General features: G+C 38.1%; 11 protein-coding genes, 1 non-coding gene and 2 pseudogenes across 12 annotated transcripts; 13 read left to right on the top strand and 1 right to left on the bottom strand.

The window, feature by feature from the left end:
• The first annotated feature begins 32,089 nt into the window (after window positions 1–32,089).
• Window positions 32,090–33,031, top strand: LOC123631524 (olfactory receptor 11H6-like). Its single transcript, XM_045541299.1, has one exon. It carries the CDS (start codon window positions 32,090–32,092, stop codon window positions 33,029–33,031), a length of 942 nt encoding a protein of 313 aa, XP_045397255.1.
• A 10,304-nt stretch (window positions 33,032–43,335) lies between these two features.
• On the top strand, window positions 43,336–44,295 carry LOC123640571 (olfactory receptor 11H6-like). Its single transcript, XM_045555174.1, has one exon. It carries the CDS (start codon window positions 43,336–43,338, stop codon window positions 44,293–44,295), a length of 960 nt encoding a protein of 319 aa, XP_045411130.1.
• Window positions 44,296–48,729: 4,434 nt separating this feature from the next.
• On the top strand, window positions 48,730–48,836 carry LOC123631147. Its single transcript, XR_006733019.1, has one exon. It is a non-coding gene; the product is annotated as a U6 spliceosomal RNA (small nuclear RNA).
• A 7,686-nt stretch (window positions 48,837–56,522) lies between these two features.
• LOC123640560 (olfactory receptor 11G2-like) lies at window positions 56,523–57,500 on the top strand. Its single transcript, XM_045555170.1, has one exon. It carries the CDS (start codon window positions 56,565–56,567, stop codon window positions 57,498–57,500), a length of 936 nt encoding a protein of 311 aa, XP_045411126.1. The 5' UTR covers window positions 56,523–56,564.
• Window positions 57,501–65,669: 8,169 nt separating this feature from the next.
• Window positions 65,670–66,632, top strand: LOC123640550 (olfactory receptor 11G2-like). Its single transcript, XM_045555164.1, has one exon. The coding sequence runs from the start codon at window positions 65,697–65,699 to the stop codon at window positions 66,630–66,632; it is 936 nt and encodes a 311-aa protein (XP_045411120.1). The 5' UTR covers window positions 65,670–65,696.
• Window positions 66,633–71,090: 4,458 nt separating this feature from the next.
• LOC123640540 lies at window positions 71,091–72,119 on the top strand (annotated as a pseudogene).
• Window positions 72,120–80,369: 8,250 nt separating this feature from the next.
• LOC123640530 (olfactory receptor 11G2) lies at window positions 80,370–81,332 on the top strand. The gene has a single exon (XM_045555152.1). The coding sequence runs from the start codon at window positions 80,397–80,399 to the stop codon at window positions 81,330–81,332; it is 936 nt and encodes a 311-aa protein (XP_045411108.1). The 5' UTR covers window positions 80,370–80,396.
• A 4,160-nt stretch (window positions 81,333–85,492) lies between these two features.
• Window positions 85,493–86,467, top strand: LOC123640519 (olfactory receptor 11G2-like). Its single transcript, XM_045555145.1, has one exon. It carries the CDS (start codon window positions 85,535–85,537, stop codon window positions 86,465–86,467), a length of 933 nt encoding a protein of 310 aa, XP_045411101.1. The 5' UTR covers window positions 85,493–85,534.
• An 8,143-nt stretch (window positions 86,468–94,610) lies between these two features.
• On the top strand, window positions 94,611–95,648 carry LOC123640508 (olfactory receptor 11G2-like). Its single transcript, XM_045555139.1, has one exon. The coding sequence runs from the start codon at window positions 94,611–94,613 to the stop codon at window positions 95,646–95,648; it is 1,038 nt and encodes a 345-aa protein (XP_045411095.1).
• Window positions 95,649–96,619: 971 nt separating this feature from the next.
• On the bottom strand, window positions 96,620–97,626 carry LOC123631469 (annotated as a pseudogene).
• A 7,638-nt stretch (window positions 97,627–105,264) lies between these two features.
• Window positions 105,265–106,191, top strand: LOC123631408 (olfactory receptor 11H4-like). The gene has a single exon (XM_045541049.1). It carries the CDS (start codon window positions 105,265–105,267, stop codon window positions 106,189–106,191), a length of 927 nt encoding a protein of 308 aa, XP_045397005.1.
• Window positions 106,192–116,460: 10,269 nt separating this feature from the next.
• LOC123640498 (olfactory receptor 11H6) lies at window positions 116,461–117,453 on the top strand. The gene has a single exon (XM_045555129.1). It carries the CDS (start codon window positions 116,461–116,463, stop codon window positions 117,451–117,453), a length of 993 nt encoding a protein of 330 aa, XP_045411085.1.
• Window positions 117,454–122,463: 5,010 nt separating this feature from the next.
• Window positions 122,464–123,414, top strand: LOC123640486 (olfactory receptor 11H7). Its single transcript, XM_045555123.1, has one exon. The coding sequence runs from the start codon at window positions 122,470–122,472 to the stop codon at window positions 123,412–123,414; it is 945 nt and encodes a 314-aa protein (XP_045411079.1). The 5' UTR covers window positions 122,464–122,469.
• Window positions 123,415–133,713: 10,299 nt separating this feature from the next.
• Window positions 133,714–134,741, top strand: LOC123640477 (olfactory receptor 11H4). The gene has a single exon (XM_045555116.1). The coding sequence runs from the start codon at window positions 133,729–133,731 to the stop codon at window positions 134,701–134,703; it is 975 nt and encodes a 324-aa protein (XP_045411072.1). The 5' UTR covers window positions 133,714–133,728; the 3' UTR covers window positions 134,704–134,741.
• Window positions 134,742–144,179: the final 9,438 nt, after the last annotated feature.

The raw sequence follows: 144,179 nt of genomic DNA, 5'->3' as shown, positions 1-144,179 counted from the left end.
CTTCTTAAGGGGAAATTCTTGGTCCCACTTTGAAGATACATAGAAAGACATACATGCATTCACATATGTCTAATCACTAAGTATTCCGCACTCAAACCTGTATTTCTGTACCTTCTGAGTCTTTAGTAGAGGAACATTTACTGCTACACAAAGTAAATATGGGAAACCAGGGAATAAACTCTGCCAACCAAAATATAAGCTACTTAAAGGCAGTCACCCATAATGTAAAATTTTTTATTTGACCCAATCATCTACCAGCACTGTGAAATGTTCACCTTTTAAACTATGGCACAAAATTTTCTTATTTGGAGGGGCAGGGTTGTTTGTGAAGTTGTCTCCTAAACATTGAAGAAAATTAGCTAATGATTTGACTCACAACATCCAATCTATACCAGACTTTAGGTTTTCTCTATAAAAATAGACACCCTTAAGGAGAAAAAAAAGCCTGCTGAAAACTAAAGATAAAAAGAAAATCTTAAAAGTAACAAAGTGCATAAAAGAAGCACATTATTAAAAAATTTAAAAATAGCCATTCTTTTTATTTTGTTTTTATTTTTAATTGAAAAATAATTGTATATATTTATAGGGTAACATATGATGTTTTGGTATATATTTACACTGAGGAATGATTAAATCAAGCTAATAAACAAATTTGTCACTCACATATTTGTAATATTTTGTAGTAAAAACATTCAAAATCTACCCTTTTAGCAATTTTGAAATATACAGTGCATTATTATTTATTATAGTCTCTATTCTGTGCAATAGATCACTAAAGCTTATTTCTTCTGTATAACTGAAAGTTTGTGCCCCTTGATCAGCATCCCGCCTTACCCCATCCAGGCCCTTCCTCCAGCCTCAAGTAACCTCCATTCTACTCTCTACTTTTATGAGTTCAACTTGGTAAGAAATCACCTCACATCTGTTAGAATGGCTACCATCAAAAAGACAAAAGATAGTGTCAGTGAGTGTGTAAAGGGAACCCTTGTGCACTGTTGGTGGAAATGTAAATTAATGCAGCCATTCTAGGAAACAGTATGAAGATTTCTCAGAAAACTAAAAATAGAATTACCATACGATCCAGAAATGGAATTTCTGGATATATATCAGTATGCCAAACAGATATCTGCACTCCCAGGTTCATTGCAGCATTATTCACACTAGCTAACAGATGGCAGCAACATAATTGTCCATCATCATATGAATGGATAAAGAAAATGTGGTATACATACACAATGGAATACTGTTCAGCCCTAAAAAAGAGAAATTCTGTCATTTGCAACAAGGTGGGTGCACCTGGAGAACATTATGCTAAGTAAAATAAGCCAGGTACAGATAGACATCTTAAAAGGTCTCTTCTAAGTTATTTTAGCTTTTAAGACATTTTCTGTAATAGGCTATGTTAAGTGATAAGGCTTCCTAGGCCACTGTAAAACTAGGAGAGAACTCAGAACAACCTGCAAACCTGAAGGATTAGTTTCTCCTTGCCCTCTGCAGCTTACCAAGGCTGTACCTACCTGAGATAACTCTACTATAATGTAATTCTAACAGGGTTCTTACTTGCATCCAACAAAAGCTGACTCTGGCTGAATAGGCATGACAATGAAAAAGATTTGTTGATGGGATATTAGGAATATTACAGAATCAATGAAAGCCAAAGAACTACAGTTGAGGCTCAGATTCAAACATCCATATGTAAACCATCCTGCAGAACTGGTCTGATGAAACATCACCGTCACCACAGCCATGGCTGCTGCCATGGGCCATCAGATGCTACGTGGACACCACTTTCATTCTGTGCTAGAACTTGTATTTCCTGAAATAATTGTGCTACCTGCTTTATTGTCATTTTTATACCAATATTTTGACATTGCTGCCTCTCTTATTTCTGCTTCCCGCATAGCCCCTGAATCAAAGCCTGGTGTAGCTGTATCTGTTTCATGGAGGCAAGAGTACATGCCTGTGCCTTAGGTACAAGAGAAGCCAGGAAATTAATATCTGGCATTATAAACTCCCATTATGTGAAGGTAAGCTCCAAGCCTGATAATATTGTGATTAACCCAAACATAAAAAGGAATTAAAATAATAGGCAGCCCAAAAATATATATATATCAACTATAACAATCCATTCATTTTGACTATCCCATAATATCCCTGGGCTAAGCTCCCTCCAGAGGTTACACAGGGTAGGATTTAGCTAAATGATCCACCTATACAATAGTGAGATGGGAGCAGGATGAGAATGGAGTAGTAAACTGTCTCTTGGGTAGCTGAGGACTTGTCTATGTCATGATGAATGCTATTAGAAGATACTGTGCTACTTTTAAGTTATTGCTGCATTATCTGGAGTTCTGAGAGAAAGAGTTAAACTAAAGGGAAAGAAATTGTCCATCATCTGTAAAATCTCATTAGCTGCAATGGAATTTAACGTTACCCACTTTCCCTTCATCCTTCTTAAAATAGGTGAAAAATGAATATGGAGTATTCTTCACTTGCTCCTTCATTTTAAGCCCAAATTTCTTAGACTGGGGGTCAATGAACCACAATTAACCAAATAACTAAGATCCTCATTTATATCTAGGTTTTTATTGTGCCTAAAAAAGTATTCAGATATAAAATTTAAATAATTTAAATTAAAATAATTTTGGTTTTAGTCTAAATATTGTGTACATAAAAGTTTCAGTAACCAGGGATTTGCTCATTAGCTACACTGAGATGAATTATATTCCATTGTCTCCATTTTTTTTAATTTACACAAATAATATATTTCATAGTAAATAAATTTTATTGTAAAAGACAAAACAATACAAAATAATAAAAATCCTCACATCTGCACACCTCTACGCACATATTTTCCTCCTCAGCAATACGTTTAGTTTGGTGGGTATAGTTCTAAGCCCTCTTTCTGTACATTTACATATAAAAATAAAAAATTGTAGATTTTGAATGGGTATATAAATTGTATCATAACTAAGTACTGTTTTACAACTGATCAACCTGACCCTCCCACCCACTATTCTCACCTAAAAAGCAAAGTCTGAAAGGAGAATTTCATCCAGTTCCTACAGGGACTTCTGTCAATCTGGGACATCTTAGGACAATGAAGGTGAATATACAATTCTTCAGGAAAGACTTTCACAGGAGGTAGTGCATGGATGTAAAAGATCATTAGTTCCACCATGTAGCATACTCAGTGAGTCCTTTCCTCACCAAAGCCAGAGTATAAATCAGTAAAAACTGAGAAATAAGAGGATACTTGTTCTCTCGAGGCAAAAAAACTTTATTCTGAAAAATATAAAGTCGATTCATTATTTGCTTAACCTCAATATTATTTGAGTTCTATATTTAGTCCAAGACTGCTGTCTAACCTGTACTGTCCAATACAATAGCCACAACCCACATGTGGCCATTGAGCATTTAAAATGAGGCTGATCCTAATTGAGAAGCACTCTAAGTGTAAAATCACATACTAATTTTGCACACTCAGTAAAAGAATGTAAATATCTCATTAATAGTATTTATATTGATCACATTATATCAAATTATAATATTTGGGTGAATTGAGTTAAATAAAATATATTATAAAAAGTTCACTGGTTTTTCTTTACCTTTATTAATGTGAGTACTAGAATATTTGAAATTATATATGTGGCCCACGTTATATTTTTAACTGGACAGCACTGATTCAGACTAATCTCAAAGAATCCAATAGCTTTAAATACCATTAATATGTTGATAATTCTCAGGTTTTTATCTTCACTCCCAGTCTCATCTCATAACTCAAGACTTGCATATCCAATTGCCTACTTGAATCTCCACTTGGATGTTTATTAGTCAGTTCTTCAATGTACATTCCTGAACTTAATTTCAGTGTACCTGCCTTAGCATTTGTCAGGATGAGAAACTCTGCCTAATGTACATAAATCAAGTATAGGTTAATCTTGTTCTTTCATGAAACAGTAAATTTCTCTGCTATTATATAACTACATATACAAATCTTTACTTTTTAATTCCTTCCACTTTCTCATATGGAAACAACCACCTTCATTGAAAACTTGGATATTGTTAACCAAATCTAACTTTGTGTATAAAATCAGTTTAAAGATGGTACATAAATTTTAAAAAATCATAAGAGACATTTTCATCTTTTAATAAATAAGTCAGCAGAAGATAATTACTTAAGATTAGTTCTTTTTTGAGATGAGCTATGAGCTTGTCATTTCTACCTTTTTCTTAATGCCAACAAAGATCATTTTTGTTCCAAGAATATACTTCCCAGGATTCTCAAAGTGCTTCACTGGTGTGTCTGCTCCCATTCCCCTCCAGGTGATGTCTTTACTATTGTCAGCATCCATGATCTGAAACATCTCCAACCCAGACAGCCCATGGAGATTCAAACCAGTCTGGAGTCTGCCACATTTTTCAATGTTATATCCCCAGGTACACTTTTAAACCAAAATCTTCTTGCCTTTCTTAATAGCAACCACTTGAATTTGATTTTCTAACCATATTTGTTAGAGTGTTTCCCCACTTAGTTTATGATTGTCTTGCTTTCTTACTCACCTAAAACTTTGAAATAGCCAAGACAGAACTACCTCATTCCTTTAGGCCTCCTCAAAATTCAGCTTAAATGAAGCCTTCTCATACCATCCTATTTAAAAGAGCATCCCCAACTGAAAGAATTGTTGGTAAACTATTTGTGCAGTTGCAATACTTTCAACCATTGCTATGCTCTAAAAAAGAATAACTTGCTTCAATGAGGGAAGAATTTGAGGTTGAAATACACCAAGATATATGTGATGAAAACCAAAAAAACAAGCAGAATCTCAATTATAGAGAAATAGATGAAAATCTTATTAAGTTGGATGGCAAAATAAAGGAATCTATATAATATACTAACACATCTAGAACATAATTATAATGACTTCCTAAGACTTAAATTATGGGTCTAATGAATTATTTAAAATTGTCTTCCCAATATATAAAAATAGAATAAAATGAAGAGAAAAACAGCATGATCTGATTTGTCTCATGATCTTCAATCCTTCTAAATAATAATGATGCATTATGTTAAATTTGACTGTTGGATCCCTTAGAGATTTTCCACAACAACACATACATAACTTTCTTTAGTGCCTCCTTCATATCTTTGTTTCGGAAGTTGTAGATCACGGGATTAAAGAATGGAGTTGCCAAAGCATAGAACAAGGTCACAAATTTCTGCATCCCATGATAGTCCCCAGAACCTGGGCTAACATACATCACCATAACTGAACCATAGAACAGAGGAGACACCACAGCAAGGTGGGAGGCACAAGTTGAGAAAGCCTTCTGCCTTCCTAAGCCTGTGGGCACCTGTAGCACTGTGCTTAGGACACAGCAATAAGTCCCAAGGATGTACAGGAAGGTAAGAAAGATGATGAGAGAGCTAATGATACCACAAGTCAGAGTAATTTCAGTTACTGAAGTACAAGACAATGCCAGCAAAGGTGCCAGATCACAGAGAAAATGATCAATAGTGTTTGGACCACAGAAAGGCATCTGAGATATTAGGGTCAAAGGGGTCAGTAACCAGAGGAAGCCACCCACCCAGCAGAAGATCACTAACTGGGCACAAAGGTGATGGGTCATTATAGTGGGATAGTGCAAAGGTCTACAAATTGCAAGAAATCGACCAAAAGACATCACCGACAGAAATAAGCCCTCAGCAGCACACATGGAGAAAAAGAAGTAGAACTGGAGCAGACAGCCAGCATAGGAGATGCTCTTGGTCTGGGAGATGAGATTGGCCAACATTTTGGGCACATCAGAACTGACATAGCAGATCTCCAGGAAGGAGAAGTTGGCCAGGAGGATGTACATGGGCGTGTGGAGTTTGCGGCTTGACCACACACCACAGATGATGGATGTGTTCCCCACGAGGGTCAGGAGGTAGATGAGGGAGAAGACCACAAAGAGGAGGATCCGGATCTCCCTGCGGCAGGGGAAGCCCAGGAGGATGAACTCAGTCACAGGCCCAGAGAGATTAGTAGTCGCCAAGGTCCTCATTGGCGTGACCTGTGGAGGTGACAGAAATAGTAAGAACCACAGAAATATTTACACTATTTTTCTTCTTGCTGGTAAAGAGGCATACGTTTCTTTTCCCCAGTTTGGGTTTGTGATATTGCTGTCCTCCCTTTGGAATAATGAGCTGTTCTTTCCTCTTCATCTACCTCCCTAGTTTATCCTATAAACATTTATTTTGTACATTATTATTTCCAGGCACTGTTCTAAAAGATATGGAAATAACAATGAACAAAATAGAGTCCCTGATCTTATGGAGCTTATGTCAAATATCTTTTGTTCAAAGCAACTTCAAGCAGTACACTGGTGTTTCCAGAATTTCTATATGGAGGAAAGTTAGGATTTAAATTTGACTGGAAGAGATCAGAGATTTACCTTGAAACTTCATTTGCATAGCAAGGATACTGTTTTTACTTAGATTGTATGTTTGTTTGTGGCAACTTCATAGGAAATGGATATAGATAGGGGGTGGATGTTAGTGAAGGAGCTCAGGGAATTTCACCCCAAAATATGACTCCTTGATATAAAGAGTATTTTTAATTAAAGGCCCTTAGAGATCAACAGGCCTTGGAAGGGGCTTCCAAGGAGGAGACTTCCATTCCCCTTCTTGTTACCTCATTATATTTCAGCAAAAAAGATCAAGAATGCAACCAGACCTGGCCCAAATCACTTTAAATATAATACCTGTCTCTCAGGTTAATTTAATTTCCAAAGAGAATCATTTACAAGTCAATCTGTTTCCCCCATGCGTTCATTCTCCCAAGTATCTATTCATCCTCTCTAGTAACCATTTATTGCCCCTAAACAGAATTACCTATACTCCTTATCCCCCTTCCCTCTAAAAGGAGGATGTATAAATTTCTGGATCCCATTGGGATATTGGGTAATCACTCTATGATTCCCCCTGTGCCCGTGGTAAATAAATCTTTCTCTTATTAATCTGCCTTATTGTGAGTTGATCTTTCAGTGAACTTCCCAGTGAGAAGGAAAGTTTCCCTCACCCTTGCATCGGTAGGTCTCACCTGAATGCAGAGTCTGAAAGATACCTCAAAGACCAGGCTTAGGATTTACAACAGCAATGTTACCATAGAATCACAAGTCTTGAGCTTTACAACAGCAATACTATCTATAGAACTTTTCCAATTTTCCTGTACTCTAGAAATATAATCCTTATGAAGACGATCTACAGAGACAAAATGACAATTTGACCAAAAAAATCCTCAATTCCATGTCTAATTAGGCTTATATAATAAGAAAGCTGTTTTTAAAGGAAAATAATTATGAAAACTTATGCTCCTTTTTCATATCAACATACAAAACAAGGTGGACATAGAAGAGAAGTTACTGCTCCACGTGCCCATACCCACATATCCTAAATGCAGCCCAGGGGTATGAAGTGTCGGCTCCTAACAAAACACCTTTTGGTTCTTTTCTTTACAAAGGTTCCTTTCATGTTTTACTCAGAAAGAGAATGTAGCACAAATCTCTCCACTCCTCATTACTTATCCCTTCCAGACTCTGAGGCCCTGTCTCCAGAGACCTCATCCCCAGGAGCAATGGGAGCAATTAAAATGTATCATACAAACTTGAATGTGTTTCATCTTCAGAAATTATCATATTGGAGACAAAAACTACATGAATGTGCATACATACGTGCATGCACACATACATGACAGACTGTTAGCACAGTATTATTCCTTGCAGAGTTTCTGTTAGGTCCAGAGCAGAGAAAGAGACACACGAAGCCTCATGTGTAGCAAAATGCTGTTTTGAGCATTGGGGTGCAGATGGGTGGAGGCCAAACAGCATCCACCCCAAGGGAGGGGGAAGCCTTGGGTTTTATAGAGGGCTTCTCTCGGGGGGAGTGAGTGCCTAGGCCAGAACAGCCACTGTAATAAAACTTTTTTAAACAACCAATTTCACGAACCCCTGTGTCAGTCTCATCCTATAGAGATAAGGGAGGAGGGTAGCTTGGTCCTTATCAGGGGGATAGGAATGCCGGCACAGCTGTCTGTTTTACAACCTGAGGACTCTCCAGACTCCTGCAGCTATTGTTTTACAAGCCTAAGTTTTCCATTAACCGCATTCCATCCTATACATACTTTTCAGGTTCCAGCCTGGAACAAACCTAACAGTTTCCTCTCCTAACCTTAACTAAAAAAGTTTTTCTGACATAAGATGCACCATTACCTTCAAACTTTGTTAAGCTTGGAAATCTTGACCCAGGGTGTCCCATTCACGTTGCCCAAATGGTAGTTTAAAGAGCTTGTTCACCAAATCCATTTCCTTTTCCCAGATATCCACAGAGCTACCCATCTCCACTCCTCACAAGCTCTTTATCTCCACGTATGGATCAAACTGGCTAAATGTTAGTCAACTAAGAGATTAAGACATCAATTGTGTGAAGAGACAAATTCATTTTCTCTTTTCAAGTGTAGATCACATTTCTAAGCCCCCCTTGGAGTTAGGTGTGGTCATATGACTGAGTTCTAGTCTGTAGAATATACTTAAAACTGATGCACAATACTTCAGGCTTTGCCCACACAAAGGCCTCAGTGATTTATGATGCAGTTGAGCACAGTGACATTGGAAGACACTGAAGGTGGTGAAGCCAAATATAGAGAAGGCCCCAGTTCAATAATTACCACTTAAAGAATCGGTCTGTCAGGTACCCCCATTTGAATTTTAAGTGAGCAGTAAATAAACTTCTTTCATATTTGATCCACTTTTATACAAATAAGTAAATAAAAAGGTTGTTCGGAGAAGAATAATATGATCAATTGAACACAATATTTGGTTTGATAAATGTATAAAGAAAACAATCTGTGAATGACTATATCAACATATAATTTGGTGGCTTATTCCCCATGAAGATCTAATTCTAAAATAACAGTAAGAAATTAAAGAAATAATTTTTATAGAAAATGAGCATTTACCAGGAGAGACTAGAAAGTGAATGTCAGGGAATAATTTTACCACTAGATCATCATTAGAATTTATGTGGATATGAGTTACTTTAAAAAAAATATATGACCTGTACCTCTCTGCATTCACAGCAGGCATAATCATCCGTCCTTTAGCTTGAGCCAAAACCTGTATAGCAGAAATAAGAAAAACCTTAAGCAGTAGGAAGTAGTGTGGAGTTTTTTGGGTTTTTTTATGCAAAGGTTTACAGAGACCTGAGGACCTTGAATTAAATGGACATAGCTATAGAATAGAAAAATTTAGCAAGGACTATTTATACCACCAGCATTCTAATTAACAGCAGTGACAAAAGATAGCTGTATACCCAATTTCTCTAAAGTTGTGTGCAGGCCAAATTCAGAAGCTCTTTTTCTTATTGGGAGTTTTTTTATTACTGATTAAATCCCACTACTCATTACTGGATTACTGATCTGTTCAGGATTTCTATTTCTTCCTGGTTCAGTCTTGGGAGGTTGTATGTGTCCAGGAATTTAACTGTTTCTTCTGGGTTTTCTAGTTTGTGAGCATAAAGATGTTCATAATAGTCTCTGATGATCTTTTTTGTATTTCTGTGGTATCAGTTGTGATGCTGCCTTTTGTATTTCTGATTTTATCTTTAGAAGAACCAACTTTTTGTTTGGTTGATTGTTTGTAATTTTTTGGCATCTATTTTATTTAGTTCTGCTATAATTTTTGTTTCTTTTCTTCTGCTAACTTTGAATTTGATTTGTTTTTGTTTTTCTAGTTCCTTGAGGTGCAACATGAGGTCATTAATTTGTGATCTTTCTACTTTTTTGATGTCCTTTTTACTGTATCTCAGAGGTTTTGGCATGTTGTGTTTCCATTTTCAACCATTTCAAAAATTTTTTTTATTTCATCATTGATCCAAAGATCATTCAGGAGCATGTTGTTTAATTTCCATCTATCTGTATAGTTTCTGAAGTTCCTCTTTGTACTGATTTCTAGTTTTATTTCACTGTGGTCTGAGCAGATGCTTAATGATTTATTTCAATTTTTAAAATTTATGGAGGCTTGTTTTGTGGCCTAACATAGGGTCTACCTTGGAGAATGCTCACGTGCTGATGAGAAGAATGTATTACATATTCTGCAGTTGTTGGGTAGAATGTTCCATAAATGTCTGTTAGATCTATTCAGTCTGAAGTCCAATTTAAGTCCAATGTTTCTTTGTTGATTTTCTGTCTTGATGATCTGTCTAGTGCTGTAAGTGGGGTGTTGAAGTCCCTCACTGTTATTGTATTGCTGTCTATTTCTTTCTTTAGGTCTAGGAATATTTGTCTTGTGAATCGGGTGTTCTGGTGTTGGGTGCCTATATATTTAGGATTGTTATATACTCTTGCTGAATTGATCCCTTTATCATTATATAATGATCTTCTTTGTCTTTTTTAGTGTTTTTGAGTTAAAGTCTGTTTTATCTGATATGAATATAGCTACTCCTGCTCACTTTTGGTTTCCATTTGCATATTACCCATAGAACTCTTATTACATCTTACAAATCACACATTTGTGGGAAATTTTGTATAGTCTAATTTCTTGAGACGGGCTCCCTATTCTAACATATGACTTTTTGACTGCTTAACTATACACTTTGTAATTCTTCCTGGCTTGTAAAAGCTCTATGACATTTAACTTAGACTTTATCATACATTCTACATGCAATAGAAAAAAGTCCCCAAGGAAATATGCTATAAGTACAGAGCTTACAGTAATGGAATGAAGTTGTTGTTGCTATTATATTTTTTGTTTTAATTGACACATAATAATTTTACATATTTATAGGGTATAATGGGATGTTTCCATATATGTATGCATTGGCTAAAGATCAAATCAGGGTAATTAGCATATCTATCATCTCAAACATTTATTACTTCTTTGTAGTGAGAACATTCAAAATCTTCTGTCCAGGCTATTTTGAAATATTTAATACATTATTGTTAACTATGGTCACTCTAGTGTTGAGATGCCAAATATGTGATAGAGGTTCCAGGAATTATTCTTCTGTTTTGGGTCTACAATGAATGAAAGACCCAAAATTTTAGTCTGGGCATATCCCATTAGAAATAAGAGATGGTTTTAACTGAATGTCTACCCAACTGAAACACCAAGCCATTAATCAACCTTAAATCCTGATAACATTAATGTAAACAGAGATTTCCTGCCATGACTGTAAGACTGGCGTTGGCAGTATTTTCAAGGCGAACAGTGAAATTCTCAAAAGATTTCAACAATACAATTAATTTTAATTCACCTTCTCCTTAACATTAATTGGATAGCTTTCAACAAATTTGCTGAAAGAAGGAGCTAAATTGAGGTATCAAACAATTAAAGAGCACAGAATCTCAACTTAAAGATGGCAAATTTTCAAAACTGAAAATCTTGTCATGTCAACTCCTTGCGTTCAATCCTGAAATATCTCCTTCTCACTTATAGCAGCAAGCTCAACCTCTTTAACATCAAAATTCCTGCATTTCTAACTTCATCCCCTTTCAGGATGCCCACGTTCAGTCATACATTAGGATCATACTATATGCTCCTCTTCTACGTGTAACATCATCTTCCACCACCATCCCTGCCTCCTATCTAGAAAACTCCATGATTCAAGACTAAGCTGAAATATCAGCTTCTCTGTGAAACATTCTCCGACATTTCACACCCACACTCCCCAAACCTGTACTCTCAGTACAACACTCCTCTGTGCTCCTAGAGAACCTTACACTTTTCTCTCTCTTGACACTTTCCTTAATTGGACTTGTTAACATGTCTGTCCCTCCATAAACCAAGAGTTCTTCAAGATAAATAATCACGTATCATGTACATCTGTGAGTCATCAATACCAAGTATACTGCTTGGCACATGATTGGATTTTAAGAAGCCTTTGCAGGCCCCAGAGTTCTGTGTGTAAGATCACAAATCCACTGCCTGATAGACCACCATGAACAAGACTGAAGAGAAGGCCACAGAGCTCTGCCAGCTCCTAGCAAAGCTCATTTCCTCTCCCTCTCTGTCAACCCTTGCAGCCTCCCCATGGAGGGCTGCTGTGGAGAGCATCAGTACTAATTCCATCCTGCCGCTTTCCAAAGATGCCCCTGATCTGACGTTGCTGGAAGTAGGAAGAGGCTCCTCTTCGTCTCTTTTGCTGCTTCCATGTTTTCATCCCCCCCCCCAAAAGCCATGTTTTGAAGTTCAATCTTCCTTTGATGGAAAAGGGCAGAGGTGAAGGGAAAGAGAATAAAGGAAATACAGAAAGTCACTTGTCTAAAGTTACTTATGAAAACTCCCAGGCAACTAAACCTAATTCATTCCACTCCCACCCACTCCCATTACAAAGGATAGTGTAAGATGCCTTAGAGCTACACTGTTTACTGCCATAACCACTAGTTACACATGACTACAGAGCACTCAAAAAGTAAGCAGTCCAAATTGGCATGCTCTGTAAGTATAAAATTCTTACCAAATTTCCTAGACTAGTACTTAAAAAATGACTGCAAAATGGTGTGTTAATTATTTTATATTAATTACATGTTAAACAATATTTTTATATATTTGGCAAATAGATTATTCAGATTAATTTTACTTTTTTAAATTTTTTATGTGGTATCTAGAAGATTTTAAATGATATATGTTGTTTGCATTTGTAACCGTCTTATATTTCCTCTGGACAGCTCTGCCTTTGCCCTTTTATGTCTTTAGAATAAAGGCAGAGAATGAGCTCTCCTCCTCCCTAAGCTCAGGCACATGAGAGCTGTTGCTTACAGTGGAGAAGGCTTCAGATCCAAGAGTCCAGTCAGCTCAGCTAAGTGGTATTTCTGAGCTTCAGGAGAGACTCTGCCTGTTAGACCTGAAGAGTGGGCAACACTGACCAGCCTCAGAGCAAATTTGTTCCTGTGCTAAGAGTTAGCACACTCCAGGTGGACCCAATCTTACACACCAACCCAGAACCCAAAATGACTCCTTTTTTTAATTTTACCCCTGGTGACAATGCAGTTTCTAACAATCATGTGCGCCGGGGTGTGAGAGACTCTATGAGATGGAGGTTTGCCTTCTAAACAAGGGGTGGCATCCTGTGTTATCAAAAAGCAAAGGGATGGCCAGCAAACATAAAAAAAAAAAAATGCTCAACATCTCTAATCATTAGAGAAATGCAAATCAACACCACAATGAGATATCACCTAACCCCAGTGAGATTGGCATCTATCAAAAAATCCCAAAACAACAAATGCTGGAGAGGATGTGAAGAGACAGGAACACTCTTACACTGCTGGTGGGACTGCAAACTAGTGCAACCTCTGTGGAAAAAAATTTGGAGATACCTCAAAGAGCTAAAAATAGAAATACTATTCCATCCAGCAATAGCACTATTAGGCATCTACCCAAAAGAGCAAGAGACATTCTATAATAAAGACATCTGCACCCAAATGTTTATGGCAGCACAATTCACTATTGGAAGGATGTGGAAACAGCCCAAGTGCCTGTCAATCCATGAGTGGATTACTAAAATTTGGTATATGTATACAATGGAATACTACTTTATTATAAGAAACGACAGTGATCTAGCATCTCTTGTATTTTCCTGGATAGAGCTTGAGCCCATTATCCAAAGTGAGGTATCACAAGATAGGAGGAATAGCCTCCACATGTACTTGCCATCAAATTGGCATTAACCGATCAACACTATGGTGCTCACACAGTAGTAATATTCTCCAGGGATAGAGGGTTGGGGGGGCTAAACTCACAACTAATGGACGTGGTGAGCATTGTAGAGAGGAAGGGCATGCCTCTAATCCTCACTTGGGTGAGGCAAAGTCATAAAATGTAACCAAAATGTTTTTACCCTCATACTATCCTGAAATAAAAAAATAAATAAATAAATAAAATATGTTTTGTCGCACTTAAAAAAAAAAAAAGCAAAGGGGCACCATGGAGGGCAGAGCACTGCTAGAGCTGGGAAATACAGAAGCATTTGTCATTTGAAGGGAAGACCATACCTTCTATACCTTTTATTATTGAGGAAAGGCTAGAGCAGCAACATCAGGGAGGAAAAGAAAGCATACACACAGACAAGATTACTCCTGAGGAGGCTACTGGGAAAGAGTGCAATGGAAGTGTTAACAAGATAATAATCAAGACAAAAAACAACTGACATTGCATTTTACAAATACTTTTACATTAGACCTTTCATTTGATTCACATAAAACCTGAAGAAATGCCCTTCTCAAACACTGAGAATGAAAGTTTATTTGCTGAGGTGAAATCAGAAGACAGTCCTTATCAATCACTGTACTATGAATCAGTAAGTCAGTCACTTTCATAAGCCAAGAAAATGTAGAGGAATACAGCAAAAATAACTCTGCTTTTGTTTTGCACTTATATAGACCTCTTTCAAGAATCAAAACTCTGTTTTTTTCCTTAAAATTTATCACTTTTTTCCTTATAGAAATATAATAGGACTATCATTTAAAAGTTTGGAAAGAAGTAAACCTCTGATATCCACACTTCCCAACAATAACTAATACTAATACATTTTGGTAAAATTATTATTGATAATACAGTATAATATTTATTGAGTGACAGGCACTATTATAAATGCTTTCATATATTAACTCATTTAATCCTAAATACTCTATGATGTAGATATGATATTAGGATCATCTGCAATGAAAGTTGGGAAAACAGACAAATAGCAATTTGAGTAATTTGCCCATAGTCAATCGGTAAGGGATAGAGACAAGTTTTGAAACTAAGTAAGTAGTCTGAATCCAGAGTTTGTGCCTCTGTTTTGTTCTGCAACTTTTTCTATGTATATTTTTCTAAGAATGACATTTGCTGTACATAAGGATTCTACTTTTGAAATTATTTGAAAGCATCATGTTTATCGTTGTCCTTCTTCAGCATGGGGGTAGTGTCATTTTATCACAACATATCACAACACTACTCATGGAAACATAGGTTTCTGTTTCTAAGTGCCACAATTCTCAGCCACCCAAGGTAATCGTGAACCTCTGCAGTCTTTAAAGTAAACTAGATATCAAGATATATTAAAGTTATATTAGAATTTATTTACTTTGTCCACTATGGCCAAGAGAGGACATTGTTCTGTGGCACTCATGCTGACTAATTTCTCAGCATGTCTGTATCAAGACATTACATGTACCCCATAAATACATACACCTATTATCTACCCATAATAATTAAAAGTAAAAATTTTTAAAAACCACGTAAACCTCTCAGGCCCTCACTTACTGATGAATCAAGACGTTCTCAGAGTCACCCAATAACCGTGATTTCAACTATAGCCTTTAATATTTTTATACACATATTTCTTCACACTAAGTTATTCCGTAATATTCTGGTGAGAGAAGGGATTGCCAAGAAGAATAGAAGTCCATAAATTCAAATTAAAAAGCACTCTTACAACCTTCTATACACATCCATGTGAGTCATTCTTTCTGAACTCTTCGTATAATTTATAAATAGTGTCTGCTTCTGTTATCTTCAATATCTTTTTTATATTGACCAAGAAGACTTTTGACTTAGGAGACATTCTTGCCTCTCTTGGGAACCTGAACTCCTCATCCTTTTCTCAACAGAACCTGTTGTCAAGATCCAATAAGGATGTTATCTCATTGAAATTGTAACTGTTTCTCTTTATTAAAAACAGTAGCACATTCAAACACAAAAATACAAATGTGAACTTCAATACATTCTCAGCAGGCAAGATTCTGATGAGGAACAAGAATCAAAACTGTGCTTGCATTCCACTTTAAGGAATTCTCCTGTGGAAGCATTTATTCTATATCTAGTACCTTTTCTTACTGTTAAGTATACTTTTTTTTTATTCTTTACAACAAGACTCAAAAGGAATTTTATCTCATCAAGGTGTCTCTCCTTCAGGAATAATTTTTAAAGTTTGCACATAACTTTCCTCAGAGCACCCTTCATCTCCTTATTCCTGAGACTGTAGATCAGAGGGTTTAAAAGTGGGGTCGCAATTGAGTAGAACATGGTCACGAATTTCTGCAGCCCAGGCTGACTGGCTGCTCCTGGGCTTACGTACATCACCATGACTGAGCCATAAAATAGGGACACCACTATCAGGTGGGAGGCACATGTTGAGAAGGCTTTTTTCCTACCTGAACCTTTGGGAACTTGAACCACAGCTCGAAGGACCAGAGTGTAGGACACAAGGATGTAGAACAAGGTGATGAGCAGTATCACAGCACTGAAAGTGCTACAAGTCAGAGTTGTCTTGGGGACAGGGACACATGATATAGCCAGCATTGCCCCCAGATCACACAGATAGTGATCAATGACATTTGAACCACAAAATGGAACTTGGGAGACAAGGGTGGCTGGTGTTACTAACCAAAGGAATCCACCCACCCAGCAGGCAGACACAAGGGCTCCACAGGCTTTCCTGGTCATTATAGTAGGATAATGCAGTGGACGGCAGATGGCAACATACCTATCAAACGCCATGAGCGCCAGGAAGAAGAGTTCTGTGGCACAAAGAGAGAGGAAGATGTAGAACTGTAGGATGCAGCCATGATAGGAGATGGTTTTGGTCTTGGAGAGCAAGTTGAACAACATGTTGGGCACATTGGAATTGATGTAGCAGATCTCCAGGAAGGAAAAGTTAGCTAATAAGGTATACATAGGAGTATGGAGTTGCTGGTCCCACCACACAGCGCAGATAATAGCACCATTCCCCAACAAAGTGAAGATGTAGATGATGGAGAACAAAACAAAGAGGAGAATTTCTACTTCTTGGCTACACAGGAAACCCAGGAGGATGAATTCATGAATGGTAGCAGTGACATTATTATTAGGTAAAATATGCATTTCTCTCTAATCTATGATATGTACAGATATAATCAGAACTACATATTAAGAGTCTCCTATTCAGCTCTCCATTAAACCTCAATTTCTCATTGGAATTAGGTGGTATTATAAATAGAAAATAAAATGGAATATTAACATTTAGTCAATATAGAGAATTTTTATCAAAATAGCACAATTGAAAGGCAAATAGAAAAATACCATTGGACATTTTGCTTTAACTATTTCCTCCAGAGGATTTTTTTTTTCCTATGTTAGCCTGTAAGAAAAAAAAAGAAAAATTAATTATCACCACACTGTAATTGGCCATCTTTATTTAACTTAAATATAGCTAATAAGCTTGAGAAAGATATTTATGTCCTTGAGCTGTGCTTGAATTATTTCATTTCATTCAGAATCATAAGGTTCATAAATTCTCCTTATTTAACTGCATTATTGTAGACAAGTAGGTCACAATAATAATGTGCATTCATAAATAAATTAGTCAATTCATTAATTTCCATTAAAAAGTCATCCCCAGATGATTCTGGCCAGAAAGACAAGACCTGGCTTTAGAGAATTACTATTATACTTGATGGGTACAGAGAAGTTTGAACTCAGAGCAGGTTGTTTCAAAAGCTTTGCATTGACAATAATGTCCATTCATTATTGAAATATTCAGGCTATACTATTGAATTAGAAGCACAAGTCTAGAAAACAAAAAAGAGCCAGTAAATGACTAGATTTTGATTCAGCAATTCAGCAATTCCCAGTCTAAATTAAGGAATATAGCATGTGTTTTAGAAATATTTGAATCAAATTAAACTAATTTGATTCAAATTGTCTTCTGTGAAGTCTTCTGTATTTACATTCACTACAGCCTTTCAGTCCTGTTTGCAAAATTTGCAAGTTTCCTATTCTTAAAGTGATATTACCTACTTTATACTTTAGTTAGAACAGGTTCTTCGCTCATCAAATTTTCCTAAGTATTTACATTATTTTCCCCTCAATTTTCATTTTAACATATACAGTTTAGTGAAAAACAAAGGGCTTTACATCTTCATGCTTTTTAAGTGGAAAGTCAAATGATTTTTTAAGAATAGTCATTACAACTCAATAGCAAAGAAAAAAAAAACCCTAGCCCAATTTAAAAATGGTTAAAAATGGGCAAAAACCTTGAGTAGACATTTCTTAAAGAAGACATACATATGGCCAACAGATATATGAAAAGACTCTCATCATCAGTAATCTTCTGGTAAATGCAAATTAAAACCACAAAGAAATATTATCTCATTGCACAGTACTTACTATAAAATAAATATTTGGTGCATGTAGACTAGTTTTATCACCATAATTGCCATAAGCAAAATATAATCTGGTTCTTCCCAAAAAGTATTTGTTTGAACCTAAAAGGAGCATATTCAATTTCCAGGTACATTCTTAGATCTGGGGGTGGGGAGAGGCAGGGTTCAGGCGGTGATGTGAGCAATGGGGAGCAGCTGTAATACAGATGAAGCTTCACTCGCCACTCACCTCCTGCTGTACAGTCCTGTTCCTAACAGGCCACCGACACATACTGGTCTGCATGGGGGGCAAGATGGAGGGGGATTCGCAGTCATAAATGATAGTACTGTAATGCATTTTCGTGATATTTTATATTAAGAAGTGCTAACTTACAGTTGAAAAAGTACAAACAGCAAGGTGAATTAGAGTATATGGGAAACAATTTGGAGTGACTATGGAAGGGAACTATGAAACCAAAAGTTACCAAATGGAAGTTTTGTTACTAGAAGGATAATTATATGATCAAGGGAAATATTAAAATTACGAGACCTGTCAATGAAGACTGGGTTTTTCATAATGCAAATGACTAAAACTCCCTTAGTAATTTTTAGGAGAGAATAAAACATGAAGTTTGAGCTGTGAAAAATTTCACCAAGATAGATTGCCTCGCATGTCAGGGATATCTCAGAGAATAATGTCCATTTTCATAGTAATTTTATCAGAGTAAACTCATGGGGCCTGTCACAGGTAGTACCCCATGCAGGGTGAAATGCTCAGTTAAGTGACTACCTCAAGGCATCTGTTCATTCATTCTACACCCACGTATTAGTCATCTACTGTGTCAAAGATAGACTAAAATGGGAGGAGGGGTTCATTCACACTCACCCTGGTGGGCTATATCCAACCTTCAATGGAATCTGAGAGCTCTGTCTTCAGGAGAAACCATAAATTTCTAGCATTGAACCCCTTCTGGCTTTGACAGTTTCATTATTTAAGGAAAATAAATCTCCTATGTCATAATTACTCCTTTTCCTTCAGTGCATTTTTTTTCTCCTGAGGACCACACAAAAGGAACCCTGGGAGACATCCTGATTGCCCTCTAGAGCATACAGATTTTTTGTGTGTGAGTCCTGAGAAAGAAGAGACTTGGATGCACAGTCTCTGGCTTCCTGGAAGTGAATGTATCTGATGCCATCTCAGACTTCTCCAGGCATATTCTGACCCTAAAAAACTTCACATTATCCATTATGGAAGCTTCTTTGAGAACTATTAATACTGTGTCGGATGAGAATGGATACAATTTGGCCAGACCAATTTTCCTCTCAGAATCACAAACTTCAATGTAATTGCCTTTGTAATTATCACAGCAAATAAGTTATAAAGATGGAGACGGTAGAAAACGTAGTCACATATTCCATAATGAGTGCCTTCTTCTCTTTTCCTTTTCCTAATCTCTTGGTGGCTGTCATGTGGTTGTTGATTTTCAGGGCAAAATAAACAATGGCATTGTAGCTGTTTCTATTATTTTAGTCTTTATTTTTTGTGTGTTTGTTTTTTATTTTAGTCTTTAGAAAAAGGATTGACGACTATGGCCAAACCTAGAAATAGGCATGCCCTTCTTGATGCCAAAGATTGCAAATTGATTCAGAAAACTCCTCTTCCCTTTTTTCATTCTTCAAGTGGGGTTTGTCATTAGTGAGGGATCACACAGCTTCTATATATTGTCACAAAGTCTATGCACTGAGCAACTTCAGGGAGTGCCACTCACATAGATTATAGTAGGTATGGCATTTTCCCAGAGTTGTCCAGTGAACAATTTGCCCAACTGTATACAGCAACCCAAAGGCAACAAAAAGAGAGGTGAAAAGGATCCCTAAACATTGAGTAAAAGCAGAGATCCCTATCTGACCTAGTTTCCCTAAGGTTTTTAGTACTAGTCCTAGATCATCCCAAAACTAAGGGCTGCAGCCAACCTTGACCATTATCATAGATGCAGCACATTTTTTTTTAGTACTGCGTCCATTGAAAGAATAGCTAAAGAGTAAGGCTGAATTATGTAACACATCCAAATAGGTAGATGTTGGTCAGAGTTCTAAAATATAGCACTTATCAATATATGTTTCTCAAAATATTGTTTTAATGGAATATTCGTAGATCTTATGTAATAAGTAGTATCATACAGAATCATTTCACTACTGCCATTATAGTATTATACAGAATAGTATCAATATTTTGAAATGTGAATAGTGTTACTATTCCTAACAATTCTCTGCCTATTTATCCCTCCCTCCACACTAACCACTGATGACCACAGATTTTTTTACTGTCTCCACACTTTTGCCTTTTTCAGAATGTCGTATAGTTGGAATCATACAGAAGGTAGCTTTTTCAGATTGGCTTCTTTCATTTAGCAATATGCATTTAAGTTTCCTTCATGTCTTTTCACAGCTTGATAATTTATTTTCTTTTTAATGCTGCATAATATTCCATTGTGTGGATGTACTACAGGTTTATTTATCCATTCACCTACAGAAGATATCTTGGTTGTTTCCAAGTTTTGGCAATTGTGAATAAAGCTGCCATAAACATCCACGTTCAGTTTTTTGTGAGGACAAAGTTTTCAATTCATTTGAGTAAATACCAGTGAGCACAAGTGATGAATATTATGATAAAAGTATACTTAATTTTATAAAAAACTGTCAAACTCTCTTCCAAAGTGGTCATACCGTTTCACATTCCCACCAGCAATGAATGAGAGTTTCTGTTGCTCCATATTCTCACCAGCATTTGGTATTGTTAGTGGTTTGGATTTTGGCCATTCTAACAGCTGTGTAATGGTATCTCACTGTTGTTTTAATTTGCAGTCCCCTAATAACATATGATGTTGAGCATCTTTTTATCTGCTTTCTTGCCATATGAATAACTTCTTTGGTAAATTGTATGTTCAGGCCTTTTACCCATTTTTTAATCAGGTTGTTCATTCTCTTATTGCAGAGTTTAAGAGTTGTTTATATATTTTTGGATAACAATCTTTTATCAGATGTATTTTCTGCAAATATTTTCTCCCAGTCTGTCACTTATCTTCTCACTGTCTTGACATTGTCTTTTGCAGAACAGAAGTTTCTAATTTTAATGAAGTCCAGCTTACCAATTGTTTCTTTCATGTATCACGTCTTTGGTATTGTATCTAAAATGTCATCGCTGTATCAAAAGTCATCAAAGTTTTTTCCTGGGTTATCATCTAGAAGTTTTGTTGTTTTGTGTTTTATATTTAGGTTTATGATCCATTTTGAGTTAATTTTTGTGAAGGGTGTAAAGTCTACACCTGGGTTCATATTTTGCATATAAATGTCCAGTTGTTCCAGCACCATTTATTGAAAAAACTTTGATTCCTTGTACTGCCTTTGCTCCTTTGTCGAGATTAGTTGACTATATTTATGTGGGTCAATTTCTATGTTCTCTGTTCTGTTCCATTGATCTGTTTGTCTATTCTTTCACCAACACCACACTGGCTTGCTTACTATAGCTTTATAGTAAGTCTTGAAGTCAGGTAGTGTCAATCCTTCAATTTTGTTCTTCTCCCTCTGTATTGAATTGGCTGGGTCTTTTGCCTCTCTGTAAACATATAAGCATTCACTGAATTCTAACAAAAACCCTGAGGGAGGAATTATTATTCACATTATACTAATGAGAAAATCAAGGCACAGAGCGGTTAAGTAACCTGCCCCAGATAGTCATATTTCAGAGCCCATACTCTCAACCACTAATGGACTCAATCTCAATCTCTCTCTCTCTCTCTCTCTTTCACCCTCGCCCTCTCCCTGTCCCTCTCCCTGTCCGTCTTCCTGTCCTGTCCCTCTATTACTCTCCCCATTAGATTGTAAGGTCCCTAAGGTAAAGAACAATAATTTTTCTTTGATGTAGTCTCCATCCCAAATATCAGCATAGAGTAAACAATGTTGATTGAAAGAAGAAAGGAGGCCAGGCACGGTGACTTACGCCTGTAATCCTAGCACTCTGGAAGGATGAAGCGAGAGGATCACTTGGGGCCAACAGTTTGAGACCAGCATCAGCAAGAGTGAGACACCCCCCCTCACCCCACATCTCTCCTAAAAAATATAGAAAAAATTATGTGGGCATTGTGGCAAGCACCTGTAGTCCCAGCTACTCAGGAAGCTGAGGCAGGAGGATCACTTGAGCCCAGGAGTTTGAGGTTACTGTGAGCTAGGCTGATGCCAAGGCACTCTAGCCCAGGTGACAGAGCAAGACTCTGTCTCAAAAAGAAAGAAAGAAAGAAAGAAAGAAAGAAAGAAAGAAAGAAAGAAAGAAAGAAAGAAAGAAAGAAAGAGAGAGAGAGAGAGAGAGAGAGAGAGAGGGAGGGAGGGAGGGAGGGAGGGAGGGAGGAAGGAAGGAAGGAAGGAAGGAAGGAAGGAAGGAAGGAAGGAAGGAAGGAAGGAAGGAAAGATGGAAAAGAGAAAGAAAGAGAAAGAGAATAGGAAGAAAGAATGTGGTAATTAAACTGAAAAACAATTAATTAATTTATAGTTGCAGACCATGTTGTTGACTTTGGGTCAGGGAATATGCTAGGTTCATGTTTCTCTGTCTTGTACCAAAGGGTCCTGAATGATATGGTCAGCTGGGAGTGAGAGCAAACATAGCCTCACTACAGCAAAACACTTCAAAATTTTCCTGTGCCCATTGTCTCCAATTTCTCATGTTCCATTCTCTCTTGAACTTACTTCATCCTGGCTTGTACTCCCACCACTCCTTGGAAACTGCTCTCATCTCAAGATCAACAATGTTTACCTGATTCCTAAGTCTAACTGTCTTACTTTACTTATCAACATTTAGCACTTACTCTTTCTTGATATACCTTCCCCATCTTGTTTACTGGATACCACATTTTCTTGGCTTTTCCCATTCCTCCCTGGTACCTCTTTTTCAGTCCCTTTTCTGTCTTCTCTAGTCTACTGAAATCTTAACCTACATTTCCTTGGTGGTATCATACACTCATGTGATATAAATACCATCTATATGCCAATGACTCCCAAATTTATAAATCCAGCTCAGATATTTTTTCTGAACTCCAGACTCATATATTCATTTTCTAGATGATACAATCACTTGATTGTCTAAAATAAATCTCAGACTCCCCATGTCCAAAGCAGAATATCTCATTCTTCACTCCCTCATCTTGTTCCACCATTAGCTTCCCTATCTTAACTGAAGGCAACTTTACACTTCTAACTGTTCAGTCATCATTGACTCCTCTCTTTCTCTCACACTCCACACCTAGTCCATGAAGAGGTCCTGCCAGCTCTCCCTTTGGCATAGATCCAGAATCTTATCACTTTTCTCCACCTCTGCCAATACTGCCCTCACTGAGCCATCACCATACCTCACCAGGATTACTTAAATGGCTTCCTAACATTTTCTGCTTCTATTTTTCTTCACATTAGTTTATTCTCCACACAGCATCAAAAGTGATCCTCTTAAACTGTAAGTTAGCTCTTGTCCCTCTTCTGCTCAAAACCCTCCATTGAACCGTATTTCACTCTGAGAAAAAGTCCAAGTCATTAAAATGGCTTTCATGTGCTCCTTAACCCAGCATTCTTGTTACTTCTTTGACCACCTATCCTCTTCTCCCCCTCATTGACTCTGCCTCCAACCACACTGGCTTCCTGCCTTTTCCTCAGAAGTACTAGCATATACCCACCTTAGGGTCTTTGCTGTAGTGGTTTCCTCTGCCTGGAGGACTCTTCCAAAACACAGTTTGCTTAGCTAACATTTTCACCTCCTTCAAGTCTTTGTCTAAAATGTCACCTTCCTAATAAAGTCTACCCTGACCATCCTATTTAAGATCACCTTGCTCCCCTAAACACACATCTGGCAATCCCAATTTTCTTTAACAAACTTTTTTTCTTTTATCCATGGTACTTATCCTCTTCTAAAATAAATCTAAAGTTACTTATCTATTTTCTTTATTTGTTTATTTTTGTGTCCTTACAGTAGAATGTAAGGTCTAGAAGAATGACCATTAAAAAATCTATATACTGAAAACATCATAAACCAAATTACACAACAAACAGAAATGAAAAATATTGCAAGAGATATGAAAAAGGTTAATATTCTTAGTAAACAAAGAACTCATAAAAACTGACAAAGAAAATATGGAACACTACATATATAATGGACAAAGACAGGAACAATTTATTAAACAAGAAATACAAATAGCAAATAAACATTTAAAAGACTGACATAATTAGGAACCAAAGAAATGCAACTTTAAAGATGTGATGTGGAGCGGGGGAGCCAAGACGGCTGACTAGAGACACAGCTTGTCGAACTGTCCCAGCTGAAGGGTAGAAGGTTGGGCTGAGAAGAGCAAAGAACAACTGTGGCTCAGGTGTGGATCACAGGGAGAGATGGCAGAAGTGTCCAGGGATCTCACTAGAAAGGGCTGTGAAGCTCAGAAAGAGGAAGAAGAGAAGAGAGGACAGTAGTGTGGACCAAATCCAGATAGGCCCGGAGCCCATTGAAAGGGTAAAGGGGACTTTCCTCCCGACAAGGGTGACTCTGGTGAGCAGCAGGACATAAAACTCTCACCCCCACCCCCAGAGAGTGACACAAGAGACCAGAGAGCCAACATTCTCATACCTAGTGGCCTCTTCCTTTGCACCTCCTCCATTCCTGGCATCGCAGAAGGTAATTTTGACTCAAGCCAGCTGTAGCTGCAGCCCCTCCCTGCCATAGCAACTGGGAGAGTGCTCTGCACTGAGAAGACTGTTTCTCCGCAGCAGGGGTACATTCCTGGCCAAGTCTGCCACTGAGAGTGGAGCCACCACAGCGTGCTTCACGAGACTCCCTGTTGGCGGCTTGGATAGCCAGGCAGGACCCCGTGCTCCCTCTCCCCCAACACACACACAAAAGCCGTGCAGGGAGACTGCGGCCCGGCCCCTCCATAGTAAGTACAAGAGTGCTCTGTGATGTAAAGCCTGTTTCTCTTCACTGGGGGTGGGTCCCCAGCCGAGCCCACCACTGAGGGTGGAGCTGCTTGGGGTGTAACCCAAGAGGTTCATCAAACCTGCTAAAGCATTCCAAAGGCAACTCAGGACCAGCACTCTTCTCCCTGGCACAGTCAGGGATTGATCATCAGGGACTCAGAGACAGGTCCATAAACCAGCCTTAGCACCCTCAGCTCTCAACTGAGAGGCCTGATGACAAGGAACCAGGAAAAGAACTCCAGAAATATGAAAAATCAAAGTAAAAAGACACCCCGAAAAGAAAACAATAACTCCTTACCAATGGATACCAACCTAATCAAAAAGATTAAAATGACAGATGAAGAATTTTGAATATGGATTATAAGGAAGCTCAATGAAATACAAGAGAAAATAAAAACCTAACACAAAGAAGTCACAAAAACAATGCAGGAAATGAATGAAAAATTCTCCAAAGAAATCAAATTATTAAAGAAAAACAAAACAGAACATCTGGAAATAAATTAATTCAAGCATTCACAAAACACAGAGGAAAGCCTTAAGAATAGGCTAGATGAGGCAGAAGAAAGAATCTCAGAGCTTGGAGATAACATCTTTGAGCTAAACAAGTCAGTCGAAGAGAAAGAACATATGTCAAAATTATAAAAACCATATACGACAAACCTACAGCCAACATCATACTGAACAGGAAAAAATTGAAAGCATTCCCACTTAGAACTGGAACCAGACAAGTCTGCCCACTATCAGCACTTCTACTCAACACAGAACTGTGGAGGAGGAGATGGGTAAATTCACACCTAATGTGTACAATACACACTATCTTGGTGATGGGCACACATACAACTTTGACTCAAACTGCACAAAAGCAAATTATATAACCAAAACGTTTGTACCCCTGTAATATTCTGAAATTTAAAAAAAAAAAAGAAGAAGCAGAAACTTATCTGTAATCCCAGTGAACAGTGAATATGGGGAATTACTGTTATCATTTTTGGCACATTTCTTTCCAGTTTTGTTCCTGTTCTTTTGTGTTTATCTACATGACATCAGGTTCAAAATATGAAAATATCCTATTTTGTATCGATTTTTGTATACTGCTTTTTTAAACTGTATTATTAGCCTCTTTTTCTATATCATTAAAAATTTGTGTGAACATTAGAAAAAGATGAGATGTGAATGTTTTTCTTCTATAAATGTAGAGATAAATGTTAAAAATATTATTCATATGCTGATAAGGATATCATAAGATGGCATCCTTATACCTTTTGAGGATATATTTTAGGAAGCAATTTAGTAATATGTATTGAGAACATTAAGTTGTATATACATTTTGATCTTATAATTTTCTTTTAAGTAATCTTCTCCAGAGAACTCTTCAAAATTAAACAAACTTTTAAGCCCAAAGATTTTGTTGCATTATTTTAAGATTGAAAAATTGGAACTAGCCTAAATCCATTAGGGGAATGTTATAAAAGTAAGACTTACTATTAATATTATGTAGCTTTAAAAATATTTAAGAGTTTTAATTACGTGAAAAATGCTAATGTAAGCAGAATACCAAAATGTAAATGCTTATGATCTCATATATGTGAAGAAAAATGGTTAAGACAAAAAAGGCCAGAGGAAATATGCCAAGTTTCTGCCTGAATTTATGTCTGCTTGATAAAATTATTCAGTAATTGTTGGTTTCTCTTAGCTTTTCTGAATCTTCCAAATTTTTGCAATGAACATACATTACTTTGACAATCAGAATTTTAAAAAAACAATTTTGAAAAATTGCAACAGTGGTATCTGGTAAGAATTGGATAAAATGACTTATGTATCAGAATTTATCACAGTGCCTGGTATGAGATTAGTAATCAATAAGTTTTGTTTTCCTTCCCAGCCAAGTCAAGATGCAGGGTAAATAGTTTAATATTTAAGAACTCAGGTTCTTTCTCAGAGAAAACTGAATTCAGATATTGGCATTTCCATTTATTAGATGTGAGGCTTTGAGCAAATTAATTAATTTAGCTAAGCTTCAATGACCTCACTTATAAAATAAAAATAATAATAATATCTAACTCATTGGATTATTATGGGAATTTTGTGAGTTTATTCATGAAAGTTACTTATCACAGTGCCTGGGACACAAGCTTTCAATAAATATTAACTGATAATATTTGTATGGCAAAATAAAAGGTCAGCTGCATACATGAATAGACTTTCAGATCCATGTAATGAATTCAAAAATGTGTAAACAAAATAAGTTTCCCTTTAATCAGAGGAAGAGGCACAGAGTTGCATGCCAAATGGGCAGAGTGTCAAACAAATAGAGTAGAATCCTTGGTCCAATGTGAGAAAAGGAGTACCAGATGTTTGAAAGAAACTCATCAAATGGTAGGTTCTTTGGAGTAATGTCTGTCCAGCTGAGGGAATCTCAGCAGAGATTCCTCCCTTAGGGAAACTGGCTTTGGCCCAGCAATAGTTTCACCGGGGGCAAGTGAAGAATCCAAGCTTTCATTTTTACCGCTCCTTGGGGTAAGTGGACAGGCAGAAGCAGAAAAGCTATTTCTTCTCTAAATTAAAAAAACAAACAAACAAAAAAAAAAAAACCACATTTCCCCAAATGCACTCAGAGTGCAAGCACTAGGGACAGAACTCTGAGATCCAGGGGAAATGAAGAATAGGGGGAAGGCTTATCTGCAGACATTTGTTTCCTATTCTCAATCAGTGCCTGAATTAACTTCTTCAACAAAGGGCAGATGCCCATATTCATGAATGTGGAACACAGAAAATATGTGAGTGTGGAAATGTAAGTTTGAGAAAGTACCTTTCTACCTTACAGTTTGTAGCTTTAAAAGAAACCATTATTTTCAGATTATATCAACTGGAAAAGAAAAAGTAAAAGATAAATAACTATTTTGCTTTCATTTAATCCTTTCTGCTATTGGCAGAGTTTGTGTGATCTTTATTCTAGATTCAGCATTCTCCTTTAAATAAAATTTACTGAAGAAAAGTAAGACCCAAAATGCAAACTAATGCCATTTTTCCTTTTAGTTTCTTTTAGGGAAGAAAACTAGATTGAGGGTAAGATATGGCTCCTCCCAATGAGAGAAAACAGTATAAATCTTTTCCACAAGCTGATGGTTATCATTCCTCATCACATTGCATTCAATTTTTTAAACTTAACTTCTAATCCCTACCTAGGTTTATGAAATGCTGTCATTCACCCTGAAGTAAATCACAGGCTTTAGAATGCCCTGTTGGGAATTTTCTTTCTCCTTAACCCTGGCTGGCACAGAGGCTCACTTCATTGGCTTTAAATCCAAGTAGCAAATGAAGGGGAGACAGTATCCTACTTGGTAAGTCAAATATAGCACAAATAGGGGATTTCACAGCACCTTGGAACATTCTAGGAATAGCAAAAGTCACAAAAAGTGCTTAGAGAAGGTAGAAGATCCAGAAAAGTAAGTACCTTCAAAAATAATATTTTATAATAATTGTTTCAGATTTCAAAGTAATATATGTTGCTCATAGAAATTTTGGAAATATAGACATATAAAGAAGGAAATTATAGAACCTATTGTCTGACCTTCTAATACTTACCTCTATTAATTTTAAGTTTTATTTCTTTTCAAGAATTTTTATATCCCCTTATATTATTTAATTTTTCTACAAAAATGTATATAGAAAACTACATAAACTCACTATGCAAAGAACTCTATAAAATATAAAGAAATGTAAAAACCTTTGCTACTCAAAGAATCAGCAATACCTTATTGCTTATTAGAAATTTAGAATCCCAAGCCTCATCTACTCCTTTTGAGTCAGAATCCGCATTTTAGCATGTTTCCCAGGAAATTTTTCTGTACTTCTGTGATGAACTTCTTTATTATTTTTTTCTTTATCTGTAATTTTCATTTAATAAGCGTAAAGGTTTTAAAAGCTCTAGCCATTTCTAAATTATCCACCAAAAATTTTTTTTACTAGTTTTCCCTGGGATAGTGATATTTTGGACACATTTACACTGGAAGTCCTTTAAAGTGGTGAGAAAATGGTAATATAGGAGGCAAAAAGCATGGACTCTTAATTCTGTCACTTACTGGTTTGGGAACTGGGGCATTTAACCTCTTTGAGCATTTATCTCCTCATCTATGAAATGGAGGTAATAATCCTTGCTGTGGCTCTCCTATAGCATAATTAAGAAAGCCAAAGATAATACATGTTAGTCATCAGGGTTAACTTGTCCAAAACTGATCCCCTCCAAGCTGCCCTTCTAAAGAGAAAGTTGCTTCCTGCAAGGCACCATGCAAAAGAAAGCAGCTATTGCCCAGTGCTTAGGGTAATCACCCTATCACCTGCTGATGTAGAGAATCCCTCTATCAGCTTGTTGTTTCTTACAGCTGCAACAGCAAAGCTTGGACCACGGCCTCCAATCACACCAGAAGTCCTGGTACCCCCCTCTCCCCCAGCCACAAACTCTGAGCCTGAAAATGGAACTGGAGACAAGTTTTCTTCATTTCAACATAATATCCAGCCCTAATCACATTAAGAGAGTAGTTATTGCTTCTCCAATCATGCAGCTAAAACACCTACAGCCCAAATGTTGGGGTGCCCCTCTTGGAATGTGATGTCCTAGATTTCTGTCTTCCACTATTGTTATAATTGGCAAAGGGGACCTGCATGCACACCTGTGGTCCTGGTCCTGGGTCCATGTGTTTCCCACAGTAAATGCTGCTCTGGTAAATCTGGCGTGTTTGCCATCTGGTCATGTTCCCTGGTTGCGTGATAACACGGCAAAGGGAAACCGCTCTGATCTTCACAGATTGGGGTTGCATTTCTGCAGGAGTTTATTGGATTTTTTCCTAGAGAACGAATGTTGTTAAGAAAAGGTAGACAGAGCATTTGATCTCTGGGCTGCCAGTTGGGACAGCAGCAAAAAGGTAAGTGAAACAGAGATGAGAGGTCCATATGCCAAACTTCTTCTGGGCTAAACTTTGGCCTAAATCAAAGTCTAAACTTTAGATAGACTTCTCTCTATTCCCCTATATTCAAAAAACATAGCCAGTTTCTCCAGGGCTAAATAAACCATTAAATCAAAGAATACCAGAGAGAAAAAAGGTTACATCCAAACCTCACTTCCACAAGGTAGCCTGTTTTGAAACAATGTTTTCTGGTGCTGCTCTGTTAAGGTCAGGTAAGTACAGCATGGTCCTCACTTCCACAGGAAGTTCCACAGGGGAGCTGGGTGATGGGGGAGACACTGTGAAAAGGGATCACCCAGGAAGTTTTGCAGATTGAAACCTAGGTGGCCTTAAAACAAATCACAGCATAGCCATCAGGAAATGACTCTATCATTTAAGACTTAATGGTATCCCTGCCAGGGAAGATAGCCTATAGGAAAGAAAATGGGAGCTCTGATATGTTTAGTAGACAAAAATAGAGTCTTTTCTTAAAAATAGAATTTATTGTGTATATTTAAAGTATACAACATGATGTTATAAGATACATATATAGTAAAATAGTTGCTATAGTGGAACAAATTAAGATATCCCTCATCTCACAAAGGTGCCTATTTTCCCTCCTGCGGCAAGAGAAGCTACAGTACTTATTTAGCAAAAATCCTGAATACAATACACTATTAGTAACTATAGTCTTCATGTTGTTCATTAGATCTTTTGACTTGTTCATCCTACATGTTTGCTACTTTGTATTATTTGACCTACTTTCCCAATTTCCTCCAAAAAATAGTCTTAAAAGGAAGCTTATTAGAGAGTTGCATCTTTGGTGTGGTCTGAGGGGGCTAGGGAGCATGCTCCTATTCATATATACATGAATATATATATATGTACATGTATATATATACACACCCTACATGCACATACTTAACCTGTCACATGGCTAAAATTCCATAGGCAAAAACATTCTTTTGCATTTTGAAATAGGTTTAATTTATAAAATTAACAAAGGAGTACAACATTTAGCATAATAGCTCCTGAACGGTTGATAATAAGCTTACATTTCTGCAGCCTTTTATAATCTATAAACTACTTTTGCATATATATATTGTTTTATGCAATTCTCATGTGAGCCTTGTATGTATTATTATTCACATTTCATAGAGAAAGGAATATAATCTCAGAGGTTAAGTTCCTTCCTGAGAAAATACTGCTTACCAAGTGACAGAGCCAGTATTCAAGCTCAGATCTGAATGTCTCCAAAGCCCACACTCTGCCACACTATTGGGTCCCAAACCCAGGCTGGATCCCAGAAATCTACACCTTTCAAAGTCTTTGCCATTTGATTCTGATAATACCAAAGTCTGGAGCCCATGTACTATACCATCTTACAGATAGAGAGTAGATACTAATAATGGCCTAGAAATGGTCACTTTAATGTAGCTAAGTTGTAACTTACATGAAGTCATTTTGTCACTATGTGGTTATTTTCATATTTGGCTTCTTAAGCCTCATGTTTTCTCCTTCATGTTGCTTGGGTAATATTGCTGTTTTGTTCAGTAAATCTGTCAATTCTAATTTTTTATAAGTGAATTACCCATATCAAAACTGGCATCTCAGTTTAGCTTTAGCCAGCCACCTATCTGTATTGTCAGAACCGGTGTTCTCCAAAGTTGGCTGCAGGAGGCAACACACTGAGGAAGGCAGAAAAGAAATATTTGAATTTCTACTTTTATTTTGATTACAGGAAACCTTTTTCAAAAGCTTTACCAATATTTGCTATATTGTTGAACAGTGGCTTTATAAACGGTTTCCGAGTGAATAGTCACAGAAGTGTATACTCAATAACTGTATTGTTGGGGTACCCAATCAAAAAAAAGCCACCAGTCTAGACCCCCTCTCCTATGACCAGGAGAGTGTGTTCAGTCTCCTGGGGAAGAATCAGGACACATACTTCCTTCTATATGTGTAATTTGTGCTTCAGTCCTCACAGGATGGAAGAAAATGACATCAGAGGCCAGAAATATCTCCCGTACTGTGAGTGACTTCATCCTCTTGGGCTTCCCTTGCCGCAGGGAAATACAGATCCTCCTCTTTTCCATATTCTTTGTGACTTACCTCCTGACTCTCCTCGGAAACACAGCCATTGTGTGTGCAGTGCGCTGGGACCACCGGCTCCACACCCCCATGTACATTCTGCTGGCCAACTTCTCCTTCCTGGAGATCTGCTATGTCAACTCTGATGTGCCCAACATGCTGGCCAACTTCCTCTCCAAGACCAAAACCATCTCCTTTGCTCGGTGCCTCCTCCAGTTGTACTTCTTTTTCTCACTGGGCACAACTGAGTGCTTATTTCTCTCCATTATGGCCTATGACCGGTTCCTGGCAATCTGTCGTCCCCTACATTACCCCACCATCATGACTACTGAGTTCTGTAGCAGCCTGGTCATCTTTTGCTGGGTCTATGGTTTCCTCTGGTTTCTGATCCCAGTGATACTAGTTACCCAGCTGCCATTTTGTGGCCCAAATGTGATTGATGACTTTCTATGTGACCTTGGTCCCCTGCTGGCCCTAGCTTCAGCCTGTGTCCCAATCCCAGGGACTGTTCTCATATGTGGCACCATGAGCTCCCTCCTCATCTTTGCCACCTTCTTCTACATTATTGGCTCCTACACCCTGGTGCTGAGGGCTGTGATGCAGGTGCCCTCCACTGCTGGCCGGAAGAAGGCCTTCTCCACCTGCTCCTCACACCTGGCTGTCGTGTTTCTATTCTATGGCTCGGTCATGATGACATACGTGAGCCCAGGGTCAGGACAAGCAGAGGGCATGCAGAAGTTTACGACTTTGTTCTACTCAGTTTTGACCCCTTTTTTCAACCCCATGATCTATAGCCTCCGGAATAAAGAAATGAAGGATGCCTTGAAGAAAGTTCTAGGAGGTTCCTGAAATTGGCCTGTGATATTAGTGAGTTATTCCCAAATGAGTTCAGACTGTGAGCCCCCTGTCAGTGAAGAGTTGAGAAACTGGCAAGTGGATGTGAACTTTTCAAAGGAGACATTTCAAAATCCTAAATGCCATGTCATCAATGAAACCTTTCCCCAGGCAGAATTAATTACTTCTTCCATAGCCCATTACTTGTACTTCTATTTAACATGATTTTATTCTTTCTTTTATTATAGTTAGCTGTTTACAAATGTGTCTTCACATGCCTCCCATCCTTGCTGTATTGTAAATTCTTTGAGAGCAAGAACTATGCTTAGTAATTTCTGTAATTTCAGAGCTGAACTCAGTACCTAGCACATAGATGTCAAAAATGTTAATTTAAATAAAACAAATATATTTCTTCATATTTTCTCACTGGATTATATCATTCTTGATAGTCAGAACAATATCTAAAGAAACCATACAAACTCTATAACAATCTGTATTTTATATGTCCTATAGACGAAAGAAAAGAACTTTCATAGAAGAAAGTGAGGTCAACCTGAACCAGTTGAACTAACCATTAAATGTTAATCAAATCAATGGGAAAGTTTCCCCAGATGAAAGATAAACTCTAAGAAATTACCTCCTTGCCTCCCTTTATCAATCTCTTTCTCTAATAATGTAATAATGCTTTATTTCATTTTCTTCTTACTAACCATGCTTCCACTCCTGCACATTTTAAAATATATTCCACAACCTTTACTACAGAATGTGTGGTCTTTGAATCAGCTGGGTGTCACTGGAGAACTTTTTAGAATGTAGTTATCCAAGGACACCATACCAGGACTACTGAATCAGAATCTGCATTTTAAGGACATCCCCAGTGGATTTACATGCACGTTGAAGTTTGAAAAGCATGGATCTACAATAGATTCTCTGAAAGGGTAACAGTAATTACAACCATGTCAGGACTTCCTATTGACACCTACCTGCATCAGAACAGTGATTTTCAACCAATTGACTCAGAATTGAGGGTGGGGCCTAAGCACAGGTATTTTGAAAAGTTCTCCCAAAGGTTGTAATATATAGGGAGGATTGAGAACCACTGCATTCATATTTAGGAACTACCAAAATCTAAAATAACACAGAATGAGACCACACCCACATTTATTTTCAAAAGCCACCCTGGTGCAAATCAACCAAACCAAATAAATATTAGATTGCAAAAGACATATTATAACCCAATTATTGCTTTGCCAAAAAAAATTATACCCAAAATAGATAAGTCTCTCTTGAAATTTCTTTACATGCTTGCATTTTGGAGATTGTATGTAGTAAAAATAATTGAAAATATGAAGAAAAGCACATATGGCAACCTATACAACCATTCATTTAAAAGATTTCTGTAGTATGCTATCTTGGCATTATACTAGTTTTTAGAGTAATTCAAATTATAAAGATTTACTTCCTTTCCGCAGAGAGATTATAACTCTGTGATGGAAATAAATTTTTAATCTTTTTCTGCTTGATTGAAATATAATTCATATACAATAAAATTCACCCTTTTAGACATTCTATAAAAAAGACATCTGCACTCAAATGTTTATAGCAGCACAATTCATAATTGCAAAGATGTGGAAACAACCCAGGTGCCCATCAATACATGAGTGGATTAATAAAATGTGGTATATGTATACCATGGAGTACTACTCAGCTATCAGAAACAATGGTGATATAGCACCTCTTGTATTTTCCTAAATAGAGCTGGAACCCATTCTACTAAGTGAAGTATCCCAAGAATGGAAAAATAAGCACCACATGTACTCACCATCAAATTGGTTTCACTGATCATCACCTAAGAGCACATTTACGAATAACATTAATTGGGTGTCGGGCCAATATTGGGGGGGGAGGGGATGGGTGTATACATACATAATGAGTGCGATGCGCACTGTCTGGGGGATGGACACACTTGAAGCTCTGATTTGGCAGGGGAAGGGGGGCAAGGGCAATATACATAACCTAAACTTTTGTACCCCCATAATATGCTGAAATAAAAAAAAATTCACCCTTTTAACATGTACAATTCAGTGTTTTTCAGTTTATCCACATAGCTGTGCAACCATTATTACTAACATTTCAAGATGATTTCATCACACACACACAAAAAGAATCCTGTACCCAATAGCACTCCCTGGCAACCACTAATTTACTTTGAATTAAATGAATTTATCTATTCTGGCCATTTCATATAAAGGGAATTATACAACGTATGGTCTTTTGTGGCTGGCTTCTTTCATTTAGCTTAATGTTTATCCATGAACAAGTCATCAATGTTTTAGCAGGTGTGAGTACTTTATTTTTTTTTTTATTGATGAATAACATACCATTGTATCAATAGACCCCATTTTGTTTATGCACTCATCAGTTGGTAGAGATTTAGGTTGTTTCCACTTTGGGGCTAATATAATAATGTTTCTAAGAACATTCATGTATACCTTTTTGTGTGAGCATGTGTATTAATTCTTCTTTTAGATATCTGTGTTAGTCTGCTGGGTGGTATAACAAAATGCCACAGGCTGGGTGGCTTAAATGCAAGCATATAAACAACAGAAACTTATTTTCTGACCGTTCTGCAGACTGGAAGTCCAAGGTCAAAGTGCCAGCAGGGTTGATGTCTGGAGAGGCCTCTCTTTCTGGTTTGCAAGTGGCCACCTTCTCACTGTGTCCTCACAAGGTCTTATCTCTGTGTGCACACAGAGAGAGAAAGAGCATTAATGTCTCTTCCTTTTCTTATAAAGATATCAGTCCTTTCAGATTAGGGCCACTCTTACAACCTCATTGACTGTAAATGTACATTTGTACTATTTATTACCTCTGCATATAAAAGAAAATTGTGTTAGATGATTGTGCTGAAAACGTGTTAAAAATATAATTTGCATCTCTTTTATGTGGATGTTTTTATGTGTATTTGCTATATTTCAATTTGCTAATATGCATGTATTTCTCTGTAGAGACATATATAAGGTTATTAAGTATGAAATGTCTGATTTCCTTAAGTACTAAGTTTGACAGTTGATATCTCTGACATTTTATTTTGACACTTCTTGTTTTATTTTTATTGTGAAGGTACACCCTCATTCTTTCAAACACACGGTTTGGCTTGTGATTATCTGTCAAATTTTTTTTAGAGCAATTTTTGTGAAACCATGGATAAGTCAAAAATTCATGTTATTTTTGAATATGAGTTCCATCATGGAACAAGTGCAGCACAGACGGCTCAAAATATCAACAATGTGTTTGGGAAGGATGTGGCTAATGAACACACAATACGTTCATGGTTTGAAAAATTCAGTTCTGATTATTTTAATCTTGAAAATGAACCACATGGGTGACCTGAGACCAAGGTGGATAATGATGAGCTAAGAGCTCAAGTGGAGGTAAATCCATCTCAACCTACGCATGAATTAGCAGCAAGGTTTCATTAATATAAATACCATTTAGTTCTTCTGATCTTTGTTTTTATTATCTTGGCATAAAGATTTCAATATAATTTGTGTTTCTAAACATATTCCTTTTGAAAAATACCGTATAGATCCTTTGTTTCCCTAATTCCCATAATGCAATATAATAAAGCATTTACTAAAAGTATATTTTGAAAAATATTCTGGATACAGTTCCCTTATCAGACACATGGTTTACAAATATTTTTCCCATTGTGTGAGTTGTGTTTCACTTTTGTGATGTGTTTCACTTTTCTTGATGTTGTCATTTGCAGCACAGACGTTTTTGTATATTGAAGAAGTCCAATTTATTTATATGTGTGTGTGTTTCTTGTTCACAGTCAGGACAAAATATCAACTAAGCAAAAGTGACCAGAGCATTACAAATGTACACATTCTCTTAAGGGATCACTTCAACTTGGAAGATTATAATTGCCCCCACCCACATTTCATCTACAGTTTACATCATGCCATTACTGAGAACAGGTTGTATGTTTTCTTTTTATTCTTATCTCATAGGACACACACAAAAAATGAATTCTTTCAACATTTCTATTGTGTTCTTTTTTTTTTCTATTTGAAAACCATAATTTATTGCTTTTCCTTCCAAAGCTTTGTAAATTTACAAAAGAAAAGGATCAAAGCTTACAGACTGCTTAGTTCAGACTAAGAACACAAGAGGTGAGACTCTACTAAGTGGCCACCGGTGGCAACTGTGCGCTGATGCTTAAATGAGCCCCCAGCCTTGCAGCGCTGCCTTCAGAGGGCTGCGCTTCTCACACATTGTGACATACTGAGATCATTAGTCAAGTCGCTGGAATGGTACAAAGGTTTTATGGTTTGCAGGGGAGGGGTTTGCCTTCCTACTATAAAAGCGAAATTTTTAGTTCATTTCTGAAAAATAAATTGGTCAATAAATTCATTTTGTTCTGCTTCTTTGCACAAAGCTTCGTATTCAACCCAATACCTTTCTAGCTGCATTTTCTTTTCTGCTATTAGAGCTTGAATTTTCTGTTTTGGGGCTTCTCTCTGTTTTGCTATGGATTTGAGCAAGTTCTGAACACTCATGCCCTTCATCTATACCTAGTAAAAACCATATTTTTATGAAAACAAAATTGAGAGAACTCATTGCCAGCAGACTTGCACTATAAGAATTGTTTAAGTTTTTGAGGCGGAAGGAATATGATACTAGACAGAAACTTGGATCCACCAAGAAAAGAAAGCACTAGAAACAGAATAAATGAAATGTATATTGTAACAATATTTTGTGTTCTTACAGCTTATATAAAAGCCAATTCTATGACCAAAACATAGCCCAAAGGATGAGAGGAAGATTTGGAATACATTATTTTAAAGCACTTATACCACACACAAAGCAGGTTAATATTACTTGAAGTTGGACTCTGATTAAATAAAGATGTATATTGCAAATCCTAGGACAATCTTGTTTTTTAAAAAATTTAAGATACAAATAACAAGCCACTAATGGAGTTAAAACAGATTCACAAAAATACAAAATACTCAATCCAAAAGAAGACAGAAGAAGAAGGGGGAAAAAAGGAACATATAGAATAAATAGAATGCAGTTAAGGAGAGGGTAGATTTTGATACAACCATATCAGAAATTAAATTAAATGTAAGCAAATGAGTCTAAAAGACCAAGGCTATAAAATTGGGGAGAAAAGCAAGACCCAATTAGCTGTCTACAAGAAATCCACTTTCAATCAAAAAAGAATAGGTTAAAAGTAAAATACTAGGAAAACATATACCATGAAAATTTTAATCAAAATAAATTTAAAGTAGTTCTAATAATATCAGACAAAGTAGACTTCAGAATGAGAAATATTACCAGGAATAAAGAAGGATATTCCATGATTCAAAAAGGGTCAATTCCCCAGGAAGGCATAACAATTCTAAATTTATTATGTTTCTAACAACAAAGCTTGAAAATACATGCTGCCAAAAGTTGATCAAACTGAAGTGAATTCAAGGGATGAATATTAACATATGTAAAGAAAAAAACCAAGTTTTTAAAATAGAATAAATGCAACATCCCTTCATGATAAAAACTCTCAGAAAACTGAGTATAGAAGGAACTTACTTCACCGTAATAAAAGCCATATATGACAGAACCACAGCTAATATCATACTGAATGGGCAAAATTGAAAGCCTTTCCTCTAAGATCTGGAACACAACAAGGATGCTAATTTTCACTGCTGTTATTCAACATGGTACCAGAAGTTATAGGTAGAGCAATCAGACAAGAGAGAGATAAAGGGTGTCCAAATTTGAAAAAAAGAAATCAAATAATCCTTATTTGTAGACAATATGATCTTATATCTGCAGAAACCTAAAAACTCCACCCAAAAACTTTTACAACTGATAAACAAATTCAGAAAATTTGCAGGATACCAAATCAACATAAAAACATTGGTAGCATATCTATATGCCAACCATAAACAATCTGAAAAACAAACCAAGAAAGTAATCCCATTTTATGATAGCTACAAATAAAATAAAATATCTAGGAATAAACTTAATCAAAGAAGTAGAAGATATCTACAATGAAAACTATAAAACATTGATGAAAGAAGTTGAAGAGGGCACAAAATATGGAAGAGATATTCCATGCTCATGGATTGGTAGAATAAATATTGTTAGAATGTCCATACTACCCAAAGCAATCTACAGATTCAGTACAATCCTCATTAAAATACCAATGACATTCTTCACAGAAATAGAAAAAATAATCCTAAAATTTATAGATAACCACAAAAGATCCAGAATAGCCAAAGCCATCCTAAGCCAAAAGAAAAAAACTGGACAAATCACATTACCTGACTTCAAACTATACTACAGAGCTGTAGTAACCAAAACACCATGATACTGACATAAAAACAAACACATAGATCAATGAAACAGAATAGAGCACCCAGAAATAAAGCCACACACTTACAGCCAACTGATCTTGTCAACAGTGTATGTTGACAAGAACATACACTGGGGAAAGGACAACCTATTTAATAAATGCTGTTGGGAAATTAGACAGCCATATGCGAAAGAATCAAACTGAATCCCTATCTCTCACCATATACAAAAATTAATTCAAGAGGGATTAAAGGTTTAAATGTAAGACCTGAAACCATAAAAAAAATTCTAGAGGAAAACCTAGGAAAAACTCCTCTGGACATTGGCCTAGGCAAAGAATTTATGACTAAGACCCTGAAAGTAATGCAACAAAAACAAAAATAGATAAATGGGACTTAATTAAACTAAAAAGCTTCTGCACAGCAAAAGAAATAATCGAAAGAATAAATAAACAACCTACAGAATGGTAGAAAATATTAACAAACCATGTATCCAAGAAAAAACTAATATTCAGAATCTACAAGGGACTCAATGAACTCAACAAGAAAAAAATAAACAACCCCCTTAAAAAGTGAGCAAAAGACATGAACAGACATTTTTCAAAAGAAGATATACAAATGGCCAATAAACATGAAAAATTGCTTAACATCAACAATCATCAGGGAAATGCAAATTAAAGCCACAGTGAGACATCATCTCAGTCCAATTACAATGGCCATAATAAAAAGTCAAAAAACAATAGATGTTGGCACAGATGCAGTGAAAATGGAACACTCATACACTGTTGGTGAGAATGTAAATTAGTACAACGTCTATGGAGATCAGTATGGAGATTTCTCAAAGAACTAAAAGTAGATCTACCAAGCAGAATAGATAAGTAGTGAGCTTGGAGACAGGCTATTTGAAAATACAGTCAGAAGGGAAAAAAAGAAAAAAGAAAGTAGTAGCCTTTCTCAAGACGTTGTGTGAGTCAGTAGGAAAGAGAATGAGAACTCTGATGTCATAAATCTGATAATGACAAATGAGAGTCCAAAACTTACAGACTCAAAAAATGAATAAAATTGAATGTGAAAGAATACAAAAATAAGCAAAAACCTCTTGTCCCAGCTAAACCAGTGTTGCTGTACTGTTTGCACCATCGTAACAATAAGCTATTAATACAACAAAACAAACATCTGCCCTAAGAATAGCATGAAATGATGTGATGGCCACTGGGAAAACTAGGTCCCAAGAGCCAATTAATGGGCTCCTGAAGGAAGGGAAAAGTTGGGATACAATTGACAATCTTCCTTCATAAAGTCCCACTTTTGGAATCCACAAGAGACTATATCCTTTAGGTCTTAGGATAAATAAGACATAGGTTTCAAAGCAGCACAGATAAGTCTCTGTTGTGCAATAAATATACCGATTTCTCTCCATGCCATACTGCATAAGATCTTTTGTGGCTCCTGGCTGCCAAGAATGCCATACCGTCCTCCCTGTCTGCCTTTTGCTGCAGTGAAAACAGAAGATTATAAGTCAGACCTGCCGGTTGTATGAGAAGATGGATTCAGAGGAGATACAAGTATAGGACAGCTCTGAGGTGTGCCTTTTAACTCTGCCTTCTTTTGTGTGACTGCAAGAACAGCCACTTGTGTTACATGAATGAAGGGAAGGAAATTCACCTTTACAAGTAAGAGGGCTGGGAACTCAGGGAAGTGAGATGGGGGAAGGGGGGGCTCAGTAGTATGTACATTCTGTCTTTATCAACCAGAAGTTGTTACCAGTCAGAACCAGCTCTTTGGGGTAACAGAGATACTAGCAAAGTGACGTCTGTGTAGGATTCCCAAAGTGGCTATGAGAAGGGCTGAAAAAACCTCAGCTCTCCCCAGTTTAGTGCTGTTTTGTTCTTCCAAAGAGCAAATGATCGGCCACTGAGAGAAGGAAGAGCAATGAGATGATCGAGCATGCCAGACGGTGAGTTCAGGTCCATTTGGTTTGCAAAACCATCAGAAACCTCTGCACGTTAGTCACTGAATATTTCTTGCTTTTTTCACTCTTTCCTCATGGTTTTTTTGGCTTCTGTGGTACTCGAATTCCTGCTACAGAGGAATTACAGCTATTTTACACCAAAAATGATCTGTTCACAGGTTTTAGAGGAGGCTTAAAGTGAAGTATGATGTGAAAAATTTTGAATCTCTCTCATCCCATGTGTCACTAATTGCAATAATCAAGGTCATTCTTAAAGATATGATGTGTGATCTGGAAACTAACACATTTTGAAACTAATACATTAATAAATATTCTTAGCTAGAATACTTTTATTAAAAAATGTTTGGGGGCCGGGCTCGGTGGCTCACGCCTGTAATTCTAGCACTCTGGGAGGCCGAGGTGGGCGGATCATTGAAGCTCAGGAGTTCGAGACCAGTCTGAGCAAGAGCAAGACCTCGTCTCTACTAAAAAATAGAAAGAAATTAGCTGGACAACTAAAAATATATAGAAAAAAATTAGCCAGGCATGGTGGCACATGCCTGTAGTCCCAGCTACTCGGGAGGCTGAGGCAGGAGGATTGCTTGAGCCCAGGAGTTTGAGGTTGCTGTGAGCTAGGCTGACGCCACGGCACTCTAGCCAGGGCAACAGAGCAGGACTCTGCCTCAAAAAAAAAAAAAAAAAATTTAAAAATTTAAAAAAAAATGTCTGGGGCTGCCTGGGGCTGTATTCTGCACTTGTACTTTCCTGATTAAACATTTTCACTCTATCATTTTAACTTTGGGTCGTTTAGGCCCAAATGATGACTGTCTCTCATTAACAAAAAGGATACAAAAAATAAATTAATAAATTAAGACCAAACTATTGGCAAAAGAAACCTTAGGAAATTTTATTGATGCTGTTTTACCTCTCTCACAATGGAAGTCAGGTCATGTCCCAAACTAAGCCTAATTCAGGGAACTTTTCATAAAGATTCTCCATGCACTTCCCAAAACAACTCCAACCTTCCACACCTATAATGGGATTCAAGCGACTGAAGGGATGAGGAAATGAAAGGGAGATTCTTGTCCAATGAGGCATTTTATGGCTTCCACATTTTCCTTGGTACCCAGAGGTCTCTGCTTGGAAGCATCTGACATTTGTGACCCACTGTGTCTATCCATAAACCGGAAGAATAGAGGCTTTTCTAGAAGTCCTAACACTGCAAACAAAACTATGAAAAATATTAAAATAATACACCAGATCCAGTACTCACTTTTTATATCTATAAATAGAGTTTTACCTAGACCAAGATTTTACAGACTTTTTTTAGCCAAATAGTAAGAGACGGAACCAAATTCAAAGTCACTATGTACATGTCTGAATATTCAAAGGTTTCCTGAGACAACAGACCTTGATGAACACTGAAGAAAGAACATCACATTTGACATTTTTTTGTCTGGGTTATCTTCAGACACTAACACTGATAAGTGTTAACTCCAATACTCATCTAGAATAACAGTGAAATGCATAAAGATTTCATTGTGTTATTTATTATCTTTCTCCTACTCTTCCTCTTCTGATAGCTAACCTTTGTGTCTTTGATACCAAAGATCAATGTAATTGAAATTCTCTGTCCCATAATAAGGGTCTTTTATATCTTATTTTATAGACACAAACATGAATTTCTTATCTCTTTACACAGATTTGTAAATACTATTATTAACCTAATACAAGTTGCTTATTATATTTGGTCCTGTAATTTACTGTGAGAAAACTGAAAGAGAAATGAGACAGAGTCCAAGAATTCAGAGTTTGATCATATCAAGCACTCTCAAAGTTTGGCACTCTTCAGCAGTATAATTAGATTACTGTTTATTTAATAGAATGATAGAATCTATGGGATGTAGAGATTTCTAAAAAATAAAAGAGATATCCCTGAGGATTAGGGAATATGGTCATCTGTTTCATTATCATTTTTTTTCCTTTCTACACCTCCGGAAGCCATGAATGTGTCAGGAGTCAACACAGTGACTGAATTCATACTCCTGAATTTTCCCTGCTCCAGAGAAGTTCAGGTCCTCCTTTTCGTGCTGTTCTTTGTTTCCTACATCCTGACCCTGATGGGAAATGGTTCCATCATCTGTGCAGTGAAGCTGGACCACAGGCTCCACACCCCCATGTACATCCTGCTGGCCAACTTCTCATTCCTGGAGATCTGCTACATCAACACCACTGTTCCAAATATGTTAGGGAACTTCCTATCTGAGACCAAAACCATTTCTTACACAGCCTGCTTCCTCCAGTTCTACTTCTTCTTCTCCATGGGCACCACTGAGACCTTCTTACTGGCCCTCATGGCTTTCGATCGGTACCTGGCTATCTGCCAGCCTCTCCATTATCCTACCATCGTGAACAATCGTCTCTGCATGAACTCCGTGGCCCTCTGCTGGGTAACGGCCTTCCTCTGCTATCCCATTCCTATCTATTTTATCACACAACTTCCCTTTTGTGGCCACATAGGGGAGTGGCCACCTACCATTGACCACTTTGTCTGTGACCCCGGTCCTCTTCTGGCCCTGTCCTGCATCCCTACACCTGGAATTGAGCTTTCCTGTTCTGTATTGAGCTCACTTATTATCTTCATCACCTTCTTCTTCATCCTTGCATCCTACAGCCTGGTTCTCAGAGCAGTGTTACGCGTCCCTTCCACAGCTGGCAGACGTAAGGCCTTCTCCACCTGTGGTTCCCACCTAGTTGTGGTGTCTCTGTTCTACGGCAGTCTCATGGTGATGTACATCAGCCCAACCTCTGGAAATCCAGCTGGAATACAGAAGATTGTCACCTTGTTCTACTCCTCAGTGACGCCACTTGTAAACCCACTGATCTATAGTCTCCGGAACAAGGACATGAAGGCTGCCTTGAAAAAAATTCAGATACACACAAAAATTAATCAAAGTGAATGAGAGATCACAAGTGGACCACAATCAGAAGATTTCTTCCCCATTTCTATCCCCAGTTAAAAAGTAAGACTTTATTCATCTGCACCTAGAGATCCAGACCCAAATTCATCAATTTCTGCCTAGTCAAATGATGGCCAAGAATATCCCAATTAAACCAGATCTTGTCTTCAAATCAGGACTTGATAGATGGTAATTTTAATTAAATGACCTGCGTATCTCAATTTAGACTCTTCTCCTACTCTGACCTTCAATAACTGATTGCCCTTTTATCTGTAATCACCTACCTGGTCCCTGGCCTCATATTTTTTTGACCTATAATAAGTGCATATTCCATTCTTGTGCTTGGATTTTCTGGCCTGATGACCTCTGCTCTACTCCTAGCAGAAGAATAGAGCATTCACACCATTTTAATTCAGATAAAAGGAAATTAGTGACAATTAATAAATCATAACTGTGCCAATTTTTTAATTTAATTGGCATCCAAGTGACTAATAACAATCTAAAGCATTGTCTTCCAAATCTGTCTGTTTCATAATTACTTGGGAAGATTTTTTTAAAAGGACAGATTTCCAGGCCATTCCCCAAATATCCTAAATCATAATCTTTGAAGTGGACCCTGGAAATCTTTATTTTAATGTTACCCAGCAGATTCTGGTGCACCTAGACCAGAACCAGTCCAGAGACTGATCTTAAGGAGCCACTATTTGTAATATTTTTAATAAATGTGACATAGGTAGAGAAATAGAAATCTTATATTAGTCGGGAGAAGTGAAAGACGTTATAGTGATTTGCCACAACTATTCGGTCAAAAATAAATTGGTCAGTTGGCAACTAGGGTTGATGTATTTTATTCATTCATACAAAAATATCCATTTACTTCTGTGACATGTAGTGGAATATAGGAGATAAAATCCCTGCCTTTGGAAAACTTACATTCTAGTAAGGGAGATAGATTATAAGCAGGTAAACACATAAATCTATAATTCTAATAGTTATTAGAAGTATAAAAAGAATAAAGGAGAGTATGAATACAGAAAATGTTGGAGTAGGATAGGGAATGATATAGACAGGATGGTCAGAGAATTCCTTTGTGAGGAGGTAATACTTCAAAGTAAGGGTATAAGCCATGCAAAGATCTAGGGAAATCAAGTTCCAAGTAAGTACAGGTTAACTTTGGGTTTTCAAAGAATAGGAAAAGTTTAATTTTGGCAATCCAGAAAAAGGAAATGGTAAATGAGGCTGGGGAGGTAGGCAAAATCAGATCATTTAGCAGCCTCTAAGCCACAATAAACAGTGTTTTATCTGAAGTCCTGGGGAAACTACTCAATGCTATATACTAAGGGAAAGGCTTAATAAAAATCATGCCAGTTTCACAAGCTCTTCCTAACTTGGAAATACTTGTTTATTTACATGTTTCATTATATATACCTTTATTTTATTAGAGTCTACTTTGTTCCATCAAAGATTTGATGTACTCAACAAAAAAAAACCCACAAAAATAAAGATAAGAAATATGAATTTTAAAAGAAAAAATAGAATGAAGATTTTGGGATCATAAGATCTTATGCTGTTATTAAAGTCAAGCCCTAAAGGTATTATGAACTCCCTTTAAAGCTAAGTGCAGAATGTGGAAACATTATTTGTTGTATGATTTTCATTACCTGTAAAGAGAAAATAAACAGGTTCCTCAGAGGAAGCTAAATTATTACTAGATTAAAATAATTTCTTTCATAGGGGTTTATACTAGAGAGTCTAATAGATATAGTGAAGAGTGGTGCATTCTTCAAAAATATCTGAAATATATATATTATTTGTATGTGCACATGTGGGAGTATGAGTTGGGGGTGGGGTACAATAGAGCTGCTTCTTACAGCATCCCTGAATAGAATTCAAAAGCACTATATGGAAGTGCAGCTTTATAGAAGCAATTCTTCCCAGATCTAAGAATTATGGTTCAAATATGAGCCTTTGATGATCTGCCTTAACCCAAAAGTATAACCCAATATATTACAAGAATAAAATTTAAAGCTAATTACATGATCACCCAAGTCAAAGATTAGTAATCCCTTACATTTGGATATCAAAGTTCTCTTTCATCATGTAGAAGTTGATTTTGAAGGAGTAGTCACAAGAATGGAAGGAATTATTGATAACACAATATTTGTCTCAAGAAGTTTATTGGATTCTTTCTGCACTGGAAATAATTTACCTGTAGGAGGCTCCCACACTTGCCCTTCAAAGGAAGGTGAAGGATTGAATGGAAGCGTGAACCTAGAACTGAAAAAGAGGGAGAAAGTTCTGGGAATAGTTACTCAATGGGGTACTCAATAGTTACTGAAATGGGGGTGGGAGGGTAGGAGGCAGGAAGAGATACATAAATCTAATAAACTATATTAATCAAACAAATCTTCATGTGTATTCTGAATAAAAACTTTTTTACTCGGTTTGTTTTTTTCTTTCTTAGAAAAGTTTCAGTTAAACGTGTACGATGATATGCTGGCTGAAATGAGAAAGAGATAACTTGATCCAAATAGGATAGTGAGGGTAACATGCAGAACTGCAGAGGTCAGATTTTGACATGAGTGGCAGTGGGAGCAAAGTGCCCTCAGGATCCTGGAAGCAAAGAGAGAGAGAGAGATCAAAACATAGTAAACAGATTCTCAGCAGCCACAGGGACCAATTTCCTCTCTTTTGTGGCTTTCTCTCACCCAGTTTCATGGGAAAAAGTCACCCTCCAGAGCAGAGAGTACCCTCAATGAGTTAATTGAAATCCCATGGGTGATATAAGAGTACATTTTGGCAGCCTGAACCATCTTCAGACCACGTGTCATAGATGGGCAACATCTCCATTGTTGATGACCTTATCAATTTATCTTCTATTTTTTCCTAAAGAAACATTCAGACTTCATTGGCATGACTGGTATCCATTTTCGCGTATCGATACATGAGGAAACTCTCCAGGACATTGATCTGGGCAAATATTTCTTGGGTAAGACCTCAAAACTCAGGCAACCAAAGCAAAAATTGACAAATTTGATTATATCAGTCTAAAAAGCTTCTGCACAGCAAAGGAAACAATCAGCAAAGTAAAGAGACAACCTACAAAATGGGTGAAAATATTTGCAAACTAACCACTTGACAAGGCATTGATAACCAAAATATATAAGGAGCACAAACAACTCAATAGAAAAATAAAATAATATGATTTAAAAATGCGCAAAAAGATCTAATAGACATTTCTCACAAGAATACATACAAATAGCCAACAGGTACATTAAATTCTCATCATCACTAATCATCAGAGAACTGTAAATCAAAACCACAATGAGATAGCATCTCACCACAGTTAGAATGGCCATTATCAAAAGACTGAAAACAACAGAGGCTGGTAAGGACGTGGAGAAAGGGAAATGCTTGTACAATGTTGGTGGGAATGTAAATTAGTATAGTCATTATGGAAAACAGTATGATGGTTCCTCAAAAAAATTAAAATAGAACTTCTACATGATGCAGCAATCCCACAGCTGGGTATATATCCAAAGGAAAGGAAATCAGTACATTGAAAAGATATTTGCACTTCCATGTTCATTGCAGCACTCTTCACAATAGACAATATATGGAAGCAACTCAAGGGTATATCATGGATGACTAGATAAAGAATATATGGTATATATTCACAATGGAATATTATTCAGCCATTAAAAAGAGAATGAAATCCTGTCATTTTCAACAACATGGTGGAACTGGAGGACAATATATTAAGTGAAATGAGCCAGGCAAGGAAAGACAAATACTGCATGTTGTCACTCATATATGGGAGATAAAAATAATTGATCTCATGGAGGGTAAGAAAAATGGTGGTTACCAGAGGTTGGGAAGGGTAGGGATTGGGGATGAAGAGAGGCTTGTTGATAAGTACAAAAATGTAATCAGAAGGAATAAGTTCTAGTGTTCAATAGCACAATAGGGTGACTATAGTTAATAATTCATTGTATGTTTCTACATAGGTAGAAAAGAAAATCTGGAATGTTCCCAAGAAAAAGAAATAATAAATGTTTAAGGTGATGGATAACCCAATTATCCTGATTTGATAATTACATATTATATGCATATATCAAAATATTACATGTACTCCATAAATGGGTATAGCTATTATGTATCAATTAAAAAATGGCATCTCCTAGAGATATCTGCCCTCCCATGTTTGTTATAGCATTATTCATAATAGCCTAGATATGAAAACAAGCTAAGTGTCCATTGAGGTATGACTGGTTAAAGAAATTGTGATGTATACACAACGGAATATTATTCAGCCTTGAAAAATGATATCTTGCCATTTGCAATGACATGAATGAACCCAGAGGTGAAATTAACCTGCTAAGTGAAATAAACCAGACACAGAAAGAAAAATACGTGATCTAAAAAAGGCAGAATACTGTGCTCACTTCAGCAGCACATATACTAAAATTGGAACAATATAGAGAAGATTAGCATAGCCCCTGCACAAGAATAACACACAAATTTGGGAAGTGTTTCATTAAAAAAAAATGGTGGAATACATAGAAACAGAAAAATGGTGGTTACCAGAGGCAAGGGGAGGTATGATGGGAAAATATTGGTCAAAGATTTCAAAGTTGAAGTTATGTAGGATAAATAAGTCTAGATATCTAATGTATAGCATGAAGACTATAATTAATAATATTTTATCCTATACTGAAATTTGCTCAGAGAATAGATTTTAGATGCTCTTACCCCTTCCCCAGAAAAAAAGTAGCCATATGAGATGATAAATATGTTACCTGGCTTGAATCATTTAAATATGTAAATGTATATCAAAAATCAAGTGTTACACCTTAAATATATACATCAAAAAAGGGGGAAAAAAGAAAACAAATGACCCAATTTAAAAATGGGCAAAAGATTTGAACAGACATTGAACACAAGATATACAGATGGCAAATAAGCAAATGAAAACCTGTTCAACATCATTAGTCATTAGGAAATACAAATTAAAACCACAATGAGATATCACTATATACATACCACAATGATGAAAATTAAGAAGACTGACCGTACAAGTGTTGGTGATGATATTAATATAAAGGAACAGCAGCTCTCATACCCTGCTAGTGGGAATGTAAAATGGTACAAGCATTTTGAAAAGCAGTTTGGCACTTTCTTAAAAAGTTAGGCATGCATCTACCATTTGATACAGTCATTTCACCCCTAGCTATTTACCCAAGAGAAAAAAAGCGTATGCCATACAAGGAAGTATACACAAATGTTCTTAGCAGGTTTATTTATAACTGAGAACTGGAAATAACTCAAACACCCATCAACAGGTGAGTGAATAAACAAATTTTGGCATATTTATACAATGAGGTATTACTCAGCAATAAAAAGAAATGAACTATTGATACATGCAACCACATGGAAGAATCTCAAAATAATTATATTAAGTGAAAGAAATCAGACTAAAAGGAAAGAGTACATAACAATATAATTCCATTTATATAAGACTATAGAAAATGCAAACTTATCTATAGTAAAAGATCAGTGGTTGCCTATAGAACAAAGTAAAGGATGGGAAGGAGGGAGGGATTGCCAAGGGGCATGAGGAAACTTTGGGGGGTGATGGTTGTGTTGACCATCTTGATTATGGTGATGGTTCCCAGATGTATATATATCAAAATTTATCCAATTATACACTTTAAATCTATGCAGTTTATTGTGTATTAATTATTCACCACTAAACTCTTTAAAAAAGAATTCTTAGACCAATTCCAGAATGGTAAAGGGATATAGAAAGAACAGAAAAGAAACAAAGAGTAGTACAAATACCCCTGAACACTGCTCATTGACCAACCTCCACTCCTGCTTTTCCAGGTCACTTTCTCCACAGGGCTTGACCCTCCCACTGCAAGTCATCACACTGGGTGCTTGCAATGAACTGAATGTTTCTGTTCCCCCCAAATTCATATATTGAGATCCTAACTCTCAAGGTGATGGTATTAGGGGTGGAGCTCTTGAGAGGTGATTAGGTCATGAGGGCAAAACCCTTGGGAATGGCATGAGTGCCCTCATGAAAGAGACCCAAGACCTTAACCGTCCACCATGTGTGGACACAGCAAGAAGACGCCATCTGTGAACCAGAAAGCAGACCCTCACCAGACACTGAATCTGCCAGTGCCTTGATCTTGGACTTCCCAACCTCCAAAACTGTGAGAAATAAATTCCTATTGTTACAAGATAACCAGTTTATGGTTTTTGTTATAGAAGCCCAAACGGACTAAGGCAGTGCTCGTTCACATTTTCCAGAGAGTAAAACTACTCCAATGCATAGTATTAGAGCTCCCACTATGTGCTTGAGTGGTTTGGTTCTACCAAGACATAGAGACATCTGCAAGAAACTCTGGGAAGTGGGGCAGAAAAGCAAAGGAGGCTGCACTGCAGAGTGCCACATTTGCCAGGCTGAAGATTTGCCAGTTTTAAATATAAACTGTCCCCAAACACGAAAGCGAGCTGAACTCATCAGTGTTTTAGATTAAAGCTTCTGCCACAGTAGGGAAGACGAAGAGATAGGAGATCGGTTGTGTTAAATGATCTGCAACTTTGTTGAGGATGAGTAAACCTCGGAGCCCACCTCCAGTTACAGCTGGTCAGAAAGCAGCTGCAGAATGAGCCTGTTTTGACTGTAGTTAGGAACCTCCTTGGGTCTAGAAAGTGTCCCTAGATGCAGCTCTCTTCTTAGACAGGTCTAAATGAAGACTCGTGGAAAACCTTTCTGCTTCACAGCCACCTTATTCCTTGACGGTTTTATCCATTCCCTTTAGTTAAAGACCACAGGAATACCTGTAGATGAACAAGTTGTGTTTCACTCACCATAGCAAGGGATAACATATACCATGGGGGAAACCTGGCATGTCTCAGAAAAATGGTGTTAGAAAGAACCTATTACAGGATTTGTGTTTTGGTTGGGTGATTTGGGGGAGGGTCTAAGGAAGTGGAGATTTGCTCCAACTGGATGTTGTCAGAAAGCAAGGGCAATTCTATGACTAGGTATCTTAAATCTTATCTATAGAAACACCAAAGGAGAAGGAGAATAAAGCTTTAATTGGCTTAAAATGAAAAAAAGTAGCAGTCACTCATTTTGTCCAAAAGAGAATAATGTTTAGTATTTTATGCGTGGCACAGTGACTTTGTTTTGTCTTAGACAAAATTATAAAGTGGCCCCTTTTTGTCTCATTTTAACATTGTCTCAGAGTGACCGTGACTGAGATGGTATTCTATGAGATTTTTTTATATCCAACAAGAGAATAGCATGACCTAGCTGGGAGTGTCAGACTGCCTTGAATAACTTTGAGGTCTAGCTGGGATGTCAGATCAGTTCTGAAAGTCTGGGGCTGCTTTTCTCCCTTCAGGTTTGTAAGATTTTCATTGGCCACATGGTAGGCACACTTATGGGAGTTAGAGATGGTATTATTGGTTGGTTGATTAATTGATCAGTCCATTGATTTATTAGTATTTCATTCCACCTGTGAAAGGTTTGAAGCAAGGAAAAGATATTATTTCTACTTGCATAGGGAAAAAACAGAAATTAAGGCATGCCCCAAGGGAAGTAAATAACAAGCACAGAGCAGTCTCTTGACACTGTTCTTTTAGAAGTAGTAAATGGATTCTTGCTGATCAGGAAAAATAGAATAACTTACTTCCTGGGAGGCTCTATTTATAATCGCTCCATCCTGCAGCAAAAAAAATCAAGGACCCTTACCACAATTGCCACATTTTTTCTCCTCTCTGATTATTGCCAAAAAGACTACCACTTCTTTCTAAGAAAATAAAAAGGAAACTTCTGAGAAGCTGTAATTTGGGACTCCCTTTGCAGGTGCAGGTAATAAGATGATGTAGTGTTCAGAAGAATAGGAAAAGAATATTATAGTTGCAGAATCCAATAGCCTCTATCCACAGGTCTATTTGGATTTATTACAGCCACACAGATACAACTGATATTTCTTAGGCTCCTACCAGTCAGGCACTGGTCAAGGTACTTCCACAGACATTAACTCACAGAGTAATCCTTATGATAACTCTTTAGAGAGGGCATAATTATACCCATTTTATAGCTAAGGAAACTGAGAGAGTATTAATTTCCTATGACTTGTAAAGAAAGTTCCTGACTATAAACCCAGGGCTTTGTCTATTATATACAGCTGCCTACCACTTGTCCCAATCTGGAATATTATCCTTACTTTTTTAAGTATTTTCTAGAAACAGATTACTCAACATTATAGACACGGCAGTTCCCTCACTGAAACCGCATGAACAACCTAGAGGAGGGAATTGTGTTGTCGTGAACATCACAGGACTGGCTGTGGAGAGGGGCTAACAAAGTCAGGCGCCAAGACTTCTACCATACCAGATTTTGAGGGGAAATGAAAATATCATGAAAATTTCTTCAGCTTACCCTGTGTACGACACAGCCTGGCTCATTCAGACATAGTCTATCTTCACCTTTCAGGGGTTGACTAATTTAACAAGTAAACAAATCCAAAAAAACAAACAAAGGTAGTTCTTCTTGTTAATTAACTTGGTCCAAGCAGCCTGGGTACATAAGCACGGTGTTGTACCCACGTTCCCAGTGCCCTCCGCAGCCGATGCAGGGTGAATCAGCTACTTTTTTTTTCCCTTTTCTTTGCTCCAGCTCAGATTTGTGGCACGTAAACATAGTTTCTTCTGCACAGAGAAGATACGTAATAAACGGTAAGTAACAATGAAAGGTAAGTAACAATATAATCTGATTAAATATGTTAGGTTTAGCATAAAATGGTGATGGCCCTCCCAGAATCATTTTCACACCATTCCTGTTCCCTCAACAGCTTTGTTAAGTCTTCCTGACACAAAATTGCTCTGAGAAGAAATGGTTTTATGTAAGGGTCTGTTTTAGTTTTTAAAGAGTACTTGGCTGATGCTTGGAAAATGGAGTGTAGAAGGGCAAAAGGAGGAGGAGGGAGCTCTGTTAGGATGCTGCTGCAGAAGTCAGGGCAGGGGGAAGGGTGACAATTTGAACTTGGGAAATGACAGTGGAGAAAAAGAGAAGTGCATCAATATGAGTCGTATTTTAGCCACAGAAGCAGCAAATCTTGCTGATGAATTGAATGTGAGGGGCAAAAGAAAGAAAGAAATGTAACATTACAATAGACTAGGCCAGGAAAAGAAAGTTCTTGAACATGAACTAAACCATTGAAATTACTGAAAATATTTTGAGATAATGGACAAAGTGACTACCTCAAAATATAACCTTTTAGAAACACCCTCCAAAACATCTTGATTAAAAATGCCCAACCACAATTAATAACAAATTCTTTTAACTTACAGAGAACTGGGTGACTTTTCTCTGAGTTAGTACTACACCTGTAGACCTAAAAGGGTTTTTTTTAACTTTATAGAATTTAAAGTCCATAAGTCACCTTCATATGTTACAGTATGTTTTACTTTGAGTCACTCCTTCCATCATTAGCAGTTTACATACTCTCAGGGCTCCAACACTCATTAACAGCCCCATTCAAAGAACAGGGTTTGGGGACAATGGTTGCTTCAGAAAGTCCATATTCTGAATATTTTCACTTGAATGAAAATAGTGTAAAGTAATCCAAAAATATATCCAAAAAAGATGAATATTTGCTATCTGAAACTTAATCTCTGTCCCTAGTCACATGTCCTTAAAATCAGGGAGGTAGGAGGGGAAACTACATTTAGAAAAGGTCAGTATGTGGTACAAGGACCAGAATCTGTTCTTCCCACAGCTGAGGCATTAAAAGTCCTGAGGTAAAATAAGACATAAACTAGCAGGATCTTAGAAAATTTTATTGGCCACATGAGTCCCCCTGTCTTGAAAATCATGTAAAATCCAGAACTGGATCTAGAACAAAGATGGAAAGTTTGCATACATTTTATAAGCTCCAAAATAGTAATTAGTTTGCTAGTCCCCCTTCACTAATTTTCTTCCTTTCCAAATCAATAAAAAATAAACTTTAATGAACTACTTTTCCCCCTGACACCTTCTGCCATTTATCCAGAGAAGTCTTACCATTTTTGAATATTCCACAGATTGTTGTCAGACTCCTTGCATAACTATGTCAACTTTCAAAAATATGTTATACTTTATTGATTTGTTGATTGATGCTATATTCCAGATAATGGAAAATAAATATTTTTCATATTCCTTATGCATGCCCTATTTGCAAATGGCTATAATAACCAAGTCCAAGGTATGAGCCCAGTATTATTTAACAAAGATGGATTTTTTTTAAACTCAGAAAAACATAAACCCATTATGCAAAACTATAACCATCCAAAGTTATTCTGCCTTAATGTGCTCTCAAGCAGTGATTTGGAGAGGAAGCAAAAATTTAAAGTTTTCTCCTTTATTCAAGTTTCCTGCTAAACTTACCTTAACATTAGATCAACAATGTCAGGTTCCACAGATTATATAACTAGAATAGGAACCAGTGGACTTTGCAGACTCATATTCCCAAGCCAGACAATCAAAGACCTGTTTCAACAAGACAAAACTAATGCTGATTCTATCCCTTGGTTGTATCTACCCTTAAGGGCTGGGAATCTGTTTTAACAGAAATGAGATGCAGCTATTTCCTACAATTAATTTCAGTGTTTTACTCCTGAAATTGAAAGACTGAATTACCAAATAGCATGAATCAATGAGTTAGTCAACTATCTTAAAAAAGAAAATTGATTCCAAATAGTCCCAAGGGTCCCCTGTTCCACAGCCAAATAATCCGAGTCATCTTTTCCCCCAGTATTGTGTGGATTTGAGCTCCTTCTGGGCACTGAGAAAGTGCATTTATTCACTCATTTTATGAATATTTATTGAAAGCTTTCTAAGTGCAAAGCATTATGCTAATTCCCAATCACCTCTGGTAAAGTAACTCTTCAAACGGATTTTGAGCCTGTAACAAAGTTCTGTTTGAAATTTGCTGCTCAGCAAGATGATCTTGAGTAAGTAAATTCAATAAATTCTCTCTTGGTGGAGACACATAGGAAAAGTAAGAGAAACAGTGAAGAAATGTCTGGTTTAAATCATAAAGCTGGTCACAAAACTCACCTAGATTAATAAAAAACTTCCCAGAGTGGCTATATATTACATCACGTGTTAAAGTGTTTTCCTAAACCAGGATGGGGGACAGTATTATTGCTTCAGGAATATTCTCTCTTCAGAGCAGAACAGTTTTCATGTAACCACCTACTCTGAAAAAAAAAGTACTGCCAAGAAAAGAACTACCCAGTATGGTATTACCAGAAGAAAGAAAAAGAGAGAAGTTAAAATGCAGTCTATATGTCATTCCCCAGGCTCTCGTAACATTAGAGAAGGATATTGACAATCAGAACTCTCATATACAACCAGTAGGAGTGAAGTGCAATAACTATGGAAAACTGTTTAGTTTAATCTTCTACAGTTGAAGATACACATATGTTAGGATCCAGAAATGCATGTTCATGTGAGCAAAGAGAGATAAACTATATGATCGTAGTAATATTACTCCTAAAAGGCCCAAACTAGAAATAAATCCAAGTATTCATCTACAGTAGAATGGTTAAGTGGTGGTTTCTTCACACACTGTAATACTATAGAGCAGTAAACGTGAGCAAACTTCAGATACATGCAACAACAGGAATTTCACAAACTTACTGTTGAACCAAAGAAACCATTCAAAAGGACAATACTACGATTTCATTTATGCAAAGCACAAAAACAGGCAAAACTAGATATTTTTTTATTCTTTATGGGTCCATATTTAGTTATTAAATTATAAAGAAATTTGAGGAAGTGATGATAACAAGGAAAAAAGAATGTTATAATTGGAGAGACAGAGAGGCAGACATAGTGCTGAGGATGGAGCATGTGGAAAGAGTCTAGGAGTCAAATGATATTCTATTTCTTGACCTCAGTGGTAGTTACAGTGGTGTTTCCTTCATAATCATTTATTAAACTCTATATTTACATATTATGCCTGTTTCCATAGATTTCTCAATAAGGAAACTTCTGTGTCTACCCACTGATACAGACTTCTCATGTATTTTATAGACCAATGAATATTGTCCAACAGGACAATATTTCAGGATTACACAAAAATAGTCACTATTGATGTGTGTGTTTATTCCATTCCCTAGGATGCCTTAAATGTAACGCTGAGTCCCCACTGTCTTTGCACCATCACGCAATAATTGCTGGAGCTTTTACAGCTCACAGACACATGAAGATCTTCAGCAACCCCAGCAACTCCAGCACCATCTCTGGCTTCCTCCTCCTGGGCTTCCCTTGTCCCAGGGAGGGGCAGATCCTCCTCTTTGTGCTCTTCTCTGCTGTCTACCTCCTCACCCTCATGGGCAACAGTTCCATCATCTGTGCTGTGCGCTGGGATCAGAGACTCCACACCCCCATGTACATCCTGCTCGCCAACTTCTCCTTCCTGGAGATCTGGTATGTCACCTCCACGGTCCCCAACATGCTGGCCAACTTCCTCTCTGACACCAAGGTCATCTCCTTCTCTGGGTGCTTTCTCCAGTTCTACTTCTTCTTCTCCTTGGGTTCTACAGAATGCTTTTTCCTGGCGGTGATGGCGTTTGATCGATACCTTGCCATCTGCCGGCCTCTACACTACCCCACACTTATAACTGGACATCTCTGTAACATCCTTGTGGGCAGCTGCTGGGTACTTGGTTTCCTTTGGTTCCTCATTCCTATTGTTTTCATTTCTCAAATGACCTTCTGTGGATCTAGGATTATTGATCACTTCCTGTGTGACCCAGGTCCTCTGCTAGCCCTTACCTGTCCCAGAGCCCCTGTAATAGAGCTCACTATCTCCACCTTAAGTTCTCTACCTTTATTTATTCCCTTTCTCTTCATTGTGGGGTCCTATGCTCTGGTCCTGAGAGCTGTGTTGAGGGTCCCTTCGGCAGCTGGGAGAAGAAAGGCTTTCTCCACCTGTGGGTCTCATCTCGCTGTAGTTTCTCTCTTCTATGGCTCAGTGATGGTCATGTACGTGAGACCAACATCCAAGCATAAGGCTGGAATGCAGAAGATTGTGACTTTGTTTTATTCTGTGATTACTCCACTCATTAACCCTGTAATATACAGTCTGAGGAACAAAGATATGAAACATGCAATGAAGAAATTGCTGGGAACATAAAATTAAGAGTCTTAGTTTAAAAGATTTTGAGAGACAGAATCTATTTTTAATTTCCTTATTTTAAAAAAAAACTAACTGGCCGGGCACAGTGGGGCACACCTGTCATCCTACCCCAGTGAGAAGCCCCAGCTGGAGAATCCCTTGAGCTCAGTAGTTTGAGACCAGCCTAAGCAAGAACAAATCCCCATCTCCACTAAAAATAGAAAAAATTAGCCAGGTGTGGTGGCATGGGCCTGTAGTCCCAGGTACTCAGGAGCCTGAGGCAGTAGGATCGCTTAAGCCCAGGAGTTTGAGATTGCTATGAGCAAGGCTAACACCACAGCACTCTAGCCCCAGCAACAGAGTAAGACTCTGTCACAAAAAAAAATAAATAACATATTACTCAGTTACTCATATTATTTTTTAACTTTCTACACTGTAGTAGATTTTTTTCCCAAAAATTTTTAGGGCTTTAAGAGATCTCTTCATCTTCCTAATTTAATAAATGATAAAGCTATAGATTGAAAAAAATTGAGTTAAGTTTCTTGGGGAAATATAATTAAAAACAAATCTGCCAACCCAGAAAACTTTTCCATAAAGGTAAAAGAGAAAGAATACAAGTTACTGCATAAACATTAAACCAGAATGTCATGTGCATCACAGACAATCCCCTAAGACACTGCAAAGATAGAAGGACATCTGGTCTACAGCCATACCACCCTGAACACACCCAATCTCTTCTGATCTCAGAAGCTAAGCAGGGTTGGGCCTGGTTAGCACTTGGATGGGAGAAGAACATCTGACCCTTTTTGTAGCAAAGCAAATACAATCCATGACGTAAACATTCTCAAAAAAACCAATAACTAGTACTCAAAAGGACTTGCCAGCATGATTTGTCACACATAGTTCGTCCTAGATTCACTCAGTAGTTGAGGTGGCCATCTATATTTGCTAGTTGGTGTTATACAAAGGAAAAATAAATTCATATCTTTATGACAGGAAATAATTTTGCAACTTGGAAGTTAGGCCACCAATGTTAGGCACTTACCCTTTCACAGAAACTGGGAGGTGGGAGCACTGTGTTCTTTGTTCCCAATTCCTTGACAAAGATATTCCTGGGTCAGAAAGCTGGCAAGAGGCTTATTTAGCTTTTAAAAGATTTATATACAGCTTTTGAAGAAAGAGAAAGAACTTAATTAAGTTTTCTAAAGTAAATACTCTAAGCAAAGGGAGAGGAGAAAATCTCTTCCCTTATTTTCAACAGGGATAATTAGGCCTCTTATTTTTTACTTGTATTTGCCCTTACAAGTTACACAAGGTCATAATCCTAGAGCAAAACCTGAAGTTTTCCATTACCCTTTCAACAACAACAAATTGTCTTTACTCCTTTAGTTGAGCTTATATTTCTGTCTTCCAGAACATTGATCATACTAAGATCAATTATAAACAAAAGAGTAATATCTCTGATACATACATATATATATAATCTTCAGATCAATAAAAAAAATCATTGGTACAATAAAAATGCAAAATATATAAAAAAGTCAATAATAATGGATATTAACATGTGAAAACATATTCTATTTTATTCATAAGAAGAGAAATATAGACAAAACAATGATAAATATACCTTTTCCCCCCCAATAACCTCAGCCTAATCTATTTTCTTTTTGCCTACTTTAAATTTGAAATATCATCAGCAAAGTCCAAGGTCTGGGAGGTTGAAAGACACTTTCAAAGGTACTTTCTCTTGTGGTAGGTTTTAAGGTATGAAAGGTTAAAAGACACCTCTGTCCTAAGGTCTGGGAGATGGAAAGACATTTCCAACCAAGAAGGCAAACTGGCCAAGTATGGGGGATGCCTGCTGTTAGAAAGGGAAACAGAGTAACAGAAACATAATGATGCATATTTATGTGGAACTTCAGAGGATTTTATGACTGGAGTTCTGCGATAAAAGCTATTGAAACTTTGTGTATATGGGTATGTATTTAGATGTGTTTTGGGTGTGTAAATGTATTATATATTAGGTCTACATGGTACCAAATTGTTTTATAAATACAAGGAGCTCTTATAAATTAAATAAACACAAATGCTTTTCAAGTTCACATGAATTTATTAATCTTTCATAAATAAGCTCATTTTAAAAAAAATTATTGGTAAAACAAAAATAAAAATGTCCATGACACCTGAAATATGTTAGAATTAAAAAAAAACTTAAAAAAAAAGAAAAATGTCTTCAGAATTGTCAGGATATATTTTTGTCTGGGCATTTTCATATCTGAATGTCTCAGGGTTTCACACAAAGTTAGAAAAATATAAACCCAGCCAAAACAAAATTATCTGTGGTTGTGTGACTTTTGGTAGCTAAGACTAATTTAATATTGTTAGTATGATGAAAACAGTTAAATCTCCAGAGTTAATGGCAAAAATACCCATGTGTTTAAAATCAGAGGAGGCCCCGTCCCCAAACCCATAACTGACACCACTCACGAGCTGCCCAGTGAACAGCTTCCTGCACTGCAGCCACCACACCCTGTGTTACTTTGCTAAACTTCCCTCGGACACCTGGTAGACACTATGAATGTGCTTAGAGACTGATTCTATCTCATGCCATCCCTGAGAAGTTTAGGGCTGGAAAAGATAGTGTTTTCTACTCTACTGGAAAACACAGGCAGGAGTCACCATGGGTCTCTAGAGAAGACAGGCCCCAGAGGAAAGGACGAACTAGCACAGGGCAGTCTCCTAACACTGTTCTCCTTCTAGCGCTGGTAAATTGATTCTTACTGAGCAGAGGAGCAGGGCCCGCTCCCTGAAGGCCCTGCTTATAATCCCTCCATCCTCCTGTAAACACTGAGATCTTCACCCTTTTGCTCCTTGATGGATACTGTAGACAAGACCATCTCTCTTCTCCAAGAAAACCAGACACTGGCAGGGAAACTTCAACTTTGAATTCATCCCTTGTCCACGAAAGGAGATGATGTAATGAACAATGTTTCCAAAATTTGTAAAGTATGAGCTATAATTCAAACCTTAGTATTCTTACCCCGAATCCATATATTTTCTATGATGTCATAGCAGCCTAACACTTCTCATAAAAGGGAAAATGGTTCTTCTTTTCAGGGCTTTGAAGAAATTAAATGGGTGTGACAGTCTCTGGTCCAGACCAAATGAAGATGGATGTGCTATTGTGATCAGGCCAATAATGCTTCTAAACCATTGTGCCCTTTTGGACTATCCTTGGGAAAAAAATAAATTATCAGAGAAATGCCTTTCTCTCAGATAACATAGCACAGGATCTGTCTAACCTAAACTACATCTATCCCAAACTTTCAGAAATATAATGAGAGTGAAGGTGTTGTTTTCTTGTTTGGAAAGTTAGTTACTCTGTCCAAGCATCCTGTATACATAAGCACAGCTTTGACACCACTGTCCCCATATTCACTCTCACTTCTGCAGCCAGCTCAGGGGCATCTGCCTGGCACTTTGGACAGCTCCAGCTTAGCCTTGTGCCAGGTAAACACCACTGCCGCTCTCTCTCCAGAGGAGCTGAGGAAGAAAAGGTGAGTAACAACATGCTCTTCTTAGAAATACCAGTTTTTCTTCATATTCTGTTAATGGAGTTAGATCAAGCATAAAATGGTGATAATACACAGAGAATCATTTTCACAGCCTTCTTGTTTTCAAAGCTTTGTTGGAAAATTGCCAGAGCAGGAGCTGGCCTGAATGTTTTGGCTTCATGTATAACTGAGAAACTGTTCAACTAATGTTTTCATATTAGACATAAGTATAACTAAAACATCACTTCTAGATCCATGAAGTCTTGATATCATGTAGACTTGGGGAATACTTAAAATAGAAGTAAGCATTTTATAATGAAAAGAGATTAAAAATCGTATACTCCAAATCCCATTTCATGTAAAGAAAATGAAGCTTACAGAGGTTAAAAGATTCCACTAGAGCCACTAAGCAACTTTGTCACAACGCTGAAGCTAGAATTTCCGTCCAGCTCTCCCTCTCTTACTTCTACACTCAAAATGCAAGACCACATTTATCTTTAACAATCAGAGAGGAAATTACATGGGGTGGGACATGTTCTATCACCCAGAACATTCAATTTCCCATTGCATTCTTTGAATGGAATTCCCCTCAAGTCCGGGCCAACACTTCTAGTACCCTCAGGTCCTTTGGACCTTTTCTTGTATATTTCATTTCCTCAAATTTCACCTGACAAGTTTTTTGAAGTTCAAGTGAAGCAATTGATAAATATCTATCATCGATGTATATTCTGTTTTTAACAGTGTAGATAATCACTTCTTTAACAGATATTTGTGAAATAGCTACTGTCTTTGTCAGACTGTGCAGGGCACAAGGGATAAAAAGTGAACTTGAAGGACAGGAGCAAAGACTCTGAGTCCTCAAAGTACTTGGCTCTTTCTAGAAAGCAAAATTCTAATGTTATATTGCTGAAGTGCTGTGTGAAGGAGTGAGGTTTGTGTGTGCTGTGCATGTACACACATGTATGTGTTTGTGCGCCATTGTTCCACAAATGGATGCTCTTACTCTCCTTTCCCTGAAAACATGCAGAGCAGGGGTAGCAAACTACGGCCAATGAGCAAAATCGGCCTATTTTTCTATGGTCAGAGAGCTAAGAATTATTTTTACATTTTCAATGTATAGTTTAAAAATCAATAAAAGAATAAGATTTCATGACACATGAAAATTATATGAAATTCACATTTCAGTGGACATGATTAAGTTTTCTTGGAACATAGTCACATGTATTTATTTAGATATTGTCTGTGGCTGCATTTGTAGTAAGACGGCAGAGCTGAGTAGTTTCAACAGAGACTATATGGCCCACGAGCCTAAACTATTTAAGAAAATCTTTCCTGACCACTGGTTAAGAGCATTACAGAGGTGAATGCCTTTCTACTGAAATGTTGGCTAACGTGTGTGTATTCCAAATACGCCCACTCCTCAGTGGGACCAGGAGAGCTCTTGGGATGATGTACACTCTGTTACCCCTCTGCTTGCCAAGTGTTTTCTCCAATGAACCCTATTTTATATTTGAGTGTTTGCATTAGTGGAGTGTGTATGTGCCCCCTTTGTAAAACAATGTGTGTGTTTGCAACTGTGTGTCTGCAAGAGAGAAAGAGAGTTTGATTAATAGAATCATTAGATGAAGTTGGACATATTAAAGGGGTCAAATCAAAGACCACAGTTTAGGGGGTTTATTTTATCTTAGTGCATTGAAAAGCTAATTGAAATCTGTGTGCAAGGAAAGGGACAGACCTAATTTCCTTTTTCTAAAGAGTCACTCTGGCTGTGGCAAGTAAACAAGTTGTAGAGGAGCAGGAGTGGAAACCGGAGGCTGGTTAGGACAGCGTCACATGGTCCACGGGAGAAAAGATGGTGGCTTGAACTAGGATGTTGGCAGTGCAGATGGGGAGAAGTAGGCAGACATGAGAATTGTTTGGAGACAAAACTGACAGAAATTGTTGATGAATTAGATGTGAAGGTAGAGGAAAAGGAGGAGACACTACACTGAAATAAGTTCCACCTGAAATAAAAAAAGGGGTGACTAAGCATTTAATCCAAGGGGTGAAATTAATTGATTGTTAAGCAGACACCTACTCTTAAAATGAAATTTCAGGAGCACCAGCAAAAAAAACCCTATCCAAAAATAGCTAACCATTATGAGTAACAGTTGGTTTTAATTAATCATAGCAAAGTGATATTCCTCTGAATTGTACTTGTCATATAGACTTACTCTTTTTAAAATCCATGAAGGACCTTCACAGATCCAAGCAGAATTCTTCTTTTGTGTTTATATTCATCAGTAAGTCATTAGGCTTATTCACTGGACTCATGTGATGCCAACATAACCTTTAAAACACCCTACAAAGCCCAAAGTCTGCTTCAAAAATGACTCACTGCTTAATGTCCTTGGTCATGAATGAAGCTGGTACAGATGACTTTACAAAGAAAAAAGTTAGACTCTTCTGCTGTCAGCTTGCAACTCCCCTTTAAGAAAGATAAACATCTCAGAAATTTATTGGGGTCCTACACTAATAACTGTAAAAGCAGAGAAGAAAATAAAAAGACATAGAACATGGAAGTTTACAGTGCAGGTACCAGAACTATCCCACCCTGCTCCCACCAAGAGCCAAGGCTATTAAAACCATGTTTCAGTTATATGCATTAAAATAGAGTCTGGAAGAATCTGTGGAAACTATATTTACCACAAGCATCTTTCATGCCATGAGAATCAGGTAACCCTGAGTTTAAAATCACCCAGAAAGTGTTTTTTAAAATTACATATTGTGTTATAATTACTCCTTCTGTCCATCCCACACCAAGCAAAATTGCATTCCTCCTCCAACAGGAAACTCTAAGCACTCACATCCATGCCTGAGAAACATATTAGCTTAACTACTGTCACCTTTTGCTCTTGGTTCTATAGGTTTTACAGAACTTATATATTCCTACTAAGAAATTAGTAGACTCTAGACGGGAGGAAAAAATCTTTTTCTCTCAACCCTTCTAGGTTCTTCCACTGGGGCCTATTAATTAGACTGACAAAATACAGATTAGCAAGAGAAAAACAGAAGTTTATTAGCATGTGCATCACACATACACATGGGAGCCCTCCGAAATAAGTAATACAAAGGGCTGGACAGAAGTTGGGTTTACATAATATCCTAAGTAAAGAACAATAAATTTTTATACAAGTGATAAAGCAAAGAAAAAAGACTTCCTGTTTCCTGGGCAAATTATGGGAAGGTAAATATTATGGCAGAACTAATGGAAGATAAGGCTTAGTTAGTAAGATTGTTACATAGAGTCCTCCAGTGACATCTCCAGGCTGATAAGGGTTTAGAGTTGTCTCTGGGAATTAACTTCTGTCCTTCCTGGTAGAGGGGGTAGGAAAGTTTTCAAAATTTATGTCCTGCTTTCAGGCAAATAATAGAGGGAGAAAATAGAGTTTTTCTTGTATCTTCTTTTTGTCAATTTCCTTCAGCTCAAAATAATCTTAGGCCGAAGTGCTATATTTTGAGGTGGCAGGTTCTGCCGCCCTTCAATTCCCTGGGTCCCTGTGCCAAACTTTAAAAAGCAAAATAAGGATTTTACATAGAAGAGGGAGCACAGGCTTACTTTACTTCGCTGATTTATGCATTTATTTAGAGAGGGCTCCAACACATTCCAAGGCCTCGGTACATGAATGCTTAACAAAGGTATTCTAACTCACTTAGAACAAAAGAAAGGCAGTATGCAGATATTTAGCTTTTAAAAGACATTCTAATTGCTTCTTGCCTTTGGCTAAGATTAATTTTAGTAAAAGCCACTCTGCCTTGACATATTCCCAAGCAGTTAGTAGGAAATGGACCAAAGTTTTAGTTTAACATCCTGTACAAAACTACTGCTATTTAGAGTTCCATGTTATCAGTAACATCCATAATGTGTATTATTGGAATAGAATTATATCTATAACTATGGTCTAAGCAGATTCGTATCTCTTTTCCAGACAAGAATAGACATGTTTCAGCATGGCCAGTTAATAATTCTTTCAGCCTGGTCCGCCCTGGATGGCTAGGACTGCCGTAATGACACAAGAGAAACTAACCACAGCTAACTTCCTTCACTTGATTTGACTGTTTTAATCATGAAATTGGTAGGTAATATTATTCAACTGATAAGTTAACCATTTAATTTGGAAGAAGGCCAGTGTCAAAAGTTACATAAAAGAAGTAATTCAAAAAGTTCTATGGGTTCACGTTGCATGGCTACACAGTCTGACTCAGCCTCTGACACAAACAGCTGCAATGGCATTGCCTCTTCTCAACATGGAAGAAATCCCACTTTTGTAAAGATATATATATCCTATGGTATGTGTATCTATACACATATGTATAGGCTCCTGAAGGAGAGTGCCATTAACATGCTTGAAGATTATATTAGACTCTCCACTGAAGAGACTATATATAAGAGCTTATCGATTTTAACCAAAAGTTTTCTTGAACTCATGGTGAAAAAGAGAATGAGACCAGAAAATCAACCCAGGTCATCATTTCAGTTTTGAAGACAAAAAGTGGCGCCATATATATATACATATATATTTTTTTTCATTGCCAAGATGACTTTAAATGTAACTCGGAGTCCCCACTGTCTTGGCACTGCCACCCAGTAATTGCTGGTGCTTTTACAGCTCACAGACACATGAAGATCTTCAGCAACCCCAGCAACTCCAGCACCATCTCTGGCTTCCTCCTCCTGGGCTTCCCTAGTCCCAGGGAGGGGCAGATCCTCCTCTTTGTGCTCTTCTCTGCTGTCTACCTCCTCACCCTCATGGGCAATGGTTCCATCATCTGTGCTGTGCGCTGGGATCAGAGACTCCACACCCCCATGTACATCCTGCTCGCCAACTTCTCCTTCCTGGAGATCTGGTATGTCACCTCCACGGTCCCCAACATGCTGGCCAACTTCCTCTCTGACACCAAGGTCATCTCCTTCTCTGGGTGCTTTCTCCAGTTCTACTTCTTCTTCTCCTTGGGTTCTACAGAATGCTTTTTCCTGGGGGTTATGGCGTTTGATCGATACCTTGCCATCTGCCGGCCTCTACACTATCCGACCATTATGACCAGACACCTCTGCACCAATCTTGTGATCAACTGCTGGGTACTTGGTTTCCTCTGGTTCTTAATCCCCATCATCATCTTCTCCCAAATGGCCTTCTGTGGATCCAGGATTATTGACCACTTCTTGTGTGACCCAGGTCCTCTTCTAGCACTCACTTGCAAAAAATCTCCTGTGGCAGAGCTTGCCTTCTCCACCTTAAGTCCTTTACCTGTCATTATTCTCTTTTTCTTTATCATGGGGAGCTATGCTCTGGTCCTGAGAGCTGTGTTGAAGGTCCCTTCAGCCGCTGGGAGAAGAAAGGCTTTCTCCACCTGTGGGTCTCATCTAGCTGTGGTGTCTCTGTTCTATGGCTCAATAGTGATCATGTATGGGAGCCCAGCGTCTGAGCATAAGGCTGGAATGCAGAAGATTGTGACTCTATTTTATTCTGTTGTGACCCCACTCATAAATCCTGTGATATATAGTCTTAGGAACAAAGATATGAAAAAAGCAATGCAGAAAATTCTGGGAATATAAAATATTCCCAGAATGTATAATATTAATCAAAAAGGCCCTTAGGCAATTAAACTTGTACTTAACTTCTTTTCAGGTTGAAAACACCTGGTTTATTCAGATAATTGTTCACCTTAGTATTGACCAAAACCTGAAACACCTATGACCATGTTTCTGTTATTTCTTCTTCTGGACCTTGATCATGTCCTGCTGCTTGGCACGACTCAAATGTTTTTAATAGACTGCTGGGCATTGTATTTTAAAAATTGTAAAGACAATGGATATAATAACTCAAAAATGGTTGAGTTTTCTTCTAAAAGGAGACAGAGCAGAGGTAGATCCCTTTGATTCCATTTAAGGATTATTTTTACGTGTTTTTAAAATGGTCTATGCTAGTTTGGGTCTTACTCCTAGGGTGTGTGGCTCTTACTCCAGGAACATGGCCTTTCTGAGATCTCAGTTGCACACCTGGACTGTTTGGAAGGCCGCTCCACTTTAGGAGGTCCTGACCTCCTATTTATGGACTACTCGAACCCCTCTGAGACAGCATAGGGACAGAACTCGGACCTCACTTCTGACCAAGGGAGGCAACATGGGGCAGAATGACAAAGCCTAATTAACTATAGAACAGAAAAAAGCAAATGACCTCCTAGCCACTGAAATTCAGCCCATACCTATAGAAGGAGGGGGCCAAATTGTCTGTCTCTTGAGTAATGTCTTCCAGGACCACTGAGGCAAGATGCTGACATCAGCTTATGAGGAGCCCGCCTGCAAAGAAACCAGACTTACCCACATCTAACCACCTCAAGCCAGAAAGGACCCCCATACTAACCTTACTCTGACTTTTCCCTCATTATAATCTCATTTTAATGCTAAAAAACACATCCTGGGCTGGAGATTTAAAATGCTAATGACACATGTGACACATGAAGAGCATGACCATCAAGTACGCAGCTGCCAACATAACACTGCCTCTACATGTGATGACTTCAAAGCTGACCCCTGCCTCCCTCTTTACCACCTTGTGAAAGCTCCCCAGCCCTTTGTTTGGAGAACCAGTCTCCTTGCCCCCTTAACCAGCACTGCCTCCCTTGTTGTTTGAACAAACAGCCCCAGTAAAAGTCTTCCCTGCCTAAATCTTCCTGGTCTCGTGCCAATTTCTATTCACTTCGGTACAAGAACCTGAAGTCCAGTATCACCTTTACTCCTGAAACTTCTGCTTAGCTCTTTAGACTCCTAGCTTCTGCTAGTTATTTTGAACTCCCATCTTGCACATGAACAGCTTAGAAATTCAAAATGCCTTGAAGGGAGATTGCATCACAGTTTGAACCTCACTTCAGTGTTCCTCCTCTATTTGTTTCTCAAACACCAGCTACTTTGGCAGCTACAAACTCCAAAGACTTTATCACCTCAGTTCAGTGCTTTCTGCTGTGAGGGAGAAGGTAAAACTACCCCTCTGCCCCTGGAAGTTTTATTGAAAGATCAACTCCCAATAAGGCAGATTAATAAGAAATAGGGATTACAAATTTATTTACCATGCACACGGGAAGAATCACAGAGTGATTACCCAATATCCAAATGGGGTCCAGAAGTTTATATACTCTCATTTTAGAGGCGGGAGGAGGAGATGAGGAATATAGGTAATTCTGTTGAGGGGCAATAAAGGATCACTGGGGAGGATGAACAGATACTTGGGAGAACGAATGGATGGGGGAAACAGATTGACTTGTCAATTATTCTTTTTGGAAACTAAATTAACCTGAGAGACAGGGATTATTATTTGAATGGACTGGACCAGGTCTGGTTGTATTCTTGATCTTCCTTCCTGCAAAAGATAGACGAAGGAAAGACAATTGTTTCCCTAAGTATTTGTGGATCTCAGGCAGATAAAGAGCCTTCAAAGATTTTGGGAGAGCAGGTGATGGGCGTAGGGGGGGTCACAAAGATCTTGAGGCTTTTTCAGTCAATCAACTATGTCAGAATGCCATATTTTGGAGTAAAAATATTTCTAATTTCCTTCACTGCTCAGCCTCTGTTCCCCTTCCCCAGTTCTTTCCCACATGCCTCCACATCCTCACACTTCCCCTGCCCAGTGAGTTGTCAAATGTCCTCAGGGGAAAACACATGATGAGTGTGGAACTCACCTCCTTGTTCTTCCCTTCATCTTGGCATTGTAGCCCCTGAAGTCTTGCCTATGTCAGTTGCTCCCCAGCACCTTAAAATGGTTGTCTCATGTGTTTTGTCCAGATTTTACTTTTGATGGAGGTTACTTTGGGTTTAATACAAGCTGCTCAGTCATGACCATAACCAGAAAGTCTTTTCCAGTATATCTAAATTCCATACATTCGCACTTCTCCCCTCACTTTCAGAAGATGATCTTGTACCATAACTGTGCAAAAATCGACAAATCAGAGAGACAGGTGGAGATAGAGGCTGCTGTAAACACAAGTCTGGGATATAAACTGCTTTTCTTTTCATTGCAACCAGCAAAGAATCCCTGAGGACTGTTCCCCTGAGAGCAGTAAAATAAGGGGTAAAACCCAAACCACAGATTTATACCTTTTTTGTTAATGGAATGTAACCAGCATTTGTAGAGCAGTAAAAATATCTACTCAGAACTTGTATTAGAAACCTGGGCTAGTTCTCCTTGAACTGTCTCCTAGGGCTTGAGTGTAAGGGCTATGATTAAAGTGTCTTCAACCATCCAAATACCTACTTTTCAGGTGAAGAAAATGAGGACTGGGAATCAGGGAGGAATTTGCTGAGGATAATCACTGTAAGGATAAAAAAAAAATGTCCCATCCATCACCCTTTTGACTAACCCAAGTTGCTTTTTCTTTAGGAACTAACCCTGTATTTCTATCTTTAGGACTTGTCACTTATTTGCCAATCATATAACAATAAATTTTTTCCCTTAATATACATAAAGCTCTATAACACGCTAGGAGAAAAACATCCCAATAGGAAAATAAGCAAAAGGATATAAACAAATAACATCCAGAAAAGACTCTTGAACATGTACAAAGAGCACTAACTCATTCATAAAAAGATAAAGGTAGGGCGGGGCATGGAGGCTCATGCCTGTAATCCTAGCACTTGGGAGGCCAAGGCAGGTGGATCGCTTCAGCTCAGGAGTTCGAAACCAGCCTGAACAAGAGTGAGACCCCGTCTCTACTAAAAAAATAGAAAGAAATTATCTGGACAAGTAAAAATATATAGAAAAAATTAGCCGGGCATGGTGGCGCATGCCTGTAGTCCCAGCTAATCAGGAGGCTGAGGCAAGAGGATTGCTTGAGCCCAGGAGTTTGAGGTTGCTGTGAGCTAGGCTGACACCACGGCACTCTAGCCTGGGCTACAGAGTGAGACTCTGTCTCAAAAAAAATAAAAAACAAACAAACAAACAAAACTAAAAAACATAAAGGTAGAATAAGTCTATAATAGTAACTCATTTTTAACCTATTAGATTGAAAAAGATCAAGAAGTTTGGTAATACGTTATATAGTTGAGGATAGTGAAATGGGCTTGCTCACACTTAGCTGGTAGGAGTACACCTCACAAACTATCTGGGGTGACTAGGCGACCTCTGTCAAAGTTCAGAAGGCAAACGCTCTTTAATCCATCAATTGAACTTCTAAGGTGTTTAGCCTAAGGATATTCTCACACATAGCAAATAATGAAAGTACAGACTATTCACTGCAGGATTGCTGTAATAGCAAAATATTGACACTAACCTCAGTTCCCATTAATACAAGACTACTTAAATAAGATTTGGTCAGTCATACAATGGAATACTATACCTTCATTTATAAAAGATGAAGGAATTCCTTATGTAATGATATGTAGTATCTCCAAGACATAATAAGCAAAAATAGAAAAGTGATTAGCAGTGTATTGTAGCTACCTTCCATGTAAATGTGTATGATATCTTCTGAAAGAGCTCCAAGAAACTGATAACAGGGGCAGAAAATGTGGGAAACTCCAGATACATGCAACAACAGGAATTTCAAAAACATACTGTTGAACCAAAGAAACCATTCAAAGGAAAATAGTACGATTTCATTTATGCAAAGCACAAAAACAGGCAAAACTAAATATTGTTTTATGCTTTAGAGGTACATATTTACTTATTAAATTATGAAGAAACTCAAGGAAGTGATCATAACAAGGAAAAAAGAATGTTATGACTGGAGAGACAGAGAGGCAGACATAGTGATGAGGATGGACCATGTGGAAAGATTCTAGGAGTCAGATGATATTCTATTTCTTGACCTCAGTGGTAGATACAGTAGTGTTTCCTTCATATGCATTTATTGAACTGTATATTTATATATTATGCCTGTTTCCATACATTTCACAATAAAGAATCTTCTGTGTCTACCCACTGATACAGACTTCTCGTGAATTTTATAGAACAATGACTATTGTCCAATAGGACAGTATTTCAGGATTACACAAAAATATTCAGTTTTGATGTGTGTTTATTCCATTCCCCAGGATGGCTTAAATGTAACTCTGAGTCCCCACTGTCTTTGCACTGTCACCCAGTAATTGCTGGTGCTTTTACAGCTCACAGACACATGAAGATCTTCAGCAACCCCAGCAACTCCAGCACCATCTCTGGCTTCCTCCTCCTGGGCTTCCCTTGTCCCAGGGAGGGGCAGATCCTGCTCTATGTGCTCTTCTCTGCTGTCTACCTCCTCACCCTCATGGGCAACGGTTCCATCATCTGTGCTGTGCGCTGGGATCAGAGACTCCACACCCCCATGTACATCCTACTCGCCAACTTCTCCTTCCTGGAGATCTGGTATGTCACCTCCACGGTCCCCAACATGCTGGCCAACTTCCTCTCTGACACCAAGGTCATCTCCTTCTCTGGGTGCTTTCTCCAGTTCTACTTCTTCTTCTCCTTGGGTTCTACGGAATGCTTTTTCCTGGCCGTTATGGCGTTTAATCGATACCTTGCCATCTACTGGCCTACACTATCCAACCATTATGACCAGAAGTCTCTGCACCAATCTTGTGATCAACTGCTGGGTACTCGGTTTCCTCTGTTTCTTAATCCCCATCATCATCATCTCCCAAATGACCTTCTGTGGATCTAGGATTATTCACCATTTCCTGTGTGACCCAGGTCCTCTGCTAGCCCTTACCTGTCCCAAAGCCCCTGTAATAGAGCTCACTATCTCCACCTTAAGTTCTCTACTTTTGTTTATTCCCTTTCTCTTCACTGTGGGGACCTATGCTCTGGTCCTGAGAGCACTGTTGAGGGTCCCTTCAGCCGCTGGGAGAAGAAAGTCTTTCTCCACCTGTGGGTCCCATCTTGCTGTAGTTTCTCTCTTCTACGGCCCAGTGATGGTCACGTATGTGAGCCCAACATCCAAGCATAAGGCTGGAATGCAGAAGATTGTGACTTTGTTTTATTCTGTGATTACTCCACTCATTAACCCTGTAACACACAGTCTGAGTAACGAATATATGAAACATGAAATGAAGAAATTACTGGAAACATAAAATTAAGAGTCTTAGTTTAAAAGATTTTGAGAGAAAGACTCTATTTTTAATTTCCTTATTTAAAAAAAACAAAACTAACTGGCCTGGCTTGGTGGCTCACAACTGTAATCCTAGCCCTGTGGGAGGCCAAGGCAGAAGAATCCCTTGAGCTCAGTAGTTTGAGACCAGCCTGAGCTACAGCGGGTCCCCATCTCTACTTAAAATAGAAAAAATTAGCCAGGTGTGGTGGCATGGGCCTGTAGTCCCAGGTACTCAGGAGGCTGAGGCAGAAGGATTGTTTGAGCCCAGGAGTTTGAGGTTGCTGTGAGCTAGGCAAACACCATGGCACTATAGCCTTGGCCGCAGAGTGAGACTCTGTCTCAAAAAAAACAAACAAAAAAAAAAAAAAAATGAAACAAAAAAAAAAACTAACTGATATTACTCAGTTACTCATATTATTTTTTAACTTTATACACTGTAGTAGATTTTTTCACCAGAATTTTTAGAGCTTTAAGAGATCTCTTCATCTTCCTAATTTTACAAAAGATAAAGCTATAGATTGAAAAAAATTGAGTTAGGTTTGTTGGGGAAATATAATTAAAAACAAATCTGCCAACCCAGAAAACTTTTCCATAAAGGTAAAAGAGAAAGAATACATGTTACTGCATAAACATTAAAACAGAATGTCATGTGCATCACAGACAATCTGCTAAGACACTGCAAAGATAGAAGGACATCTGGTCTACAGCCATACCCCCTGAATGCAACTGATCTCATCTGACCTCAGAAGCTAAGCAGGATCAGGCCTGGATAGTACTGGCATGGGAGAAGAACATCTGACCCTTTTTGTAGCAAAGCAAATACAACCCATGAACTACATATTCTCAAGAAAAACAATAACTAGTCCTCAAAAGGACTGGACAGCATGATTTGTCACACATAGTTCAGACTAGATTCACTCGGTAGTTGGGGTGGCCGTCTATATTTATTTGCTAATTGGCTTGATACAAAGGAAAAATAAATTCATATCTTTTTGACAGGAAATAATTTTGCAACTTGGAAGTTAGGCCACCAATGTTAGGCACTTACCCTTTCACAGAAACTGGGATGTGGGAGCACTGTGTTCTTTGTTCCCAATTCCTTGAGAAAGATATTCCTGGATCATAATGCTGTAAGAGGTTTATTTAGCTTTTAAAAGATTTACATACACCTTTTGAAGAAAGAGAAAGAGCTTAATTACAAGTTTTCTAAAGTAAATACTCTAAGCAAAGAGAGAGGAGAAAATCTCTTCTCTTATTTTCATCAGCGATAATTAGGCCTCTTATTTTTTACCTGTATTTGCCCTTACAAGTTACACAAGGTCATAATCCTAGAGCAAAACCTGAAGTTTACCCTTTCAACCACAACAAATTGTCTTTACTCCTTCACTTGAGCTTATATTTCTGTCTTCCAGAATATTCATCATGCTAAGATCAATTATACAAAAAAGATTAATATCTCTGATACACACATATGTATATAATCTTCAGATCAGTAAGAAAAATATCATTGGTACAATAAAAAAGTGCAAAATATCTGAAAAAGTCAATAATAATGGATATTAACATGTGAAAACATATTCTATTGACAAGAAGAGAAATATAGATAAAACTATGGTAAATATACGTTTTCCCCCAATAAACTCAGCCTAATCTATTTTCTTTTTCCCTAATTTAAATTTGAAATATCATCAGCGAAGTCCAAGGTACAGGAGGTTGAAAGACACTTCCAATGGTACCTTCTCTTGTGGCAGGTTTTAAGGTATGAAAGGTTAAAAGACACCTCTGTCCTAAAGTCTGGGAGATTAAAAGACATCTCCATCCAAGAAGGCAAACTGGCCAAGTATGAGGGATGCCTGCTATTGGAAAGGGAAACAGAGTAACAGAAACATAATGATGCATATTTATGTGGAACTTCAGAGGATTTCATGACTGGAGTTCTGAGATAAAAGCTATTGAAACTTTGTGTATATGGGTATGTATTTAGATGTGTTTTGGGTGTGTAAATGTATTATATGCTAGGTCTACATGGTACCAATTTGGTTTATAAATAACAAGAACTCTCATAAGTTAAATAAGCCCAGATGCTTTTCAAGTTCATGTGAATTTACTAATCTTTGGTAAATAAGCTCGTTTTAAAAAAATCATTGCTAAAACAAAAATAAAAATGTCCATTATCCCCGAAATATGCTGGAATAAAAAAAAATTTTAAAAAACAAAAACAAAGGAAAAAAGAAGAAAAATGTCTTCCGAATTGTCAGGATATATTTTTGGCTGGTCACTTTCATATCTGAATGTGTCAGGATTTCACACAAAGTTGTAAAACTATAAACCCAGCCAAAACAAAATTATCTGTGGTTGTGTGATTTTTGATAGCTAAGACGAATTTAATATTGTTAGTATGATGAAAACAGTTAAATCTCCTGAGTTAATGGCAAAAATACCCATGTGTTTAAAATCAGAGGAGGCCCCGTCCCCAAACCCATAACTGACACCACTCACGAGCTGCCCAGTGAACAGCTTCCTGCACTGCAGCCACCACACCCTGTGTTACTTTGCTAAACTTCCCTCTGACACCTGGTAGACACTATGAATGCGCTTAGAGACTGATTCTATCTCATGCCATCCCTGAGAAGTTTAGAGCTGGAAAAGATAGTGTTTTCTACTCTACTGGAAAACACAGGCAGGAGTCACCATGGGTCTCTAGAGAAGACAGGCCCCAGAGGAAAGGACGAACTAGCACAGGGCAGTCTCCTAACACTGTTCTCCTTCTAGCGCTGGTAAATTGATTCTTACTGAGCAGAGGAGCAGGGCCCACTCCCTGAAGGCCCTGCTTATAATCCCTCCATCCTCCTGTAAACACTCAGATCTTCACCCTATTTCTGCTCCTTTACTCCTTGGTGGTTACTGTAGACAAGACCACCTCTCCTCTCCAAGAAAACCAGACACTGGCAGAGAAACTTCAAGTTTGGATTCCCTGCTTCTCAGTGAAAGCAAATGATGTAATGAGCAATGTTTCCAAAATTGGTAAAGTATGAGCTATAATTCAAACCTTAGTATTCTTACCCCCAATCCATTGCTTTTCTACAATGCCATAGCTGCTTAACACTTCTCATAAAAGGGAAAATTGTTCTTCTTTTCAAAGGCTTTGAAGAAATTAAATGGGTGTGACAGTCTCTGGTCCACACCAAATGAAGATGGATGTGCTATTGTGATCAGGCCAATAATGCTTCTAAACCACTGTGCCTTTTTGGACTATCCTGGGGAAAATAATAAATTATCAGAGAAATGCCTTTCTCTCATACATCACAGCACAGAATCTGGCTAACCTAAATTAGGTTTATCCCAACTTTTCCGAAATATAATGAGAGTGAAGGTGTTGTTTTCTTGTTTGGAAAGTTAGTTAACTCCATCCAAGCATCCTGTATACGTAAGCACAGCTTTGACACCACTGTCCCCATATTCACTCTCACTTCTGCAGCCAGCTCAGGGGCATCTGCCTGGCACTTTGGACAGCTCCAGCTTAGCCTTGTGCCAGGTAAACACCACTGCCGCTCTCTCTCCAGAGGAGCTGAGGAAGAAAAGGTGAGTAACAACATGCTCTTCTTAGAAATATCAGTTTTTCTTCATGTACTGTTAATCTAGTTAGATCAAGCATAAAATGGTGATAATACACAGAGAATCATTTTCACAGCCTTCTTGTTTTCAAAGCTTTGTTGGAAAACTGCCAGAGCGGGAGCTGGCCTGAATCTTTTGCCTTCATGTATAAGTGACAAAATGTTCAACTAATATTTTCATCTTACACATAAATATAGCTGAAACATCACTTCTAGTCCATAAAGTATTAATACTATGTAGACTTGTGGAATACTTAAAATAGAAGTAAACATTTTATAATGAAAAGAGATTAAAAATCATATACTCCAACTCCCATTTCATGTAAAGAAAATGAACCTTACAGAGGTTAAAAGACTCCACTAGAGCCACTAAGCAACTTTGTCACAACGCTGAAGCTACAATTTCCATCCAGCTCTCCCTCTCTTACTTCTACAGCCAAAAATGCAAGACCACATTTATCTTTAACAGTCAGAGAGGAAATTACATGGGGTGGGACATGTTCCGTCACCCAGAACAGTCAATTTCCCATTGCATTCTTTGAATGGAATTCCCCTCAAGTCTGGGCCAACACTTCTAGTACCCTCAGGTCCTTTGGACTTTTTCTTGTATATTTCATTTCCTCAAATTTCATCTGACAAGTTTTTTGAAGTTCAAGTGAAGCAATTGATAAATATCTATCATTGATGTATATTCTGTTTTTAACAGTGTAGATAATCACTTCTTTAACAGATATTTGTGAAATAGCTACTGTCTTTGTCAGACTGTGCTGGTGACAAGGGATAAAGAGTGAACCTGAACGACAGGAGCAAAGACTCTGAGTCCTGAAAGTACTTGGCTCTTTCTAGAAACGAAAATGCTAATGTTATATTACTGAAGTGTTGTGTGAAAGAGTGAGGTTTGTGTATGCATGTTTGTGCGCCATGATTCCAAGTCAAATGGATGCTCTTATTCTCCTTTAACTAAAAACATGTAGGGCAGGGGTAGCAAACTATGGCCAGTGAACCAAATCTGCCTATTTCTGTATGGCCAGAGAGGTAAGAATTATTTTTACATTTTCAATGTAAGTTTAAAAATCAATAAAAGAATAAGATTTCATGACACATCAAAATTATATGAAATTCACATTTCAGTGGACATGATAAAGTTTTATTAGAACACAGTCACATGCATTTATTTAGGTATTCTCTGTGGCTACATTGGCAGTATGATGGCAGAGCTGAGTAGTTTTAACAGAGACTATAAGGCCCACAAGCCTAAACTATTTAAGAAAATCTTTCCTGACCCCTGGTGAAGAGCATTACAGAGGTGGATCCCTTTCTACTGAAATGTTGGCTAACATGTCTGTATTCCAAATATGCCCACTCCTCAGTGGGACCAGGAGAGCTCTTGGGATGATGTACACTCTGTTACCCCTCTGCTTGCCAAGTGTTTTCTCCAATGAATCCTATTGTATATTTGAGTGTTTGCATTAGTGAAGTGTGTGTGTGCCCCTTTGTGCAACAATGTGTGTGTTTGCACCTGTGTGTGTGCAAGAGAGAAACAGAGTTTGATTAATAGCATCATGAGATGAAGTTGGAGATATTAAAGGGGTCAAATCAAGGACCACAGCGTAGAGGCTTTATTTAATCTTAGTGCATTGAGAAGCTGATTGAAATCTATGTAAGGAAAGGGACAGACCTAATTTCCTTTTCTAAAGAGTCACTCTGGCTGTGGCAAGTAAACAAGTTGCAGAGGAGCAAGAGTGGAGACTGGTTAGGACAGCGTCACATGGTCCACGGGAGAAAAGACGGTGGCTTGAACTAGGATGCTGGCAGTGCAGATGGGGAGAAGTAGGCAGACATGAGAATTATTTTGGAGACAAAACTAACAGAAATGGTTGATGAATTAGATGTGAAGGCAGAGGAAAAGAAGGAGACACTACACTGAAATAAGTTCCACCTGAAAAGAAAAAAGAGCTGATTAAGCATTTAATCCCACAGGGCAAATTAATTGATTGTTAAGCAGATGCCTACTCCTAAAATGAAATTTTAGGAACACCAGCAAAAAAAAAAAAAACCCTATACAAAAATACCTAAGCATTATGAGTAACAGTTGGTTTTAATTGATCATAGCAAAGTGATATTCCTCTGAATTGGTACTTGTCATATACACTTAAACTTTTTAAAATCCATCCAGGACCTTCACACATCAGAGCAGAATTCTTTTGTCTGTTTATATTCATCAGTAAGTCATTAGGTTTGTTCACTGGACTCATGTGATGCCAACATAACCTTTAAAACACCCTACAAAGCCTAAGGTCTGCTGCAGAAATGACTCACTGCTTAATGTCCTTGGAGATGAGTGAAGCTGGTACAGAGTGACTTTAAAAAGAAGAAAGTTAGATTCTTCTGCTGTCAGCTTGCAACTCCCCTTTATGAAAGATAAACATCTCAGAAATTTATTGGGCTCCTACACTAATAACTGTAAAAGCAGAGAAGAAAATAAAAAGACATAGAACATGGAAGTTTACAGTGCAGGTACCAGAACTATCCCACTCTACTCCCACCAAGAGCCAAGTCTATTAAAACCATATTTCAGGTATATGCATTAAAATAGAGTCTGGCAGAACCTGTGGAAACTATATTTAACCCAGGCATCTTTCATGCCATGAGAATCAGGTAACCCTGAGTTTAAAATTACCGAGAAAGTGTTTTTTAAAATTACATATTGTGTTATAATTACTCCTTCTGTCCATGCCACACCAAGCAAAATTGCATTCCTCCTCCAACAGGAAACTCTAAGCACTCACTTCCTTGCTTAACAAGGATGTCAGGTTGCTGCTGCCACCTTTTGCTCTTGGTTCTATAGGTTTTACAGAACCTATATATTCCTACTAAGAAATTAGTAGACTCTAGAGGGGAGGTAAAAATCTTTTTCCCTCAACCCTTCTAGGTTGTTCCGCTGGGGTCCTATTAATTAGAGTGACAAAATACAGATTACCAAGAGAAAAACGAAAGTTTATTAGCATGTGCATCACACATACACATGGGAGCACTTGAAGATAAGTAATTCAAAGAGCTGGACAGAAGTCGGGCTTACATAGTATCCTAAGTAAAGAACAATAAATTTTTAGAGAAGTGACAAAGCAAACAAAAAGGACTTTGTGTTTCTAGGGCAAATTATGGGAAGGTAAATACTATGGCAGAACTAATGGAAGATAAGGATTAGTTAGTAAGATTGTTACATACAGTCCTCCAGTGACATCTCCAGGCTGATAAGGGTTTAGAGTTGTCTCTGATAATTAACTTCAGTCCTTCCTGGTAGGGGGGTGGGGGGGGACGCTTTACAAATTTATGTCCTGCTTTTAAGCAAATAATAGAGGGAGAAAAGGGAGCTTTTCTTGTATCTTCTTTTTGCCAATTGCCTTCAGCTCAAAATAATCTTATGCCAAAGTGGTATATTTTGAGGTGGCAGGTTCTACCACCCTTCAACTCCCTGGGTCCCTGTGTCAAACTTTAAAAAGCAAAATAAGGATTTTCCCTAGAACTGGGTGGGAGGCGGGGAGCACAGACTTACTTTAGGTTGCTGATTTATGCATTTATTTAGAGAAGGCTCTATCCAATTCCAAGGCCTGGGTACATGATTAACAAAGTTATTCTAACTCATTTAGAACAAAAGAAAGGCAGTATGCAGACATTTACCTTTTAAAAGCCACTCTAATTGCTTCTTGCCTTTGGCTAAGAACAATTGTAGTAAAAGCCACTCTGCCTTGACATATTCCCAAACAGATACTAGGAAATGGACCAAAGTTTTAGTTTAACATCCTGTACAAAACCACTGCTATTTAGAATTCCATGTTATCAGTAATATCCATACTGTGTATTGCTGGAACAGAATTATATCTATAACTGTGGTCTAAGCAGATTCACATCTCTTTTCCCGGCAAGCACAGACATGTTTCAGCATGGCCAGTTAATAATTCTTTCAGCCTGGTCCGCCCTGCATGGCTAGGACTGCCGTAATGACACGAGAGAAACTAACCACAGCTAACTTCCTCCACTTGATTTGACTGTTTTATTCATGAAATCAGTGGATAATATTATTCAATTGATAAGTTAACCATTTAATTTGGAATAAGGCCAGGGTCAAAAGTTACATAAAAGAAGTAATTCAAAAAGTTCTATGGGTTCACGTTGCATGGCTACACAGTCTGACTCAGCCTCTGACACGAACAGCTGCAATGGCGTTGCCTCTTCTCAACATGGAAGAAATCCCACTTTTGTAAAGATGTATATATCCTATTGTGTGTGCATATATACACATATGTATAGGCTCCTGAAGGAGAGTGCTGTAAACATGCTTGATTATATTAGACTCTACACTGAATAGAATCTATATAAGAGCTTATCGATTTTAACCAAAAGTTTTCTTGAACCCATGGTGAGAAAGTGAATGAGAACAGAGAATCAACCCAGGTCATCATTTCAGTTTTGAAGACAAAAAGTGGCTATTGATATATATATAGACACACACACACACACACACACACACACGTATATATATACATTTTCGTTCCCAAGATGACTTGAAATGTAGCTCTGAGTGCCCACTGTCTTGGCACTGCCACCCAGTAATTGCTGGTGCTTTAACAGCTCACAGACACATGAAGATCTTCAGCAACCCCAGCAACTCCAGCACCATCTCTGGCTTCCTCCTCCTGGGCTTCCCTAGTCCCAGGGAGGGGCAGATCCTGCTCTTTGTGCTCTTCTCTGCTGTCTACCTCCTCACCCTCATGGGCAACGGTTCCATCATCTGTGCTGTGCGCTGGGATCAAAGACTGCACACCCCCATGTACATCCTGCTCGCCAACTTCTCCTTCCTGGAGATCTGGTATGTCACCTCCACAGTCCCCAACATGCTGGCCAACTTCCTCTCTGACACCAAGGTCATCTCCTTCTCTGGGTGCTTTCTCCAGTTCTACTTCTTCTTCTCCTTGGGTTCTACAGAATGCTTTTTCCTGGCGGTGATGGCGTTTGATCGATACCTTGCCATCTGCCGGCCTCTACACTATCCGACCATTATGACCAGAAGTCTCTGCACCAATCTTGTGATCAACTGCTGGGTACTCGGTTTCCTCTGGTTCTTAATCCCCATTATCATCATCTCCCAAATGGCCTTCTGTGGATCCAGGATTATTGACCACTTCCTGTGTGACCCAGGTCCTGTCCTAGCACTCACTTGCAAGAAATCTCCTGTGGCAGAGCTTGTCTTCTCCACATTATGTCCTGTGCCTGTCTTTATTCTGTTTCTCTTTATCATGGGGTCCTATGCTCTCGTCCTGAGAGCTGTGTTGAGGGTCCCTTCAGCCCCTGGGAGAAGAAAGGCTTTCTCCACCTGTGGGTCTCATCTAGCTGTGGTGTCTCTGTTCTATGGCTCAGTACTGGTCATGTATGGGAGCCCAGCGTCTGAGCACAAGGCTAGAATGCAGAAGATTGTGACTCTCTTTTATTCTGTTGTGACCCCACTCCTAAACCCTGTGATATATAGTCTTAGGAACAAAGATATGAAAAAAGCCATGCACAAATTTCTGGGAATATGAAGTATTAATCGAAAGGGCCCTTGGGCAATTAAACTTGTACTTAACTTCTTTACAGGCTGAAAACACCTGGTTTTATTCAGATAATTGTTCACCTTAGCATTGACCAAAACCTGAAACACCTATAAGCATGTTTCTGTTACTTCTTCTTTTGGATCTTGATCATGCCCTGCTGCTTAGCACGACTCAATTGTTAATTGACTGCTGGGCATTGTATTTTAAAAACTGTAAAGACAATGGATATAGTAACTCAAAAATAGTTAAGTTTTCTTCTAGCAAGTAGACAGAGCAGAGGTAGATCCCTTTGATTCCATTTAAGGATTATTTTTACGTGTTTTTAAAATGGTCTATGCTAGTTTGGGTCTTACTCCTAGGGTGTGTGGCTCTTACTCCAGGAACATGGCCTTTCTGAGATCTCAGTTGCACACCTGGACTGTTTGGAAGGCCCCTCCACTTTAGGAGGTCCTGACCTCCTATTTATGGACTACTCGAACCCCTCTGAGACAGCACAGGGACAGAACTCGGACCTCACTTCTGACCAAGGGAGGCAACATGGAGCAGAATGACCCAGCCTAATTAACTATAGAACAGAAAAAAGCAAATGACCTCCTAGCCACTGGAATTCAGCCCATACCTATAGAAGGAGGGGGCCAAATTGTCTGTCTCTTGAGTAATGTCTTCTAGGACCACTGAGGCAAGATGCTGACATCAGCTCATGAGGAACCCAGCTGCAAAAAAACCAGACTTATCCACATTTAACCCCCTCAAGCCAGAAAGGACCCCCATACTGACCTTACTCTGACTTTTCCCTCATTATAATCTCATTTTAATGCTAAAAAACACATCCTGGGCTGGAGATTTAAAATGCTAATGACACATGTGACACATGAAGAGCATGACCGTCAAGTACACAGCTGCCAACATAACACTGCCTCTACATGTGATGGCTTCAAAGCTGACCCCTGCCTCCCTCTTTACCACCTTGTGAAAGCTCCCCAGCCCTTTGTTTGGAGAACCAGTCTCCTTGCCCCCTTAACCAGCACTGCCTCCCTTGTTGTTTGAACAAACAGCCCCAGTAAAAGTCTTCCCTGCCTAAATCTTCCTGGTCTCGTGCCAATTTCTATTCACTTCGGTACAAGAACCTGAAGTCCAGTATCACCTTTACTGCTGAAATTTCTGCTTAGCTCTTTAGACTCCTAGCTTCTGCTAGTTATTTTGAACTCTCATCTTGCACATGAACAGTTTAGAAATTCAAAATGCCTTGAAGGGAGATTGCATCACAGTTTGAACCTCACTTCAGTGTTCCTCCTGTTTGTTTCTCAAACACCAGCTACTTTGGCAGCTACAAACTCCAAAGCCTTTATTGTGGCAGTTCAGTGCTTTCTGCTGTGAGGGAAAAGGTAAAACTTCCCCTCTGCCCCTGGAAGTTTTATTGAAAGATCAACTCCCAATAAGGCAGATTAATAAGAAATAGGGATTACAAATTTATTTACCGTGCACACGGGGAGAATCACAGATTGATTACCCAATAACCAAATGGGGTCCAGAAGTTTATATACTCTCATTTTAGAGGCGGGAGGAGGAGATGAGGAATATAGGTAATTCTGTTGAGGGGCAATAAATGATCACTGGGGAGGATGAATAGATTCTTGGGAGAATGAATGGATGGGGGAAACAGATTGACTTGTCAATTATCCTTTTTGGACACCAAATTAACCTGAGAGACAGAAATTATTTTTTAAATGGATTGGACCAGGTCTGGCTGTATTCTTGATTTTCCTTCCTGAACAAAACAGACGAATAAAAGACAATTGTTTTCCTAGGTAGGTCTGGATCTCAGGCAGATAAAGAGCCTTCAAAGATTTTGGGAGAGCAGGTGATAGGGGTAGGGGAGTCACAAAGATCTTGAGGCTTTTTCAGTCAATCAACTATGTCAGAATGCCGTATTTTGGAGTAAAAATATTTCTAATTTCCTTCACTGCTCAGCCTCTGTTCCCCTTCCCCAGTTCTTTCCCACATGCCTCCACATCCTCACACTTCCCCTGCCCAGTGAGTTGTCAAATGTCCTCAGGGAGAAACACATGATGAGTGTGGAACTCACCTCCTTGTTCTTCCCTTCATCTTGGAATTGTAGCCCCTGAAGTCTTGCGTATGTCAGTTGCTCCCCAGCACCTTAAAATGGTTGTCTTATGTGTTTTGTCCAGATTTTATAGTTACTTTTGATGGAAGTTACTTTGTGTTTAATACAAGCTGCTCAGTCATGACCATAACGAGAAAGTCTTTTCTAGTATATCTAAATTCCATACATTCGCACTTCTCCCCTCACTTCCAGAAGATGATCTTGTAGCATAACTGGGCAAAAATCAACAAATCAGAGAGACAGGTGGAGATAGAGGCTGCTGTAAACACAAGTCTGGGATATAAACCTGCTTTTCTTTTCATTGCAACCAGCAAAGAATCCCTGAGGACTGTTCCCCTGCAAGCAGAGAAGGAAGGTCACTTACAGTAAAATAAGGGGTAAAACCCAAACCACAGATTTATACCTTTTCTGTTAATGGAATGTAACCAGCATTTGTAGAGCAGTAAATATATCTACTCAGAACTTGTATTAGAAACCTGGGCTAGTTCTCCTTGAACTGTCTCCTTGAACTGCCTTGAGTGAAAGGGCTATGATTAAAGTGTCTTCACACATCCAAATACCTACTTTTCAGGTGAAGAAAATGAGGACTGGACATCAGGCAGCAATTTGCTGAGGATAAAAACTGTAAGGATAAAAAAAAAAAATGTTCCATCCACCACCCTTTTGACTAACAGAAGTTGCTTTTTCTTTACTAATTAACCCTGTATTTCTATCTTTCTGACTTGTCACTTATTTGCCAATCATATGACAATAAATTTGTTCCCTTAATATCCATAAAGCTCTATAACACAGTAGGAGAACATCCCAATAGGAAAATAAACAAAAGGATATAAACAAATAACATCCAGAAAAGACTCTTGAACATGTACAAAGAGCACTAACTCATTCATAAAAAGATAAAGGTAGAATAAGCCTATAATAGTATCACATTTTTAACCTATTAGATTGAAAAAGATCAAGAAGTTTGCTAATACGTTATATAGTTGAGGATGGTGAAATGGGCTCTCTTACACATAGCTGGTAGCAGTACATGTTTACAAACTATCTGGGGTGACTAGGTGACCTCTGTCAAAGTTCAGAACACATACGCTCTTTAACCCATCAATTCAACTTCTAAGGTGTTTACCCTATAGATATTCTCACACATGTAGCAAATAATGAAAGTACAGACTATTCACTGCAGGATTTCTGCAACAGCAAAATATTGACACTAACCTCAGTTCCCATTAATAGAAGACTACTTAAATAAGATTTGGTCAGTCATACAGTGGAACACTATGTCTTCAATTTATAAATTATGAAGCAATTCCATACATAATGATATGTAACATCTCCCAGACATAATAAGTCAAAATAGAAAAGTGATTAGCAGTGTACTCTAGCTACCTTCCATGTAAATGTGTATGATATCTTCTGAAACAGCTCCAAGAAACTGATAACAGGGGCAGTAAACATGGGCAAACTACACATACATACAACAAGAGGAATTTCAAAAACTTACTGTTGAACCAAAGAAACCATTCAAAAGGACAATACTATGATTTCATTTATGCAAAGCACAAAAACAGGCAATACTAGATATTGTTTTATTCTTTAGAGGTGCATATTTACTTATTAAATTATAAAGAAATTCAAGGAGGTGATGATAATAAGGAAAAAAGAATATTATGATTGGAGAGACAGAGATGCAAACATAGTGATGAGGATGGAGCATATGGAAAGATTCTAGGAGTCAAATGATATTCTATTTCTTGACCTCAGTGGTAGTTACACTGGTTCTTCCTTCATAATCATTTATTAAACTGTATATTTACATATGATGCTATTTCCACACATTTCACAATAAGGAAACTTCTGTGTCTACCCACTGATACAGACTTCTCGTGTATTTTATAGACCAATGAATATTGTCCAATAGGACAATATTTCAGGATTACACAAAAATAGTCACTATTGATGTGTATGGTTATCGCATTCCCTAGGATGCCTTAAATGTAAATCTGAGTTCCCACTGTCTTTGTACCATCACCCAGTAATTGCTGGTACTTTAACAGCTCATAGACACATGAAGATCTTCAACACCCCCAGCAACTCCAGCACCATCTCTGGCTTCCTCCTCCTGGGCTTCCCTTGTCCCAAGGAGGGGCAGATCCTGCTCTATGTTCTCTTCTCTGCTGTCTACCTCCTCACCCTCATGGGCAACGGTTCCATCATCTGTGCTGTGTGCTGGGATCAGAGACTCCACACCCCCATGTACATCCTGCTCGCCAACTTCTCCTTCCTGGAGATCTGGTATGTCACCTCCACAGTCCCCAACATGCTGGCCAACTTCCTCTCTGACACCAAGGTCATCTCCTTCTCTAGGTGCTTTCTCCAGTTGTACTTCCTCTTCTTGGGTTCTACCAAATGCTTTTCCCTGGCAGTGATGGTGTTTAATCGATACCTTGCCATCTACTGGCCTCTACACTATCCAACCATTATGACCAGAAGTCTCTGCACCAATCTTGTGATCAACTGCTGGGTACTTGGTTTCCTCTGGTTCTTAATCCCCATCATCATCATCTCCCAAATGACCTTCTGTGGATCTAGGATTATTCACCACTTGCTGTGTGACCCAGGTCCTCTGCTAGCCCTTACCTGTCCCAGAGCCCCTGTAATAGAGCTCACTATGTCCACCTTAAGTTCTCTACTTGTATTTATTCCCTTTCTCTTCACTGTGGGGACCTATGCTCTGGTCCTGAGAGCTGTGTTGAGGGTCCCTTCAGCCGCTGGGAGAAGAGAGTCTTTCTCCACCTGTGGGTCCCATCTTGCTGTAGTTTCTCTCTTCTATGGCCCAGTGATGGTCACGTACGTGAGCCCAACATCCAAGCATAAGGCTGGTTTGCAGAAGATTGTGACTTTGTTTTATTCTGTGATTACTCTACTCATTAACCCTGTAACACACAGTCTGAGTAACGAATATATGAAACATGAAATGAAGAAATTACTGGGAACATAAAATTAAGAGTCTTAGTTTAAAAGATTTTGAAAGACAGACTCCATTTTTAATTTCCTTATTTAAAAAAAAAAACTAATTGGCCTGGTGTAGTGGCTCACATCTGTAATCCTAGCCCTGTGGGAGGCCAAGGCAGGAGAATCCCTTGAGCTCAGTAGTTTGAGACCAGCCTGAGCTACAGGGAGTCCCTATCTCTACTAAAAATAGAAGAATTAGCCAGGCATGGTGGCATGGGCCTGTAGTCGCAGGTACTTGGGAGGCTGATGCAGTAAGATTGCTTGAGCCCAGGAGTTTGAGGTTACTGTGAGCTAGGCTAACACCATGGCACTCTAGCCCCAGCAACAAACACAGTGAGACTCCGTCTCAAAATAAAAGAAGAAAAACACTAACTGATAATACTCAGTTGCTCATATTATTTTTGAACTTTATACACCACAGTATATTTTTTCCCCAGAATTTTTTGGGCTTTGAGAGAACTCTTCATCTTCCTATTTTTACAAATGATAAAGCTATAGATTGAAAAAAATTGACTTAAGTTTGTTGAGGAAATATAATTAAAAAGAAATCTGCCAACCCAGAAAACTTTTCCATAAAGGTAAAAGAGAAAGAATACATGTTACTGCATAAACATTAAACCAGAATGTCATGTGCATCACAGACAATCCCCTAAGACACTGCAAAGATAGAAGGACATCTGGTCTACAGCCATACCACCCTGAACCCAACTGATCTCATCTGATCTCTGAAGCTAAGCAGGGTTGGGCCTGGTTAGCACTTGGATGGGAGAAGAACATCTGACCCTTTTTGTAGCAAAGCAAATACAATCTATGACCTACATATTCTCAAGAAAAACAATAACTAGTCCTCAAAAGGACTGGACAGCATGATTTGTCTCACATAGTTCATCCTAGATTCACTTGGTAGTTGGGGGGGGCCATCTATATTTGCTAATTGGCGTTATACAAAGGAAAAATAAATTCATATCTTTATGACAGGAAATAATTTTGCAACTTGGAAGTTAGGCCACCAATGTTAGGCACTTACCCTTTCACAGAAACTGGGAGGTGGGAGCACTGTGTTCTTTGTTCCCAATTCCTTAACAAAGATATTCCTGGGTCAGAAATCTGGCAAGAGGCTTATTTAGCTTTTAAAAGATTTATATACAGCTTTTGAAGAAAGAGAAAGAACTTAATTACAAGTTTTCTAAAGTAAATACTCTAAGCAAAGGGAGAGGAGAAAATCTCTTCCCTTATTTTCAACAGGGATAATTAGGCCTCTTATTTTTTACTTGTATTTGCCTTTACAAGTTACACAAGGTCATAATCCTAGAGCAAAACCTGAAGTTTTCCATTACCCTTTCAACAACAACAAATTGTCTTTACTCCTTTAGTTGAGCTTGTATTTCTGTCTTCTGGAACATTCATCATGGTAAGGTCAATTATAAAGAAAAGAGTAATATCTCTGATACATACATATATAAATAATCTTCAGATCAATAAGGAAAATATCATTGGTACAATAAAAAAAGTGCAAAATATATGAAAAAGTCAATAATAATGGATATTAACATGTGAAAACATATTCTATTTTATTCATAAGAAGAGAAATATAGATAAAACTATGATAAATATACCTTTTCCCCCCAATAATCTCAGCCTAATCTATTTTCTTTTTGCCTCCTTTAAATTTGCTACTGATGGTATTATCAGTAAAGTCCAAGGTCTGGGAGGTTGAAAGACACTTCCAATGGTACCTTCTCTTGTGGCAGGTTTTAAGGTATGAAAATTTAAAACACACCTCTGTCCTAAGGTCTGGGAGATTGAAAGACATCTCCATCCAAGAAGGCAAACTGGCCAAGTATGGGGGATGCCTGCTGTTGGAAAGGGAAACAGAGTAACAGAAACAAAATGATGCATATTTATGTGGAACTTCAGAGGATTTCATGACCGGAGTTCTGAGATAAAAGCTATTGAAACTTTGTGTATATGGGTATGTATTTAGATGTGTTTTGGGTGTGTAAATGTATTATATGCTATGTCTACATGGTACCAAATTGGTTTATAAATAAAAGGAATTCTCATAAATTGAATAAGCCCAGATGCTTTTCAAGCTCATGTGAATTTACTAATCTTTGCTGAATAAACTCGTTTTAAAAAAAACTATTGGTAAAACAAAAATAAAAATGTCCATTACACCTGAAATAAGCTGGAATAAAACAAATTTAAAAAAAAAAAAAAGAAAAATGTCTTCAGAATTGTCAGGATATATTTTTGTCTGGGCATTTTCATATCTGAATGTCTCAGGGTTTCACACAAAGTTAGAAAAATATAAACCCAGCCAAAACAAAATTATCTGTGGTTGTGTGATTTTTGGTAGCTAAGACTAATTTAATATTGTTAGTATGATGAAAACAGTTAAATCTCCAGAGTTAATGGCAAAAATACCCATGTGTTTAAAATCAGAGGAGGCCCCGTCCCCAAACCCATAACTGACACCACTCACGAGCTGCCCAGTGAACAGCTTCCTGCACTGCAGCCACCACACCCTGTGTTACTTTGCTAAACTTCCCTCTGACACCTGGTAGACACTATGAATGTGCTTAGAGACTGATTCTATCTCATGCCATCCCTGAGAAGTTTAGGGCTGGAAAAGATAGTGTTTTCTACTCTACTGGAAAACACAGGCAGGAGTCACCATGGGTCTCCAGAGAAGACAGGCCCCAGAGGAAAGGACGAACTAGCACAGGGCAGTCTCCTAACACTGTTCTCCTTCTAGCGCTGGTAAATTGATTCTTACTGAGCAGAGGAGCAGGGCCCACTCCCTGAAGGCCCTGCTTATAATCCCTCCATCCTCCTGTAAACACTGAGATCTTCACCCTTTTGCTCCTTGATGGATACTGTAGACAAGACCATCTCTCCTCTCCAAGAAAACCAGACACTGGCAGGGAAACTTCAACTTTGAATTCATCCCTTGTCCATGAAAGGAGATGATGTAATGAACAATGTTTCCAAAATTTGTAAAGTATGAGCTATAATTCAAACCCTAGTATTCTTACCCCAATTCCATATATTTTCTATGATGTCATAGCTGCCTAACACTTCTCATAAAAGGGAAAATGGTTCTTCTTTTCAAGGGCTTTGAAGAAATTAAATGGGTGTGACAGTCTCTGGTCCACACCAAATGAAGATGGATGTGCTATTGTGATCAGGTCAATAATGCTTCTAAACCACTGTGCCTTTTTGGACTATCCTGGGGAAAATAATAAATTATCAGAGAAATGCCTTTCTCACATACATCACAGCACAGAATCTGGCTAACCTAAACTAGGTTTATCCCAACCTTTCTGAAATATAATGAGAGTGAAGGTGTTGTTTTCTTGTTTGGAAAGTTAGTTAACTCCATCCAAGCATCCTGTATACATAAGCACAGCTTTGACACCACTGTCCCCATATTCACTCTCACTTCTGCAGCCAGCTCAGGGGCATCTGCCTGGCACTTTGGACAGCTCCAGCTTAGCCTTGTGCCAGGTAAACACCACTGCCGCTCTCTCTCCAGAGGAGCTGAGGAAGAAAAGGTGAGTAACAACATGCTCTTCTTAGAAATATCAGTTTTTCTTCATGTACTGTTAATCTAGTTAGATCAAGCATAAAACGGTGATAATACACAGAGAATCATTTTCACAGCCTTCTTGTTTTCAAGGGAAGCTTTGTTGGAAAATTGTCAGAAAGGGAGCTGGCCTGAATCTTTTGGTTCGTGTATAACTGAGAAACTGTTCAACTAATGTTTCCCTCTTAGAGATAACCATAACTAAAACATCACTTCTAGATCCATAAAGTCTTGATATCATGTAGACTTGTGCAATACTTAAAATACAAGTAACCATATTATAATGAAAAGAGATTAAAAATCATGTACTTCAACTCCCATTTCATGTAAAGAAAATGAAGCTTACAGAGGTTAAAAGATTCCACTAGAGCCACTAAGCAACTTTGTCACAACGCTGAAGCTAGAATTTCCATCCAGCTCTCCCTCTCTTACTTCTACACTCAAAATGCAAGACCACATTTATCTTTAACAATCAGAGAGGAAATTACATGGGGTGGGACATGTTCTATCACCCAGAACATTCAATTTCCCATTGCATTCTTTGAATGGAATTCCCCTCAAGTCCGGGCCAACACTTCTAGTACCCTCAGGTCCTTTGGACCTTTTCTTGTATATTTCATTTCCTCAAATTTCATCTGACAAGCTTTTTGAAGTTCAAGTGAAGCAATTGATAAATATCTATCATCGATGTATATTCTGTTTTTAACAGTGCAGATAATCACTTCTTTAACAGATATTTGTGAAATAGCTACTGTCTTTGTCAGACTGTGCAGGGCACAAAGGAATAAAAAGTGAACTTGAAGGACAAGAGCAAAGACTGTGAGTCCTCAAAGTACTTGGCTCTTTCTAGAAAGCAAAATTCTAATGTTATATTGCTGAAGTGCTGTGTGAAGGAGTGAGGTTTGTGTGTGCTGTGCATGTACACACATGTATGTGTTTGTGCGCCATTGTTCCACAAATGGATGCTCTTACTCTCCTTTCCCTGAAAACATGCAGAGCAGGGGTACCAAACTATGGCCAGTGAGCAAAATCGACCTATTTTTCTATGGCCAGAGAGCTAAGAATTATTTTTACATTTTCAATGTATAGTTTAAAAATCAATAAAACAATAAGATTTTGTGACACATGAAAATTATATGAAATTCACATTTCAGTGGACATGATGAAGTTTTCTTGGAACATAGTCACATGCATTTACTTAGGTATTGTCTGTGCCTACATTGGCAGTATGATGGCAGAGCTGAGTAGTTTTAACAGAGACTATATGGCCCACAAGCCTAAACTATTTAAGAAAATCTTTACTGACCCCTGGTGAAGAGCATTACAGAGGTGGATCCTTTTCTACTGAAATGTTGGCTAGTGTGTGTGTAGTCCAAATATGCCCACTCCTCAGTGGGACCCGAAGAGCTCGTGGGATGATGTACACTCTGTTACCCCTCTGCTTGCCAAGTGTTTTCTCCAATGAACCCTATTTTATATTTGAGTGTTTGCATTAGTGGAGTGTGTGTGTGCCCCCTTTGTAAAACAATGTGTGTGTTTGCAACTGTGTGTGTGCAAGAGAGAGAGGGAGTTTGATTAGTAGAATCATGAGATGAAGTTGGAGATATTAAAGGGGTCAAATCAAAGACCACAGCGTAAAGGGTTTATTTTATTCTAAGTGCATTGAGAAGCTGATTGAAATCTCTGTGAAAGGAAAGGGACAGATCTAATTTCCCTTTCTAAAGAGTCACTCTGGCTGTGGCAAGTAAACAAGTTGTAGAGGAGCAGGAGTGGAAACCGGAGGCTGGTTAGGACAGCGTCACATGGTCCACAGGAGAAAAGATGGTGGCTTGAACTAGGATGTTGGCAGTGCAGATGGGGAGAAGTAGGCAGACATGAGAATTATTTTGGAGACAAAACTAACAGAAATGGTTGATGAATTAGATGTGAAGGCAGAGGAAAAGAAGGAGACACTACACTGAAATAAGTTCCACCTGAAAAAAAAGAGGTGACTAAGCATTTAATCCAAGTGGTCAAATTTATCAATTGTTAAGCAGATGCCTACTCCTAAAATGAAATTTTAGGAACACCAGCAAAAAAAAAAAATCTATCCAAACATGCCTAAGAATTATGAATAACAGTTGGTTTTAATTAATCATAGCAAAGTGATATTTCTCTGAATTGGTACTTGTCATATAGACTTAAACTTTTTAAAATCCATCCAGGAACTTGACACATCAGAGCAGAATTCTTTTGTCTGTTTATATTCATCAGTAAGTCATTAGGTTTGTTCATTGGACTCATGTGATGCCAACATAACTTTTAAAACACCCTACAAAGCCTAAGGTCTGCTGCAGAAATGACTCACTGCTTAACGTCCTTGGTGATGAGTGAAGCTGGTACAGAGTGACTTTAAAAAGAAAAAAGTTAGACTCTTCTGCTGTCATCTTGCAACTCCCCTTCATGAAGGATAAACATGTGGTCTCAGAAACTTACTGGGCTCCTAGACTAATAACTTTAAAAGCAGAGAAGAAAATAAAAAGACATAGAACATGGAAGTTTACAATGCAGGTACCAGAACTATCCCACCCTATTCCCACCAAGAGCCAAGTCTATTAAAATCATATTTCAGGTATATCCATTAAAATAGAGTCTGGCAGAAACTGTGGAAATTATATTCATCCCAAGCATCTTTCATGCCATGAGAATCAGGTAACCCTGAGTTTAAAATTACCCAGAAAGTATTTTTTAAAATAACAAATTGTGTTATAATTACATATTGCTTTCCTCCTCCAACATGAAACTCTAAGCATTTACATCCATGTTTGAGAAGGATGTCACCTTAACTACTGCCACCTTTTGCTCTTGGTCCTATAGGTTTTACAGAACTTATATATTCCTACTAAGAAATTAGTAGACTCTAAAGGGGATGAAAAAATCTTTTTCCCTCGACCCTTCTAGGTTCTTCCGCTGGAGCCCTATTAATTAGACTGACAAAATACAGATTAGCAAGACAATAATGGAAGTTTCTTAGCATGTGCATCACACATACACATGGGAGCACTCAGAGATAAGTAATTCAAAGGGCTGGACAGAAGTTGGGCTTGCATAGTATCCTTAGTAAAGAACAATAAATTTTTAGAGAAGTGACAAAGCAAACAAAAAGGACTTCGTGTTTCTAGGGCAAATTATGGGAAGGTAAATATTATGGCAGAACTAATGGAAGATAAGGATTAGTTAGTAAGATTGTTACATAGAGTCCTCCAGTGACATCTCCAGGCTGATAAGTGTTTAGAGTTGTCTCTGATAATTAACTTCTGTCCTTCCTGATAGGGGGGCGGGAGGAAGGCTTTACAAATTTATGTCCTGCTTTTAAGCAAATAATAGAGGGAGAAAAGGCAGCTTTTCTTATATCTTCTTTTTGTCAATTGCCTTCAGCTCAAAATAATCTTATGCCAAAGTGGTATATTTTGAGGTGGCAGCTCTTGCCACCCTTCAACTCCCTGGGTCCCTGTGCCAAACTTTAAAAAGCAAAATAAGGATTTTACCTGGAACGTAGGGCACAAACTTACTTTAGGTTGCTGATTTATGCATTTATTTAGAGAAGGCTCTAACCAATTCCAAGGCCTGGGTACATGATTGTTTAACAAAGTTATTCTAACTCATTTAGAACAAAAGAAAGGCAGTATGCACACATTTAGCTTTTAAAGGCCACTCTAATTGCTTCTTGCCTTTGGCTAAGATCAACTGTAGTAAAAGCCACTCTGCCTTGACATATTCCCAAACAGATACTAGGAAATGGACCAAAGTTTTAGTTTAACATCCTGTACAAAACCACTGCTATTTAGAATTCCATGTTATCAGTAATATCCATACTGTGTATTGTTGGAACAGAATTATATCTATAACTGTGATCTAGGCAGATTCACATCTCTTTTCCCGGCAAGCACAGACATGTTTCAGCATGGCCAGTTAATAATTCTTTCAGCCTGGTCCGCCCTGCATGGCTAGGACTGCCGTAATGACACGAGAGAAACTAACCACAGCTAACTTCCTCCACTTGATTTGACTGTTTTATTCATGAAATCAGTGGATAATATTATTCAATTGATAAGTTAACCATTTAATTTGGAATAAGGCCAGGGTCAAAAGTTACATAAAAGAAGTAATTCAAAAAGTTCTATGGGTTCACGTTGCATGGCTACACAGTCTGACTCAGCCTCTGACACGAACAGCTGCAATGGCGTTGCCTCTTCTCAACATGGAAGAAATCCCACTTTTGTAAAGACGTATATATCCTATTGTGTGTGTATATATACACATATGTATAGGCTCTTGAAGAAGAGTGCTGTAAACATGCTTGATTATATTAGACTCTACACTGAATAGAATCTATATAAGAGCTTATCGATTTTAACCAAAAGTTCTCTTGAACCCATGGTGAGAAAGTGAATGAGAACAGAGAATCAACCCAGGTCATCATTTCAGTTTTGAAGACAAAAAGTGGCTATTGATATATATATAGACACACACACACACACACACACACACATGTATATATATGCATTTTCATTCCCAAGATGACTTGAAATGTAGCTCTGAGTCCCCACTGTCTTGGCACTGCCACCCAGTAATTGCTGGTGCTTTAACAGCTCACAGACACATGAAGATCTTCAGCAACCCCAGCAACTCCAGCACCATCTCTGGCTTCCTCCTCCTGGGCTTCCCTTGTCCCAGGGAGGGGCAGATCCTGCTCTTTGTGCTCTTCTCTGCTGTCTACCTCCTCACCCTCATGGGCAACGGTTCCATCATCTGTGCTGTGCGCTGGGATCAGAGACTGCACACCCCCATGTACATCCTGCTCGCCAACTTCTCCTTCCTGGAGATCTGGTATGTCACCTCCACAGTCCCCAACATGCTGGCCAACTTCCTCTCTGACACCAAGGTCATCTCCTTCTCTGGGTGCTTTCTCCAGTTCTACTTCTTCTTCTCCTTGGGTTCTACAGAATGCTTTTTCCTGGCGGTGATGGCGTTTGATCGATACCTTGCCATCTGCCGGCCTCTACACTATCCGACCATTATGACCAGACGCCTCTGCACCAATCTTGTGATCAACTGCTGGGTACTCGGTTTCCTCTGGTTCTTAATCCCCATTATCATCATCTCCCAAATGACCTTCTGTGGATCCAGGATTATTGACCACTTCCTATGTGACCCAGGTCCTGTCCTAGCACTCACTTGCAAGAAATCTCCTGTGACAGAGCTTGTCTTCTCCACCTTAAGTCCTGTGCCTGTCTTTATTCTGTTTCTCTTTATCATGGGGTCCTATGCTCTCGTCCTGAGAGCTGTGTTGAGGGTCCCTTCAGCCGCTGGAAGGAGAAAGGCTTTCTCCACCTGTGGGTCTCATCTAGCTGTGGTGTCTCTGTTCTATGGCTCAGTACTGGTCATGTATGGGAGCCCAGCGTCTGAGCGTAAGGCTGGAATGCAGAAGATTGTGACTCTGTTTTATTCTGTTGTAACCCCACTCCTAAACCCTGTGATATATAGTCTTAGGAACAAAGATATGAAAAAAGCTATGCAGAAATTTCTGGGAATGTAAAGTATTAATCAAAAGGGCCCTTGGGCAATTAAACTTGTGTTTAACTTCTTTTCATGTTGAAAACACCTGGTTTCATTCAGATAACTGTTCACTTTAGTATTGACTAAAACCTGAAACACCTATGAGCATGTGTCTGTTATTTCTTCTTTTGGATCTTGATCATGTCCTGCTGCTTAACATGACTCAATTGTTTGTGGGTTTTTTTTTTTTCATTTTATTAAATGCTTTATTTTATGAGTGGCAGCCCCTACCTCCCCACCCAACACGTACACAAATCTTGTCTTTGTCTTTATCACATTTCTAAAAGGGAGAACATGTCAAGATGTCATCCATCCCCAGACATCTGACTCACATAGAAAAGAGACAAGAGGGCCCAACCTACACAACAAACTATTAAAACACTCCTTTTACTATTTCTGCTCAGTCTAGAAAACTTGGCCTGGAATTATTTTAAGATTTTCTGTTATTTGCAATGTTACAAAAAAGTAAATTACTGGCATTCACAAAGTGATGAGCTGCAAAGAACAAGTTTATTTTGTTTTCCTTTTTTAATTTAGAATCTTGTTTACAATACATTAGCATTGTTAATAAAAAATAATTTACACAGTTACTCAAAAACCAGCCACTTAAGAAAATAATGCAGTAATCAACCACTCTCAGAGAAAACAGGCCCTCTCATTTGAGTCTACTGGCAAGCCCAGGTGTATCCTGAACTTTGAGAGCATCTCTGTCCTGAATGGACGATGAAGCATTCAAATAAAAGGTAAGGAGTTACAAGTATGAGTTTCTGAGGGATACTGCCCCAAAGGAGGTTCAGGAGTAGCCACAGTCTTCTATTTTACTCCAACATTGGGATGTTCCTGGGATGACCAGCATAGTTTGCTTTTGAGGAGTTGGGACAATTCATCAGTCTCAGGATTCAGGTCTTATAAAACATTCTTCCAACCTAAAAAAGACTTTGTCCCATAGAAACAAGTTTTTCATCGTTTCTCCAGCTTCTTGTACTTGGCTCCCAATTTTTTTGAATATGCATCCAACTTGTAAGCTGCCTGCTCAAGAGCTGCTACCAATCTTCAATGACATTGATCTGATCCAGGTAAGGCTGCAGTCCAGCATACTTCTGGTTTAAGTCCTTTAAGTTTCTACCAATGTTTATAGCAATATCTTTCATTTCAAGATACTTCAAGCTGGTTAGTTTATTCATATTTTCCAGGAGCTTATAGTCTTCACTGGTGGCCGTCAGTTCTCCAGTCAGGTAAGTGGCCATTTAGGAGAACATGTCCCGGCAAAGTACAGTGATGTCAGCTTCAGCAGGCTCCTTTGCTTCCCCAGCTGTCTCCACCGCGACATCGTCTGGAGCAGGCTCCTCCCTGACTCAATTGTTTTTAATTGACTCCTGGGCATTGTATTTTAAAAATTGTAAAGATAATGGATATAGTAACTCAAAAATGGTTAACTTTTCTTCTGGCAAGTAAACACAGCAGAGGCAGATCCCTTTGATTCCATTTAAGGATTATTTTTACGTGTTTTTAAAATGGTCTATGCTAGTTTGAGTCTTACTCCTGGGGTGTGTGGCTCTTACTCCAGGAACATGGCCTTTCTGAGATCTCAGTTGCACACCTGGACTGTTTGGAAGGCCGCTCCACTTTAGGAGGTCCTGACCTCCTATTTATGGACTACTCGAACCCCTCTGAGACAGCACAGGGACAGAACTCAGACCTCACTTCTGACCAAGGGAGGCAACATGGAGCAGAATGACCCAGCCTAATTAACTATAGAACAGAAAAAAGCAAATGACTTCCTAGCCACTGGAATTTAGCCCATACCTATAGAAGGAGGGGGCCAAATTGTCTGTCTCTTGAGTAATGTCTTCCAGGACCACTGAGGCAAGATGCTGACATCAGCTCATGAGGAACCCGCCTGCAAAGAAACCAGACTTACCCACATCTAACCACCTCAAGCCAGAAAAGACCCCCATACTGACCTTACTCTGACTTTTCCCTCATTATAATCTCATTTTAATGCTAAAAAACACATCCTGGGCTGGAGATTTAAAATGCTAATGACACATGTGACGCATGAAGAGCATGACCATCAAGTACGCAGCTGCCAACATAACACTGCCTCTACATGTGATGGCTTCAAAGCTGACCCCTGCCTCCCTCTTTACCACCTTGTGAAAGCTCCCCAGCCCTTTGTTTGGAGAACCAGTCTCCTTGCCCCCTTAACCAGCACTGCCTCCCTTGTTGTTTGAACAAAAAGACCCAGTAAAAGTCTTGCCTGCCTAAATCTTCCTGGTCTCATGCCAATTTCTATTCACTTGGGTACAAGAACCTGAAGTCCAGTATCACCTTTACTGCTGAAACTTCTGCTTAGCTCTTTAGACTCCTAGCTTCTGCTAGTTATTTTGAACTCTCATCTTGCACATGAACAGTTAAACAAAGAACAGTTTTCTGGGGAAACTTTCTGATAATTAGATATAGAAAATCATTTCCCCCACAATTCTAGGGTTCCTTAGGAGCCTGCTTATTGATATGAAAGGTGAAGCTGAGTCCTCAGAGTGTTGTCGAAACCACAAAGGGGTTTCTGCCTAGGTCCTACTGCTCATCACAAAAAGATCCAATTATTGAGACAATGAAGACTGCCAAGGAGGAAAGGAATTCTTTAAAACAGAACACGTCTTTGTCGTCTTCTCATGAGGGAGAATGGGAGAAGCTGCCTCAAATAACCATCTCCCTGACTAAGGGAGATCATGGGCTTTTTAAACAGGGGCAGGTTGTGGGGGGTGGTTAGTCTTGGCAGCAGGAAGTCTGCCCAGGGGCCTTCAGAATCTCAGCTCCTTTGTATTGCAGAAAATCCACCAATTCTGGGAAACAACTCAAAAGGTTAAGTAGTTGAGCAAGAGGATTATAAAAAGCATACAGGCATCATTGAAATTTGTTCATAATGCTGGTTACAAGAGCCCCGTAGCATCATTTCACTCAGACTGCTTGGTACTTTAGGGAAATCATGAGAATTGTCCTCTTTGCCTTAAGGCTTGTACAAATACACTATTATAAAACTGTAACTATTTCTGGTTTTGTTCTTTTTAGAAATACATACTGGGCGGTGGCAGGGGGGTGTCTCACTCTTGCTCAGGCTGGTCTCAAACTCCTGAGCTCAAGCAATCCACCCACCTTAACCTCCCAGAGTGCTAAGATTACAGGCATGAGCCACCGTGCCCTGCCCTGTAACCAGTTTTATGACATTTATATGTAGACATTATCGCCCTTATTTTTCAATTATTTATTTTTACTTCTGGTGTTGAGCACCTACAATACACCAGACATTGAGCCAGGAAATAAATTTGAGACAAAGGTGCTTAAGACACATTTTCATCCCTCATAGGGCTCACAGTCTCACAGTAAAGATAGACAATAAAATTGCAAGGGTTTTCTTTTCATTAAATAGCATAAGTGCCATGAGAGAAGCAGGACTGATTACTGTGGAAGCTCTTGGGAAACAGCACGTATGTAAGCATGGATTTTGTCACGTGAACAGGTTATAAGCATGGCTAATTATAGGCACTGTCTTTTTGCAAATGCACCTCAGGCTACACAATAGAAGTACTTCTAGAAATTCTAAGAGAACAATCAGCCACTCTTAGAGATTATTAATAAATTCCCAGATGGGATTCGTGCCCTTTAAAACAAATAAGTTCCCAGAGACAAAACAAGTATGACTATAAAATATCAAATAAAGTCCAAAGAGACATATTATTTTTAAAATGTAACTAAATACAGGTTTTAGTAATGAAAAGTTGGATTAGTTCAATCTACCATACCACTGAGAACAAAGAAAAATAATGAATTTTTTAAAAAGCAATATAACTTAAAAACATTGACAAGCTAAAGAGAGAATAGAAAACATCTAAGTCAATTATTTTATGAAAGCCTGAGTAGTAAGAAAAATAGTGAGCACTAAAGCCATTCATGCTCAAAGAGCACTTGCCTATAGTTCAAATCCTTATGCTTCATGACATAGCAAGATGGAAATAGGAACCCAGGGCTCATAGAAAGCTGGCGCCCTAGTGGTCTTCATTCTCAGGGGAGGATGAACCACAACTAGACCTGAGACCACTCAGAAGGCAAACAAATAAGCCACCCCTGGAAGCTTATAACCACGGTTCAGCTGTGGCTTGGATTTATACATACCATTTTCTCCAATTTTCCCAATATACCGCCTGCAATATGCTCTCTTTTTGTTTCAAAGATGTTAGGATTTCTACTAATCACTCTGCCATCCCCTTCTCTTTGTCTTTTTTTATGAATGGACACACACACGCCCCTCACAATTTCAAAGTAGTTTAATTTTCCACGCTAGACCATATATTAGGTCGCAAAACAGTCTAGACTGAAGTCATATCTATCTTTTCAAATCACAATGGAATAAAAGTGGAAATCAATAGCAGAAAGCAAACTGGAAATCCACAGATATGTGGAAATTCAACAACACACTCTAACCAAGCCATGGGTCAGAGAAGAAATCACAAAGGAAATTCTAAAATATCTTGAGACAAATGAAAATGAAAACGCAGCATACCAAAACTTACAAGATGCCAAGAAAGCAGTGCTAACAGAGAAATTATAACTTTAAAGCTTTACATTTAAAAAAAAAAAAAGATCTCAAATCAAAAACCTAACTTTACACCATAAGGAATTGGTCGGGCATGGTGGCTCACACCTGTAATCCCAGCAATTTCGGAGGCTGAGGCAGGAGGATCCCTTGAGGTCAGGAGTTCAAGACTAGCCTGGCCACTATAGCAAGACCCTGTCTCTACAAAACATAAAAAAATTAGCCAGGCATGGTGGGGCACCCCTGTAGTCCCAGCTACTTCGGAGGCTGAGGTGGGAGGATTGCTTGAGCCTAAGAGTTTGAGGTTGCAGTGAGCTATGATCATGCTACTACACTCTAGTTCAGCAACACAGCAAGACCCTTTCTCAAAAAAAGAACAAACTAAATCCAAAACTAGCAAATGGAAGGAAATAAATATTAGAGCATGGATAAACAAAATAGATAAAAGGAAAACAACAGAGAAATGAACAAAATCTAGAGGCAGTTCTTTGAAAAGATGAACTAAATTGACAAGACTTTAGCTAGATTGACTAAGAAAAAAAGAGAAGACTCAAATAAAAATTAGAAATGAAGGTGAGGACATTATGACTGATTTTTTAGAAATTTGTTTTTTAGATACTTTCTTGAGAAGAAAAAGTTGTTCTCTGGAAATCCAACAGACATCTCACCATTGCCTTTTAGGACATTCTTCCTGCCTTCGCTCTGGGGTCCAATTTACCCTAAACTGTATGAAAACTATGGATGGAAGAAAAGACATTACACAAAGGACTCTAGAGGGAATCATAAACCAGCCCATGGGGAGACTGAAGATATCACAATAATCTCTAAGTTTAAAAATTTAATTGCACCCCTTGAGGGTCTCAGTGACACTTGCTTCTCTTTCATTCACCTGCACGCCCTTTCTGAAATCTCCCAGTGAGGTTCATACCCCACTGCTTCCAGCTATTCTGAAGCAAAAGTAGCTAATATATAAAACTCACCTGTTGGCCTTTCACTGCTGGACCAGACAGGGGCAAGTTCTGCGGGCGTGGGGGCAATTAAGGTTTCTTGTGCAGCCCTTGATGCAAATACCAACCTGCCAATTGAAGCCCACACCTCAAGGGCTGATGATAGGACTGTATTTCTTTCCACTGGCTCTTACCATTATCCTGTTACTCTTTCTTTTGAGCACTTTAGGAAGGGAGGAAAGGGAGTTTCAACAGTTACCTTTGTATATCCTAGGATTCTCAGGGTCAGGCCTGGGTTTTAATTCCACCCAAGGGAGGAAGAGGCATCGATGAAAAGATACAGACTCTCTGTGTTTGTTCTCAGGTCTGTCCACACATAGCCCTACCATGAAGGGTAAGTAACTTTTCTCCCTGCCTAGGCTTCACTAGATTTTTGTCTAAGAAATCTACACGTGAATGCTAGCTCCAGTGGAATGCCTTTATAATAGTCACATATTTTTGCAAACGTTTGTGGGTTTCTGGATAGGTGATTTCATCCACGGCACCTCCAGTATTATAATAACAAATTACATTACAATGAACTGTTGACTCCAGTGCCCAGCTACCCAAATCTCCCTCAGCTTAATATTTCCTTAAACTTTTTTGCCTAATGATTCACAAAGGAATACCTCATTATTCATAAATTTGATAAATTACATAATTTGGTATTAGAAGACTGTTTGGTATAATGTTGAATAACTCACTTTCTAAAATGCCCCCAATTAAATATGACTTACTCCCATTACTGTTATGCATATTCCAGGTAATATAGTGCCCTTTTTTAGTAATTTATTTTCTGCATTTGAAATTATTAATACTACTCTTTTTTAAAAATTTTCCTTTTATCAGACTAAGATGTATGTTTCTAAGTGTCAGAACATATAAGAAGGTCAGGAAAATAAATCTGAGCAACCAGAGAGAGCCGCCCATAACTTTGCTAGGTTATACACTGGAACTGAGGGATTTTTTTAATCTAGTCTTTTAGGTTCACTTAAATTCACGGTTTTCCATTTAGGTTTTTAAGTAATTATGCTGAAAATGTTACCCTAATTACTTTGTAATTATATTTATCGGTAGGATTCTTCTGAAGAGTAACAGCTATAAGTTTTTTTCAGGTCCTAATATATTCCAGGAACTGTTCTAGGCACTAGAATATGCACTAGGCAACTGTACTTCAACACTACTTGCACAAGAACTCTGCAAAACAGGTGTTAACTTGCCCAGGGGCACACAATGTGTAGTAGTACAGTATTTGAACCCAAACCAAATGACTTCACCATTTATTTGCCTTTAAGTATGTGATATAACAGGACTGCTTGATTAAGTATTACTAGATTGAATCAATCTGTTGTGAATCTAATCCAGCTGTAATATGTCACAACACACATTGCTAGAGTGGGTGTTCTCTTCCTTCCTCACCAAACCACATGCTTTCCTCCTAAAACTATTAATACATTCTCAATTCTTCGTAAGGAGCAGTTCATTTTTCTTCCTAGTTTATATAGGTAGCTGATCCACTTCACTACTGGACTGTCCTCCTTGGTATTATAAGATCCAGCCTTTACAATGATCTCCTATGTGCTCGGGACATTTTGGAGAAAATTTTGAGAAGGTTGCCAATTATGAACTGGGTTTTTAAAAAGAAAAAAGTGTGTTAAAGAAAGAATCTTTTGAGAAGGGAAATCAACAGGATTTGATGACTGATTCCATATGAGAGGTGAAATAATTATAATTGAAAGTACCTCGAATGATTCTTAAGTTTCTGGCTTTAGCAAATGCTAAATGGATTGGTAAATGGAGAGTGGAGCTATTCACCAAGAAGCAAGTACAAAGGAGGAGCCCTTACAAATGAAAATATGGAGTAAAGAGAAATGCTGAGCAAAATGGTGATTATAAATTTGAAAATATAAATAACTAGAGAGGCTTCTATTTAGAATGGATGCTCAAAATTGACAAGGTTATGAGGCAAGGTGGGATTGATTAGTGGATCACAAGATTAAAATGTGACCAAACTTGTAAATTTGGTCAGCTACACAAGACTCTGCACGATAATGTTCAGACTGGGGACTCAGTGATGATGATGTTTATAAACTAAGTAGGTTATCTTTTTGGTGACAGAATTGGCAAGTCTTAAATACATTCAACCATTAATTCATTCCAGTGCCTCCTGTGCACCAGAAATGGAGTCCCCTGAGAAAAGAAAGGTAAACATCATCTGTGAATTATAGAAATTTTTAGTCTAGAGGGCAACACAGACAGGTGATTTGCTCATTATAGCACTTGCTCCAGTAGAAAACTATAGGCCAGGTGCAGTGGTTCACGCCTATAATCCTAGCACTCTGGGAGGCCAAGGCAGGCGGATTGTTTGAGCTCAGGAGTTCAAGACTAGCCTGAGCAAGAGCGAGACCCTGTCTCTACTAAAAAAATACAAAGAAATTAGCTGGACAACTAAAAATACATATCAAAATAAATTTAGCAGGGCATGGTGGCGCATGCCTGTAGTCCCAGCTACCTGGGAGGCTGAGGCAGTAGGATTGCTTGAGCCCAGGAGTTTGAGGTTGCTGGGAGCTAGGATGACGCCACTGCACTCTAGCCTGGGCAACAGAGTGAGACTCTGTCTCAAAAAAAAAAAAAAAAAGAAAAAGAAAACTATATAACATCCTATGAAAATATGAAACAAGGAATTTATCTTATATGTAATAGCTTTGCCTTGCTGATGTCAGTATATGATAGGTATCAAAAGGATATCTAAAAATCTTCATCATCAAAAATCTATGACACTCCATATTGACCAGTCTAATTATTAGTTTTTTTAATCATTGTAAGTTCATTTTATGGGTCAAATGTACTCAGATATACATTCAAGAATATTAATTACAGTGGTGACTATATTAAATAATATAAAACACTGATAATCTAAATCTAAATCTATCACTAGGGAGTTCATTAAATCTATAGAATAGAAGACAATGCAACCATTGAGTTGATGATGTAGAGCTATACTTTAGACATGGAAAAAGACTAAAATATATTAAGCTGAAACATGGTTATAAAACAGTGTATTTTGAAAAATTCCATTTTAAGTTTTAAACTAAAGAAGAATGCAATTCTCAAAAGTGTTAAAATTTGTTTTTTTCTGGGAGGTGAGACTATTTTTATTTTTTCTTTCTCTTTGCCTATATTTTTCATGTTCTTAATTATTAAAAAAATCTATTTTTGTAAAGTAAATTTTAAATGCTGTAGCTTTAATAAACTTAAATAACGAAACAAGCATTTTAGATTATTTGAAATGTTGTACTGAACAGCTTAATGTTAATAAATATCCTTGCATTTGGAGAAGGCTTATTGAATATTTTTTATATAATATGTTTTATGTATCTCCAAAATGAAAGAAAAGAAAATAGCATTTGTGTCCACCAAGAATTGACCTTTAGCAACATTTAGAGCTATGTTGTGTTTGCTTGATTATTTCTCTGTTTGACTTTATCTTTTTATTTTTAGTTTTTATGGATACATAATAGAGTATCTGAGAAGTACATCAAGTACTTTCTACATAGGAAGAAATCTCAAAAAAAAGTACTTATTTTACTCCTAACTTTTGGTTACAAAATTAACTCAGACTCATAGCTGTTCTATTAGAAATAACTAACTATGGGTGGAAAAAAGAAATTCAAACTGATAAACACTTTGCTGCCCTTCAGAGAAGGTAATGGTTCTGAGCTGTCAAATTTTCAAAGGGAAGAGAGAATTTTTTAAAAATCTAACCAGCTGATAAAGAATATCCAAATAATGTAAAGATTCTATTGTTATGGACATAATTTTAATAAAATTTGGGATCGCCACGATTCTTGATTGGCGGCTTTTAACTAAAAGGTAGGAGTCAATGGACGGGTTACTGCAAACTAATTGCCAAATAGCCAACATATGTACCTTGCATAGGTTTCCTACAAGTTCTTCAGGAAATAAAACAACTTGCAGCAACGTTGTTTTCTGTCTTCTCTGCAGCCCTGGGACTCATGAACCATTCAGAGACAAGCACTGTGACCGAGTTTGTCCTCCTTGGCTTTCCTGGTTGTCAGGAACTGCAAAGCTTCCTCTTCTCACTGTTCTTTGGGGTCTATGTATTTACCATGGTGGGAAATGGGACCATTGTCTGTGCTGTGAGGTTGGACAAACGGCTCCATACCCCAATGTATATTCTCCTAGGGAACTTTGCTTTCCTTGAAATCTGGTACATTAGCTCCACTGTGCCCAGCATGCTAGTCAATTTTCTCTCAGAGACAAAAACCATCTCTTTCACTGGCTGTTTCCTTCAGTTCTATTTTTTTACTTCCCTTGGTACAACTGAAGCATATTTCCTCTGCATCATGGCGTATGACCGGTACCTCGCTATCTGCCGCCCACTGCACTACCCGACCATCATGACCCCACAACTCTGCTATATCTTGATGTCTCTTTGCTGGCTCTTCGGCTTTCTGAGTTACTCTGTCTCCACTGTGCAACTCTCTCAATTGCCTTTCTGTGGGCCAAACATCATCAATCACTTCATGTGTGACATGGACCCACTGATGGCTCTGTCTTGTGCCCCAGCTCCTACCACTGAGATCGTCTTCTACATCCTGAGCTCCCTCATTATCATCCTCACTCTTCTGTACATCTTTGGCTCCTATATTCTTTTGCTGATAGCTGTGGTAAAAGTCCCTTCAGCAGCTGGCCGGCAGAAGGCCTTTTCCACCTGTGGATCTCATCTGACAGTGGTGTGTTTATTCTTTGGGGCCCTCTTGGCAATGTATGTGAGCCCCACAGCTGATAACCCAGCTGCATTTCAGAAGATTATGACTTTGTTCTATTCTGTGGTGACTCCCTTCTTGAACCCCCTGATTTATAGCTTACGAAACAAAGAGATGAAGGCTGCATTGAAGAACATCCTGAAGATAGAGTGAGCACAAGGTAATCTACACGAAACCAAGTAAACCATCGTCCAGACACAAAAGACTAATTAAAAAAGATTCTGCTGCTACTTCTCCAATACACACTTTAAAGAAGATATGTTTTCTCAGGGGGGGGGTCCCTCATTGTTTTGTTCCTCAACTAATCTGGCAGAGCTAAACCATGGTTGATTCATATTACATTCCATGTGTAACAACCACATTTTCAACATGGGCGACTCCAGTAGGGGAGCTATGAGGGCATTTTATCTGTGTTATTTCATACTGTATAGTTGTGATTATTGGGGGATAGGGTGGAAGGTAGAAGAGCAGTTATCATAGGTGAGTCACCATTGGTATACTTAAGGCAGTTCTTAACACAGTTCAATAAGTTTAAAAGTGAATAAAGGATGAAATTTAAATGCCTGACACATTTTCTTGCGCTCTTGGCTCTTAATGGTTGAAAGTCTTCCAGACTAGGGACAACTAAAAGTTTCGTGCTTATATTAATATAAGTAGCATATATTTTAACATCACATAAAATAGTAGTAATTCTTTTATTCAACAAATATTAACTGAGTACCTACTATGTTCTAAGCACTCCACTAGGCACTAGAGATATGCTATGACCAAAATGGTCAAAACCATTATCCACATGGAGTTTAATTTCTAGCACGGGAGGGACAATTAAAAAATAAGTAAAATATATAGCATGTCAGAGAGTGCTAAGTGCTATGCAGAAAAGGCAAAGAGGGCAGGAAATGTAGGCGAAAGAGCTGAAGTGTTAAATAAGGTGACCAGGAAAGGCTAAACTGAGAAGGGAACATTGGAGCAAAATCTTGAAGAAGATGAGGAAATGAGCCATGTAGACAGCTGAGCAGAGGAACATGTAGACACCCAAGCCACCCAAGCAGAGGGAAGGAAGCAAGTTCTCCACAAGATCCTGAGGCAGGGTTGTGTCCAAGTTACAGCAAGGAGGTTGGTTTGGCTGTAGTAGAGAGAGTAAGAGAAAGAGTATTAGGGATGAAGTCAGAAAGTGAATAGGGTTCTAAATTGTGTGGGAGCTTGTAAATCATAGTAAAAACCTTTTTTAATTATAATTTGACAGATTATAATTGCATGTATTTATAGGGTACAAAGTGATAGTACGACTTATGAATATAATGTGGAATAATTAAATCAAGCTAATTAACATATCCATCACCTCAAATATTTATTTTCTATAGTGAGGATCTTTAAAATTTATCCTCTTAGCAATTTTGAAATGCACAATAACATTATTATTTACAACATTCACTACTTTGTGCAATATATCTCCAAGAAAAAAAAACACGTATTCCTCCTGTCTTAGGCTTTATATACCTTTGACAGTCATCTCCTCATCCACTCCCCACCCCCCCCTTTGGTAACCACCATTCTACTCTCCTGCTTCTTCAAGTTTGATATTTTTAGATTCCACATGTAAGTGAAAACGTGCAATATTTGGCTTTCTGTGTCTGGCTTATTTCACTTAGCATGATGTTCTCCAATTCCATCCACATTGTTGCAAATGACAAAATTTCCCTCTTTTTTAAGGATGGCAAGTGTTCTATTTTGTATATATACCACATGTTTTTTATCTATTTATCTGTTGATGGACACTTAGGCTGATCCCATAACTTGGCTAATATGAATACTGCTGCAATGAACATGGAGTGCGGACATCTTCGACATACCAATTTCAATCTTTTGGGTAAATACCCAGAAGTGGGATTGCTGGATCATATGGTACTTCTATTTTTAGTTTTCTAAGGAACTCCATACAATTTTCCATAATGACTCTACTAATTCTCATTCTCACCAACGGTGTACAAGAGTTGCCTTTTCTTCACATCCTCACCAACATTTATTATCTTGTCTTTTTGATAATAGCCATTCTGACAAGTACAAAGTTATATCTCACTGTGGTTTTAATTTGTATTTCCCTAATATATAGTGTTGTTGAGCATTTTTCATATATCTCTTGGCCATTGTATGTCTTCTTTTTTTTTTTTAACAGGGTCTCACTGTGTTGCCCAGGCTAGGCTAGAGTGCAGTGGCATCATCATAGCTCACAGCAACCTTAAACTCCTGGGCTCAAGCAATCCTCCCTCAGCTTCCCAAGTAGCTGGGACTATAGGGGCATGCTACCACGTCCAGCTGGTATTTTTATTTTTTGTAGAGACTGGGGTCTCACTATGTTGCCCAGATTAGTCTCGATCTCCTGACCTTAAGGGATCCTCCCCCCTCAGTATCCCAAAATGCTAAGATTACAAGCATGAGCCACTGCATCCAGCCTTGCATGCCTTCTTTTTAGAAATGTCTATTCAGGTCCCTTGCCCATTTTTTAATCAGATTACTTGTTTTCTTTTTATAGAGTTGTTTGATTTTCTTACATTTTGGATATCAAACCTTTATAAGATGTATGGCTTTTAAATATTTTCTCCCAGTTTGTTGGTTGTCTCTTCACTCTGCCAATTGTTTCCTTTGCTGTCCAGTTTTTTTAGTTTGATGTAATCCCATTTGTCTATTTTTGCTTTTGTTGTCTGTGCTTTTGGGGTCAAATCTAAAAAATCATTGCCCCAACCGATGTCATGTAGCTTTTCCCGTATTTTCTTCTATTACTTTTACAGTTTTAGATCTTATGTCTAAGTCTTTAATCCATTTTGAGTTGATTTTTGTACAGAGTAAGATAGGGTCCCATTTCATTCGTCTGCATATGGCAATAAAGTTTTCCCAACATCATTTATCAAAGAAACTGTGCTTTTTCTAATGTGTATTCTTGGCACCTTTGTTAAATATCAATTGACTGTATATGCATGGGTTTATTTCTGGGCTCTCTATTCTGTTTCACTGGCCCATGACTCTATTTTTATGTCAGTATCATGCTGTTTTAATTTCTATTGCTTTGTAGTATAGTTTAAAATCAGGTAGTATGATGCTTTAGCTTGTTCCTTTTGCTATTCAGGGCTTTTTGTGGTTTCATATGAATTTTAGTACTGTTTTTTTCCACTTTGGAATTTTTGATGAGAATTGCATTAAATCTGTAAATCGCTGTGGCACTTTGGGTAGCATGGACATTTTAACAATATTAATTCTTCTAAGCCATGAACATGGAATATCTTTCCATTTATTTGTGTCTTCTTCAGTTTCTTTCATTAACATTTTATAGTTAATTGACTTCATGAGATGGGAAGACTTTGGAAGTTTTGAGCAGGGAAGCAACATAATCTTTTTTTTTTTTTTTTTTTTTTTTTGAGACAGAGTCTTGCTCTGTTGCCCGGGCTAGAGTGCCGTGGCATCAGCCTAGCTCACAACAACCTCAAACTCCTGGGCTCAAGTGATCCTTCTGCCTCAGCCACCCGAGTAGCTGGGACTACAGGCATGCGCCACCATGCCCAGCTAATTTTTCTATATATATATATTTTTTTTTTTTAACTGTCCATATAATTTCTTTCTATTTTTAGTAGAGACCGGGGTCTCGTTCTTGCTCAGGCTGGTCTCGAACTCCTGACCTCAAGCAATCCTCCTGCCTTGGCCTCCCTGAGTGGTAGAATTACAGGCATGAGCCACCACCATAATCTTATTTACATTATAAAAGGGTCATCCCTCTCACTGGTTTGTTGACAATAGACTAGAGAGAGGCATGGGCATTTAAAAACTCTTATTTCTAGTTGTCAAATTAAAAATTGTTGTTTCTTTTTAAAGGACTTTATATCCATAACCTGTCCTTGAGGATATATATTTGGGGAGGAGAAAAAAGCCAGGGAGCTTGGTTGTCTGAGAGGAATAGAAAGTCCCCTTAGACACAAAAAGAAAACTCTAATTCTGGAATGTTTCCATGACAATATTAAGAGATAGCAGAAAGTTAGAAATCCACCCTTGAGGCTCTCAAACTACACTTATGCATAATTATAATTCTATAGACATTTACAAATATTTTTATATTCATTATCTCATTCCATCCTTATATCAGGCCCATGAGGTACCCAGGGAAGATGAGTATGTATTTAATATTTGAAAAAACTGGAGATAACTAAGCTCTTGAAGCTCATGAGTGAAAACACTCGAACTAGGAGCCAGATTGTCTGTGTCATGGTTTTCTACTAACCCACCACTTTCTCTTTATGTCCAACTTCATTCCCATCCAGTGCTCCCTTTTTAACTCAGGTCTCTTCATTTCATATGGTGCCTGAATAATCTTCCCCACCACTCCCTACCTATCCCAGACCTCTTTCAAAAGCCCCTCCAGATGCTTAAATCTAATCCTGCTTTTCTAGATACCTAAGTTTTAGTCCAACACACATCACCTGCAACTGAGTTCCAAGTGCCATTTATCCCTTCAGATATCATTCTTAACCCTCTCTCCCAATCATGCTCGACTAATTCCTGATCCTATCGAAATCCCTCCCATGCTTAGAAGCTGTTTCAAATACACCCATCCTTACCCCAGACTCTAATGTTCTATCATCTTCCATAGTGGTTCTCAAGCTTCAATATGCATTAGAAACACCTGGAAAGTTTGTTAAAACAGATTGCTGGGCCCCGCATTCAGAGTTTCTGACTTACTAGGTCTGGGTAAGTCTAGAGAACATGTATTTCTAACAAGTTCTCAAGTGATGCTGATATTTCTGGTATAGGGGCCATATATTTTTTAATTTTTTTATTTTTAATTATTATGGGTACATAATAGTTTTTATCTTCATAGGGTACATGTGATGTTTCGATACAGGCATAAAATGTGAATTAATCAAATCAGGGTAATCGGGGTATCCAGCACCTCAGGCATGTACCATTTCTTTGTGTTACAAACATTCCAATTCCACATTAGTTATTTTAAAGTATACCCTAACTTATTGTCAATTATAGTTACTTTGTTGTGATATCAAATTTTGTTCATTGATTGCTGGGTCATATGGTAGTTCTATTTTTAGTTTTTTGAGGAAGCTCCACACTGTTCTCTATAGTGGTTACACTAATTCACATTCTCACCAACAGCGTAGAAGGATTCCCCGTTCTCCACATTCTCTCCAGCATTCATTATTGCCTGTCTTTTTGATAAAAGCCATTTTAACTGGGTTGAGATGATATCTCACTATAGTTTTGACTTGCATTTCTCTGATGACTAAGGATGTTGAGCATTTTTTCATACACCTGTTGGCCATTTCTATGTCTTCTTCTGAGAAATATCTATTCAGGTCCTTTGCCCATATTTTAATTGGATTATTTTATTTTTTCCTATTGAGTTATTGGAGCTCCTTATACAATCTAGTTATTAATCCCTTGTCGGATGGGTAGTTTGCAAATATCTTCTCTCATTGTGTGGATTGTCTCTTCAGGGACTACATTTTTAAGAATCTAGTTAACACTTACACAGCCTTACCCTTCAACTCAGCCATGTTCTCTTCTTGAGCTCTTGCTATGATTGAATTAATCTCCTCCTCAGGTTCTCTGCCTCAATTTCTTTGTCCTCTTTCTCCTGATATTGCTGATAGAATTAGTATTTCCCACCTCTGAACTATTCATAATGCTAAACTTTTACTAATATTGCATCATGTCAGTCAACAGCCTTACAAATCTGCTTTTACAGAAGACTGAACTTTTTCAAACAGATGTGTTCAAACTATACTTAAAATTGAAAAAGGAGATTCTTAGTCTTATGTTGAATATAACTAAATTAAGTAAACTATGTATAGACAAAGAATTTTTTAATCTAAGTGAATAATCAGGTTAGGCACTGAGAACAAAGTAGGTCTAGTTCAAATTATATAATAGAAATTTGCTTCATATCTCTGTATATTTGAACTCAAAACAAGTATATAATCTCCATGAAGTCTTGACCTTGTTGGTTTCTATCTGTGTGTATTCAGTGTTTAACCTAGAACACACATAGTAGGTATGTGATAAATGTTTGCCAATTACATGGATTAAAAAAAGAATGAAGCAGGTCTATTTTGGAGAGATGATCACACACACACACACACAACACATACACTTAGATACACATATATATTTTCTTTCTCTCTCCTCCTCCTCCATCAACCTCTCCCCTCCTTCCAGGTAGATCAATTCCTTAGAGGAAGGATATCTCCACATAGACAAAAGTTTTCCCAGCCTTCCTTAGATACTTATCCTGCTTCTGTGTCTCACTAGTCAAACCACTGGGGAAAATATAAACAGATATAGGTAGAATTAAGTGCATACACAGAAATACAGGCACAGGAAGTAAGTCCCTCCCAATGAACACTGGGGAACTATGGATCCTATTCAGGAGAGACCAGTAAACTCTTAATAATCACTGACATGAAAAACACATTTCACTTGGTTCAGAGTACTAAAGAAAGCAAGTATTTGGAGCCAAAATTAATACTCTCCATCCATGACACAGCTTTAACACTGTGTAAATGAGGAGATTCTTGTGTCTGCAACTTCTCTCATATCTTCCTCTTAGAGCCAGAAATGCTATCAGGTAGGTGAGGAAAGTCTGCCTGCATCAGTGCATCACACTTCTGTGCATTCAATACTGTCAGATGCTAAGAATATGTGGTTCTTCTGTAAATCTGGTAATTCTTTGTTCCTTTGTTCTTTATAGGAACAACATGTTAGGCCCTTCACTTCTCTTCTCCCAACATATTCCTAAAGAGTTTCCAGGGTTATACAGTCCCATTAAGGGCTCACTCAGGTATCCCAGTGTTCCCACTGTACAGCTCACTTAGGGGAAAATGGGGCTCAAAGATCTTGGATATTTTAGGAGGCCCATTAAGTTCCCCTCAGATAGAATGTAGCATGAGTTTCATACCACTTTGCAAAATTAGTCAGTGAAGTTTTTATCGACAGATCATCTTTCAGCAGGAACAATTAAAGCAGGCTGTTCTTACTTTTCCAGAGTTGTTGACAAGTGACCCATGGCAAGTGGAAACTGTGAAGGAAGTAGGACAGCAAACTCCTTTTTCCTTTGGATTTACCTACAGATTAACCTTAAAAAATATAAATATTTAAAAGAACCTCTGCACTTATAATTTTAAAGGTGTTCTTCCCTGGGCAAGTGGCTTAAATTCCCAGCAAGTGGTTGGGGTTATGGAGGAGGATCTGGCTCCCTTATCAGTTCATACAGAATGAACAGCCCAATCTCTTTGTCCCTCCTCTTCTCCCCAGTTGCCCATCTGTACTACCACTTGAGGTGAATAGTAAGACAAAAGAGGTGAATTTAACTTTACCATGTGAGCTATTATTAGATGTACACTGCAGGTACAGGCAACAGAAATTGATGCAGTGAGATTTCAAATTATCTGTGAAGTTTATTTTTCCATCTTTCTCTGAACCTTTATTCCATAGATAACTAAAATTTCACTGTAGCACAAATAAGGTCAACAAGATCCTGGACATTATGAAGTCAAATAATAATCAGGTGGGAGTCAAGACTTATGAGCTCTGGTTCCAGGTCAAGGAGCATGAGTTGGAATTAAATTTCTCTTCTTGGTGCTAAGAACTTCCTGGCCTGTGAGCAGGGTAAGTTAATTCATGTCTCATGTCTCTCTACCTACTGTCTTGCAAAGCCCAAAATATCTAATTTATGCCAAATAAAATTTATTATACCACCTGGACTGCATAGATTTATTTATTTCTAACTGGAATAAATATCTTTTTTTTTTTTTTTTTTTGGAGACAGAGTCTCACTCTGTTACCCAGGCTAGAGTGCCATGGCATTAGCCTAGCTCACAGCAACCTCAAACTCTTGGGCTCAAGCAATCCTCCTGCCTCAGCCTCCCGAGTACCTTAGACTACAGGCATGCACCACCATGCCAGCTAATTTTTTCTATATATATCTTTAGCTGTCCATATAATTTCTTTCTATTTTTAGTAGAGACGGGGTCTCGCTCTTGCTCAAGCTGGTCTCGAACTCCTGAGCTGAAGCCATCCTCCCGCCTCGGCCTCCCAGATTGCTAGGATTACAGGCGTGAGCCACCATGCCTGGCCTGGAATAAATATCTTTTTTCAAGCCCACAGCATACTCTTGAGCATGCTGCAAAACATATAGCTCAAGGAATCCCTTGTCTATGCACATGACTGTACAGACATAGGTGGCAGTCTGATTGTTTTTATAAAGCATAAGTTAAAAAGGGAGGAATTCTGTTTTGCATGTTCACTATTGTACCTCAGATCTTAGCATACTGCTACAAATATAATAATCAGTAAATAAACATTTGTTAAATGCCTCAATAAATAAATGGATCAAATGCTACAACTTAAATTCAGCACCCAACCTATTTTTTATTGCAAGCCCAATAACCATATTTTTCAAACAAAAATGATAGCATGTGTTCTGGCAAATACAGGTATAATTATGGAAAGTATATTTGAAATTACAATTCTTGCCTGAGTGCGGTGGCTCACGCCTATAATCCTAGCACTCTGGTAGGCTGACGCAGGAGCACTGCTTCAGGCCAGGAGTCTGCAACCAGCCTGAACAAGAGGGAGACCCCATCTCTACTAAAAAAAAAAGAAAGAAAAAAAAATTATCCAGGCATGGTGGTGCTCACCTGTAGCTCCAGCTACTCCAGAGGCTGAGCGGAAGGACCACTTGAGTCCAGGAGTCTGAAGTTGCAGTGAGCTATGATCATACGACTACACTCTAGCCTATGCAACAGAGTGAGACTATGTCTCAAAAAACAAAAGAAAGAAAGAAAGAAAAATAAATGATACAATTACAACTCTCCTAGAAATTTTGATACACGTGGTCATTATAACGCATTAAACTAAAGTACTTGGACTAAATTTACATTTCATAAAAATCATGTTTATTGAAGAATTTTTTCATTCTAAAAATATTGTTAATATGAATATCCAGAATTACCTTGGTAATAAAACATTCATCTTTTTTAATTTGCTCCAGGTTTGATCAAGTACTGAGAGGCAGGCCTCTTGTTCTCTGCAGATTGTATAGATGGCATAAGGATGGAACTTCGTAAGTATCTTAACAGAGAGATTAATAAATAATATGGTCAATTATCCCACTTTTAAGGTCAATATGTTACTAAATTTAAAATATTGATGGTGGTTTACCCAGCCAAAGATCCTAAATTTTAACCAGGAAACTTGAGGACATAAAAATAGGCCTGAACCAATAGTTTTAAGACTATTAGTAAAATATCCAGGTTTTTAGTTTTGTCTCCACTTCTACTTCAGCCAATATCAGCAAGATCTTTCTGATCTCTGCACATCTTAAGACAACACTTTTATTCATTATTTAACTTAGGTGAAAGCAAGACGATTACACAGTTTAGGGCTGAATCCCTACCAAAAATGAAGGCACATGGTTTTACTGCTAGAGAAACTGACTTACCCAGTAGCAACATGCCTCAAGAGCTGAGCTGTGATGTAGAATAGTGCACCTTGCAGTAGTTGGGAAACAAGCCAGGGAAAACAGTGGCCAGCAAAAGAATTATGCATAGGGAACACAACAACTGCCTTCAGTTATTTAAGACCTCACCCTCACCATCGTGGGAAAGGAATTAGACTTAGTTTGTGTAGCTTCAACAAAGTGGAAGTTTGCTTGTTTACTTGGGAACTCCCAGAATCAACACACGTAATAAAGGAGACAAATTTTGCTCAACATAAAGAAGTGTTTTGAGAGAATAGGTCTTTAGGAGAGCAATCGGATGGATTATTCAGCAAATCCAGATGCCATCAGGGACAATGTTATCTAGAGTGAAGTAGACCTGTAGCTTTCAAACCATTTTACAGACTCTTAGGGGTTCCGGGGCACTTCCCTAAGAGCAGCAAAAGGAAGGAAACTCAAGATGCCCACCCACAGTTCCATTCTAATCTGCTTTTCATTGGACTTCTACATATGAACCTCTGTCTAGAAGGCAATTTAGTAGCTATTTTTGCTTTACATTTACATTCAATTTTGTTTCAAAGTAAAGGGACATGTCCAAGTTTATACTTGTATATAGGATATCCAAGGGATAATGATTTTACTATAAAAGATGAAACATTACTGAGACTCAGGGTTATAGAAACATTTGAAATGAAGTGAGGTTTATTCCAAAGCAATCTCCAAATACGCCAGTTGATCTACAAGCTACTGGCTTTGCACCATAAATGAATCCCTAAAATCTCTCTGAACTTCAGTTTCCTTATCTGTAAAAGAGAAAGATAAAGAATACCTCCCTACAGCTCAAAGGGTCACTAGGAAGACCCAATAAGATAATATAGGCAAAAACACTTAGTATATTTTCCCCCATGTGTTAGAAAAATCTACAAATGTTCACTATTATTCATGTCTTGCTTACTTCTGTTTTTCTAACAGCTCTGGGACCCCACAACAGAACAATGCATTTTGTGACTGAGTTTATCCTCTTGGGTTTCCAAGGTCAAAGGGAGATGCAGAGCTTCTTCTTCTCATTAATCCTGGTTCTCTATGTCCTCACGCTGCTGGGAAATGGGGCTATTGTCTGTGCTGTGAAATGGGACAAGCGGCTCCACACACCCATGTACATCCTCTTGGGAAACTTTGCTTTTCTAGAGATCTGGTACGTTTCCTCCACTGTCCCAAACATGCTGGTCAATATCCTCTCTGAGACTAAGACCATCTCCTTCTCTGGATGCTTCCTCCAGTTCTATTTCTTTTTCTCATTGGGTACAACAGAGTGTTTCTTCTTATCAGTTATGGCTTATGATCGGTACCTGGCCATCTGCCGCCCACTACACTACCCCTCCATCATGACTAGGAGAGTCTGTGTAACCCTGGTCTGTGTATGCTGGGTGAGTGGATTTCTCTGCTACCCAGTTCCCATTGTCCTTATCTCCCAACTTCCCTTCTGTGGACCCAACATCATTGACCACTTCGTGTGTGACCCAGGCCCATTGTTCGCACTGGCCTGCATCTCTGCTCCTTCCACTGAACTTCTCTGTTACACTTTCAACTCAGTGATTATTTTTGGGCCCTTCCTCTTCATCCTGGGATCTTATACAATGGTCATGAGAGCTGTGCTTCGTGTTCCCTCTGGTGCTGGTCGAACTAAAGCTTTCTCTACATGCGGGTCCCACCTAACGGTGGTGTCTCTATTCTATGGAACCCTCATGGTGATGTATGTGGGGCCAACATCAGGGAACCCAACAGGAATGCAGAAGATCTTCACTCTGGTATACTCAGTAGTGACTCCGCTCTTAAATCCCCTTATCTATAGTCTCCGAAACAAGGACATGAAAAATGCCCTAAAGAAAGTCCTGGCATTAACACTTACCCAAAACTGAGACATCTTTGGAAGAGAAGCTGAATTGGTCACTTCTGACCTTAGTTATTTATAATAACCACAGAGAATGGCTCCAGTAAGTATGTTCTGGCTCATACTCAAGTAGACAGAGAGACTTATCTTTCACAGTTCCTTAGCTCATCAATGATAAATGCTCAATAAAGCATTTTAAACACGCACAGTCTCACTGAGTAATTATATGGGGTTGGGGGTGTATATATATATATTCTTTTCCTGTGATGTATTTTTGCTGGTTTTAATATTAGCTAATAGAAAGAATCTATTGTGTGTACCTGAATCCTTTCAAGACAGTGCAATCTTCTAAATTGAGAAAATAAATATTCTTAAAGACAATGAAGCAAGAAGCCACACCAAAAAAAAAAAAAAAAACACTAATAATAGACATCTTCCATTGTTTGAGGCAGTCTTTCACACCAAGAACAGAATATGCTTCATGCCTCTGTCCCTTAGAGATAAAGTACAAACTCCCCTTTCTGCCATTCAAAGCCCTCACTCAATAGGCTGCTCCAGTAAGTCTTCTCCCCTCCTGATCCACTGTGTAAGTCTTGCACTTCACCATGACCAGTCTTCTTCTTAACTTCAAACACCTTTACTCCCCACTGGATATCTTTACTCATAGTGCTTCCTCCCCAAATCAGTTGTGACAACCCAAAATCACTAGTAATATCGAATATGCCCTAAACATATTTTTATTTGTACACAGCAGTTTCCATGTCAACCACAGAGCAACAGATGCCTCTCAGAGGCTATGGGGCAAAATCTCAATTAGAAAAATATTCAAAGAAAATTGGGCCAAGAACAAATTCCATTTTGGTACACAAACACTATGCTGAAACAAAAGGCCATCTACTTAAAATGAGAATACACCCTTTCAGCTGTGGCCACTTGATAGTGAGATTAGGTGTGTGAGGAAGACGGACTCGCCAGTGTTAGGTGATGAAATGCTCTCGTATGGTGTTTCCCAATCCTCCAACAAAGCATGTTTGGCAACATGGAGCATTCAGGGATAATATTTCTTTGAAATTCAAATTTTTATTTTAAAAATTATCGCAACTTGTACTTTGCAATTTACAGTACACACATCTTTGTTCAATATGAAATTATCTAAGTAAAATTGGCCTTTCAGGAAAACGTTTAATCTGGAGCTTTACATGTCCCATAGCACAAAATCACATACGCTGTTTAAGAAGCACAAACTTAAGGAGACCATGGGGTCTCCTCAGAGTTAATGTAGCACATAATTTGTAATAGTCCCTATTGGTAAATTATTAAAAATATCAATGAAATCCCCCAGGAAAGAAGTAAGAAGGTCCCTAGGGACAACATGGAAAGTTATAGGATCACATGAAGAGAGATTTGAGAATTCTCAACAGTGGCTAAAATTAAGCATAAATTAGGACCAACATATGATTTCAACACACTAAGTGAGAAACAAGCCACCAGCATCACAGGGTGTGAGAGAAGTGAATAATGCATTCCTGAACCTCTTACACAGGACTTCCACGTTACAGCCAGTGAAGGAGAAAATCTGTGTGACCTCCCTACAGGCTTTCTGCAGGATGCTCTAGGAAAGCTTCATGGTGTGTAGGGGACATCGTCCATGATGGGCACCCCAGGTGAGCCTCCTCACCTATACACTTGTTCATTCAATATGCTCAAGAGACTGTATCAAAGAATATTGGTTTCTCTTTCAGCTCAAGAACCAAAAGAAAAAAAAATCCCTCAGCAAGTTTAGATCACCATGCAATTCACACTTTCCAAAATAAGTGCACTAAATGGTGCCAAAGTCATCCACAGTTCTTCCTCTTCTCAGGAATTGGATAACGCACCAGGAACTGTATGACTTTTGTAGAGATCTTCAGCAAAATAGTATGGAACTAGCTTTATCCACTGGGACTGAAAACAAGAGAAAACTGAAAATTTTTGAATCTTCTCTCTCAATTCTCCCTTTATTGTCCATTCTGTTCCTCACCTGCACCTTCGAGAGAAGTGACATCAAATAAAAAAAAAAGAAGAAAGGATAAAATCAAGCCCATGTATATGAGGACTAAGGTCTCACATAGAGTTTAATAGTGAGTATATTAGGAACTGCCTCTTACAGTCACATTAGAAATTCTCCGTGAAATTCATTTACCATGCTTTCCCTATGGCTAGTAGTTTTTCTGCAATGTTTTTATTTGTTTGTTGTTTTTAATGTCAAAAAGAGTAGTCTATAGCTTAAATACATGGAGCTCAGTCTTGTTCATTTGGATTTGGGGTTAAAGTCTATGAATCTGAGTTTTTAGAATCATTGTTGCTGCTTCTCTCTTCCAAGGGTAAGTGGCTGCTCTCTGCATCATTGCTTTCTTATCTTGTGGAGGAGGGAGGTTTCTTGCTTGGAATGACAGAGAGTATACACAGCACAGACAGTGGAGAACCATTCTTTCATGATTTCTCACCTAAATGACTATCAATGCAGACTTAGTTTACCTCTTCATAATCATCCTAGTTCCTAAAATTAAAAATGTATTCTCACCTTTAAGTTTCCTTCTCTTCTTGGTTTCTTGTCCTCGAGACTACAACCTGTTCTGACACAACCAGCTCAACAGGAAGGTTATGTTTGCTTCTAGATGGGGAGATTCATGTCTCACTTTATGCATTACTAATTTGTTGACCTTGCAACAGCTGCATAATCATAAATATATGTATCTTATTTAATATAACTCCATGGTTAGATTAGAGTATATATTATAATAGAATGTTTTTTCACTATTTGTGTTCAATGAGTACTATAAATACTAAATATATACCACTTCTATCAAATATTATATATACACCACTTCAATCAAAAAATTTTAAGGGTTGGGTGTGGTTGTTCATGCTTCTAATTCCAGCATTTTGGGAGGCCAAGGTGGGAGGACTGCTTGAGGCCACAAGTTGAAGACTAACCTAGGCAACACAGTGCAAACTCGCCTCTACAAAAAATAGGAAAACTAGTAGGGCATGATGGGACCCCTGTAGTCCCAGCTACACAAGAGGCTGAAGTAGGAGGATAACTCAAGCCCAGCAGCTTAAAGTTGCAGAAAGCCATGATGATACCACCACACTCTAGCCTGGGCAACAGAGTAAGACCCTGTCTCCACAAAAAAAAAAAAAAAAAAAAAAAAAAAAAAAAATATATATATATATATATATATATACACACACACACACATATTTAAGGCAAATTCTCCTCTTATCAATCAAAAAAGTTAAAGGTATCTATTTAAAAACTTTTGGAAGATTCCAGTATGTTTAAGCTATCATTTGCACTTTTCTCAGACCCATATTTGAATCTTGAAAATATATCTTCTGGCTGGGCGCGGTGGCTCACGCCTGTAATCCTAGCCCTCTGGGTGGCCAAGGCGGGTGGATCGCTCGAGGTGAGGAGTTCGAGACCAGCCTAAGCAAGACCGAGACCCCATCTCTACTAAAAATAGAAATAAAAAATTACCTGGACAACTAAAAATATATATATAGAAAAAATTAGCCGGGCATGGTGGTGCATGCCTGTAGTCCTAGCTACTCGGGGAGGCTGAGGCAGTAGGATCACTTAAGCCCAGGAGTTTGAGGTTGCTGCGAGCTAGGCTGACGCCACAGCACTCACTCTAGCCCAGGCAACAAAGTGAGACTCTGTCTCAAAAAAAAAAAAAGAAAAGAAAATATATCTTCTTTGGTGATGGTGTTCTAAAGAAAATAAGAGCAAATTTTGGAACACGGGTAATTATTTTTTGAAACAATATCTATCTTTGATTCCGTTTTATCTTGTTATTTTCAATATTGGGAGTTATTTTTTAAGTGGACTAAAATAAGATCTTCCAAATAGTGAATTTTAAGGGAAAATTCTGACAACAGTAATAAGAAGGACTTTAGAAAAGAATCTCTTGGTGATTGTAGTTTTCTTCTCCCATACATCTTATATATTTATCTTTAAAGAAATACTTCTTTTTAAATGTATATGAAGCATGACAAATTATCATGTGAAATTAATAATCAGGAGTTGAATAATAGTGACTTTTTTATTGTTAAAAACAAATAATTAAATACTAAATTATAAATTACCTAGAGTATAATACAAATGACATTAAGTAGGAAACAGCAAAATATACAAAAAAATTTTACGATCTAAACATTCGTGTTTATTTTCTCCTGCTATCACTAAAAAAATCTGGCAAAAATATATTCTCCTAATGGAAATGGATCCAGAAAAAAAGAGTGTGAAATAATGTGACAGCACAAATCATTCAAATCCATAAAGTCTCAGATGCAAATCTATTAAAAATGATGGCATACGGCCATGCATGGTGGCTCACGCCTGTAATCCTAGCAGTCTGGGAGGCCAAGGCAGGAGGATCACTTGAGCTCAGGAGTTCAAGACCAGCCTGAGCAAGAGCAAGACCCCATCTCTATTAAAAATGGAAAGAAATTAGCCAGGCGCGGTGGTACATGCGTTTAGTCCCAGCTACTCAGGAGGCTGGGGCAGGAGGATCACTTGAGCCCAGGAGTTTGAGGCTGCTGTGAGCAAGGCTGATGCCATGGCACTCAAGCCGGGACAACAGAGCAAGATTTTGTCTCAAAAAAAAAAACAAAAAAAAAACAAAAATGATGGCATACATGTCCTCATATTTTAAAGTGAATAGCACTAAGTAATTGCTATATATGAACAGCTTTCACTGAAAAACAACTTAAGTATAAAATCATTTTTGCCTCTATTTCAAGATTTCTTTATATCAAAAAAAGATAAAATTGAACTGATTTTTGATCACTGCCACAGAAAATTCAAACAGACAGGAATTTACAAAGAATCAGGGCCAAAGGACTCCATCAGAATAGGCCGGGATTTGCTCGAGACTTCTAGAATATACAATACATTTGCCTGCATGAGTCAAACTCCCTATCCCAAGAAAAGCTTCAAGATGCCTAAGCAGCAAAGTAAACTGTCATTATCTATCTGTCTTCTCCCCACAGTCTGGGCACCATGAATAACTCAGGGATATCTACTGTGACACAGTTTGTCCTGCTGGGCTTTCCTGGTCCCTGGAAAATGCAGATCATCCTTTTCTCAATGATTCTGCTAGTCTACATCTTGACTCTGACTGGGAATGTGGCCATCATTTGTGCAGTGAGGTGGGACCACCGACTCCATACCCCTATGTACATGCTCTTGGCCAACTTCTCCTTCCTAGAGATCTGGTATGTGACCTGTACAGTCCCCAACATGCTGGTCAATTTTCTCTCCAAAACTAAAACCATATCCTTCTCTGGCTGCTTCACTCAGTTTTACTTCTTCTTTTCCCTGGGCACAACTGAATGCTTCTTCCTCTGTGTCATGGCATATGATCGGTACCTGGCCATCTGCCACCCACTGCACTATCCCTCCATCATGACTGCCCAGCTATGTGGCATTTTGGTGTCTCTTTGTTGGCTCATTGGTTTCCTTGGATATGTGATTCCCATTTTCTTTATTTCTCAACTACCCTTCTGTGGTCCCAACATCATTGATCACTTTCTGTGTGATGTGGACCCACTGATGGCATTGTCCTGTGCCCCTACACCCATCATAGAGCATATTTTCCATTCTATGAGCTCTCTTGTCATCATTCTCACATTTTTGTACATCCTTGGGTCCTATATCCTGGTACTCAGAGCTGTGCTTCAGGTTCCTTCCTCAGCCGGACAGAGAAAGGCCTTCTCTACCTGTGGCTCACACTTGGTAGTGGTGTCTCTATTCTACGGAACCATAATGGTGATGTATGTGAGTCCCCCATCTGGCAACTCAGTTGTTATGCATAAGATCATCACACTGCTATATTCTATGGTAACACCAGTCTTAAACCCCCTCATATATAGCCTACGCAACAAGGACATGAAATATGCCCTCTATCATGTCTTTTGTAGAATAAGAATTATCCAGAGCTCATGAAAAGGTTTTGTATAACCCAATGACTCTCTGCAAGTGGAAGAATAATCCTCTTCCTTCAATACAAACTACCTTGGCTTTATTCATAGCCATACAGTCCTTTTGTGCAAAGCAAAACTCTTCAGGTATCCGATCATATTTTTGATGAGCTTCTAGTTTCAGAAATATATTCCATGGGAAGAGATTGGTCCGCAATACATGGTAAAAATAAAACTTAAAAGTTTTAATATCTACTTCCAGGAAGGTTTTGACTTCATCAGTGTACAATCTCTGTCCACAAAATTTTGTTTAGACATATTAATAACATTGGTTATTGGCCTAAATAGTTGTCTGTCGTTTCTTTAAAAAGACACATAACAATTTGCCTGTTGTCCTGAATTTTTGGGAACACGTCATTGTTGGTTACATTCAGAAACTGTGAATTCAGTTTCACAATTCTTAGTTCATCACCCTCATCAACAGTGTACAAGGGGAGGCTGAAAGTTAGATTGAAGCCATGAATGAGGATACCTTTGTTGAGAGTTTTAGTGTGCAGTCCCCCTAAGTGAAGTGAGGGGTACATCAAGAGAACCACTTAGAGGGCTTGATCTTGTCCCCTGGAGTTTGAGGGACACCTGGACAGTTCCTGATTTAGACCTGGAAAAAATTTAAAGACTTTGAAAGAGCTGGCTTTGAGAGCAGAGCAGGAAAAGATGGGCTGTAGCAGGAGCAAACTAAATCCCCACCCATAATAAAGCAAATATAGAATAGCCACATTTTCCCTAGTTAGACCTCACAGAAAGTAACCTTCTTAGACTGTCATAAAAGGGACCCCAGCCAAAAGTGCTACTTGGAGAAGCAAGGCAATCCCAAAGTGAGTCTATGTTAAATGGGTCACCCAAATCGAGGGAAGAAAGATGTCATAAATAGCCAGCCAGTGAAGCATTGCCCACATCAGAGAACTGCTGTTTGGGGAGCCCATCTCATAAAAAGAAAATATTTCAGGTGAGAAAAATCAACATTCAGACTTTTGTTAAACCTATAAAGCAGCAATACCTGATCACACCTTTACTAGTAAAGGAACAGTCTTTTTGCCTTTTCTTCTCCCCTACCCCAAACCTCAAGTAATCAGAGGCAGCGTAGTAATGTAGGAGAGAAAAAGAGAAAAGTCAGAGGGAAAGAAGTAGATCAAGCCTGAATCAGACTCAGTTTGGAGGGGTAAGTTTTAATTTGGATAAAAAATTCAAATTTTAGTATTAGACTATACAGTTGAACCTTAGTATCCATGGGTTCCACATCCATGGATTCTACCAACAGCACATCAAAACTATTTGGAAAAAAAATTGCATCTGTACTGAATATGTACAGACTTGTTGTCTTTATTCCCTAACCAATATAGTATAAGAGCTATTTGTACAGTATTTACATTATATTAGGTATTATAAGTGATCTCAAGGAGACTGAAAGTACACCAGAGAATGTGCATAGGTTATATGCAAATACTACAGCATTTTATATAAGAGACTTCAGCATGATACATTTTGGTATCTTCAGGAGGTCCCAAAACAAGTCCTTCATGGATACTGAGGAATGACTGTACTAGACTTTCCAATATCTGAATGAGGAGATCATGTATTAATACTAAAAGTAATTATAAGAGCTATCATACTAATTCAAAGCTAATAGAAAGAAAGAAGTAATAAAGATTAGAGCAAAGATAAACAAAATAGAGAATAGGAAAACAATAGAGAAAATCAATAAAACCAAAAGTTGGTTCTTTGAAAACATCAATAAAATTGACAAACCTTTAAAAGACTGACTAAATAAACATATGAAAAAATGCTCAACATCACTAATCATCAGGGAAATGCAAATTAAAACCACAATGAGATATCACCTTACCCCAGTTAGAATGGTATTCATCAAAAAGTCCAAAAACAGTAGATGCCGGCATGGATGCAGAGAGAAAGAAATGCTTATACACTGTTGATGGGACTGCAAATTAGTACAACATCTATGGAAAACAGTATGGAGATTTCTCAAAGAACTAAAAGTAGACTGACCATTCAATCTAGCAATCACACTATTGGGTATTTACCCAAAGGAAAAAAAGACTTTTCATCAAAAAGACACCTGCACTAGAATGTTTATTGCACCACAATTTACAATTGCAAAGATGTGGAATCAACCCAAGTGCCCATCAATTCATGAGTGGATTAATAAAATGGGGGATATGTATACCATGGAGTATATTCAGCCATAAAACAAGATGAATTAATACCTTTTGCAACAATCTGGATGGAACTGAAGACCATCCTCCTAAATGAAGTATCTCAAGAATGGGGAAACAACCACATGTACTCACTATTAAATTGGAACTATACTCTGGTTTCTCTTCAGATTGTATAAATCTTTCACCTTTTAAATCGGAACTAACTGATGAGCACACGTGAGCACAGAAGGAAGTAAAACTTAGTGGAAATCAACCAGGAGAGAGGGGGGTGGTGAAGAGGGGCAAAAACCTACACAATGGGTAATATGAACACTATTTGGGTGACGAGCACACCTTTAGCTGGGACTTAAGCATTACAAAAGTGATCCATGTAACCTAAAACATTTGTACTCCATTAATATTTGGAAATTAAAAAAATTTTTAAATGACTGACTAAGAAAAAAAGAGAGAACACTTAATAAATTAATGAAACAGAAATACACAGGGGACATTACTACTAGTCTTACAGAAATAAACAGGATTGTAAGAGGATATTACAAGCAATTATATGCCAACAAATTAGAGCACCTAGAAAAAAAGGACACAGAAATTACCAAACCTGACTCAAGAAGAAACAGAAAATCTGAATAGATCTATAATAGGTAGAAATATTGAACCAATAAGCAAAAACCACCAACAAAGAAAACTCAGGACCACATCACTTCAATGGTATAGTCTACCAAACATTTTAAAAGAATTAACATCAGTCTTTCTCAAACTCTTCCAAAAAGTAAAAAAGAGGGAATACTTCCTAACTCATCTTATGAAGCCAGAATTACCCTGATAACCAAAGACATCACAAGGAAAGAAAATTGCAAAATCAGTGTCTCTTATGAATATAGATGCAAAAATCCCCGGCAAAATACTAGCAAATTAAATCCAGCCATATATTTAAAAAGTTAAACACCATGACTAATTGAGATTTATCCCAAGAATACAAGGGTGGTACAACATAAGAAAATCAATCAATGTAATACACCACATTAATAGATTGAAGGGGAAAAATACAAGATTATCTCAATTGATTTAGAAAAACAACTGGCAAATCCCAACCCCTTCTATGATAAAACTACTCAACAAATTAAGACTAGAAGGACATTTCCTCAACATGATAAAGGACATTCATAAACAACCCACAGCTAACATCATACTCAATAGTGAAAGACTGAAAGCTTTCTCTCTAAAATCAGGAACAAGACTAGGATGCTTGCTTTCAAAACATTAACTCAACATTTTACTGGAATTTCTAGCCAAAGCAATTTGGCATTAAAAAAATAAATGAAAGGCATTCAAACCAGAAAGGGAGAAGTAAAACTATCTCTGTTTGTATATGACACAATGTTATTTATAGAAAACCAGAAAGAATCCATACATACACCAAAAAAACCCCACTAGAACTAATAAATGAATTTAGCAAAGTTGCAGGATACAAGGTCAATATACAAAAATCAGTTATATTTCTAATACACAAGTAATGACTAATTAGAAAGAGAAAATAAGAAGCCAAAATCATTTACAATAGCATCAAAAATAATTAAATACTTAGGAATGTATTTAATCAAGGTGGTGTAAGATTTATGCACTCAAAACTACAGAACATTGTGAAAGAAATATAAGAAGACTTAAATGCGAAAACATCTTATGTTCATGGATTGGAAGACTTAATATTGCTAAGATGACAATACTTCACAAAGTGATCTACATATTCAATGCAATCCATATCAAAATTCCAATGGCTTTTTTTACAGAAATGCAAAAGCCAATACTAAAATTCATAGAGAATATCAAAGGACCCAGAATAGGCAAAACAATCTTGAAAAAGAAGAACAAAGTTAAAGGACTCATACTTTCTGATTTCAAAACTTACTACAAAGCTGTGGTAACCAAGGCAATGTGGTATTGGTATAGGATAGACATATAGATCAATAGAAAGAATGGGAAGTCCAGAAATAAATTTGATATCTGTGGTCAATTAATTTTTAACAAGGGTGACAAGACCATTTAATAAAGAAAGAATAGTCTCTTCAGCAAATGGTACTACAACAAATGGATATCACATGCAAAAGAATGAAATTGAACTCTTTACATCATATAAAAAGATTAACTCAAAATTGATCAAATACCAAAATATGTGCTAAAATTATAAAACTTTTATAGAAACATAGATTTAATTCTTTGTAACTTTGACTGAAATGGTACAAAAGAAATTAATGTAATAAAATATTTGTACCCCTGTAATATTCTGAAATTTAAAAAAACAATACCTGCACTCAATTGTGTATTGCAGCACAATTCACAGTTGCGAAGACTGGAATCAACCTAACTGATGAATGTATTTTAAAGTGTGGTATACCTACATGATGTAATATTATTCAGTCATAAAAAGGAACTTAGTACTGATACATAATACAACATAAATACACCTCAAAAATATTATGCTAAGTGATAAAAGCCAGGTACAAAAGACCACATATTTTATGATTCTATTACATAAATTATTGAGAATAGGCAAATTCATAGAGACAGAAAGAAGATTAGTGGTTGCAGGGTTGGGAAGAAGGGGAATGGAGAATGACTGCTTAGGGGGTACAAGAATTCCTTTTGGGGTGATGAAAATTCTCTGAACTAGTTAGTGGTGATGATTGTATACATTGTGATTGTACTCAATGCCACTGAATTATACCCTTTAAAATGATTCAAATAGTAAATTTATGTTATGTGTATTTTACCACAATTAAAATATAAAATATGCTGTATGTATATATATAATATTTTTATATGTGTGTGCATATATACACACATATATAGTTTTTTAAAACTGAGTTGCAAACACAAATCTAACTACTTAAAAGGGGGGAGGGGGAATACTATCACTATTAAATGACAGCTAAACAAAGTCTCTGAGTCTACTTCAGCTTTCCTCAAAGTTTATCAAGAACTCTTTTCTGGAGAAGTCAATGGGCAAGGTCATGCATGAGTACTGGAAAGCACAGGGATGACCACATTCGGGGCAACTGATAGGGATGCAGCATGGGGCAGTCACAGACAGGGATCTGGTCAGAAAGAAAGACCCATCTTGACCTACCTTTTACACCTATCTCCAATTCTCAGGTGTAGATGAAGGCAGAACACATCTGCCATGTCAAATGAGTTTCCTTGTCTGATTCAGGCAACAAGGCATCAAAGGATGTACAGGACCTTTGTCAGTCCATGGTCCAGGCAAGCCATGTACAATAAGAATCTGGGCCGGGATTACTTGACTCTGAGTCAGATACAAAGGATGCTTCACAGGCAGCTGGTATCTTGGAAATGGTTGCTCATAACGCATTTGTCTCTTAAGTCATTCTGTTCCAATTAATACTCCACTAGTTTCCATCCATTTCTAGTTCAGAAATGCCATCCTGAGGTTTCCTTCACTTCACTCCTTAAGATTCCTTTTGCCACTTTCTTGCATTAAATCTCCTGTGCTTCTGTATTCCATGTTGTCTTGTTTGTTGGTTTACTCTCTCATTTTAGTGATACGCATTTTTCAGAAGCTTCTTGAGAATCAGCACAAGACAGAGAAAGTTTCTAATACCGTGAATGTCTCAAAATGTCTTTATTCTACCCCTTACAATTTATTGATAGTTTTAGCTGGGTATGGAATTTTAGGTTGGAAATCATTTTCTATTAGAAGTTTAAAGGCATACTCCACTGTCTTTTTGCTCCCATTGTCACTCTTCAAAAGTCTAAAACCATTTTGACTCCTGATCCTTTGTGTGTGGCCAACTTTTTGTCTCAAAGGAATGAAGAATGTTACTCATCAATCAGTAGTAGTTCCTTCATCCATCCAAGAATTGCTGTTAGGAGTTAGAACTAATTGAACTAATTTAGAAGCCTATGCCATCAGAGTATCTTTTTTCCTGGAAATAACCTTTACACTACACTTCTTCAATCTGAAATTCTGATTCATGGGGCTTGAGTCCTGATCTCTAAGCCTTGCTGCTGCTGCCTGCTGAAAATTGACTCTCTTAACTTTTATGAGTTGTTGATACGAGCTACCTGATTTTAATATCCCCCACTACTCATTAAATGAGCTCATTGTCTGACTTGTGTGTGGAGCCTTGCTACTCAAAGAACTGCAGCATCACCTGGAAGCTAGTTCGAAATTCAGAATCTCAGGTAACACTCCAGAGTTATTGAATGAGAATCAGTAGTTCAACGAGATTCCCCAGGTGATTCATATGCACACTAAAGTCTGAGAATCACTTGTATCTTAGAAAAAATACTGATGCCAGAGACTTTTATTTAATTTGTCTGCCATAAACCCTGGCTATCAGGAGTTTTAAATATTCCCCCAGGTAATTCTAATGTATAGACAAGGTTGAAAATCACTGGCCTACACCATTACTACTCAGTGTGGCCTGCAAACCTGCAAATTCAACATTAGCTAAGAGCTCGTCAGGAAATCAGACTCTTAGGGCCCAGGCTCCTGAATCAGACTCTGCACTTTAACAAGTTCACCAGGTGATTCATGTGCACATTAAATTTTGGGAACTCCTGGCACACTGTCACTGATCTCAGTTTCACTTACAAGCTGGCCCAGTGACCATCAGTGAAGGTTTTCTCGTTGCTCATCATTGTCACTTTTCCTAGAAGTCATCTTTTAAAGAAGTGGATTAAGAGGACCCTAGGAAGAAATGCCAATGTTTTAGAAGAAAAGCAAAAGACCAATGATTAAAAAAAACTGAAGCTCAATCGACTCTCACATTTGCACTGGTTTCAAATTTCCCACTCAGAAAGTGAAATCAGAGTGGAAACTGACAATTTAACTAAATTCACCAATTAAATGATTTCTGTATAGAGACAATTTTGGAATTCCTTCCACACTGATTTCTTAGTCATTATCAGGTCACTCAAGGCAGCTTCTACCCAGTACCAACCACCTAGTCATTACAGTGAAAGACTCCAAGAAAACTGAGTGAATTTAATTTTTAAGTGACCTGCAGAATATAGTTTTCTGTTTCTCTGTGTTAAAGTACCTCATTTAAACTAGAGAGGAAAGATTTGTTTACAAACATGTCTCAGTTTCAGAATTACAGTCACAGGCAAAACTATTTATTTCACTGATGCCCACAGATCATGATTCCTTCCTGGCATGCAAACTCTTTGCAATAGAAAGCCTCCTGAAATTTGGTATTTCCCCTGGCTCCTCTGTATCAGTAACTCTGGCGAATATACTAGAGTTAATATAGAGAGAGGCTAACACACTAAATTCTAGGTGAGCCCCAAGGGTTGGAAAGAGAATGCACTCCAGGGGAAACTCAGGGAGGCCACTGAGACCACGTGGGGAGAGACACAGGGTTTTGCAGTAATCCCGGAGAGGAAACATACATTGAACACCAATTCACATGTTAGACATCTCAGCAAATTCCTAGAAAACAAGCCTCTGGAGTCTCCACAAATGAAGTGCAATGAATCACATATAATGCCCTCACCTGGAGTTTTCCTCATCAGAGCCAGTGAGGAGGAGATGCTTGATGCTGAGGTTATGTTCGACTCCACCACGCCCATCCCTCTCTCCGTGGTGAGCCAGGAACGCCATCGCTGCCAGTAAGAGAAAAGGACTCATGGTCTGTATTACAACCACTGCTGTGATACACTGCAGAGTGCCTTACACTTTATAAATCTGATTAGCACTGTTTCTCTGGAGAGACTCAAAGTGGGAAGTACAATAGAATAGCAGAGAGGTTCCATATGTGGAATACAGAACATATATCCGTTGGGTGAAAAGTCATGCCTGTTCTCTGAGTCATATTTAGAAAATTAACAGTTAGAACAGATCGTTGTACCGTTTTTTCCAATTCTATGACTTCATGATTGTTAGAGATCATCTTTCTGAAAACAATCTCACTTTCCAGGAGTATTCAGCTGGTGAGTTCCTTCTCTCAGGCTAATGTGGAAGATAAATATATTAAGTAAGGGACATTGGAAGAAGGTTATTTAATCAAGCTATCACACCTGGGGTGAGTGGACTGGTGTGTTGATTGGTGGTTTCTTGTACTGAAAGAAGTACAGTATATGAAAGAGCTGGTCCCCTAGGATTATAGTTCAAATAATGACTTATGAAAACTCAAATCATGAGAAACTGTATGTTTATGGCATAAAATGGTGAATATTCCATTCTAATAACCTAACTATACCCAGAAAGTAATTTTGGAGACTTCGCAGGGCGCAGAGGTGGTTACACAGAACTTTGTGGAGTCAGTTTATTCTATCAATGTGGAAACTCTGAAAATTGATTATTCAAGCTTTTCCATTCAGCTCCCCACCCTTTGATGATTCCATCACTTATCTACACTTTCCCCAGAGGCTTTGGGGAAAATAATGTCACTGCTAATAAATCTCTTACAGAGTCTAGTGATAGAAAAGATGAAATGTGGTGGGAAGTTGTCAGTGTATAATGGAGAGCTTCCTAAACTGTTATGCACATTAAGCAGGCATGGTACATTTCTCAGAACAAAGGACATTAAGCTCCCATCTCATGATTCTGATTCCTGGTTTAAATCTGTGAGGCTGGACTTGGTCTCTGACCTGTAACAGGACAGTGATTTATTTATGTTTCATAAATAACAGTCTGGAAATCAACTATTGAGCACCTTATTCAAGAATGATGGTAAAAAAATGTCTTTTAAATTCACCACTGATTGGAAAGCTGGACAACTTACAACTTGGATGCTGAAAACTTTTTCTATGCTTCTTTAAAAACCATCAAGGGTCTAGTGATACTGAAGTTCAAACCTTCATTCTCAAGGATGATGATCCTTCCTTCAAATTCTGTGTTCTTCATTGCCTTTCAAATTTCTTCTCTTACATTCCTGACAAAGTTATCACTGGTAACCTCCAATACACAAGGCAAGAGATCTGAATTTAACAAGAAACTGAATATTGAAACTACTATTCTTTTGTTAAGACTTAATCAGCACACTTTAAATATTAATCAAGTACAAGATTACTATTGTTTAAACACATATATTTGTACATTTTATTTATTCAAATCTTAAATACATAACTTTGTTGCCACTGAAAAATCCATGCCGGTCCAAATATTTGAAAATCTCCTCTCCTTCCTTTCAATAAACAAAATTAATTCTAACAGATAAAATTGCAGATAAAACCCCATTTGATCACAGATTCCTTTAGAAAACCCCTTTGTTTTTATTATCCATAAAGCTCACTAAATAAACTAAATTTTTGTGTTGAAAACATCATTTTCTTTACTTCATATAGGTGGGATATGAATATGAAAAGTAAGGTATAGTATAGTAGGCGTAAAAAAATAAACACTTGCAAATAGAGGTATTTAAACAAATAATATTCTCGCTTGTCCTTTATAGCAAAGATATTTGGAAAGAGGTATGAGATCGTGTTAGACATCATCTCCATCTAGACTGGGTTAGGAGATATTGGTAAGGATTTTTTAGGTGTCATTCAACAGTCTAGAGTGAGATTTAAAATGAAAATCCTGGGGGCAGAAGAGGTTTATAAAACTATATATAAAAACAAAACCCTTAAAAGAAAATTTAAAAGCAGTCCTCTGTCTTGGGAATAGTGATGCCTGTGAGAACTAATTCAGTTGTCCTGGTGTGAGTTAAATCTCCATGCAGTAGCCAACTGATTTTGCTCTGTTGCCAAACGTCTAACCCAATCTCACACCAGCTATCCTCAAAATACATCTCTTTTATAACAAGTTGGGCTAAATCAGAGAAAATGGATAACTTTGTGCATGAATACCCATAATCAACGTTGGATAAACAAATCAAAAGCTGAACAGGTCTTCCTAAGCATCAAAGGAAAAGAAAGAAAAGAAATTTGTCTTGTACCACTGACATAGAAAATTCTAGTTGCATTGGATTCTGGCAAAATAATACTGAGATTTAGAACCACAATCACTTCAAAATATGATAGGATTTATTGTCACTCACCTGGTCTCAGAATATCTCATGTATTTTTCTGTATAGCTCAAGTTCCCTTCTCAATAAAGTCCTTGAGATATATAGAAAGAAAAGAAACTTGGGTTACACCCAATGTCTTTCTCCTTTGTAGATCTGAGACCCATGAACAGCTCAGCAACACATGTTGTTACTGAATTTGTTCTCCTGGGATTCCCTGGTTGCTGGAAGGCACAGATTTTCCTCTTCTCGTTGTTTCTGGTGGTTTATGTCTTGACCTTGCTGGGAAACGGAGCCATCATCTGTGCAGTGAGATGCGACTCACGACTGCACACCCCCATGTACTTTCTGCTGGGAAACTTTGCCTTCCTTGAGATCTGGTATGTTTCCTCCACTGTTCCTAACATGCTGGCCAACATCCTCTCCAAGACCAAGGCCATCTCATTTTCTGGGTGCTTCCTTCAGTTCTATTTCTTCTTTTCACTGGGCACAACTGAATGTCTCTTTCTAGCAGTAATGGCTTATGATCGGTACCTGGCCATCTGCCGCCCTCTGCACTACCCTGCCATCATGACTGGAAGGCTCTGTGGCATGCTGGTGTCCTTCTGTTGGCTCATTGGATTCCTTGGATACCCAATCCCCATTTTCTTCATCTCCCAACTCCCCTTCTGTGGCCCTAATATCATTGATCACTTCTTGTGTGACATGGACCCACTGATGGCTCTATCCTGTGCCCCAGCTCCTATTACTGAATTTGTTTTTTATATGCAAAGCTCCCTTGTCCTCTTTTTCACTATTATGTACATTCTTCGATCCTATACCCTGCTGCTCAGAGCTGTGTTTCGGGTCCCTTCTGCAGCTGGCCGGCGAAAGGCCTTCTCTACCTGTGGTTCTCATTTGGTTGTGGTGTCTCTCTTCTATGGGACAGTCATGGTAATGTATGTAAGTCCTACCTATGGCATCCCGACTTTGATGCAGAAGATCCTCACGCTGGTATATTCAGTAATGAGTCCTCTCTTTAATCCCCTGATCTATAGTCTTCGTAATAAGGACATGAAACTTGCACTGAGAAATGTACTGTTTGGAATGAGAATTAATCAAAATTCATGAGCCAAAAATGTTCCATACTTACAAGTTCTAAAGAAGAACAAGATGTATCAGTTCTTTCCGCGATCTTTTAGTTCTCAGTCTGAGTAATTAGAGGTCACATATTTTACCTCACATGTGCCCAGCTTAAATACCTTTTTGATACTGACTACTTAAAAATTTTAATTCACTGGACTTCAATACCCAGGAAAAATGTTTAAAGCCTGTCTTTTTTGGAATGACAAAACAGAATGCTACATTGAAATGCCCTCCTACTGAGAAGCCCCATGGTTCATCACTGCATATCTTCTTCCTCAATACAACAGGCCAGGAAACCCAACTTTGACTACAGGTGTGTTCCTGGTAGTCTTTGTGTGATAGGAATCAAGAGTAGCACAAGTGCCGGCATACAAAAATGTTTTTTAAATATTTTTATCTTAGTTGTAATAAATTTAAGCAATTCAGAAGTACATAAAAATGACAGATTTTTATATGGGCAAAGGACTTGAATAAACATTTCTCAAAAGAAGATATACAAATGGCCAAGAAGCACATGAAAAGATGCTCAGCATCATTAGTCCTTAGGAAAAGGCAAATCAAAACTACAATGAGGCCAGGCGTGGTGGCTCACGCCTATAATCCTAGCACTCTGGGAGGCCGAGGAGGGTGGATCGCTCGAGGTCAGGAGTTCGAGACCAGCCTGAGCAAGAGCGAGACCCCGTCTCTACTAAAAAAATAGAAAGAAATTATCTGGCCAACTAAAATATATATAGAAAAAATTAGCTGGGCATGGTGGCACATGCCTGTAGTCCCAGCTACCCAGGAGGCTGAGGCACTAGGATCACTGAAGCCCAGGAGTTTGAGGTTGCTGTGAGCTAGGCTGATGCCACGGCACTCACTCTAGCCCAGGCAACAGAGCAAGACTCTGTCTCAAAAAAAAAAAAAAAAAACCACAATGAGACACCATTCGTACCCACAAGCATGCCTAGAGTCAAAAAGACAGACAATATCAAGTGTTGGCAAGGATGTGGAAAAATCAGAGCTCTTACCACATTGCTGGTAGAAATGTAAAATGGTACAGCCCCTTTAGAAAACAATTTCGCAATAGTTAAACATAGAATTACCATATCACCCAGCAATTTCACTTGTAGTAATAAACCCAAGAGAATTAAAAACATGTTTACACAAATATTCACAGCAGCATTATTCATAATAGCCAAAAAGTAAAGTAAAACAGCCTAATTGTCCATCAACTAATGAAAGGACAATGAAAATGTGGTATATGCATACAATGAATATTATTCTGTAATTAAAATGGAGTTAAGTATCATAGATGCTACAACATGGATGAATCTTGAAAACATTATGCTAAGTGAAACAAGACACAGAAGGCCACATGTTATGATTCCATTTACATAAAATGTCCTGAATAAGCAAATACATAGAGACGAAAAGTAAATTAGTAATTGCCATGGACTAGGGGAAGGATGGGAAACAACTACTGCTAATGGGTACTCACTTTCTTTAGGGGTGATAAAAATGTTCTGGAAATAGAATAGTGATGATGGTTGTGAATATACTAAAGCCTTGTGAGTATGCTAAAAATTATTGACTTGTACAGTTTAAATGAGTGAATTTTTCATCAGGGAAATGCAGATCAAAACCACAATGAGATATCACCTCACAACTGTTAGGATGACTGCTATCAAAAGGACAAAAGATAACAAATAGTGGTAATGTTGGTGAAGGTGGGATAAAAGGAAACCCTTGTACATTGTTGGTGGGAATGTAAATTTGTGCAGCTACTATGGCAAACAGTATAGAGGTTCCTCAAAAAGCTAAGAATAGAACTACTACTATATGATCCAGCAATCCCACTTTTGGGTACATATCCAAAGGAACTGAAATCAGGATCCAAAGGAATTGAAAGAGATACCCGCACTCCCATGTTCATTGCAGCATTATCCACAATAGCCAAGACGTAGACGCAACCCAAACGTCCATCTACGGATGAACGGATTTCTTTTTTTTTTTTTTTTTTGCTGGGGTTCAGTTCAAAGAACAGATTTCTTAAAATGCGGTATATTCGACTGGGTGTGGTGGCTCACGCCTGTAATCCTAGCACTCTAGGAGGCCGAGGCGGGTGGATCGTTTGAGCTCAGGAGTTCGAGACCAGCCTGAGCAAGAGTGAAACCCTGTCTCTACTAAAAATAGAAAGAAATTATATGGACGTCTAAAAATAAATATAGCTGGGCATGGTGATGCATGCCTGTAGTCCTAGCTACTTGGGAGGCTGAGGCAGGAGGATTGCTTAAGCCCAGGAGTTTGAGGTTGCTGTGAGCTAGGCTGACGTCACGGCACTCTAGCCCGGGCAACAGAGTGAGATTCTGTCTCAAAAAAAAAAAAGAAATTCGGTATATTCATACAATGGGATATTATTCAACCTTAAAATGAAATAAATCCTGCCATTTGTGACAACATGGATGAATCTGGAGGACAGTTTGCTAAGTAAAATAAGCCAGACATAGCACAAATACCACATATATGATGAATGTAAAATAGTAAAACTCATAGAAGCAGAGAGTGGAATGGTAGTTGTCTGGATTGGGGGGAGAGTAAACTAGGGGGGTATTAGTCAAAGGGTACAAAGTTTCTGTTACACAAGATGAGTAAGTCCTAGAGATCTACTGTACAGCAAAATGCCTATAGTTAACAATACTGTTTTGTATACTTAAAATTTTGATAAGAGAGTAGATCACATGTTATGTGTTCTTATCACAAAATAATAATAATGGTTAATAAGAGGATAGAAGGAAACTTTTGATGGTGGTGGATAGGTTATGGCGTAGACTGTGGTGATGATTTCACAGGTATATATTTATCCTTAAACCCATCAAGTTGCACATTAAATATGTACAACTTTTTGTATGTCAATAATACCTCAATAAAATGTTGGGGTTTTTTAATGTGAACGTGTTTTCCAAAGAAATCTAGAAGCAAAAATAAAAGTAAAGATTAAAAATCTTAGCCCTACAAGTTTCCTATTATAGGGTGGAACATGGTCTTACTTGTGCTGTGCTGCCCTCTAGTGGTCATTGTGCTTCCATTGCCCGCTTAAGCATAAAAGGAAAAACTTCAACCCACACAAACATAAGAAAAGGAGTTTATCCGTTAATTGCATTTTCTAGTTAACTGAAGATTGACCAAGGGGAAAGAAAAACCTTTTGATATTAAGTATTAAAACATTTCTATAGTATATCATCCCACTTTTATAACTCAGTAAATTGAAAATAATTTAATCTTTTACCACACAAGGACTCAGGAAGTGTTAAGTTGTTGGGACAGGCAATCAAATGATGGGGGTTCCAATCCCAGTTTTACACCAGCTAGCCATGTGTCCTTACATAGGTCACTTCACCTCTCTGGTCCCAACTCCTTTATCTGTAAGATAAGAAAGTTGAACTCAGTGAATTTTCTAGGGTTGCTTACACTCATTTTTCTCCTCAAAATATGATAGGACTCATGGCACATACGATGTAGGGTGCGGGAAACAGATAAGTGAACAGCCCATTTTAATTTGGGGGCAAATTCCATGAGTTTATGAAATGATGTAACACTTGAAAAATGTGAATGACTCTCACTTTGAAGATGTGATGATATACAAATGGCAAATAAACACATGAAAAGATACTCAACATCATATGTCATTAAAGAAATGCAAATTAAAACTACAATGAGGCTGGCACAGTGGCTCACGCCTATAATCCTAGCACTCTGGGAGGCTGAGGCAGGAGGATGGCTTGAGCTCAGGAGTTCGAGACCATCCTGAGCAAAGTCGAGACCCTATCTCTACTAAAAATAGAAAAAATTAGCTGGGCAACTAAATACAGAGAAAATAAAATTAGCTGGGTGTAGTGGGATACACCTGTAGTCCCAGCTATTCAGGAGGCTGAGACAGGAGGATTGCTTGAGCCCAGCAGTTTGAGGTTGCTATGAGCTAGGCTGACACCATGCACTCTAGCACAGACAATAGAGTGAGACTCTGTCTTAAAGAAATAATAATTTAAAAAAAAATACAATGAGTTGCCACTTCATACCTATTAAAATGGTTAAAATCTAATACACTGACAATAACAAATGCTGACAAGGATGTAGAATAACAGAAACTCTCATTTGTTGCTGATGGGAATGTAAAATGGTACAGCCACTTTTGGAAATATAGTTTGGCAGTTTCCTATAAAGCTAAATTTATACTTAATCACATGGTCCAGCAATCATACTCCCAAATATTTACCCAGGTGATTTAAAAACTCATTTCCACACAAAAATCTGCATACAAATGTCTATAGAAGTTTTATTTGTCATCACCAAATACTGGAAGCAACTAAGATCACTTTCAACAAGGGAATGGATAGACTATGGTACATCCATGCAATGGAATATTATTCCACAATAAAAAGGAATGAGCTATTGAATCATGCAACAACAGAGATTATCTTAAATGCATTTTAGAAAGAATAATCCAAAAGACTACATATTGTATGATTCCATCCATATAATATTCTGGAAGATGCAAGGCTATAGGGATGGAAAACATATTAGTAATTACCAGGGAATGAGGGAGAGGGGAGAAGGTTACTCCAAAGAGGATGCACAGGGAAACTTTTAGGGTGAAGGAACTATTTTGTATGGTACTGGGGTGGGTGGTAGATACATAACTCTATGCATTTATCAAAACCCATAAAACTATACATCACAAAAGATGGACTTTAATGTATGCAAACTAAAAAAGAATCAACCAGGATGTAGGGGCATCCCAAGATGGAATGGAAACTGTGACAAATGAATCTAACTGTATTACAAATGTGTGACATAACCACACTGAAGGAGTAGGGAAAAGAGGAACTTACCTAAATAACTTCAAAAAATGGCATTTTGACTGGAAGTGTTAAGGCTGAAGACAAAAGTAACTGTACATAAACACTGTACTTTAATTGGTAAATGTGTTTACAGGGGTATGTTTAACAATTCTGAAACTTCTTCAAATGTGTACTGGGGTTAAACAAATAAGTAAATAAATGGTGGATGGTAGGAGTCAGGTTTCTCACTGTCTGTATTAGTTTCCTATTGCTGCTACAACAAATTTAGTGGCTTAACATACATCTATTATCTTACAGTTCTGGAGGTCAGAAGTCCAGAATCAGTCTCACTGAGTGAAAGTAAAGATGTCAGCAGGGATGGTTCCCTCTGGAGAATCTGTTTTCTTTGACTTTGGCAGCTTCTAGGGGCCACCTTCCTTCCTTGGCTAATGACCTCTTCCTCCATCTTCAAATCTAGAAGCATAGCCTCTTCCAATCTTAATATATGCCTCCCTCTGTCCTTTAGCTATCACATTCCTTCTCTGTCTTTGCCTCTCTTGCTTCCCTCTTATAAGGACCCTTGTAATTACATTGGCCCACCCAGATAATCCATGATAACCTTCCCCAGTGCATTGTCTTTAGCTTAATAATATATGCAAAGTCTCTTTTGCCATGTAAACAGGGATTAGGATGTGGACATCTTTGGAGGACCATTATTCAGCAGCTTACCAGCCTGTTAGAGAAGAAAATTACAAGAAAGCAAGGTGAAAATAAACTCTGTGATACTGGTTAGAGTCAGAGACATCAGTATAAATTCATATTTAGTGTAATATGCAAGGTCTGCCTGGAAAGTATCCAGCCATTGTTAACATAATGAGAACAAATTACATGGCTGGATACTTTCCAGACATACCTCATATACAGATGGGTAAATACAGAAATAATTATAGATATGGATATACACATAACTTAGTATACACACAGATATTATGTAGCTTTGTCTGTTGAAAGTGCCTAGAACCAATGATACCCCAGTAGCAATAAGCACACCAGCACCTAGAGCTTGGTTTCTAAATACTATTCTTCAAAAAAAGGTAGTAGGGCTCCTTGGAGAAATAACTGATTCTAGGGCTGGGACAGGGAAAATACAAAATGAGCTTGAAGCATCTTGTGGTACCAGAAAGAAATCACTCAAAATTCAAAAGGATAGAAACATATCAAAGTGATACGAGAGCCAACTTGAAAGAGCTCTCAAGACCAAAACTGGAACAATTTGAACAAGAAAATAAATAATATAGTATTGGATGATAACCCAAAGTATGAAATAAATATATACGTAAGTCCACATTGATGTAAATAAATGATTGAATAAATAAATCAGCAGGGAAAAGAAGAGACAAATTTACCTTTCAGATGAATTCCCAATAATATATGTAGATACACCCCCAGGAAGTGGAGCTTAATCCCCTTTTCCCAAAGGTGGCCTAGACTTAGTGACTCATTTTCAAAGAATATCAGGGAAAGGGGGAAATACTAATTTTACAGTGGAGAATCCTGGCAAACACTACATTAACCAAGTGATGAAGGTTAATATCACCAGTGATGTCATATGGATATCGTCCTCCCCTGATATGTGACAAGGAGGGCACTTCATCCTGCATGGCATTTTCTCCAAAACCCATAATTATAGTCTAATCATGAGGAAAAATTTCAAATCCTGAATGGAGGTCATTCTACAAGATACCTGGCCAGTACCCTTCTGGACTGCCAAGGTCATAAAAAAACAAGAAAAGACTTAGAGATTGTCACAGACTCAGAGGGGAAAAGACAGACATGACAACTAAATGAAATGTGACACCTTGGAACAGATCCTGGGACAAAGGACATTAATGGGAAACTGGTGAAGTCCAAATATAGTCTGCAATTTAGTTAATAGTAATATACCAGTTATCTAGTTAGCTTCTTAGTTAATGTATTAATACAACAGAAATGGAAATGTAAGATGTTCATAGGGAAAACTGGGTGAGGAATGTACGAAATTCTCTGTATTATCTTTGAACTTTTCTATAAATCTAAAATTATTTCTAAATGTTTATTTTTAAAAAATGGCTTACCCCAGCCGGGCGCAGTGGCTCACGCCTGTAATCCTAGCACTCTGGGAGGCCGAGGTGGGAGGATCACTCAAGGTCAGGAGTTCGAGACCAGCCTGAGCAAGAGCAAGACCCCGTCTCTACTAAAAATAGAAGGAAATTATCTGGACAGCTAAAAATATATATAGAAAAAAATTAGCTGGGCATGGTGGCACATGCCTGTAGTCCCAGCTACTCTACTCGAAGCTGAGGCAGAAGGATTGCTTAAGCCCAGGAGTTTGAGGTTACTGTGAGCTTGATGCCATGGCACTCTAGCCCGGGCAACAGAGCGAGACTCTGTCTCAAAAATAAAACAACAACAAAAAAAATGGCTTACCTGATAATTCTGACTACGTGAATAATCTCTTTAAAAAATGGCAATGCCCACATTAATTATGTTAATGTACTGAAAATATATATAGATTCAAAACAAAAGACAACTTTTTAAGAGTAAGCTTAAAAGTGGTTCACTAGTAATATTTAGTAAGTTTTATCATTTGAGTTTTGAAGATTTATTAAGATTAGTAGAGCAATATTGGTGTATGCTTGAGGAAAACAGCCATTTTTAAATACTTGACATAAGAAAGTTTGAGTAGATATTAAAGCAATGTTAAAAGTTTCCTCACAAGACCTTTTAACATTACATGTGTCAATGACAAAAAGGAAAAGCTGTGAGACTCAAAGCATGATCACACCCTTAAGAACGATCTATAAAAAGTGAATATCTGGCCGGGTACAGTGACTCACGCCTATAATCCTAGCACTCTGGGAGGCCAAGGTGGGAGGATCACTTGAGCTCAGGAGTTGGAGACCAGCTTGAACAAGAGCAAGACTCTGTTTCTACCAAAAATAGAAAAAATTAGCCAGGCGTGGTGGCACATGCCTGTAGTCCTGGCTACTCTGGAGGCTGAGGCAGGACGATCACTTTGAGGCCGGGAGTTGCAGTTTGAGGTGAGCTGTGATGACGCCATTGCACTTTACCTGAGACAAGAGAGTGCGACTCTGTCTCAAATAGAAAAAAAAAACTGAATTATCTAAATTATGATTAATAGAAAGATATCTATTATTATAGAAAACTATAGAAATATAGAAAAAGCAATATATACCCTCTACCATTTGCTACCATGTACTTATGCAAAGAAAATTTCTCATCAATGCTGATTATCTAAAAGTTGAAGAAATCATCATTTGAAGCCTTAATCAGGAATTGCATGAACCATATCAAGCTTAAAAACTAGTATTTTAAAAGTTATATATTTAAGGCTGGTGTGGTGGCTTATGCCTTTAATCCTAGCACTCTGGGAGGCCAAGGCAGTAGGATTGCTTGAGCTCAGCAGTTCAAGACCAGCCTGAACAAGAGCAAGACCCCATCTCTACTAAAAAATTAGCCAGGTGTGGTGGCACAGGCCTATAGTCCCAGCTCCTCAGGAGGCTGCAGAAGAAGGCTCACCTGAGCCCAAGAGTTTGAGGTTGCTGTAAGCTCTAAAGATGCCACTGCACTCTAGCCTGGGCAACAGAGTAAGATCAATTATTTTTAAATGTCACTTTAAAATGTAACCCAAGAAGTCAACCTGAAAAGGCTACAGACTCCATAATTTCAGCTTTCTGACATCCTGGAAAAGGCAAAAGCATGGAGCCAATAAAAAGACAGTGGTTTCTAGGGGCTAGGGAGGAGGGAAGGATGATGGGTGCAGCATGGAGGATTTTTTAGGGCAGTAAAACTATTCTGTATGATACTGTTATAGTGGATACATGTCAGCATACATTTGTCAAAACCATAGAATGTACAACACCAAGAGTAAACCCTAAACTATGGACTTTGAGTGATAATGATGTGCCAATGTAGGTTCATCAATTATAAGAAATGCACCACTCTGGTATGGGATGTTGATAGTGGGGAAGGCTGGGCATGAGGTGAGTGAGGAGATATTTGAGAACTCTCTGTATTTTCCATTCAATTTTGTTGTGAACCTAAAACTGCTCTAAAAAATAAAGTCTATTTTTAAAATAATTTTTTAATGTAACCTGATAATTATTGGCCAAAGCTGCCTAACTAGTATGTACCTTCGTTTGGGCAATGACAAATGGAAGCAAAGTGAGTTTTACACAAGGCCTTTTGCTAATAGAGAAGCAGTGTGTGGACCAGTATGTTGAGGCTAACATTCCACAAATGGTGTGCTTTTTCATCTACTCATTTTTCCCATCATTCACCAGCCCCACTTTGGACACCTCAACAGGATACCATCTTCTCCCCTCTCTGCTAGCAGGGACAAAAAGGTTCAGGTTGGACACAGTAGCTGGCAAAGTCCAGAAGAGGACCATTCAAGCTGCCTCTGGGAAAGCAATGCCCAAAGGAATCCTATTCTCCCAGGCCTACTCCAGAGACAAAGTTGTTTTAACAGATTAGAAAAGAAACTTAAAGAAGCAGAGTCACAGCAGAACCTGAGGTCCCCAGGTGCCGGTCTGGGGCTCTCTGCAGCAGCTCTGCCTTGGTTGATTAGCAGAACTTGGG

The sequence above is a fragment of the Lemur catta genome, chromosome 1, assembly GCF_020740605.2.
Source record: "Lemur catta isolate mLemCat1 chromosome 1, mLemCat1.pri, whole genome shotgun sequence".
NCBI classification, from domain to species: Eukaryota; Metazoa; Chordata; class Mammalia; order Primates; family Lemuridae; genus Lemur; species Lemur catta.
The sequence above is the reverse complement of the archived record's forward strand: the minus strand, read 5'-3'. Positions and strand labels throughout refer to the sequence as shown.

Coding starts and splice junctions, on each gene's coding strand:
- LOC123640560 (XM_045555170.1), top strand. CDS start 56,565: ATGAAGATCTTCAGCAACCCCAGCAACTCCAGCACCATCTCTGGCTTC.
- LOC123640477 (XM_045555116.1), top strand. CDS start 133,729: ATGTCTTTCTCCTTTGTAGATCTGAGACCCATGAACAGCTCAGCAACA.
- LOC123640486 (XM_045555123.1), top strand. CDS start 122,470: ATGAATAACTCAGGGATATCTACTGTGACACAGTTTGTCCTGCTGGGC.
- LOC123631408 (XM_045541049.1), top strand. CDS start 105,265: ATGAACCATTCAGAGACAAGCACTGTGACCGAGTTTGTCCTCCTTGGC.
- LOC123640571 (XM_045555174.1), top strand. CDS start 43,336: ATGAATGTGTCAGGAGTCAACACAGTGACTGAATTCATACTCCTGAAT.
- LOC123631524 (XM_045541299.1), top strand. CDS start 32,090: ATGACATCAGAGGCCAGAAATATCTCCCGTACTGTGAGTGACTTCATC.
- LOC123640550 (XM_045555164.1), top strand. CDS start 65,697: ATGAAGATCTTCAGCAACCCCAGCAACTCCAGCACCATCTCTGGCTTC.
- LOC123640498 (XM_045555129.1), top strand. CDS start 116,461: ATGTTCACTATTATTCATGTCTTGCTTACTTCTGTTTTTCTAACAGCT.
- LOC123640508 (XM_045555139.1), top strand. CDS start 94,611: ATGCATTTTCATTCCCAAGATGACTTGAAATGTAGCTCTGAGTCCCCA.
- LOC123640530 (XM_045555152.1), top strand. CDS start 80,397: ATGAAGATCTTCAGCAACCCCAGCAACTCCAGCACCATCTCTGGCTTC.
- LOC123640519 (XM_045555145.1), top strand. CDS start 85,535: ATGAAGATCTTCAACACCCCCAGCAACTCCAGCACCATCTCTGGCTTC.